Source organism: Amblyomma mixtum, chromosome 2, assembly GCF_055824585.1.
Source record: "Amblyomma mixtum isolate Tamu chromosome 2, ASM5582458v1, whole genome shotgun sequence".
Taxonomy (NCBI): Eukaryota; Metazoa; Arthropoda; class Arachnida; order Ixodida; family Ixodidae; genus Amblyomma; species Amblyomma mixtum.
In genome coordinates, this window is record NC_143013.1 from 108114152 (window position 1) to 108229869 (window position 115718).

Sequence of the window (115718 nt, forward strand, 5' to 3'; positions counted from 1 at the left end):
GGAAGGAAGGGGTTGCCGTTTCCACAATTCGTAGTTTTTGAACATTCACTGCATCACACAACACACGGTCGTGTCACAGCCTCTGCTCATAGAAATAAGGCTCACTTCTTTACAGTAGAACTCGGCATACAAGGTGTTTCATAGAAGCCCGCCACTAACTGTTAAAAGTGGGCTTAGCAAGGCAGCAATGTGGCCTAGTTGATTGTACATTTGAGGGGAATAACGCACTACACATGCTGCTAACACATGTGGTATCGCACACCAAGAAAAGTTCGTAGAATGTGTGACCGGTATAGTTTACAAAATTCCCTTGTCATGCGGCATGAGTTACGTAGGTCAATCAGGCATATGTCAATCAGCACCTAGCGCATTGAATCTTGATGGCGCGAAATTTATTTGGAGTGCAGAATACTAATTTATTAATTTATTTTCCTATTCATATATCCCTAAAGGCCCTTTCAAAGAGTTTATTACATAGGGGGTGGCACACGAAAACACGCTGTAATAAAAATATGTGAAAATGTAACAAAAAGAACAAAAAGAAAATCACGACAAAACATGTTGACACCCATATCGCGAGTACGATCAAAGCTCGGCCAAATCCATAATTTTAGAAAATTAGAAGAAATAGTGTAAATACAAAGAATTGGTTTGGTTTGGTTTTATGGGGTTTAACGTCCCAAAGCGACTAAGGCTATGAGAGACGCCGTAGCGGAGGGCTCCGGAAATTTCGACCACCTGGGGTTCTTTAACGTGCACTTGCATCGCACAGTACACGGGCCTCCAGAATTTCTCCTCCAAAGAAATTCTAGCCGCCGCGGCCGGGATCGAACCCGCGTCTTTCGGGTCAGCAGCCGAGCACCATAACCGCTGAGCCACCGCGGCGGCACAAAGAATTAGGATTGAGAACACAAAAGCCGGACAAAAAAAATCAAAGGGAAACAAAATCAGAACAATGGCAAAGGTAATAAGGAGCGCAAAAACTCTAACCCCAGAGTTTTTCACGACACATCACAATACTAAATTCCCCAGCTCTTAGCAGCTTATGTCAACCATAACTTGAAGCTGTTTTCGGTTTCCTGTTTGAGAAAATGACTTCAAAACAAATCTCTATTGGTAGATGGCTTGTTTCCAACTGCGCTAAACGCCGGATGTCTACGCCAATTTTACAGCGCCAATCCGGGGTAAACCGTCCACTCGATAGGAATATAGCTGCCCACTCTACAAAAATGCTCCTCAGGTGTGCATTCTACAGTAAATGCAATCTGTAGTCCCCCGGAGATACGGGCAGGCATGCGTCATCTTGGGAGAGGCGTGACTGTTGTCGAGAATGGGCCCCCAAGGTTTTTGTCACTGAGAGAGGCTCATGAGCTGGCGCTGTTGTGAGGACGCAATGCAGCTATTGTCCTCACTTCTCCGATCGGGATGGGGGAAAATTATGAGAGATTTTACATGCAATTTCCTAAGGTCCACCTCAAGTTCATTCCTGTCGGTGGGAGGGCACGCGGCTACCTCGTTTGCGACATACTAACGGGACCATTTCTGGAGCGGACTTACAACCCCTTTCATGGTCATGTGATTATCCTTGCCAAGCGAAGGAGCCCGCAACTGCTCTGACCGTATTCCTAATAAGAGGCTATCGTCTGTAGAAAAACTGGTGCATGTCAAGCGAGCTTCGACTTAACTGCATAGCAGTTCCAAGCTTCCGGTGTTTTTGACAACATGGAATGGAGCAACGGCTGTCCCAGTACTGCAAGTGCGGCCGTGACGTGGCGGTACTGTGCCTTTTAGTCGATGTTCGCGTGGTTACATCAGTTTTAAGGCGAAAGCATTTAATGCCTCATCATTGTCGACAGAAGGTTCTCGTAGGAAGGTTGTCAGCAGAATGTTGTCAGCAGAGGTATACGCTTTTTCTAGACAGACCAGAAAAAAAAAAATCTTTGTGCACGATGGGATTCTAACCAACATCCTTCCGTTCCTCAGCCGAGCGTGCTGACATCAAAAAACTGTTTTAACCAAAGTTCTGCTAATTGGCACCCAACGCACTTACCAGTGCAGTGTAAAGGGTTGCTGACAAGCCGATGACGATGTTACACCAGAACAGTGGTGCGTTCATTGCTGAAATCGTGAGAATACGCTGTTATAAACTCACATTAGTAGACTTACTAACAGTCAACGACAAATACTTATCAACTAACGGCAAGCAAAGAGAAAAGCACACAAATGCTCTTTACATATATATGCAGAGCACGCAATTTGCTTCTTGGGTGCTTTGCAGGAGGGCATGTGTTTGGCTATTCGACCCTAAAATTGGTAGTGGTCTTCTACTAGAAGACAATCTGCATAAAACATTTGTTTTTCTAACTGCAAGACGTCATGAAAGTAATGGATACTTGTTTTAACGGCAGCAATACACAGAAGTTCAATTGTGTTCGAGCCCTCGCAGCATGGTCGGATCGTTATTTTATATTCTCCTGCTAGTTTTGCCGAGAAAGGCTATTTTTACTGCTTTTCTCTCTTTCTTCAAACATTACTTTATCGGTTTTTATATCATTATATCTATTATATGACTCTATGCGTTCCTTTCCAGATGAGACGTTTATCTGACGTGTGCGCTCTAAACACGAACTCGCCGATATGGGTGTAAAATGGGAGTAAGCTATATCCAGCGCACTCATTTTACAAAAGGGACTGCTCTAAAGTACAGCTTAGTCCCTTTTTACTCATTTCTTTTTTACAGTGTAGAAACCGGGGTGATTTCAGTAGACTTCTCTCACTTCACCTTGCGCGATATAAGTTGTGACACAATTAAAACGGCCGCCGCGGTGGCTCAGTGGCTATGGTGCTCGGCTGCTGACCCAAAAGACGCGGGTTCGATCCCGGCCGCGGCGGCTAGAATTTCTTTGGAGGAGAAATTCTAGAGGCCCGTGTACTGTGCGATGTCAGTGCACGTTAAAGAACCCCAGGTGGTCGAAATTTCCGGAGCCCTTCACTACGGCGTCTCTCATAGCCTTTGTCGCTTTGGGACGTTAAACCCCACAAAACCAAACAAAACCAAACAATTAAAACGTCTCCACTACAAGTTACGTTATCCATTATCGACCTTGTCACCACAGAGGAGCTACTGACGGCCTTGTTAGAGGGTCTTGCCGAAGCTCTGTAAATGTAGAAGAAATTATGCGCATGCATTTCAACTGAGGGGTGAACTCTTTAGTTTCCTTGCCGCCGCGGTGGCTTAGTGGCTATGGTGCTCGGCTGCTGGCCCGAAAGACGCGGGTTCGATCCCGGCCGCGGCGGCTGAATTTCTTTGGAGGAGAAATTCGAGGCCCGTGTACTGTGCGATGTCAGTGCACGTTAAAGAACCCCAGGAGGTCGAAATTTCCGGAGCCCTCCACTACGGCGTCTCTCATAGCCTTAGTCGCTTTGGAACGTTAAACCCCATAAACCAACCAACCAACCAACCGTCTTTAGTTTTCGCTCAAATGTGTATGAACACTATACATTCAAATAACTCGCAGGCTCCGCTTGAGAATATTCTGAGTGGAACTTAAAATATAAAATATTTATTAGAAATGAATGTCTAAAATCTCACGCCACAGAATCGAATCAGGAGTTAGCATAGAATTAGCAGCAAAAGTCTTTTTCAACGAAAAAAAATTGCAGAATTGATAAGGCAGACACGGAGGTTGTCATATTTCTGAATATGGCAGGATATCTGGTGTTAATTATGTTATCTGAAAGTCTGTTCCGAAATCTTACGGCACGTGGCAGGACACGCAGGTTAAATGCTTTGGTGCGACCGAAAATACACATAAAGTTTTTTTGATTATGTAGGCCGTAAGATGTACGCCATGGCCACGATGAAGGAAGGGTGTCTTCGGGCTGACTGTACATCATTTTGTAAAGTAAGTAGAGCATGGCGGCTGTTCGACATAGTTCTAAAGAAAGAAGTGGCAGCAATAACTTTATGTTAGTCACACTGCAATGGTGATTATAATCGCTACTGATAAAACTTGCGACACGGTTCTGTGTGTATTCGAGACAACCTGTTAGATGCGCTCAATGGGACGACCGAATAGGCGATGCAAATTCTAGCTGTTGGCGCCCAGAACGTCTGACAATCTACATTTCAAGTGTAAGGCGGCGCGCCATGAAGATTATCATTTAGGCAACGCAGCCAGGGGTGCGTGAAGACATAGCAGTGCATTTTTCTATGTTGATCGACCAAGGAAGGTTAGTCCTGAGAAGAGTGGACAGATGCATGTACCAAACAAAAGCTGTTCAGCGTAGTCCATGTAAATGTGGACTTTCGCCGCCACGCGACCTTTAATGGTGGGCAATTTATTTGTCTGTAGTTTAGTGTATAAATTCACAAGGTTGAAATTTAACTGTACCTGTGAAAAGCGTAAGGGATGCTGCAAAAATCGACATGGCTCCAACGCTCTGCTGCAATAAAAAAAGAAACGTCGCGCATGTTAATACGTAGGGCATTATCTGTAGCGCGGTCTGCTGCAAATGTTAGGCAGTCACGAGATACGAATGCTTCTAGAAGACTGTTGTGCTTTGAATGTGTGGTTCGCATCATTACTGTCAGAATTTTCTTCAGTATACCTGTTTCTAGGCTTCACCGAGGTTATCCACCATTTCGGAGTTTATATCTAGTCCACAGCTTATTTTTCTAACCCTGAGTGCCGTGGCAGTCTACTAACCGCCGAGTTTTGGCCCACTCAGGCATCAGGATTGTAATACATGGGTTCTAGGAGAAGCTTCGCAATTGGTATGATCATAGCGGTCGGCCTTTCACATACAGCTGCCGCTAAACTGGTGTCACATTACGTGAACAGCCCTTAAAATTTTTTATTAAGACACAGTTCTTACAAAAGAAGAGAACGTGTACTACATGTGTGTATAATACTCCGAGAGGCAGCGGATACGGCACACTTACTTTCCTTCGTACAAGTGTCGTGGCCTCAGAGCGCGTGGCAAGCATAGAATAGACGTTTTAGAACTAAACAAAAGTAAAAATAAAAGGCAGGGTTTCCTCGGATACTCACCGTTAGGAAAATGTAAATGGCACATGCGGACAATGAAATGGGCGCATTGAAGCGCATACGAAGGTACTGTAAAAAAAAAAAGGGGGAAAACTGATTAGTGGAGTGAAGAAAAGCCAGCTTTAGTGAAGTCAAATTTTGGAGCCTCATATATGCGTCCTTACACAGCGGCGTGCTACTGTGATATCAAACTTTCACACGTAGGAAAAGGAGTTTTTATTAAATACTTAGAATTTGGGAGTTATATCACACATGGCACCGCTTTGTTCCTCTTATTTCACAGCTTTCACAGGCCACCGGAGGAAATGCGGCTGAACTTCCCGCTATGCCGACTTAGTCGAAGATGTCAGTGCACGTTAAAGAACCCCAGGTGGTCCAAATTTCCGGAGCCCTTCACTATGGCGTCCCTCATAGCCTGAGTTGCTTTGGGACGTTAAACCCCATGAAACGAAACTAAGATTTTCTGACGGGCCAGTTGGTACACGATATATTTTCGAATCATTATCAGCCTGACTATACCGACTGCAGAGCACAGGCCTCTCCCTCGTGTCTCCAATTAACTGTCTCCTACTTTTGTGCGCTAAGGGTGAGCGCTAAATAGACGCTTTTCTGTGAACGTCTATACAGCGCACAGCCATTCAAAAAAAGGCATAGTCGAGTGCCAACTGAATTTGTCCACACGCATGAGCGACACAACAAGGGTGGTCCCGTTTATTGCACTTAAGATACACGCAGCGGTCAGCCAATAAGACCGAGCCTATAAGCTTATTTATTTCTGAAGATAAATAAATATTTACTATATGTCGCAATTTTTATTTAGAGAAATAAAACTTTCTCGTGAGCCTATTAAACTTTTGTAAGATTGATTCGGCGAATACGCCGGGTATTAGTTGAGTTTTACCTGGTACCATTTTTTAAGCAGTTAGCTTCATGCTGACAGCTGTGCCTCACGGTTGTCGTACATTTGCGGTGTGTGTGTGTGTATGTAAGCGGGAAGGGACAAGTGCTTCTAGTTCAGCGTTTCAGACATGAAGTTCTTGCGTCCTCTGAGATCCCACGTCACGACGAAAGACGGAAAACTACAGTCGGCCTCGTTTATAGGCCGACTTGATTAGTGGGCGGCTTGATTAGCGGTCCGTGACACCTATGATGGCGCCTCTTCGCGGGATGACTTATTGCTGCTGTTCACATTCCCACGAACTGATAGTGCGTAACTGTTCTCAGTCGGCCGCCGCGGTGGCTCAGTGGTTATGGTGCTCGGCTGATGACCCGAAAGACGCGGGTTCGATCCCGGCCGCGGCGGTTGAATTTCTTTGGAGGAGAAATTCTAGAGGCCCGTGTACTGTGCGATGTCAGTGCGCGGTAAAGAACCCCAGATGGTAGAAATTTCCGGAGCCCTTCACTATGGCGTCTCTCATAGCCTGAGTCGCTTTGGGACGTTAAACCCCATAAACCAAACCAAACCAAACCTATTCTCAGTCGGCTGACAGCTGCCGAACGCGGCTTTCAACGTAGCACAAGCTGCAAAATAGTTTTTCGCAACCACTTATGCAGTGCGGCAAATCACAAGGCGCGTCGACTGGGACCCTTACCACTGTGGACCATGCGGGCAGAAAAAAAAGGCATCATTCAGGTATTTCCACCTTCGCACTGCCTCTTACTAAGATCTGGTTTTGGAAATCGAGGTTTTCTTCTCATCACTGTCCATATTAATGCGGCAAAAATGCATTCAGCGCTCTCACTATCTGCGAGTTCTTTTACGTGGTCAAGGTTTTTGTTAAACCCTCTGAAAATCCCTGTGTGTGTGGCTTAATCCTTAAAAAAAGGTCATTGGCTGTGAATATTCTGCTACCATGAGATGGGAAGCTTCTTTTTCAGAACTATGTAGCCTCAAACTGCGGGAAGACTCGCTCAAAGCATTCATAAGACAGGGTGTACAATGCCACTCTCCCTAAAGTTTGTGATGTGCGGACTAATACGCCACCAGTGGTTTCCTAAGATGGCCCTCGCTTTCTCAAAAACATTTCCTCGTGATAATTGCAAGCTAAGTTCCTAACAACCGAATATACCTTTGCTCAGTAAGTTCATCGGCTGACATAAGCAGACGGACAAAAATTTCCTTGAATGCCTTTAACATGAGCGTAATGTTTGAGCTAAACGAGTTCGCCTTAAAGTTTGGTTCGTGTGGTTAGTACCACTGAACAGCCGTCCACCAACCCTAACATTTTTGTCACAGCGTTCCCTCCTAACCTTCCACACAAAAATTAATCAAATTTCTTTTTAATGCAGGTTACTCACTACAGATCAACACCAAGTTCAATGTAAGTTTCTGCCTCGAAAATAAGCATTTTATACATTAAAAGGGTCGAGGAACTAGTAAACAACATGTTCTGATGTGCGACAACGGAAACCTCATGAGCGCACTCCTCATAATCTCTTCTCATTTGAAGCTGCAATAAATTCTTGCTGGACAGCTAATTGAAAAAATTATTTACTCGCTCAGATTTTTTCGCATTGGAAGGGTCAGGGACATAACGCCCTCTATCTCCTGCAAAAACTGTTCTGAGCATTAAATCATTCGCCTTGTCCAGAACAATGGCACTAAAAGGTGAGTGAATTTGGACAGGTAAGTACAAAAACATGTTTGCTTTTTCCTTTTTTGCCTGCTGCTATATGTCGTATACTGTACGCGTCATTCTTGGAGGGAACACTAGATATAGTTAAACCAGCTCTTAACGCTGAGAAAAATAGTTTTCACCGCCAAGCAGGAGCCCGGCTTCAGGCTCCTCTTGTCAAACTCTCTGCGTATTTTTCTTTTTTTTCTCGTCGCTTCGGGGTTAAACCTATATTTCTCGAGTTAAGAGCCAATTTAACGATTTCTCGTGTTTCTTCTTAGAATGGCACGTGCTGTAACTAGCTCAGACACAGTTTCAACCCTCCTCTCCGCATACCTGCGGGCAGTTTTAACCGTGCCGATTTCCGTCTCCTCCTCAGCCTCCGTACAGGCAGTGTGTGGACGGCCTTCAAACCAAGCATAACTGAAGCTTTTCGCTTGTATATCCAGGCTTAACCACAGCTAAGCCACTGCATAATTTTTTTTTGCGAGAAGAACTCGTTGTTTACAAGTCAGTTCGGATTTCGAACAAGATGGAGTACGATTGTGCTGCTAGAAGATTTTAGTGACCTTGTGTACTCAAGAACAGACCAAACTGAAATTGTATTCAGTTTATTTCTTGATCTGAGCAGAGCATTTGATACAATCGATCACAATATATTACAATATAAGCTGCAAATTTTGGTTTTCCGAGTGCCGTTTGCTGCATGGTTTCAAAATTACTTCACGAACCGAGAACAGGCAGTGAAAATTGAAAATTAATATAGAGAGCTAATAGTCACTAAATTTCGGGTACTCCAAGTTTCTTTTCTGGGACCTTTACTATTAAACTTAAGCGCAAATGACCTCGAACTCCTAAACTTAAACTCCAACATGTGTAAATTCTCTGACGACACCGCGCTGGCAATGGCACGTCCCAGTTTTGAAGAAGCTTGATTCGGTCTTCAATCAATAGCATATAATAAAATTATTCTGAGGTACAAGTACAAATTTCCACGTACCTCAAAAACAAAGCTCATGTACTGGATGTGTTACGTCCAATATTTCTGCATTTGGAAAAATTTCACATGGGTATCGACAGTTAATGTTTTTCTTCCATTATGTGAAAAGGAGTTGCTGACGCAACAATCAGGCATCAACATCGCCTTTTAAGTCCGTGCGAATAAAAAAAGAGACGTCGCGCCCTCGTGAGAAGGCGCTCTACAAAGAATGCAACAGGCCTGTAGCTGAGCGTTTCATAGATAGAACACGTGGTCCACATTATTCACCATCGTATATCGAAGCCCGAAGAGCGCTGCTGGCCCTCTTCTCTTGCGCGTGGAGTGCTGAACGCGATGGGCTTAGTTTTTATGGTTGTGTAGTACTTCGGACTCATCACTTTTGATCAGTTTTATTCCGCCGCCGGTAATGGAGGCGCAAAGATAAGAACACACCACATTCTCTACCGTGAGGTTGTCGTATGCGGGGACGTCTCTCATATCGTCGATATGAGAAATGTACCCGCAGTCACACGCCGAAGCCACTTAGCGAACGCGATGATTGGTGTTCTTCTTTTTCGAAAATGTGTTTCCTGAGATTTTATTTAGTTTATTAGGGTTTCAACGCCCCAAAGCGACTCGGGCTATGAGCGACGCCGTAGCGAAGGGATCCGGAAATTTCGACCACCTGGGATTCTTTAACGTGCACCGACATCGCAGAGTACACGGACCTCTAGAATTTCGCCTCCACCGAAATTCGACCGCCGCTGCCAGGATCGAACCCGCGTCTGTCGGGTCAACAGCCGAGTGCCATAACCACTGAGCCACGTTCCCTGATATCAAACTGTGACGTAAGTTTAACCATCGCCAAATAAGTTCCCTCAAATTTCTGTTTCATATTTCGTTTGATCCTTAAACAGTTCTTCTTTTTAGATTCCGCATGAGTGTAAAGCGTGTACAGTTGCCGGCGCAAATGAAAAGCCGCGGTAGCGGTTCTAGGCCATGCTCACCTCGAATATCGACGTCACTCCTAGCCCGTAGAGCATCGGCACAAACACGTGAGTCGCCAACCCGACGAGAAGAACGGGCGTCAACGTGCTCCACATCATGTGCCAGCCGTAGGCGTAGAAGTGCGCCGGGAAGCCCACGAGGCCCGGCGACGAAGCGAGCGAGGCCACCGACGAGGCGGCCAACGGAAGCATCTTCAGCGCCCGACTTCCGAGGAAGACTTCCGCCCGTGTGGCTGTACTTCCGGTGGTGGACTTACTAAAGGAGTAATACAGTCCGAGTGCCAGATTGGCCGCCACCAGGACGCCGAACAGGGCGTAGTCCAGGACTGCAACCATCGCTTCAGTCCTTTCGCGGGGCGCGTCGACCCGTTGCGAGCCTCCGTCCTCTTTTGTCAACTTCCCCGCAGCAAATTCTCCGTTGGAAAAAACAAGAAAGCGAAGCGCTGTTAGGTACTTCCACACCCTTAATAATGGTTTCCAAGAAACATAAATTGCGAAAAATCTAACGGAGAGCTGACAGGAAAGCAATGCTTGGCAGGACACTTGCAAAAAGGTTGTCGCAATCGAACGCGTAGCAGCAGCCACGCATAAGCAGTAAGAAAACCCACACCCTGCGCAATTCTCGCGCGGTTCCCTTTCGCGATCTACACTACGTGCATTCACAACCGCGCAGGTGCGGCTAGACGGCTTCAGCGTGAAAGACCCGCTTTAGGGCTTTTATTCGTGATCTGAAAAACATTCTGTAGATTGCGCCGATAACAAAAAACGCATTGTGACAGTGCAGCTTAATTGATTCCAACGCTGGCTCAACAGCTGCTTGGATTTCAAAAGGTGGACGTGCAAGGCTGCATTCCACTTTACTCTTTTGGTGCGATAGCAATTATAGTGGCGATTCCCCACGTGTAGCAGTTTTGTCCGTCCGTCCATCCATCCGTATGTTCGTCTGTTTGTGTCCGTGCATCCGTCCGTTCGTCCGTCTGTCTGTCTGTCCGTTTCGCACTGTTCGCCGTGCCTACGTTGTGCGGAAAGAAAGAAAGAAAGAAAGAAAGAAAGGAAGAAAGAAGGGATGAAAGAGAGAAAGAAAGAAAGTATTAAAGAAGGAAAGAAAGGAAGAAAGGAAGAGAAAGAAAGAAAGGAAGAAAGAAAGAAGGAAAGAAAGAAAGAAGGAAAGAAAGGAAGAAATAAAGAAAGAAATAAAAGAAAGAAACAAATAAAGAAAGAAAGGAAGAAAGAAAGGAAGAAAGAAAGAAAGGAAGAAAGAAAGAAAGGAAGGAAGAAAGAACGAAAGAAGGAAAGAAAGAACGAAAGAAAGAAATAAGGAAAGAAAGAAAGAAGGAAAGAAAGAAAGAAAGAAAGAAAGAAAGAAGTAAAGAAGGACAGAAATAAAAGAAGGAAAGAAAGAAAGGAAGAAAGAAAGAAAGAAAGGAAGAGAGAAAGAAAGAAAGGAAGAAAGAAAGGAAGAAAGAAAGAAAGAAAGAAAGAAGGAAAGAAAGAAAGAAAGAAAGAAAGAAGGAAAGAAAGAAAGAAAGAAAGAAAGAAAGAAGGAAAGAAAGGAAGAAAGAAAGAAAGAAAGAAAGAAAGAAAGAAAGAAAGAAAGAAAGAAAGAAAGAAAGAAAGAAAGAAAGAAAGAAAGAAAGAAAGAAAGAAAGAAAGAAAGAAAGAAAGGCACGTCTTGGCCGCGAGTGGGTTCAGAACAGGCGGTTGCGCGAACAGATCAGCTTCAGATAAGATCAACCAATCGCTGCAGCTGAACATCCCGCATGTTTTGAACCCCAGGTGGTCAAAATTTCCGGAGCACTCCACTACGGCGTCTCTCATAGCCTTAGTCGCTTTGGGACGTTAAACCCCATAAACCAAACCAAACCAAACCATCATCTGCTGGTCTCACGCGCTGTGCTTTGGATGTCGTCGTGTTCACCAACAACCATCCTTGTGTAGTGGACTGGTTTCGTTCAGCGGCCCCATTATTTTGGAAAGACACCTCTTCCTCTAGTCCCCCGGTATCAGCCGACAGAGCATGCGCAGCCTGTCACTGCAGAGGTCGGTTGTGTGACTTCACCGAAATAATCTTTTTAATGCGATATCACTACAAGCCTCTTTGGCGGAAAGATCCGTCGTCAGTCACGTAATTCCCACGGCTAAGAGTGACGTCATCAGACGGAAAGCAATAGGCTTTGATGTACCTTCATTGCGTCCGTGTCGCCACCTTCAGGCACCTTTGTCGAAGCATCTATCAGCTAAATGACCTGAATAGATGTCTGCGTCCGTGTACTGGTCTGCTAACACAATCACATAAGAATGACGCAAACCTCGATGTAAAGCCATCAACAGCCGCCGCGGTGGCTCAGTGGCTATGGTGCTCGGCTGCTGGCCCGAAAGTTGCGGGTTCGATCCCGGCCGCGGCGGTTGAATTTCTTTGGAGGAGAAATTCGAGGCCCGTGTACTGTGCGATGTCAGTGCACGTTAAAGAACCCCAGGTGGTCGAAATTTCCGGAGCCCTCGACTACGGCGTCTCTCATAGCCTTAGTCGCTTTGGGGCGTTAAACCCAATAAACCAAAACCACCTAAAGGCATCAACAGCTTCTATTGCTATCACATAGCCATCACATGATGTCACTAGATGACCCTGGGAATTTTTTTATTCGTACACCCCCATCGAGAAAATTTTTGCTTCCCAAAGTGTTGTTAGCGTCAGATACAACGTAGACAAGGCAACTAAAACGGCAACGATAGTGAATATTAGGGCAACTGATCGTGAGTACATGGGCGCGAGAACGGCTGCATGAAAATGTTAATGGACCCTGCCCGTGATTCCCGTCTAGCATCTAAAATTGTTACGTTTTTATGTTCGCGTTACGGTTATTGCGTTCGCATTTCATTCTGAGCTGATAGCACATATAGTTTAACCTTGTAATGACCCATTTGTTCCCATTAGCTGGTGCTTCGTTATAGCAGTACACACAACATTGGATGCAACTGTGGCATACCAGCGTGCTCATCTGCCACAGAGTTTACCGAGGACAGTACAGTCGGCGTTTAATCCGCCAATGTATTTTGCGAAGCCTTCAGCACACGAGCGCGATTTTGGAATAACGCTTGAAATTGCCAGAATTTGTTGAGCCGCAACTCTGAGGGCAATCAAGTTTTCGGAATTCGGAAACCTAATATGACTGCTGCTCACGGTCAGCTACCAATCTATAACTGCAATTAGGTGTCCATCTCAAATAGTTAAGAAGTTAACTGTATTGGATTTAGTAACCGAGGTTACTGCTTAACGTGATTCACATTTTTGTGGCATCCTCAAGCACTGATATTTCTATGCCACAAAAGCCATCTTTTTACAGAAAGGCTGTTTGAAGAATTAGTAGCGGTCTTCACTGAAACACTTGGTATACGCCAATAACACGGTTGTTCGCATGAATATAAAAGACTCAGATGTAGTCGAAAACAAGAAATGCTTATATGAATATAGATACAAAGCGAGGCTTGACGTTATGCACCATGGGCTATAAAAATAGGCAGCTTGGCTAGGTTTAGAGTGCTTGAACAGTAAAACAACATTGTGTACAAACAACGCAAGCGGTGCAGATTAAATGTAGTATAAAAAATCCAGTCTGAGCGTCACTGGTGAAATGATGAAATTGTCACTAAAGAAATGATAAATAATCACAGGTTAATTTCATCAGATTTAATTGGAGTGATGAGAGCTTGAATTTCGCCGTTATATTACAAGCGATTAAATTCAGCATTCAGAATGCGAATATGCTTATCGGTAAGTATAGGAGCGCGTTAGACTGGCTGAAGTGGCGTCGAATAGCAGGAAAATGAAATAAGTTCGCATAAATGCTAGAAAAATTAAGGACACCGCATTTGAACACCTGCAAGTAGGCAGCACCCGCTGCGGTGGCTCAGTGGTTATGGCGCCCGTCTCGGCTGCGGGAGGTGGTTGGATCGAAACCCACCGACGGACACCCACAGGTAAAAAAATTACCGCGGACACTTCGGAAATTCTAAAGTATGCTTGGCGAAAGCCTCGTCCGTTCTGCCTCTCTTGCTTTCGCATCTGGTGACCTGTTGAGTCGTCGCATGCGCATTCGCTCCTTGTTCTTCAGGTGTTGGGGGAATCCGGTGTCCGCTGCCGCTTTCCCGAACCGCTTGGCGCGGAATCACTGGGCCGCTTCAAAGCCATGCGTCTCACTCATTCGACTGCAACGAGACGTCTGGCGAAGGAGCGGCGGTGCAGCTGCCACCGCTGACGCGCCCGCTCGTTTTACCGCTACTCTGTGACGTCACGGTTGCTATGCAAAGCTGCGCTCCCCCGGCGCGCGGTTGCTAGGGAGGCGAGGAGCTTGCGCGGCTGCGCGGAGGAGAGGCCACAGGACGGACGGAAGGGCGGACGGACGGACGGACGGACGGACGGACGGATGGATGGATGGACGGACGGACGGACGGATGGATGGATGGATGGATGGATGGATGGATGGATGGATGGATGGATGGATGGATGGATGGATGGATGGATGGATGGATGGATGGATGGATGGACGGACGGACGGATGGACGGACGGACGGACGGACGGACGGACGGACGGATGGAGGGATGGATGGATGGATGGATGGATGGATGGATGGATGGATGGATGGATGGATGGATGGATGGATGGATGGATGGATGGATGGACGGACGGACGGACGGACGGACGGACGGACGGACGGACGGACGGACGGACGGACGGACGGACGGACGGACGGACGGACGGACGGACGGACGGACGGATGGACGGACGGACGGACGGACGGACGAGCGCAAGAAATTCGTTGAAGGGTTCGTCGGGTACCCTGGAAAAGTTTTCTTCTAAGGACGCAGAAGCCAAGTGCTGAGGTATCAACTAAAATGCAGAAATATGCCGTTCCTGTGATGAGTTTTGGCTCATTTGAGTACATTTCCCACTACAAAATTTCCCGGTATTATGACCTTAATACACTCAAGTGTAATGCCTCACAAGTTAAGAATATCTCTTTTTAGCTTTACCTAAATAGCATAAAGGGTGACTTTCTTTTTTTGTTTGTAAGTGCTACAATAAAATATTTGCTGACAGTTATATACCATACTGTTCAGCTTTCTTCATTATCGTCCTAGCAACCGGCCACAAGCAAACAGACTCTGGGCAGAGCGTGCGCACGCGAGAGGTAAAAGGGTCAAGTACGTCTAGTGCACAAATGGCAAGGACTCCCTTCGGAAGACTCCCTTCGGAAAAAAGGGGGTGACCCGACAGCGTGGGTGACGTGCCTCTCCGATTAGACACAAGTTGCAACGATACGCGTTTGTCTTATGTTGTTTTCTTTTCTAAAGCACCTGGCCTTCTGCACTCCCATTCAGGGACGCCGCTTTGTTTTACAATGAATTTGATACAGAAAATGCAGAGAAAGGTGCGTAGTGTGATACAGGTCTCACTATAGCTTCGGCAGCACTTTCTCAGTCTCACTAGCTATTCACTCTCTATTAACCTTTACTACATTAACAATGAGCATCATTTTCTTTTAGTATTACAGTGGATGTTTATAATTATTCCATACAAATTTTTCTGAAACAATTTACGAAACATGCGCCGGTGTGGTCTCTGCACGTGAACTGTGAGACAAGTGGGACATTATTTATGTGATAAGGCGAAAATAAATAACTAATCAGTTATCTAACATTGATTTTTAGAGTATAAGATAACATTACGAAATTGAAGGCCATCAACGTCGAAGGCAGGCTCCCTTTTGAAGTGTTGAAATTGGCATCGTGGTTCGGGTATTGAATGTGAATAACAAGCGTTTGAAAATCCGTTAGATTGGCTCTATCGCGTTGCACGTCAAACAAATGCTGTACCTCAGATTCTCATTGCAGGAGGGAGAGCGAGAAATAATGCGACGTAACTTTGCAAATCATTACCTTAATTTTATTACTGACTGCTATCAATAAACAGATGTTAATGAAAGACTTGCTCCCACTCTGGTATCGCCCTCGGCAGATATGAGGAGGCGACTACGAACTAAAATTTTGTGAAAATGCAAAAAGTTCGAAATGTCCCCGTTTGCACCAGCCTATGGGATAAATTGAGGCAGTGTACGGGGCATAATGAGACATCCTTTCAGAAATAATAGAGTATCTATTCTTGCAATAAAGGGGCATGAAGAAGGTTGTAATGGTACCTGCGCGGTAAATTTTTTTAGCCTACCCACATGGTCAGCACTGCACCTAGACAACCCGGCCCTTTTTTGTTCCATGACCCGCGGAGGAGTGGGCAATTGGACTAGCAGGCTTAGCGCGCCGCCTGTTTTTTTTTTGTTTTTTGTTCTGTTTTCTGTTGTACTCTTTTTCCTGTTTCGCTTCGTTCCTGAACAATGAACGTTTGATTTGGTACGATTCGATGTACGCGAATTCGAGTATTTGCACTTGATGGTAGGTCACGCCAAACAGAGCTTCCCTAACTGTCAAGAATGTTCTCTACAAGGTACCTTGTTTGCTCAGCGGAAAGAATACACCACTACGGTTACAAATATGTGTAAAATTCCTGCTCTTCACATTGTTTTATTTCCTTTACTGTTCCATGGTAGGAGTCTTCAGGAAAACCAAAGCGCTTGTTGGCATCAGGGCAGCTCCATCCTCTCCCGAACTTTCTTCAGATCTCCTTCGCACCAGCGTTTCCCTTCTCCATGTTCCGAATATTAAAAACAGCGCTAAAAGAAGGGCAAATTTTTGGGGCAAAAAAATAAAATGATTATCTTCAGTCTAGGCCACAAAGTACGCGTGTACCCTAATGCCACGGTTCCCACATGAGTTGCCTGCTGCTGAATTATTTCCCTACGAAGAACGCAAGGCAAAAAAAAAAACATTCTTAAAATTCAACTAAGATATGAACATCAACCTAGTGCAATAAATAAATATTTACTACGGACGAGGACGCTTGACTTGTAGAGCTGCACAGTACTTATAAATGTGGCCCAAAGAAATTCGCAGATTTCCGACCGCTTTCGCGTTCGCCAAATCTCTCTTAACGATGTTTCTCTCTACTTAGAAATGATCAATTATGTCAGCTTTACACAGCTTTATAGTATAAAATTTGCGCACAGTATCAGCTAAAGCTCTGGTTAATTTGATACCTATATCAATAGTTAGGTGGCTCCAAGTGCCAAATTGTCCCGTTTTGCTCCACTTTCCCTTTATCCCTAATGCAACCACAAGATGTCGAAGCAGACAATGACGCGGTACGGGGTGCCAATACTAACCCCAACAGTCGTTCACATTATATTATCCGTATCTGTCATCTATCATGGCATTAGGCGTACATGAGTACTGCTAACGGCATGCCACCATGAAAGCAGGCTCTTATGAAGGAAGACATACCCAGCAAACCAATAACCTCTCAGAACCTACGTAGTATATAACAGCGCAGAAAAAAAAGTTAACCGTGCAACATGCTGAGTTGTTCTCACGACCAATCACCTAACGAAGTCCTTTACACGGGTGAGACGTCTCTGAGAGGTTTCTGGTTTGCTGGGCACCGGCAAGAAAAAGACAAGAGAAAAAACAGCCGGTTGAGAGGGCAACCCGTTCTTTGTATTATTTTCCGTCGTGTTTCTGGACAGTTTTATTTTCGATACGACAACAATAGCACTCAGCGCATCCGAGTAATAAGAGAATAGCGAAGGTGGAAAGACGTACAAAGCATACAGTGGTCAGCACTGGAATACACAAAGGAGTATGTCTTTTTGTTGCAAAAGCCACACTCCGACAGCCAAAGCGAGACCTCAGGTGGCCGCCGTAGCTACGCTGACATTGTTTCAATTGGTAGAAATGGTCGTGACGTCACAGTGCGCGAATTTCAAACGGGGCCAATTGTACATTGGCTAGTAACCATGCAACCAATTTAAGGGATCGCATAGTGATGCTCCAAGTAAGTGGGACTGAGTTTAGTTAATTGCTTAATTAACCAATTATCATTTCTGGTCAGACTACATAAACAATTAAAACCGATTAGGAAGTTGGTCGAGTAGGGTAATTGAACCAAGGTCTCCGGAGCGCGAGACGAGCACGCTAACTACTCCGCCATGCCAGCTCGATGGTTTGGAATGAACAAAGGCGCGTCTAGTGAATACGGTGTCTCCGTTCACTTTCATCTTCATCCCTTCCCGTCACGGGGAGGTTTAGGTATCCACCGATATATGCGAGACAGAAAAATTTCCTTTCCTCAAACCAATTTACCGACGAGCAAGGCGTAGAGCCGAATGGGCGATGGCGTTTTGTGGACTCCCTGGCACAGTTGCAAGACGCTGTCGCGTTTCACTCTTAGAGGCGAAGCTTAATTAGTTACACATGCAGCAACATCGCACTTAAGGCTTTAGCCTCACTGCACTTTAGGTCAACAAAGTTCCCCTCTTAATTTTTTTTTAGGTGCACAGATTTTTACTTTAAAAACTGTGAAAGATACGTTCGTGTGGTTTGAGCAGATGGATTCCACACTAAGGCGAACAATATACACTTGGTTCGGGTCAATAATATGACGATAATTAAAATACCTAACCAACTTTTTTATTTTCTATTTTAGGAAACAAGACCATAGCCACGTAGGGATGACAGCAGTCCGGAAGTCAAGACGACAGCGAAAATGGCTTCCAAAATAAACTGTTCATTGGGATGACCGGCTCCCACAAAGAATCATTGACACGGTGGCGACTATAGCACCAAGCGTGCTCGTCAGTGCTCGCGAGAGTACAAAAATACACAGCAATTTTGCGCAATTGGAGGCCGCCGAGATCGAAGGTGAGCCCCCTTTTTGAATTTTCTTAATCTTCAATGTGGTCCGAAATATCGGACGTCAAAAATAAACCTTTGAAAGCTCGTTCAATTTGTTTTCCGCATTTCGTATTTATAAAATGACGTCGATCACATTTATGATGTTTGCAATACAGACGCCGTTTGTGTATTTCATGATGTAAAAGGTCAATTTGATTTCGGCGTCGACACCACACGCACGAAGCCATTTTATAAATGTGCAGTGCTGGAAAGTCATCTCAACGAGCTTAAAAATGCGTATTTTTGGCGTTGGGTATTTCTGAACACATTGCAGATTAAGACAATTTAACTCTGTTGGTTTCGGCTTATTAATTGTCAGTTTAACTAAGCAATTACCTGCTCGTTGCCTCAAACATGGGCCTCGTCCCCCGGGTTGTCTAGTTCTTTGACCCGTCGTGCACGGGAAAGCTGTTAGGCGCGGAATTCGAGGTTCGAAGAAAAAGACATGCCTGTTGCCACACTAATTCAGGACTGTTCGAGAGGATTGTGACGGGACAAGTTGAGCCGTGGAATTAAAATGACTAAAACGCGAATAAAATTGTGACTATGAGGTCGTAGCACGATTGAAATGTCATTAGGGCATATATATAACGATGCAAAGTAACGTAATTTCGCTGAAAAGAAAAGAGTGATAACTAGTTTGGAATCGAACCTATGACTCTTTGGTTTCGAGTAAAACACGCTACTTTTAGGTGTATTACGTTGTGTAGTAGCTTCGGTGTATTACATTGTGTAGTAGTTTCGGTGTATTATGTTGTCTAGTTTACTTACTGATGTATGCTAACGGGTGTGTGCAATTAGAACGAGGAACTATTTAATAAAGAAAGTCTCAAATAACAATTAGCGATGTGTCGTCACATGCATACAGTTACGCTTACGTGGCCCCACAATTTTGTTCCTGCATTTAAATTCTTCACACAAAGTTGTACTTGGTTAGGCGGAACATCGAGACACCAGGCTGCCTTTGACGTGTCCGGGCGATCGGCTAGAACTTAAAACCTACGGGAAAATTCAGTCCGTTTTCTCTACGATTCTTTACATAAAATTATGCGACTATTCCTACTGCAGCACCATAGACCGTAAGGCTTATCGCCGCCAACTAAGAACTTTCACAAATTCCTGATAACATTATGCACTTATCTACAATGCATGTTAAAGCATGAGAAAATCAGTGCCATACGCTCAGCGTAGCATTCTCCATCTCCGTCGGCTGTGATTCACATCGCCGTACCACAAACATGTAGTCTAACAGCTGGTGTGAGTGTAGCCGTGAAAAAAACAAGCCGAAATACGTGTAGGCAGAAAAGATATCTTTGACAGCACTGAGGACTGCTCCAATGATTACAGGCGCGAAAACAGCGAAAAAACGGCTCGACAAGTGTGACAGACAAAATAATTACATTTCTCCTGGCCTGCAAGCATAACAAGAAAAGAGGGAATACACTGTGTGAGGCGTACGCAACATGAGCTTGGTCGTAGCAGAATTCTTCATTCTTCCAGCGGTGGGAATTCTGTTCTAAATTCCTGAAACGTTAAAACCCTCGGATAAAATAAGTGAAAAGGAAGGCTTAGGGATTCCAAAGTTTCGAATAGCGAATCGATAATCCCCCTATTGGATTCACTGAACGAATAACATACAGGAGGTTGAATATTGCTTCAAACTCCTCGAATATGGTCTCAAGTTTTCGCTTTCTTTACGAGAAAGTAGCACGAACAAACGCAGTAGGGTATTCCGCAACTGTTTCGAATGGAGCGTCCATCCCAAGGCCACATAGTATACAGCATCGATCGCTCTGCGCTTGAAGCCACTTTCATTGCGGTTGCACTAGCTATTCCTAAGACGGGATTCATAATGCTGATACATAGCTTACAATACCTTCCGCAAGGAAAAGAACATTTGGAAATACTACTTTCTGATTTCAGAAAGCTTTCGGTTTATCCAGTTTCAGTTAATTCAACTGTTCGGTACAAACCAGTGAACCTTACTGGAATGAATTATCGATTTCAAAAACCGTATAAAACAGCACCTCCATTGCAAAGCGCATCATTGCAAGTAAATGGGGATCACTTTTTAAGTTCGAAGTATATTTCTCCTTTCTAAACACAAAGACGAAGACGAGACAAAAGTGAGCTCAACGCAAGCCACTACATCGCGGCTATTGATTGATTGATTGATTGATTGATTGATTGATTGCTTGATTGATTGATTGATTGATTGATTGATTGATTGATTGATTGATTGATTGATTGATTGATTGATTGATTGATTGATTGATTGATTGATTGATTGATTGATTGATTGATTGATTGATTGATTGACAACTTTTATTTCCACCGATGTAGGAGGCCCCCTACTCCCCGTCCCTGGCACGCAGGCCTAGGGGACGGGGGCCGGGACCTCCGCGACTAAAGGCTGGCGAAGATACATTGGCTCTTCGCTATCGAGAACCGTCAGTAACGCCGAAGAACAGCCCCATGCACTTGAAACGCGACAGACTTGCGAAATGTCGCTGGCGACTGACCATCCGTTTGATGAGCGGGTTCAGGATGCCACACGTTGCACACGATCACGACACGGGATTCTTTGACAGCTAATAGAAAGTTCTCGAATATCGAATTCATGTTTGCATCCACCTAAGCTCAACGATAATTCCAGTGATAGGTGCGCTATCTGCTTTACACAAAGTGAACCATTTTTTGCATACGGCGGTGTTTCAGCCTGGCAGCTGCTTAATCGCCGAATGAAATAAAAAAAAACAGGCCAGATTTATCGTCCGTCAAATTTATTACAGGCAGTACGAGAAGAAGCGAAAGCACTGCGCCCAATTTATAGCAAATTGACGAGCTGAAAAACGCAGTCTCACCGACGTGTTCACTATGAAGCCCGAAGCTCCACCTCAGAGCGCGCCGCCATTTTGGCTATGTATCTTTTTTAGGTCCTTGAGCATCCTATATAGGAGCCAACGCTATATGTGTGACATCGCAGTCCGGTTTCTTCGGCACGTTTCTCTGCATCTAAGATGCCGCATACACTTGTGCCGTTTCGGCCAATCGCGAATCACCGAAAGCGACCGTTTCGAAAACGACCAAACTCGGAACTTAGCGGCCCTGGATTGCTTGCCCTATTTTCGGTCTACCTGCATGCATGCCCTTGTACTTTCTGAAGCCCTATTGCCTTGGTAGGCGCACTCGCGCGTGGGCGGCAGCCACACTTCCGGCGCGTAGCCGCCGTTTGCGCGGGACTACAGGGAGCGATCCAGCTGTACCCGGCACGTGGCCAGTACTTCAAACTGCGAGGTCAGTGATGAGCGCTGTTGAGAACGCGGGAAAGCTGGCCATTTTTCAGTACATGTACCGACGTTCAAAACCAGAGCATGGCCTTTTGGTGCTCACCTACTGGATATGAAGCTTCTGAGCTTCCTAACCCACTCCCGTTACCTAGCTGCTATACCGCTGTTCTGCCCACAACCCCAACACCGTCTCGGGTAGCATTTCTACTTCGTCGCTCAATCACCATCATCTCCAATTCCATAGTGATTGAAGATATTGATAACCTTCTAAATGAGCTTGTGCCGCAACACGCTCGAGGGAGCAGTCTCTTCATCTTAAATGTATATAGCCCCCCTAAGTGCCTACAAAGTAACTTCTAACACCTCTTTACACTGGCGAAATGCATAGCCAACAAGTGCCCCTTACTCGTCTTAGGAGACTTTAGCGCCCCACATACGGCCTGGGGTTACGCACACGACACACCGACAGGACGTCGGGTATGGTTAGCCGTGCAACAAGCTGGTCACTCCCTGCTCATCGACCCTACCTTTCCTACGCGCACTGGAACCAGTGTCCATAAAAACACTACACCATACATTACCTTCGCACATCGCTTCTCTCATGCCACATCTTGCAGCACACAAGAGAATCTAAGTAGTGAACATTGCATCACTGAGATTCTCTTATTCAGCTACACCGCAGGCCTCCAGAGGCTCCCCTTTGAAAAAGTGGGACTCTTTCCACTCATGTAGAGTAGCCCGCACCTTCGCCCCCACCACGGACATCACTGAATGGTCGATTTTCGATACGTAACTCGTCCCTTACCAGAGGCACTGCACAAGCGACCTAACTGACTCCCACCTCAAAGATTTATGGGAAGCTAAAGCAGGCCTAGAGCGACGCTGGCAACTACTGCGTTGCTACCGGACACTTAAGCGCCGCCTCACCCGTCTTAACAAAGAGATAGAGACACATGCGGGAATCTTTAATGTAAAAACTGGAATTCACTATGCAACAAGCTAGATGGCAATATGAATCTGCATCAGACCTGGAACCTCTTTAGGCACTTAGTAGACTCCACTCACTCTAAGACTACCCAAAGACACACCCTCACCAAACTCATCCATACTTCCGGAACACTTCTACCGGAACTCCTCCAAGAACTTCGAAATCAATACTTCCCCACTACCCTCCTACAACACACCTCGGCTATAGAGGGACCCTAACGACCACCATGACGAACCGATTACAGAAGCAGAGGTTCAGGCTGAGCTCCAGAGACTTGACATGTCCTCAGCACCCGCCCCAGACGGCATACTTAACGAGGCACTCCGGAATAGCGACGCACAGTCCACTGCCACACTTACCGAATACTTTAATGCACTCTAGAAAATGGGAACCCTCCCACCACAATGGAAAGAGGCTAAAGTCGTCCTCATACCCAAACCTGGCAAACCTCTGCTCACCTCTAACCTCAGACCAACCTTCCGCACATCTGTTGGCAAACTCGTGGAGCATGTACTCTGGACCAGGCTTTGACAATAAACAATACGTAAAAGGCAACACTCTCATGCCCCCTAGTATGTTTGGATTTCGTCCTGAGCTTTCCACACAGGATGTCTTCGAACAGTTAAAACATCACATTCTCAACTCACGAACCTCCGACACCAAAGCTATTCTAGGGGTGTATCTGACTAAATCATTTGATAACGTTACACACGCACCAACGCTTACTACCCTGGGAGTCGGCACCAGGATTTACAACTGCATCCGAGACTTCCTCGGCCACCGCACAGCCACGCTTACCTTCGGCGACCACCGCCTCTGAAGGATCACGCAAGGAGCACGACGTACGCACGGCGGAGCTGTCCTCTCCCTATTCTATTCAACCTAGCACTCCACCTAACCCAACAGCTAGCTCAAATCCTAAGCATACACTTCAGCCTCAACGCCGACGACATCCCTGTCTGGGCAAACCGCGGCAGTGATGCAGAAATCGAAGAATACTTACAATTAGCACTAACCCGAATCGACGCATAAGTACGGGAGCCTGGCCTGACCTGCTTACCTTCAAAATCAGAGCACTTCCTCTACCGGCCTAAGGAACACGATTCATTCAATCCACCCATCTCACTCACCCTAGGTACTCATCCCATCCCACTAGTATACAAAATCCGCGTGCCAGGGCTAGCTCTCCAATCCCATGGCGCGAACTGAGAAGTCATAAAGACTCGACAAACACAGGCTCAACAGACCAATCGACGAATTCGCCGCATAGAGAACCGCCGGGCTGGCCTACGCGAGCGACACAAGACTCGCCGCACTCAGGCTTACATTATGAGCCGCACCATATATGCCCTTCCATACCTACCCCTCCAACAGGAAGAGAGAGACCGGTTAAATGCGCTCCTGCGAAGTTACACGAAAACGGCTCTACGTCTTCCCCCCAGCATATCCAACGACTGACTCTAAAAACTCGGTGTCCACAAAACCTTTGAGGAGCTTACAGAAGCTACCTTTACGGCACAAATATCCCGTCTATCCAATTCAGAGGCGCAAGGTTCCGGGCTAGTTGGTAATGCATTTGAAAGGAAGAAACAGGGAGAATAAACACGGACACACGAAGAAACGACGCACACACGAGCGCTGACTCACAGCTGAAATTTTATTCTGGTGGAAAGACGCTTAAATGGAAAGCATGAGAGGGTAGATAACGGCTGCTGTAGCGATAACCGGCAATCAGTGTTCTGGCGTCACAAGATGGCAAGAAAACACAACAGGGAACCAAAAACGTTGGTTGGTTTGGTTGGTTTATGGGGTTTAACGTCCCAAAGCGACTAAGGCTATGAGAGACGCCGTAGTGGAGGGCTCCGGAAAATTCGACCACCTGGGGTTCTTTAACGTGCACTGACGTCTCACAGTACATGGGCCTCTAGAATTTCTCCTGCAAAGAAATTCGACCGCCGCGGCCGGGATCGAACCCGCGTCTTTCGGGTCAGCAGCCGAACACCATAACCACTGAGCCACCGCGGCGGCCCAAAAAAGTTATAAGCCACAAAAACGGTGTAAAGGGGAGCGAAATACGGTCAGGTAGGTAACATTACCGAAATACGAAAAACAATGAAAAAGAACCAAAAAGGGCGGGGAATGCGTAAAAACCATGAAGGACACAGATGAGAATATCCAGATGAAAACAGAAAATATAAAAGCCTGAAGCAGGTAAAAGCTTTAAAAACCTGCCCAACAGGGGGAGGGGGGGGGGGGGGCGGGGGGTGGGGGGTGGCCCTCAGATATACACGACACGTCACTCTTCGCATTAGGACTAATTACGGTATGAGATGACCTCATACGCTGTTTCGGTCTTAATTAATAAGCTCCCATTCATTTACACCTTGCCTCAGGAATTCAAAACTGCTCGTTCATTTAAAAGTGTTATTTACCTTCTTTCAACTGTTGGTATTTAACGCGGTTTTCTTATTTCCCTCTTTGCTCGATACGTTGTGTTTAAGGCCTTGTTCGCTGTGCAGTGCTTCATGTAATGCGTGTCTCATGCTTCAGTGGATGCATTCATTTCCTATTTTGTGTTGATGAAAGTTTCGTTTTAAACATCGCCCCACAGTGTTGCTGCTGTAAACGTATATCTGTACTTAAGTTTTCTTTTTTTTTTGCTTGGGGCCCGGGGCCCCGTCCGGCAGAATTTATCTGCCTTTAGCTCGGGGCTCCAGGATTTTTGATAATCCGAAATAAAATTCAATTCAATTCAATTCAAAAGCAAAATAAAAAGCAGTATCAACGAGGGATCCGTTAATTACTCACTTGCGTGTGGCACACAAGAAACCTTAGGCGTTTGTGAAGTCATCCAGCTCTTTTTTTGACAAGGCGAGGGATGGAGTACTGACGCATTGTTGACCGGCATAATGGACTTTGAGAGCTTCGACGATTTCCCTCGTCAACCTATCTCGTCCTTGCCCAGCAGTGGTGCAACGATTAAAGTGCGGGGTGCAGCCCTGACTTTAATCGTCGAAGCCTTCACTTAGAATGGAACGAAAGTGAGAATGAAACACTTCATTCGCAATCACTCACGTACGCATTCAACAATAGGTGCTCAGGCAAGCTACGAATGATGCTTCAAGGAGTCAGTGGCAGCCCTATGTTGTAGAATGTAGGCTATGTGTCGTGCTCGGTGAGCCCAGTGAACACAGTGCAAGCGCCATTCCACAAAGTACCGCCAGGGAGGGCTCAGCTACACAGACCACATTGTCTCCGGAAAATATGAGTGTCATGACGCGCTAAAGTTTGTGATCACTTTCAACACATTTCCTATGCTAGACTATAGCGTAGCAGCAAACGTGCATTCAATGTCCAAGAACCAATATCATTTAGGTCACGTAAACTACAACGTCCTAGCGTCTTTACAACCTATAATCGACGTTACCGTGGCGAACTAGAGTCTACCTATGCTACAGGGCTTCGCTACTTTCAGACAAAAGCTATACAAAGTAAAAATATTAGTCACAATTCGCTTATGCAGCAAAGTCTGTGCGTCCGCTCTGCGGCATGGCGCAGTCTTCTCTTGATATGACAAGCCCACGCAACGTTTCAGCCTTGTGAAGAAGCTGACATATCAGTGTACATAAATGATCCATCGCTAACTTTGGTATTGACTTCTGACGCTTCCTAATACGGACTGGTGATGTCTTGAAGCAGATTTGCGAAGACGAGTTTCGTGACGTTGTTTTCGCATCGCGATATTTATTATAAGCCGTATGAATGCAAATGCACTCACGGGGAGAGAAAAGCGCTGGCAAGCGTACGTGCATGTGAGCACAGCCTTGTTTTCACATAGAGAAGGAATTTTAGGCTCCATATCGACCAGCAAGGCCTCGCTACCGTGCACTTCCTTCTCGGGGGTTGGGTCGACGGTCGACACGGATCACATGGTGTTCGGTGCTCTCCTTCTCTGTTGCAATTGCGACGAGCTGTCTCACCCTTCAATAACAAAACAAGGTAAGCGCCGCACCGACTGTTCCTGATTAGATTTGAAGCGCAACAAGAAGAACGCATGTCATGCGCAGGTTAGGTAAATGGTAGTCTACTGGAGTCACAACGTGAATAGCGGGCAAGCGAAGAGCCGGGTAGAAAATGACCACCAACGGTCATTAGAGATATAGACTGGATATGAAGAGAAATAAATATTAGCCAAGGGCAGCATATAATAAGCTATGCAGTGATGTTCAAAATAGAAACCCTGGTTCAAAGCAAAGGTAACTCCAGGAGTCAAAGGACCCCTTGTTCTGCAGTGAACCCGTTTCGATCATGGTTAGGATGATAACAGCGACCATAACTTCACATGGTAACAAAGTTCCTTAGGCAAGCGCAAAACCTGCTGGTTCTCCTCTTACGCACCAGAAATCGCGCTTACAAATCTCCCCTAAATTTATGCATACCTAAATGCGTGAGAACAGGTGTGCGAGGCATGATCACTCGTAGTGCAGCCGCCCTTTCAGCACTGTTCCATTGGTTCAGTGTGGTGACCGTATGTTTTATTTCCATCTACCCTTCTCGTCTAAGTGGTTCGTCCACATGACGCTCCTCTTGAGAATTTATTAGACATCCGTCTCATTGAGGTGTGTATGGAGCTGGTCATCTCCAGCGTTGTGGTTATTCGTGCTTTCGATCTTTATGAACTTCACGTCCTGCAGCAAATGGAGAGAGCAATTATTGGTTGGTGTGCCAAGGAATTTCTCTCTGATATACGTACCTTGTGTTCCGCATCAGAGGGTGGAAGACCAGGCCTTCGCCACAACCTCACTAGAGCGTCGCTGGTCAATTTAGGCTGCACCTTTTTGCTGCTCATTTCACCTGCGAACAACAAAATATTCATGACACATCACGTAAAGATATATTTCATCAAGATATATCTCATCCTTCTGTCAACCAGAAGCTCTGTTCTGTGTTATTTCTGGTCTTCGGCCAGAAATGACATGACTGCGGCCGCGTTCTGCACGCCAGTATTCTGAACAATCGTTTTAAAATTCCCCTCATTACTGTTCTTGGCCCTGAACTGTTTTAAGGGACACCTTGAGATTGTCCATAGAAAGGAAATTTCAACCCTGTTTTGTTGGATTTTATAGCGCATAAGCGAAACTGGAAGCGTCCCTCAGAGAAACCACTGGACAACTTTACGGAAGTTTAGGCACAGCGCAAAATACTGACATACATAATGCCTAAGAATTACGAAAGGCAGTATGGAACTGTTGTTAATAGATTTTCTCGCATAATCTTAAAAAATTTTGAAGTGAAAATCACCTATAAGATAGAGCTGAAGATACTTCGCTTGAAGCCATTTTCCACCAAGCTGCTAAATCTAGCTCGAACTTGGCTTTCTGGGAAGTACCGAACATAAAATTATTTCTCTTTCTCCTCTGCGTAATGGCCTCGCCGCTTTGGTTCTATTGCTTCAGTTAGAATAACTGTCCTCTTTCTTAGGGAATTTGGAGGCCATTTCACACCATATCTATTTGGTCACTCCCTCACGCCTGCCAAGTATCTCGGAGATAGCAGCAAGGGCGCGATCAGAATATACTCACTCAGCTGCTTTAACTTTGAACAGACGCATGTGCAGCCTCTAAAATGGAATCAAATATTCTATAGAGTGTCGTTTAAACTAGTCCTATTAAACCAGCTTCCTTGAACCATGTCCCCCACCCTTCTCCCTCATTCAGGGGAATTAGATCAACACTACTTGTAAACGCCCGTCTCACCTAATTCACCTTTGGCACTATAAAAACCATGATGGTGCACTAAGCTGCAAGTGGTTCAATTTTCTTCCTTCCTGGTCAGAGGTTGTTTTACAGAGTTATTACAGCGCCAGCTCTTAATGCGAAGGTTTCCGGAAAAATCCTGCCTGTCGGTGTCGTTAAAATATTATACACTTTTGTAGCATGAGCTTCAGTGACCACAGTCTCGCCGTTTCGCGTGCTCTCTTGCTCGACCATGCTGCGCATGCGCGAGGAGCAAGTGACGTCACTACGCACAGCTGGCGTGCCTCGCCTCGCCCGCACGGCGTCCACTGTCCTAGGGAGCCATTATGCGCACTTTCTTTGCTTAAAATGATCGGAGTGTAAAACGTTGTCAACGCCAACGTCAATGAACACAGCGAACGCCGACGGCCTATTGCTTCAGCGCCGCGTTTCTGGCATAACGTTGTCAATGTCAATGTCAACGCATGCAGCGCACACCTGTCACTACCGCCACTTAGCTTAAAGCATGGTTGAGGTGTCCCCTGTTCCAAGAGGGCAGTTATGCGCCTTCCCTCTGGTTCAGGTGCCCACCGAGATGAGGACACCTCGCCGCTCGCCGCGGAGGGCTACTGCGCATGAGCGAGGATATTGCGCCGCGTGTACAAATGTGGAGGGATACACAGCTACTGCGCCGTGTTCCATGGAGGAAAAAGAGAGTCGGGCTGCTGCTGAACGGCGCAGGAGATCTGAAAACCTCAATTCATCGGACCCCGAGATTGTCGCATGGCAGTTGCCGTTGAGCGTAGGAGAAATGATACCAACCTGCAAATTTCACAGCCACTGACAACTGATACTGCACATTGGCTCGTCTTTAATTTAGTCATAGTTACACTTACCGGAATTTCAAGGTTTAATTGGGGGGGGGGGGGGGGGGGGGGGGGAACCAAGCTAACAACAACAAGCTTAACCAAGATATACCAATACCTCACGCCACGTATATCCTGGCATAGTAGACCTAAGCTACTGCCAAGTTTTTGACCACGTGAAGACCGCGTCAGAAATGCGACAAAATATTTTGTGATTTTGTCGTAATGACGGAATTTTCTTTTTTTTTTTGTACTATTTTTCTATATTATCGCAGTTTTTCCTGCAGTAACTTTCTATATATTCTATTGCTCTTTAGTATCTTTCTGTAGTAGCTACACAAAATTATGCTGCTACTGCAGAAATTTCTGTTGGTTCTAAAAGCTTCAATACATTACCAAAAATCTGTCGTGACGACAGAAATTTTTTGTTGTCCTTTTCGACTGGCCATAAACCGCACCTGCATTTCTTCGGCTTTCTCTTGTATGGTGTTTCCCACGCGCTGCCTTGCAGCCGCAGTTACCAAAACTTCACTTCATTTACTTTATTTTTCCCTACACTGCCTCCGAGCGAAACGTGGTCTCTAACAGTTCTCTGCACTTCTTTTTGTGCACGTTCTGATGCTGATGCAATGAACATTTATTCATGGTCCCTGTTATGCACATAAACCTCACAACAGCTGGGCTCGACAGGCACAGTGAAGCGCAACGCACGAGGCGAATAGTCCGACATGTCAGCGCCTCGTCATGGTGAGGGCAGGAACTAAGCAGCGCTAGATAAAGCTTTTCGGTGCATGATCAGTAAGTGCCACTGCATCTCGCTTACGTCTCATCAGTGCTGGTTTCTACCTCATTAATGACGTCAATGTAAGGTATTTCGTTACACGTGAGTAATTTTAGGAAAAATGGTACTGAATACTAAATAACAACGTGGTGTCTCAGTCTGTACGGTACAACACACGCATGCAATTTAGAAAACCGGGCGATAACGGGCGTCGGCAATTCCTTTCCGGCTCCTTTAGCTGTAATCATAAACTTTCGATTCGCAAGAATTCCTTCCAGCTTTCAAATTCTGCAGCACAGATGTCGCAGGATCACTCGGAAGTGACGCTGCAGAAAAGAAAGCTATGGAAATTCATAACAAGGTACCCGGCATTTTGGTGATAAAGCAAAGCTAGTTTGAACTGCTGATAAAGGATTACATTTACGAATGCGGCAAGCTAAGCTACAGCCTAAACTATCAAGAGATGACGACCGCCCTTGCAAAGATTTTAAACTCCAACCTATTTATTTTATTAAGGATAACGCAGAGTGAGAAGGCACGAACGAAGGCACGAACAGGGCGAGACGGGAGCTGTTATTTTATTATTTATTCGTATTATTATTTTATGCTTGTTAATGACGTAGTATTGCTGTAGTGAGTTTTTTATTGATGAACAACCTATACGCTTCTCATCACTACACTGATGTAGTACTGTTACATTACTACTCTTACTACACTGAAACCTAACTTGGGATACATATTCATGAAAATAGCAAGAAAGTTAGCAGAGCTATTGGCATCATAAACAAGTGTAAACATGTATTAACTCGGAATATTGGGCTACTGCTGTAGAACTAGCTAATACTGCCTCAACTCATCTATACCCATTTAGTATGGGAAACCACGAAAACATGCCTCAAAAAAATACAGTTATTACAAAAGAAGGTAATGAGAGTAATGGCTAACAAAAAGACATGATTCCCAAACAAAATTTTTTAAAAGATTCGGAGTTATTAAGGTTGTCCAGCATTACAATTACCGACTTACTGCATCGTACTGCGCAGCTGTAGAAAGCAATCATTTCTACCAGAAAAGCTCCACATTGAAGACAGCCGTTCTCGCATATAACACGTTATCCAGATGTGTGGTACATGCAAACCCCGGCCAACAACTATGCCTTCCTCAACAGCTCTGCTCATGAATTTGTTGATATTGCAGGGATACCCAAAAAATGTTTGAAGAATGTCTTCTTTTGAGGCCAATATTATAAAAGTGTGAATATATAGTGAGCTTACATCTTGCAACCTGAGTACTGCTTTTATTTCTATTGATGTGAACCTGTCAGTGCTGTTATATATTTGTACAGCTCATTTTATGCTTTTATTTCGTGATTCAGACTATTCAAATTGCGCCCATGCTGCTGTCATGAGTTAGGGTAGTCGCCTCACCAAGCTACCGGCAGCAGTAGCTTTCATTTAATTTCATTTAAGTTTTCTGGTGCATTGATACCATTCTCCTTTTGGACGTATCTTAAGTGAGCAGTATTTCATAAATAAACAAGTATATAACCCTTTCCGCAAACCAGTCTCTTGACTACAATGATTCAAGCCTAAAGGTGTACTGATTCTATATGCTCCAAGTTTTTCATCCTACGGGCAGGCAGTTTACCTGTGTAATGTCTGGTTCAGCTATTCTACCTACAGCTTCATTTACGCACTCCAAAACTATTTCGTAATCAGCTATATGGCAAGCTATGGCCAAAGTTTAGTAGCATAAGCTAAGCCCCGCATTCTATCTCTCTCTCTCTCTCTCTCTCTCTCTCTTACGTTGAACGAGTTCGGCACGCAACTTGCAATCTGAGAGCTTGATTAGCTGCAACTGCAAAACTAAAAAGCAGTAAAACGAGGTAAGTGTGAGCAGTACGATACCTGTGACAGCACTAAGAACCACACCAATTATTATAGTTGCAAAAACAGCGAATAAGCTGCTCCATAAGTGTGAGAGACGGAATAAAGGCGTTTCTTGTGACCTGCAAAAAGGAGACACATTGAATGAACTCGTTTACATCACATTCGCCACTAACTCGCTTCTTGAACACTATTTATTCTTCTGATAGAGATCACTCAATTGTATGTTTCTGATACGTGGAAACCCCAGGAAAAAACACCAGAGAGTACGATTAATCGTTGCGAAACAAAACAAAAAGTTTTTTAAAGCTTTGTGCTACCCTATACTTATAGTAGGTTCAGAGGACAGTTGCCGCTTTACAAAAATAAAACAGCACTTGCGACGTAGAAGCAGTGGTACTTCAAAGAACTCGAGTTTTCGAGACAATCACAGCACTTTTTTCTCTACGCTTGCCTACAATCAAAAATCAAGCTGTGCCAATGGCAGCCAAACGAGATTACTAAAGCGACCACTACAAGTACTGCTCTACGGTACATGGTCGGGTGAGCGGGACGACTGCAAGAGATCGTATGCGCCAGGGTCATGTCCAGGATTCTTGGACGAAAATTTTTAATACTGGTGTATTGTAAGGTACTGTTATAGGAATATTGAAGGTAGTGATCCACGCTTCCGACGAGTGGCAAAATATTTTTCCCAGTTTTTCATCGCTCGCTTCGAGCAGTTAAGACTGCCATAGAAAGCCAGTGGGGTACGTTTTTGACGATAACAAAAACGTTAATAGAAAAACAATTCAAGTGTGTCCGTGGGAAGATCTGCGGATATATTGATTTGTATATTGAAATTTTACAATGTATGAAAACATTGCCTGCGTAAACTCTTTGCTTTTGAAAAACGGTTTTGTTCAGAATTGCTGGTCGTGTTTAGTCCCAGCATATACTCAGAAAAATATACTAGGCACTGCAACTTAGCGCTTTTTAACTTTATACGAATTCATGCTCAATCATATTCTGTGGACACCCGCTTTTGTATGACCATGACTCAAAGCGAATAAATTGAATCAAATTAACATTCTGGTTTTGATAGATCATGGATTCTTTTGAGGACTCGTATGAAATGTGTGATCCTAGTCAAGGTATTAAACCATCCCGCCAGGCTGTTATGCACCGATATTCCATCGAAGTCACTAGTGTTGTCTATCCTTCGTCGATAAATGTCTCTGAAATATCCACCTGCTTTGTAGATTCATAAATGACCCTGCCATAATGGCGGCACTCCTCCCTAATGAAAATAGTTAAGCAGTGCATGATGTGCCGTATACTTCGGTGATTCGATGTAGATATCCTCTTTTACTTGGTAATGCGGCACAGCAGCAAACGCACCCTTACCCATAACTTGATGTAGCGTACGTTGTGTTGGGAACTGAATGGATGGTGGTAAGATTTCCTGGGCAGTAGTCCAGGGACACCGGCATTCTCTCAGGCTTTTCTCCGTGTAGAATGGTGTCTGTCATGCTCCAAAGCTGGTACGCTATTGTTATAAGTGTCGCTATACCAGCTCCCTGCAATAAACAGGTCTTGGTAAATTATGCTGCAACACATGTTCGTTTAAAATGATATATTTACGTTCATTTACAATGATCACGCAGATACCAACCCACTTTATCCAGAGGCTCGTCAAATATGTATGCAACGAGGGTTACATCGTTTCAATAAAATTTTACAAAAATACTTACTCTCTCTTGGCAAGAGGAAAAGTGAATAATCTTGAGGGTAGCCTAGAGCACAAGGTAGCATTCATAACACTACCTTCCTAATTTTTGCAACATCGTATTGTCTTATTTTTGAAAGCATTTAAACAAGGTATTTAATCTTTTAGTCAGTGAATGTTTTCCAGAACCTTGAATCGAAAGCTGCAAAGTAATAAACTTGTTCCTTATATTAACCTGTTAATGATGCGAACTATGTATATGATCTCAATTTTCTAACCAGTTAAGGCAATGAATTGAATTTTCAACTAATGACAATTAGTGGAAAAGCTTTCGTTTCAAGAAGTAGCCATGCCTCCTTACAGCCTCCCTTCCATTTGAGAAAATGTAAGGAGTACATAAAAAGAGCTGCAACCATTGGGGCGCCCCGCTGCGGTTACTTTTGCGCGCTGAGACGACCTAACAAACAAATGCACCACCAATAACATCGTGTCACGCCGCCAGTAACATTCCACTGCCGTAAAGTTCTTAGCAGGGTGGCGGGGGCCGCTGAACTGAACAAAATAGCAACCAAGGGACAATTGGCTGCTGGTCATCTCCTCTTCGACAGATTTTTCACACATATTGAATGTCAGTCTTGATACTTATAATTGGTTGAGCTCGTCCGCTGCACGATTACTTTATTCATGCGCTTGATACCTTCGTTCTCAAGAGGTTCCTGACAAGGTGTATATCTTAACATTGTTTGCTGTCTTACGTGAGTGCGGTTAAACAAAAAAAAAGGCAAAGCAGGAGGAAGCCAACAATAACAACGTTTGTACTTCGCTTTATTGTCACTCTATGGGGTCCTCGCCTCTTTGCTTCGATCAAACGCAGTGTACTCGAGAACCGTCTTTGTTCAGTCTACATACACCTCAGAGGAAATTCTGCACCGAAGTAGCTGAAATTTTTTAGTATAGTTTGCTGAAACTCGCCTCCCTAAGCCATTTTACGAAAAGCAAATTAATTTATTTCGGCCAAAAGGACCACTTTTCGGTCAAAAGGACCACTATTCTTTCCTAGCGTTGAATGTTAAATGCCCTTATCTCACAATTCAATGCGGAAACTAATCTTTAAGACACCTCATCCGCTGCTTCTTTACTTCCCTTACGCTACTGCTTTCTGTGACTTGCAAAACTGCTCTCTTTGTTGCAAATTTTGGTGTCGCGGGGAGGCCACATACAGTTCTCTAGTTTCCTACGCCGGCTGCGTGCGTACATGAAACTCTTTACAATTGTCTCCATTCCTCCCGGATTAAGCCTAAAAAGTAAGGGCACATTTTTCACGTCCGCACGGTTAAAATTCAAGGGGAAAGCGACAGCTGTAGAGGATACGTACCTTTGAATGGACGAAAGGGAACAGCACAGCCAACACACACAGCCCCACAAACGGCGCCGTAACGGCACTGTATATCATGAGTATGATCTGTGGAGAAAGCAGAACGCCCAGCATTCGAATCATAGCTACTGCATGGACTCAGAATATTTTTATTTATTTATTTATCATCATACCCACAGCGCCATTGTCTGGCATTACAGTGGGGGGGGGGGGGGGGGGGTTGAACAAAAAGTACACAAATGCTACCTCATGCAGGTGGTTACAAAAAAAAAGATAACATGAGATAGAAAGAACACGGAATTATTATACATAAAAAATGTCACAGCATGGAAGAAAATGAATTATTTGATAATATGGACACTACTTCCTCAGGCAGCTTGTTCCATTCCAAAACCGTTTTAGGGAAAAAAGACATTTTAAAAAGGTCAGTCCGGCATCTGTATTCTTTAACTTTAAGTGGATGATCTCTTCGTAAAGACACGTAATCAGGGTTGGCTATATATTTGGTTCTATCTATTCCAGTTCTAGAATGAAATATGTTATGAAATAATTTTAAACGCAGAACTTTCCTACGTTTTTGAAGGGAGTCCCAACCCAAAGATTTTTTCGCGCTGGTTACACTAAAATATCGCCCATAGTTATTGAAAACAAAACGAACGGCCAAATTCTGAACACTTTCTAGCTTTTGAACGTCAAGAAAGGATTTCGGATCCCAGACTGTGCAAGCATACTCAAGTATGCTTCTAACGTTTGTATTATACAGCAGTTCTTTAGTCTTTAAGGGGAAAAGTTTAGCGTTACGTCGTAGGAAGCCTAACACACGACAGGCTTTGGCAGCAACGAAATCCACGTGACGATGCCAAGACATTGAACTTGTTAAATATACACCAAGATATTTAAATTCCAACACTGAAAGCAGTCTGCTATTATTTTTGTTATAAGTGAAAATATGGGGAACCTTCTTTTTAGTTACTTTAAAAATGTTTGTGCATAATTAACACGCTGTAGTCTAAAACACAAAGCGAGCCAAGCCCAGAGCTCCGCGGCCAGTTCCTTACCTGCCTACACTAACCATCGTAGTCAGGCTTATTACCTGCCACCGACAAGATCCAATGGAGTGCCCCTTCCCCCTTGCCGTTATTTGCGCGAAGGGGCAAAATAAAAAGAAAAGCAAGCTTAAGGCAAGTGTAAAAGCGCACGCATTTCATGCAAAACTTCAAGATTGTAATAACAAAGTTTGTTGAAGCAAAGGTTGACACTAAGTACTCATACAGGATGGGCGCTGTTCGTTTACTTCACTTCAAGTCTTCGTCTTATGTCCCGCTCAACTTTTGTGCCGACGAGATATGATCCAGCTGGCCCAAAAAGGCACCTTGCTCCAATAAGACTGATTTTCGATACTTTCACACACAATCCGCATTAAACTGTGAATATAACAGGGGTCGAAACCTTCTGTCAAGCCCAACACTTTAGTAGCGTGGCCGATATTTTCTCATGCAGTTCTTATCAAAGACCATCGTCTTCTGCCGCAAAAGGCATCCTAAAATGCGTGCGGACCTCAGTTTTATTCTGCTCGTATTGCCGATGCAGTCAATCATTGAAATGTGCTGGTATGCCTTCGTGGTAGCTCATTTGCTTACGGCCACTAAACATCACTCTCAAATAGGCACGCCAAGTTCTACGACGTCTAGCTTCTTTTAGCCGCAGGCGCATGGCACCAAAGCGCCCAGCAGAGATTGCCGGTTTTCGCCACAGAAGGGTCCGGCGGAGCTCTGATATGAGTAAAATCAAAAGCATTAGACTTAAAAACATTATCGGTAATGATGCGAGCCAGCTCTATAAATAAAGCTTTCACTGCAAAATATCTAATAACGTGTCAATTTTAAACCCTGTAATGAATATAAAGTTCATGCTGCCTGCCTTATTTTTTAGTGTCGCTAGACCTTACACTGAGCCGCTTAGCCGTTGTCTGTGTGGTACCTCTGTGTGGGTAGGTTGTGATGACGTCACAAGGCCACATGACCTAGCTGGCCCACCTTCCACCTACGTTGCTTCTCTGAAGGTTTTAGTGCGGTAGCACTATCGAACGCTTCTCGCCTATTTCGTCGTTGTTTGTCCGGTCCTTCTGCGGCCTTGAAGAGCTGTGTGGCACGTGAGTCAATAAGGTCACGTGATCCTGGGAACGTCATCAAAACCTGCCCATCGGATTGTAAGTAAACTGCCCACCGCGGCAGGAGGCAATTCAAATAATGATTAGTCACGAGAGGTTGGTCGGGAAGAGCAACCTGGGTCTCAAGCACCACCGATGGCAAAACCTGCCATCGCAGGGCAGTGGTACATCGTTTAGCCGCTGCACCACTATACATCAGAAATGATATGAGGATTCCCAGGGATCCATGAATGCAAGCTAGAGATTGACCAATCGGAGAATCGAAATCGAAATGCTATCGTACCTAATTCGCATCTGGCCTAACCGCGCTAAATCGTCCGTCATTTTTGTAGCGAGAGCTACATTACGCGCAAGTCTCGCCGTTTCGCCGTGGCACCAGTTTCGCCGTGGCCGCACCGTGACTTTAAGCCGTTGCCTAGCAACGCCATCTGGCGTGACGTGATAGGAGGAGCCGGTGGCGCGGTAGGCCGGCGAAACCGAGTTGCAACAGCTGTGCGCATGCGCCGTAGAAAGAGGGGGCTTGGTGCAACTGTATATATACAGAAGGCAGCTCGGTGGAGCCGTCGGTAGATACGGATAGTGATTCGGAGAGACTAAAAGAAGCCAGGCTTCAACTGCAAGACGAAGAACCGGAAATAAATGCGTCACACTTTGCTGCATAACAAATGCCCAGTCTGTAATGTAGCCTCAATTAGACGCAACGGGGGATAACAAACAAAGCTAAACATTGGACGTAGCCGGAGAGAAACCAAGCTAAACGACAACATGTAACCAAATTTAACCGTACTCTCGATACGTTTATTAGACTAGCCAGAAACGTGGGCAGCGATCAGAAGCCACACCTTCTGTCCACATAATGTTAACTATTTCAGCAATGCATTCAAAAGCCTGCAGTCAGATATCTTTATGGCAAAATTAACACGAACATGATAATACCAGCGGTGGCTTATGAAACTGTTCCTTTGAATTTTGAAGACACACAATGAATGTAACCAGTTTCCGCTTCGCCGTTAAGCTGTTTCTTTGCTCCATTGGCTTAAACTAGTGTTGTCAAATAATGCGCTTTCAGCAGAAAGGTTCCTCGCGAGTTTAATGTAAAATGGACAGACTGAATACTTCTGCAGAAAAAGTGTTCGCATTTCTTTAAGTTTGCAAGGACTTTGTAGTTCAGTTGCTGAACCAAAATACTGCCTTCAAATGAATCGTACAAGACTAATTAGTTGTTATATGCCCTCGCTTGCACATGCCGTGCGTCTGTCGTCTTGAATGCCCATCCACACGTGTAAAATAAGAAGTGCAACCGTAGCTCGTCTCAAAGTGTGACCTTTCCTAAAAATAAGTTCCTGCTCACTGACAACGCGTACCACCTGGTGCTAATATACTGTAATCGGCCATCGTACTCACCCTGGTTAAAGATCCCAAATATACGCATACTGTGCTGTAAATGGTCATTACAATGCCCAGGCCTAGGGCTGCAAGGATGGGGGAAGAAAAATATATAAAATTCAGTGTCATGGATACATTGCGAATGAAATTACTTTCACTGCAAGGAAATGTGGCACACGGTGGGATTGTAATAACTAACTGCTGTTTCGGTGTGTGTTCTGTCCCTGAAACGAAAGCTCCGTCGTTTCTGGAGGCTCGCAGCCAGCAGCTTTTGTGCCAATTAATTTTCTTCTCGCGAAACAGTGCAACGGATGCGCAAACCGCCGCTTACAAGGGAAGTGAAAAGACATAACAAACCACTTACTAAGCAAACATGCCCGCATCGCAGAAATTTAGCCTTTTCTTTTTCGCTACCCGCTTCGATTTTTCCGCTGTTTGGGTACTTCTGGCGTAATTCTGATATTCCCTCTAATGAACACTGCAATGCGTCTGCGCTCTCTGATATAAAGATGCACCGCAAAGCTCAAAATCAACTTCTGTCCCATGAATGAATATGCGCAGTCCAAATGGCTGCCTTATTTCTTATACAATTCGATTGAGGGGGCACTTAACAACCATTCCCTTTCTTTCTATCAAAAACGCCACGGCAAGCTTATATGTCACCTGGTCACGGTTTCTCATCAAAACTTTTGTTTTTGCCAGCAAAGGCAACCACGGCTTATTTCATGTAGCATCCGGGAATGCGCCGCAGTGCAAGGGTAATTTTGACACATTTTTAGCTGGAGTTCTCTTAATCGGCCATTTAAAAATCGGCTCGTGTGACTGATGCATATCCTCCCACAGGTTAGAGGGACGTCGTACACAACGCCCGTCATGCGTCTGACGAAAGGAGTGGCATGACGCGTCACGCAATCCGCAACACTCTTCTCTTCGAGCATGATCCGAGGGCACAATGAGGCAAACTTGCAGGGGGCAGAAAACACAACCGGCACACCGTAGCAATTCGCCGCATTCTTCAAATTGTGGGAAACCCTGTATAAACATATGGTAACACTACTGGCCCCATTTCTTTACAACGGCCACTACTCCGGCTTGTCTTAGCGTTTGTAAGTCCTTGTATGCATGTGCTTAGCATACTTGTTGATCATGATTGACTGACTCTCCCAACAACGCACTGTCTTTAATACGAACGCCCCGTGTGGCCTTCCATTGTCTTCAGCTTCTCACTTAAAAAAAATTTTTCGCAATCGTGGAGAGGCATATTACGGTGGAAGAAGCCTTAAGGAGGAAGAGGTGAAATTTTTCACACCGCCCCTAATGACATCTTGAGATATGCGGACAAGTACACTTACCTGTGACACGCGTGATCAACGACATATGCTGCTCTGCTTTCTTGTGCCGATGTGAGATCACGTCCACATACAAGATGGCAGCCTGAGAGTTGATAGCTGACGATATTGTACTGAAAAAAAAATACAGGCTCTAATGTAGCTGCGATTAACCGTGTAACGTTCTAAATTAGTGACAAATTCGTTTACGAGGTGACAAGGTAGGGTACATATAACACAGAGGTGGGGATGGCAGTATTTGCAGTAATTATGCACACAATAAATGGAAAGCACTAAGTGTGGGAAGCAAATGTCACAAACACTCTCGCTGTTCTGAGGTCAGCAGTCGAGAGGTAAGGACACCAATACATGAAGTGCATCATGCGGACACAAGAGTGTGCCTTTCACGAAACTCAAGACATTGTTTCTCCAGTCCCGTTCACACGCAACCGGGCAGATTTGCCCCAAGGTGTGGTGCGAACATGCGATCTGAGGGGACCGCACAAGGGTAGTGTTTCAGTATTATGTAACATCTTTCAGTAGTTTTGTTTTGTCTAGATATGTCAATTAGCAGACACCCGAAATCAGTAGGATAAATCTGGCGCACTTGTATCTCCTCCTTGCAAGATTTTCGTACCAAATTTATGTTCCAATTAACAATTGCTGCATTTTCGTGAAATTGCTTTAGATTTTTAGAGTGGTCTCGCGGTTATCTCTGCGGCCGTCCAAGCAACAGAGAGTACAGAGGCGAAAAATTACAAAAAACACGAATGCCAGTGCACATTCGACAGAGATAGTTTTACCTCAATGCATGTCGATATGCAGTGCAGAATGGGCCAACGACTCTCTGCTCCAGTGCGTGTAAGTGGTCGCCATTTCAATACATGTGGTGTAGAGTGCGCACTCTTTTCTCCTTCATCTTTCTATCACCTCACCTCTAACCCCCATGCAGGGAAGCAAAACCGGTTTATTCTTCCGGTTAACCTCCCTGCCTTTCCTTCTTCTGCTCCTCCTCCTCCTCTATTTATCTCGTCACAAATGTTGCTAAGTTTACGGCAGTCTGAGTAAAGATAATTCCTGCGCTTCGTTGGCATTAAAAAATTGTAGCCAGATATGAACCTATCGTAGAATTGGCAAGTTCTACAGTGTAGAAGCGACTAATTTGGCAGTGATTTTTCTACATGCAAGCTTCTATAATGCTTAAAAAAACGTATTGAGAACAAAGGTTGAAACGCCATCTCCTGAAAAATAAAACAAAGATGCTGCCGGTGCGGCCGTCCGACATTTCTAATAACTATATAGCGGTTCCTCTTCCAACCCACGGCACTCTGTAGTATACGATTACGCAGAAATGCGCGCTCATTTATTAAAGTGCACGTTTTAATCATTAAATAAGACCAGTGCAGATCAAGATGCAGCTAAAAGCTTCAGAAGCCCAGATTTAATCTTGACTCTTCCTCTCTTCTAACCTACCCTTAGAAAAGCCAGCTTGGGACACAAAAGTTACTTATTTTGACACGTCAGAGAAATAAAAGGTATGACTATCGGAAAAAATCGTAAATCACCTCAACGAGTGGGAGCACACCAGTGGCTGTGGTTCCACCTTTCTAACTGTGAATTTTCGTCGGCTTTTTTTACACAAATAATTTCTCTTTTAAAATCACGACATCAGTGTCCATTGAGCCCGCATTATTTGTAGTCAAAGCGGCAGATAATGGAACTGAAGTGAAAGGGATTCGTTTTAGTAGGACGAAGACATCACGCTTGAAGTAACACATTCGTGGCCTATTACTCTGGTTGAGTAAATTAGTCCTGAGTGCCAGGCGAAAAGACAAGGCAGCGTAGCCAGCTATTCTCTGCTCCAGTGCGTGTAAGTGGTCGCCACTTGAATACACGCGGTGTTCAGTGCACTCACCTTGTCGCAGCGCTTACTACACCAGCCATGAACAGGCCGATGAATCCTGGTATTTTTACGAGGTTGTTGTTGATGTAATACGGTAGGATCTGAAAAGCAAAATCAGAACAAAAGTGTATTACCAAGACCTGAAAAAACTCGAGTAACGAACCATAGCCAACACAGCAGAGAATACTAGCAACAAATATCGAAACTCCAAAAGGGTTCTCAATGCCTTCGGAATACCAGGCACGTAAGGCTCCCCCCTTACAAAAATGTTTCGACAGTCTATAGACTGTCCATAGGCTTCTATCTCTAAAGTCTATACACTCTCTATAGCCAAATCCTAGAGAACAGTCTATAGGCAATACAATTGCTATAGACAGTCTATAGACAACCTATAGATTTATGGCCATATGCTTTTATTAGACTTCCTTCTATTGAAAGACTATACACTAAGAAGAGACAAAAATACCTCAATAGACTGTCTATAGGCCATTTTTATAAGGGCCCTGGCAGGTGCACGTACAACAGAAAATATGAAAAACGGGACTCCAGAGAAGTATTTGGGATTTTCCGTCATGCTCTGAGCAACACAGAGTGGTGTGAAATTCAGCCGCCACAGAGCAACAAAGCGCCCGTCCCCGCACCTCTCCGAAGGCAGTCGAAATAATACACTGCTCGGATCCGGACTAAACTTAAAGCTCGATTCCCTGTTCCGAAGCAATTTCTCTCATGGGGTTACTTCTGCCCACATACGTAGAAGCTTACAACAAATATTCATGAGAAAAGCTATATAGCTTCCCTGATTGTTGGATAACAATTAATACTCTGATATGTGCTAAGCATTTAAGAAATTTATTTCATTTCCAAAGCCTTCATGTCTCGCAGAGCATAGGTGGCAATGTGAAGAGAGGGCAATCCCTCCCTCCACTTTCATAGGATAGGAGAGGGATAGTTGGAGAGGGAAGACAAAGGGAGAGTGGGAGGTGACAGGAGCCAGCTGTGGGGCGGGGGTACGACGTGTCCCATTGTGACTGCTGTATTGGATCGTGGGTATGAAGAGGGCGTCCAGCGTGTCACACGATGATTGAAAATTGTATTATGCCACCCAGTCGCACGGTATGAACCCGTCAGCGGCAGCGGCTGCTCCGAACTGAAGGAGCAATAATGATTACGCATACTCCGCCCCATCATTCGCATTGATCGTCTATTTTTTTTCTTAATGGTGGCGCACAGTGCCTAAGGTTTAGTTTCTAGTTTATGGGGGTTTAACGTCCCAAAGTGACTCAGGCTATGTGGGACGCCGTATTGAAGGGCTACGTAAATTCCAACCACTTGGGGTTCTTTAATGTATTTCACCTAACTAATTCTTTAATGTGCACTGACATCGCACAGTTTTCACCTCCATCGAAATTCGACCAACGCAACCGGCCAGTCATAATTTCGGTGTGCTTTATATAATCCACTACGGCGCTGTTTTTCGTTCGCCTGTAGCTTTTTTTTTCAGTTTGGGTTACCGCTGCTGACGACGTAGTAAAATATCACGCAGAACCACCTCGTCACGTGTGCTCACAGAACAACCAAGCGTTCATCAGGACGTTAAACAATATACCATTACTTCACTAATGCGGTTGATGACGTCGTATATGAGGTCATTATAGCAACTTTGATTGGGGACTTCGTGCTCTATTATTGTGAGAGCAGCCGTTTTCTTTGTAAAGGCTCTCTCATGTCGTCCTGGCTATAGCAATACAAGCTACTGGTCGAGCCGAGCTCCTAGGCCAGCGAGGCACGAAATGGCCCGAGCTTAGTTATGCGCGAAGCGTAAAATTAGTCGACGCGACTTCCAGTAGGATCACCCGTGTTATTTTCGTGTTGTGCCAATAAGGAATTTTTTCCCCATAGCCGAAATATCTCGAGGTCTTGAAAGAATGTCGTACGCCAAAAAAAGGACGAAACAGGAAGGAAACACAGAACAGGAAAGAGGCGCATCTTTCCTGTTCTGTGTTTCCTTCCTGTTTCGTCCTTTTTTTGGCGTACGACATTCTTTCAAGACGATGTACCAACTAACCCGTCAAAAAGTTCTACTATCTCGAGCTGTCTGGTAAATATTTCTTCAGTCTATGAGGAAATTCCAGTATTACTTCGGTAGCATCTCAAAAGAAAGCGTGGTTCCATTTTTCGATGAGCAGAGCTCTGTCCACGGAGAATCACCTAGGTGCAGAGAATTTCTCAGTATTTTTAACGTACGACAGGGTCAGCACTGTGTATTCTAAAACTTGAGAATAAGCAGTCTCACTTGGTCAAGACTGGTGATCGCACCTGACAGGCCAGGGTCACATCCGCGGTACCAGATAGTCAGCGACACTCCCACCATGAGGCCTATAGTGTAGACCACGAGGAGAAGAAATGTGCCTGTCACAACGGTCCTGCATGAAATAACGGCAGCTATTGAAGAAGTAATAAGCATACGTTCTATGGTGATTAACTTCAATGGCTCAAGTGCAGCTTTGGCCAAAGAGCGCTATGGCACAGGATATTCTACTTTACACAAGGTCAGATTAAAGACCAATTTTTCTGCCATCTCACTCCACAGAAGTCGGGCACTAGGCCAAGGGAGATGTTTTACCAACCGTATCACCGATGGGTACCCGGCGGCAGTGGGGATCGAACCTCGCACTTCCCGCATGCGAGGCTGATGCTCAAGCCATTAGGCCACCGCCTAGGTGCATACTCACATTTATCTAAAATCAAATCAGTTTATTCGGACATGAACGGGTTCACACAGAATATGCCCACGGTATGAGGCAAAAGGAAGAAGCTAATAGCATTCTTCCTGACGATGCCTCACCCCGGATAACACATCAGTGGAAGGGTGAACAAATTCATTTCAAAACAAAAAATTCGACAACACAAAACAAAACAAAACTCTTCAGTTCAGTTTTAAGCATACTGGGAAACTAATCAGGACAAAAGGCATTATAAACGAAGGAAAAATCATCAGTATCGCTACAACTCGCAACACACAAAAAACAAGTTAATAGGAACGAAGCTAACACTACAATCGCTACATATCTCATGCATAAGGAATAACAACTTCATTTTCTTTCTCTATTGAAAAATAGTTTTGCTGGTTACAGCGTCATCAACTATTCAAGGATACTCATTGCATATTGCGACAATTTGGTTATGGATGTGTTGGGGGCCGTGGTTACTCCGAGTGTGAGCGGGAACGCGAGGGTAACTCGTAGACTCTAGCTTATATTTCTGTTCGCGAATGTGTTTCTGAGAGACATGGTGTACTGTTTAATTTTAGGGTAAATATGAATGGCTACAGAAAACTTGTGGCAAAGTGGGAATGGAGGAATATGAAAGGCCTGAAATAAGTAGTCATCGCTGGAAGAATTTCGATAACAAGCCCACAAAGCTTTCTTTTTTAATGCAAATAGTCTGGCTGAATCAGTCTTGTTGCATGTTCCCCAGATTAACTTACAATATATGTGTTGTGAATGGCTTACGGCAAAATAAAGTTGTTTTTTAGCCTGCCTGTGCAACAGGTACCTGATGCGATGGATAACACCAATAGATCGAGCTGCAAGTCAACGGACGTGATTTACATGGTCACCTCATCCTAGGTCAGTAAAAAAGTAAGCCCAAGAATTTAAAGTTGTTTACAGATTCAGTCGGAGTATTGCTGAACTGAAGTTGGATGGGATAATCTATAGGTTTGTTTTTAAAGCGGAAAAGCATAAATTTTGTTTCCTTAACATTCAGTTCCAGTTTTTTTTGCCGCAAACCACCGCCTCAGTTCATGTAGCCAGGAGTTGGAAGGACGCTCGAGTTCGCGATCAGCACCAGAAAAGAAAGCGTTCGAATCATCTGCGAAAAAAACATTGTTAAATAAGGTTAGATGTTTATTACGTCATTTATACACAATGTAAAATAAAGGAGCCAAAGTACAGATCCTTGAGGAACGCCACATTTTTATTATTTCTGCCTCAGATACGGCATCATTTAGTCACGTGTACAGAGTGATATTTGACAAGTAGCTTTGAAGTAATTTATGAGGTGTTCCGCGGATACCATACCTGTAAAATTTCTGAAGTAGAATGTCGTGCTTGATTTAATCGAAGGCTTTAGAAAAGTCAGGAAATGCCAATAGTAAAAATATTACGTTCAGTATTATCTATCAGACTATTTTTGATTTTGAGCAGAGCCGCGTGCGTGGATTTTCCAGACTGAAATCCATATTGCTCCTGGCCAACGATATTAATAAATTGCATAAATTTGTATACCTTCGTGAAGAACAATCTCTCAGCAACTTTAGAAAGCAATGGTAGGATGGAAATAGGACGGCAGCTATTGGGTCATTTTTACTGCCATCTTTGAAAATTACTGTAACAGGGGCGGATTTCATTTTTTCCAGGAACTCTCCTGTACGAAGCATTAGATAACAAAAATTTACAAGAGGAACGCTAATAAACGTAGCAACATATTTTGCTGCAAATCCAGTAATACCATCTGAGCCAGCGGAGTATGTACTGCGAACGGAGTTTATAATGAAGAGAATTTTATCGTCACATGTCAGGGATAAAAATATTTAATGTACACATCCTGGGACCAGAAAAGAACAGGCTGATATTACAGCTGAAGGAACATTGCACAAAGTGCAATTTCCAGCACATAAAAAATGCGCATTGAGTTTGTCCGCAAGCGAGAGACGGCTGCAAAGGACTCCATTTACTTGCATTTCCGAAGGAAGAGGTTCTTGCTTCCTACCAATGGGATTATTGATGCCTTGCCACAGGGTTCTAGTGTTGTGCGGTGAGGAAAACTTCAGACGATAAAAAAGTGACTTTGCCTTTTTTAAATCCTTGTTTAACTTATTCCCATACTTTTTAAACTCAATAAAATACTATCTATTACGTATGTCAAGAAATCGTGAAAATAACTCATTTTCTTTTTTATAGGCTTCAAAAGCTGATTTCCATCAAGAGCAGATGATTACCAACAAGAGCTCGACCAAAAAGAGCCGCTCACAACTAACGACACTAGCGGCAAGCGTAGGAAAACAAATGTTGCTAATACTAAACAGTGGATGACCCATCTTGACTTTTTTGGTTATTTATCTTGTGGTTCTTGTTGTTCTTTATACCTGAGGTGTATTTACCGAAGTGTCGACAATAAAATTTTGAGGTGTTAGCGAGAAATCATTGAGGCTGAAAACATCGTGAGCCCAAGAAGAGCGCTGTGTCCGCACTCATTCCATATCACTACTTGTAGCAAGGATTTACGTTTCCTACCAGGAGCGGAGACATTGGTTCTTCGCGTGATTGTGTACTGATGTCTGTTTATCAGGCGTTGTTGTCCTTTTGTTTTTAAAGATTTGGGTACATTTCCCAAATTTCCAACAATAAAATCTCCAGTTGATACTCAGCGCCAGTGTCTCGTCTCCCCTTTGCACCCTTGTAAAGTCTGTGCTGTTTTCCTTTGTGACCAAACAGTGACCGTGTGAGAATCATTGAAGAGGCTCTTCCGGTCTGCCACAGCCAAAAAAACAGCTGTATGAAGCTCGAAAACGCTAAAAATTAGGGCTGAGCTTCCTATTCCGGGGCTTCTAAAGCAAGGTGGAAGCAAGAGTGAAAGCAGGTCAGGGGCTGGCGCGCATCTGTGGTGTGGATGTACGCTCTCATCTTCCCTTTGAGGCACCTCACATGTGGAAGAGGTTCAAGGTGCCTGCGCGACCGCGCGCACAGCAGCGTTCACAATATACACTTCTCACTTTAATGACACGTAAACTTGTACCAAAGAGATATCTCGTTATTTGTCAGAAAATGCGAAGTATATTGTTACGTGGCGGCCAGCCGAAGAATGAGGCGTGGTGAACGATGGCTATGAGATTATTTAAGAGGGCTCACCAGCTACAAGGCAACTCAGATTTGAACTTTTTCTGTCGATAGATGGCAGCACCTGAGTACCCCAAAAAGGAGGGAAGTTCTATTCCCCCTCCAGGTGTGTAAACTACACCGCGACACGAAAAAAAGTATTCGTTCTTCCGCGTACACAAAGTAGAGCCCAGAACTATCTGTAGGTATGCGGCCAAGGTTCCAGAGACCGAAGCACAAAAAAGTTGACCCCCCTCTCAAGCCATTGAGCACAGAAGGATGTGGGGGTCATACAATGGACCATTTCCCAGTAACCCACCAATTTAGCGTTTCTGGTTTGGGTCGCCTAAGCTTCCTTCAGTCTTTTCTGCGAAAATTCTTTTACAATGGTAAGGTGGGGTGACTGGTTTCGCCTGAGCAGACAGGTGTGGTCGGTTAAAATGGCTTGGTGCATCCGCAGGACATTACCCGGAAAAGGTTCCATTGTGTTGAACACCTATGTAGTCAGTCTCTAAATAAAAGGAAAGAAAGAAGCTCCTAGCACTGTAACGGACACGTGTCGTGTTCGTATCAGTGCCGCGCATCAGTGATTGCATCGCGCCGATGCGCAACAGTAATGCGCAGTAGGTTACAGCGTCCCGCTCGGCTCGCCCAGAACGCCGGCGCGCGTCCCGCTCGGCTTGCCCAGAACGCCGGCGCGCGTCCCGCTCGGCTTGCCCAGAACGCCGGCACGCGTCCCGCTCGGCTCGCCCAGAACGCCGGCGCGCGTCCCACTCTTAGGGGCATCAGTGACCACACACTAGGTCAAAAAAGTGCCCCCCTGAATTTTGTGAGACAGTTACTGCGTAATTTCCTTTCCTCAAATACAATTTTCATTTTCTTCATTACGGCTCCTCTTTATCTTCTTTCACTCCCACTTCCTCCCTTCCTCTACGGTGCGGTTCAGGTGTCCACCGAGATGACAGAGAATTACTGCGCCATTTCCTTTCCTCAAAAAGCGTTGCGTTCAAAGGGCAAGGCATCGCGCTGAACGGGTGGTGTTCCGTGGACTCCCTGGCAGCGCTACAACGCGCTGTCGCGTTCCACTCCTAAAGGCGAAGCTTAAGCCTCATTAATTAGCAGTTAATTAGTATGCAGGCATTAATCAGTAATTAACCATTAATAAGTGATTTGTCATCACTTAGTAATTAGTACTCAATTATATGTGACGCCACCGGTGCCACAGAAACAGCGAAGGTGGTGCGGAAAACGCTTCCGCCTCTACCCACTTTAGACAGTCAAAGTGCCCCCTGAAATTTTTGGTAATAAGAAAGTAAAAAGAAGGACCAGACGTCGCGTGTTTGCATAAACTCGATTTTAGCGAGTGAAGACCGGTTCAACTGCAGCGACACCAAGCTTCGAGCCTCGCATTGCAAGCGAGCAGTGGTAACATATCCAAGATTGAGGCACGCCACCGCTGCTTCGGAGATGCGACGGCGCAAGCAAAAACAATTTCGCGCTTATCCTTTCCCCTCCGTTTTTTCGGCTCGACAGCGTTTACAAGCACATCGGGGCAGGGAGGAGTTGAGTCAACCTACCCCTTTGCGCGGAGTTGACTGGTCCCGACTCCTGACCCGACACGGCGCGTTTACATGAACCCAGTAACCGGTTTTTGGCCGGATAACTCCACACACCTGCGTTTTGGTGCAAACAGTGCCTTACTGTGTGTGTGTGTGTGGGGGGGGGGGGGGGGGGGGGTAGCTTGTAGGTGTGGCCTTGCATCTCACTTCTTTTTAGCACCACCAGCTCGAGAAAAAAAGAAAAGCAGGAATCTTTTAGAAATACAGCCCAAGCAAGAAAAAAGGAAAGAAAGAAATGAAGTTCGTCCGGGTTCTAAGAAAAACGCATGCGCACGAACACAGACAAGCAAGAAGTTGGTGGTAGAGTGCAGTAGCGACAAAATATTCTGTCGCCAGATGGAGCCACGCCGCGCTAGTAAATTTTGGCGCGAAATTCAAATCCCCTCAGAAAATACATACACAACTTTCAGAGCCTGTAAAAGGCTAACACTAACTTCGATATGGATAAAAATCGTGTCTTAACAATCAAGAAAGAAAAAGGGAGGAAATGTTGCGGACGAAATTTTGATTTTTGGCTTGGTTTTTTCACGAGATGACATGAAAGACCTACATATCTAAAAGCACCATTTTTCTGGAACTTTGCGTCTAATTGGTAAAAAAGTGAAACTTAAACAATAAAATCTGCCCGCAACATTTCCTTTATTCATTCAAGAAGAAAACGCTGCCACAAACCTCATGAAAATCGAGCCATATTTAGACACGGTATAGCTTCTGAAAGTTCCCATGTATTTCCTATGGACACTGCCACTGGTGAACCCTCTTAATGGCTGCTGGCCTAGCGCGGGCGCTCCGTCCCGCGCCACTGCCAGCTTCGTCTTCGTCACACTACCCGGGGCCTCCGAGCGATCGTCCCGATCGGTGACGAACAGACGGCGAAATGGCGATGGTCTTGAGTGAAGGATCGAACAATATGTAGAAGATGGTGCAGTGCTGGCCGCCACGATGAGAAAGATGAGAGAATGAGTCCCGGTCCACGAAGCATCCGGGCCGGAGGGTGCCAGGAGCTGACGGCCGAGGTCCTTGGACGCACCGGATGGCAGGGACAGGGGGGCGGTGTCTTCACGTGTGGGTCTTCGGTATTGGGTCGGTAGGGTCTCGGGTCGGTCGGGTCTCGGGTCGGTCGGGTCTCGGGTCGGTCGGGTCTCGGGTCGGTCGGGTCTCGGGTCGTCGTGTCTTGTGGTCCGGGCGGGGGACGGGGCTGGGGTGAGCGGCGAGGTCGGTTCAGGTCGGACGGGCTGGGGTATGGCCGGGCGGCGCGGACCAGGCACTCACGGCCGACGTTCACGGCAGGCGCAGGACACCGAAGCTCCGGGACCAGGATGGCGATGAAGGGACCCCAGCACCTCACACCAAATGTTACGTGGCGGCCAGCCGAAGAATGAGGAGTGGTGAACGATGGCTATGAGATTATTTAATGGCTGCTGGCCTAGCGCGGGCGCTCCGTCCCGCGCCACTGCCAGCTTCGTCTTCGTCACACTACCCGGGGCCTCCGAGCGATCGTCCCGATCGGTGACGAACAGACGGCGAAATGGCGATGGTCTTGAGTGAAGGATCGAACAATATGTAGAAGATGGTGCAGTGCTGGCCGCCACGATGAGAAAGATGAGAGAATGAGTCCCGGTCCACGAAGCATCCGGGCTGGAGGGTGCCAGGAGCTGACGGCCGAGGTCCTTGGACGCACCGGATGGCAGGGACAGGGGGGCGGTGTTTTCACGTGTGGGTCTTCGGTATTGGGTCGGTAGGGTCTCGGGTCGGTCGGGTCTCGGGTCGGTCGGGTCTCGGGTCGGTCGGGTCTCGGGTCGGTCGGGTCTCGGGTCGTCGTGTCTTGTGGTCCGGGCGGGGGACGGGGCTGGGGTGAGCGGCGAGGTCGGTTCAGGTCGGACGGGCTGGGGTATGGCCGGGCGGCGCGGACCAGGCACTCACGGCCGACGTTCACGGCAGGCGCAGGACACCGAAGCTCCGGGACCAGGATGGCGATGAAGGGACCCCAGCACCTCACACCAAATGTTACGTGGCGGCCAGCCGAAGAATGAGGCGTGGTGAACGATGGCTATGAGATTATTTAATGGCTGCTGGCCTAGCGCGGGCGCTCCGTCCCACGCCACTGCCAGCTTCGTCTTCGTCACAATATGTTGAGACATACCGGCAGCCACATGTTACGCCTACTTAACTTTCTTTTCACGCTGCACACAACTCTAACAGATCTCAGAGTTTCAGCTCTGAGCGCAGTTGGTGCCCTTTTCTTCTTTTTTCTTCTTTTTTTCTTTTTGGTGCCTGTAACGCTTGTCCACAAACGAAACGATTGTGCCAAATTTAGCATGTCCGAAGCGGTTTGGGGCTCAATGTTTTATCCATCTGAAGTAGATAATAATTGTTACAGCATGGGCATCCGCCTAATATTGCCAAAGACGTCCGTTGGGGAGAGAAGAATACTCTGGTACGTGCACTTTCGTAATACCTTTTAGCGTCTTTGAGTGTCCGTGACGCAAGGAACCTTTGCACCACCATTTGGTCCAGGCACATCCGGTAGAGAGCGAAAGCCGCCGTGCCCAGCAGGTACGACCAAACGTTTTCATCGCGGGTCAAGTCGAAACTGTAACTGCAAAGAGGAAATGCTGTCAACATCTATTGGCATAGCATCTTTTGACAGCGATACAAGGAGAGTTTTGAGAAGTTTATAACTTGTTCTTTGTTCATTACGCATGGCGCCCTGGCACTGAAAAGAAAAAGCAATGCGCAAATCGACAAAGCCGCAACATCTGGATCGCGATTAGAACGCGCAATCTGCTACGCCTCTAGGAACAATATTTTAACGCGAAAATATTGCTAGTCCCGTTAGAAGAAAAGCTGCCGGCGGCACAAGTTGTGTCTGTGTGTGGTGTGTGCGTGTGTGTGCATCTGTGTCTGTGCGTGTGTACGTGTGCGTGTGTACGTGCGTGCGTGTGTGTGTGCGCGCGCATGCGTGCGTGCTTGCGTGCGTGCGTGTGTGTGTGTGTGTGTGTGTGTGTGTGTGTGTGTGCGTTCGTCTGTGTGCGCGTGCATGCGCGCGTGCGTGTGTGTGCGTGTGTGCAGGTGTGTGTTGTTTCTGTGTGTGCGTGTGTGTGCGTGTGTGCAGGTGTGTGTTGTTTGTGCGTGTGCGTGTGTGCGTGTGCATGCGCGTGCGTGCGCGCGCGTGTGTGTGTGTGTGTGTCCGTGTGTGCGCGTGAGTGTGTGCTCGCGTGTGCGTGTGCGTCTGTATACGTGTGTGAGTGCATGTGTGTATGCGTGTGTGAGTGCGTGTGTGTGTATGCGTGTGTGTCTGTATACGTGTGTGAGTGCATGTGTGCGTGCGTGTGTGAGTGCGTGTGTCTGTGTGTGTGTGTGTGTGTGTGTGTGCGTGCGTGTGTGAGTGCGTGTGTGTGTGTGTGTGCATGTATGCGTGTGTGCGTGTGTGTGTGTGTGTGTGCGTGTGTGAGCGTGTGTGTGTGTGTGCGTGTGCATGTGTGTGTGTGTGTGTGTGTGTGTGAGCGCGCGTGTGTGTGTGCGTGTACGTGTGTGCGTGTGCGTGTGTGAGTGTGTGCGTGTATGAGTGTGTGTGTGTGCGTGTGTGTGTGTGTGAGAGAGAGAGAGAGAGAGCCTGTGTGAGTGCATGTATGTGAGTGTATGCGTGTGTTAGTGCGTGTATGTGTGCGAGTGTGAGTGCGTGTGTGAGTGAGCGTGCGTGTGTGCGTGTGCGTGTGCGTGTGTGCGTGTGTGTGCGTGTGTGCGTGCGTGTGTGTGTGTGTGTGTGTGTGTGTGTGTGTGTGTGTGTGTGTGTGTGTGTGTGTGCGCGTGTTGAGTGCGTGTGTGTGAGAGAGAGTGCGTGCGTGTGTGTATGTGTGTGTGTGTGTGTGTCGCCCTTTTGTTTGCGCTGCCTGTCCCGAGGTGTTTTGAATGGCTAAGCAGGATGTCACTATTTCTGCCCTAAATGCGCGCAAACGAAGTAATACCGTCATTTATTGGGTGCGAGTTTCACAGCGCATCTCGAAAGCCTGAAGAAGGCCGGCATTCGGCACGGGTGATTTGTTTGGCGCGTGAGGCAATACAGAAGAAATTATGAACCCAGAAGCAAGACCCCGCTAATCTGTATGAAGGCGCTAGGAATGAAGTGGCAGTGGTCCTCAACCTTCACTGTCTTTCGCACCATCTTAAAAATTTTAATAACTTGTACAATGCAGACCGAGCTCCTTCTTCCCGAGAACGACGACATCGGCAGCTTTTGCGCCAGCATTAAAACGCTTTCAGAAATTAACGGTACGGACGCTGAGTAAGGTTATACAAATCACATTAAACCCTCTGCGCACATTGCGATGGTTCAAGCCACTGAAATTTCATGCGGAAGAAGTTACACAGGTTAAGCCGGCAGAGTACCAGATTAAGAATGCATGCCAGTAACTTAAACATATTCAATGCCTTTCATCTTTTCATGACTTCAGAGTGTAAGTGTACTCCGAAGCTCGAGCCCACAGAATCCAACTGAAACAGTAAGACAGCATTACGAGGGAGATCTCTGGAGCCCTTAGGAATGAAAACAGAGATGCGCATTCAAAGTTGCACCACATTAGTTCTGCACAATGAGGAGATGAACCCTTGCAGCGATTCGCTCATAAGGCACTCTGGGTGTTCGCGCAGGGAATGCATGCTCAAGTTCTGTGTTGCTTTCTTCCTGTCTTTTGTTTTCTTTTGGTTGGTTGGTTTATTGGGGTTCAACATCCCAAAGCGACTGAGGCTATGAGAGACGCCGTAGTGAAGGGCTCCGGAAATTTCGACCACCTGGGGTTCTTTAACGTGCACTGACATCGCACAGCATACGGGCCTCTAGAATTTCGCCTTCAAGAAATTCAGCCACCGCGTCCTAGCTGATCTAGTTATCAGAATAATAATAATTGGGAACCCGTCTCGCATGCCCAACCCTCTTATTAACCCGATTGCCCGCACGCGCAAGTAGTTTTAAACAAAGAACAGTAAAGTACTTACTCTGCTGCGTATTTCTTCACATCTATGTCACCCAATGGCTGGATTGTTGACTTCGAAGAGAAGGAGTCCATTAGTATTTTGGCGATGATGGTCGTCGGAGCGATCAAGATAAACAAGAACTGCATGCAGTCTGTAAACACTACACCGCGAAGCCCGCCCTGAAAAAGAGAGCAAATGTACAAAGCGATATCAGAAGTTTCGACAGAGTTCCTCTGCTTACAACTGCGGACGCTTTTGACTGGCCCAGCATTCTGGGAGGTAGCAGGATGCTTGGCGTATTTTTTCAAGGTGCACGAGGCGAAATTTTCATAGAATGACAAGCTTAAAGTACTCAAGGTTCCCATTCGCTATGAGGGACTCCGTATGTTGGGGGAGGGAGGGAGGGAGGGAGGGAGGGAGGGAGGGAGGGAGGGAGGGAGGGAGGGAGGGAGGGAGGGAGGGAGGGAGGGAGGGAGGGAGGGAGGGAGGGGTTGTAATTTCTACAGTTCGAAGTTTTTGAACATCTACTGCCTCACGCAACACACGGTCGTGCCGCAGACTCTGTTGATATAAATAAGGTGCACTTCTTGAGAATAGAACGCGGCATACAAGGTGTTTCATAGAGGCCCGGCACTAACTGTTAAAACTAGGGTTGTTCGGGCAAAGAAAAGCCTTCTGACTTGCATCAAAAAGCAGAAGAATCACGTTAACTAATAAAGTGATCAACAGTAACCTGTTAGTTAAATTTCGAACTATTACCGACAGACGCCTCACTGCTATTAGCAACTTTTTTGCGATCGCTTGTAATAGCCACGTCAGTTGTTTTAATTTATAAATGTGATTACGGACTACGCTTGCCGTTGTGCTTCAACAAACTGAAGCAATCTCTCGTGAAATTCGCAAAATACGCGCCTGCCCGGAATGCAGAGTGACGTCCATCAAAACGCGTCACTGGGTGACGCGAGTGCCACGTAACATTCTATGCCCCGCCCGCGTTGGGGCAACAAAGTAGCGATTGTGAGGGGAGCACCACAGAGCGGGCGGGGCAGATAACTTCACGTGGCGCGCGCGTCACGGGCTGTCGCGATTTGGTTGACGTTGCTTGGCGCTCAACGCATGCACGCGGTTTCACAATAGCGCAAGAAATGGCCCAAGTCCGTTGAACCACAAAGGCGCTGACCCTTTCGAAATTTTAAAAGCCAGTATTGCTATTACCAACGGTCGGCTGCAAGACACTGATTTCAGATCGGGCGCCAGTCGGTAATAGTGAGAAAGATAACCGTTTGGATTTAGTTGATCATTACTAGGCAAGATTAATGGCCTGCTTTCTGACGTCCGCAAACACTGGTATTAATATGACATAAAAAGCTTCTCGTTGCCTCTAGGGTCTAATGTAGCTAATCCGAGTAGACGTGCGAAATCATGTGTTTAGCATGATTGGCTGGTGTTTTTGCATTGCTGAGTCGCCGGCACTGCTGGCGATGATACTAGACTCAGATTAAGCTCTGATCGAGGTTAACCTGATCTAATCTCTTCGCGCCGCAGTTGGAGTTCATGAAGACGACAATGTGCAGTGCACAGCCGAGAGTGTGTTGAACTTTAACACGAGAGACGCGATAGGCTGCGGCGATAGCATAGTGCTCTCGTGCAGTGGGCAGTGAAGTTGAACGCGGGTTCGAAACCCAGTCGCTGCAATATTTATTTGTATTTCTGCATGGCTGCTGCTATGGTAGGCTAAGTTTTGCCAAGGTCGCCTTCAAGGTCAAGCTTCACACAAACATGGGGAACCGGTTAGACCTCGTGAAGTAGTGCTTTCGCGCTAAAACCGTATTTTTAAGGGTGGCGGGCTTTTCTGAAGCACCTGTCACATTGGATCTTGATGGCGCGAAATTTATTTGAAGAGTGCCGAATACTAATTTATTCATTTATTTTCTTATTTGTATGCCCCTAAAGGTCCTCTAGAAGAGTTTATTACATAGGGAGTGGCTCACGAAACCGCACTGTAATTGCAATATGTGAAAATGCAACAAAAACAACAAAAATAAAATCACGACAAAACACGTTGGCACCAATATCGCAAGTACGATCAAAGTTCGAACAAAACCAAAATAGCACAAAATAGAAGAAATCGTGCAAGTACAAAGAACTGAAATTAAGAACAGAAAAGCCAGCGCAAAAAAGGAAAGGGAAAAAATCATACACAGTGGATGTCTACTGAGGTGTCAAGAGTATGCCGGTAAAACTTAGCCTCCAAGCACCTAACCAAACCCTCAAAACTTGAAGTGGTTCCCTTAGAAACTGTCGAAAAAGTTCTCGCTTTTCAATCCATCTCCAGCCGTCGAATGTTTTAAGATCTGCGGATACATTATTTCCTTTCTCCAGACGACCTTCTCTGAATCTTGCTGTTAGGAGGTTTCTCCTTTACTTTCTCCCTCCCATTGCCATCTCCATACATGAGCAATCATGACCTCCCCCTCTACGCTGTATCGACCCTCCACTGATGTAAGAGCATGAAGTACGGTCTTTGTCAAAACTAACCAGGCTGCAGGTTTTTTTTCTAAGTCGTATATTAAAGCTATTATGCCAGCCCTCAACCTCTAAATATCTGTATGGTAAGAAGAACCCCTGTTTTCACCTTCAAAGAACTTTCTGACCTTCAGGGAGGCCATGCGGGCTCTGCTATACGAATGAGAAGCAAACCACGGAGCCTGGTTACTTCTGACAAAGACTGTACATGATAACGTTCGCCCCACATCGCTCTTGCATCTACCTCAACCGTCCTTCGTGCCCAGTGTTACTTTTTTCCTTTCTGTGCCTCAGCCACCACGCCGACTTAGTGGTTATGGCGCTCTGCTGCTGTCCCGAAAGACGCGGGTTCGATCCCAGCCGCGGCGGTCCAATTTCGATCGAGGCGAAATTCTCGAGCTAAGTGTACTGTGCGATGTCAGTGCACGCTAAAGAACCCCAGGTGGTCGAAGTAATCCGGAGCCCTCCACTACGGCGTCCCTCATAGCCTGAGCCGCTTTGGGACGTTACACCCCGCAAACCAAACAAAACTTTTCTGTGCCTCGAGCGCAGACCATCCCACATTTCTCCCTCAGCGGCGCAACCATATGCTTCTAAAGCCACCCTGCTGACCGTCACCGTCCGTATTTCACGTGTGAAATTGACGCCAGCTTCCTCCTTTAAAACAACCGGCGCAGCACCACTGCGAATTTCCGGGCTCCGTCATCCATTTTTATGTTCATTGCGTACCAAAGGAGCTGAGTGCTCCATTACAAACGCAATTCGTGTACTTGTTCCCATCGTCTATCTACATACTTACATACTTGTGCGGATTAACTGTACAAAGCCCCAAAGTCAACAAAGCAATTGTTTTCATCATTAAAAACCCTAACACACGAGTTTTTCATGACAAATCACAGTCTTGCATTTCCCACCTCTTCATGAGCTCATGTCCACCACAACATAATGCCCTTTGCCGCTTCCTGTATAGAAAATACCGCCGAAACAAATCTCTCTTGGTAGATGGCTTGTTTCCTACTGCACTAAACGCCGGACGTGTACACCAATTTTACAGCGCCAATCCACGCTAAACAGACCACTCTATAGGAATATAGCCGCCCACACTACAGGAATGCTCCTCAGGTGTGCATTTTACAGGAAACTCATTCTGTAGTCCCCCGGAGATACGGGCAGGCATGCGTCATCTGGGCAGATGCGTGAGTGTTGTCGAGAATGCACCCCCAAGGTTCTTGTGATTGAGAGAGGCTCGTTAGCCGGCGCTGTTGTGAGGATGCAATGCATCTATTGTGCCCTCACTACTCCGGCCGGGACGGGCGAAAATTATGAGAGATTTTACTTGCAATTTCCTAAGGTCCACCTCTTGCTCATTCCTGTCGGTGGGAGGGCACGCGGCTACCTCGCTTCCGACATACTAACGGGACCATTTCTGGAGCGGACTTACAACCCCTTTCATGGTCATGCGATTATCCTTGCCAAGCAAAGGAGCCCGCAACTGCTCTGACCGTATTCCTAATAAGAGGCTATCGTTTGTAGAAAAACTGGTGTATGTCAAGCGAGCTTCGACTAAACTTCATCGCAGTTCCAAGCTTCCGGTGTTTTCGACAACATGGAATGGCGCAAAGGCTATCTCAGCGCCAGGTGCGGCCGTGACGAGGGGCTACTGTGACGTTTAGTCGATGTTCGCGAAATTGCATCAATTTTTTTGCTTCAGTACGTGACGAAAATAACTTAATCATGTAATGGAATATGCATTCCAAAAGACAATGCTGAGAGGCGTGCGCAATGTCTCAGGCTGAGTGAAAGCGACTTTCAGAAGTTGGGCGCTCTTCACACAAAGCCGAACGGGCAAAGCGTCTGTGGCTGCTATTTTCACCTCACGTATTAATGCGTATGCACTAATCGTATTTCCGTTGTCTGTTCCCTTGTTTGTTCCCAGCTGGCCTAGCGCGAGCACTCCGTTCCGCGGCATAGCCCTTTCCCCGTCGTCTTCTACGTAGCAAAAATCCATGCTTTCGCTCTGATTCCAAGTTAGTATACATCCTCTGTAGTTTTTATGTCCCCATCTACAGCACTTGAGCGCAGGCTGCATCGTTACCCTTACCTACGCAAGAACAGCCTGCAGTTTCTTCCCTATCCTAAGTGCCTTGAACTACTACTAAGTTCGCAGAATCAGTAGTTGTGCGGGAAAAAGCGTCAAGGCTGACATCAAGGAACTGTTTTAACCAAAGTTCTGCTGAGTGGCACGCAACGCACTTACCAGAGCAGTGTAAAGGGTTGCTGACAAGCCGATGACGATGTTGCACCAGAACAGGGGCGCGTCCAGTGCTGAAATCATTGAGAAGACGCTGTTATAAACTCACATTAGCAGACTTACTAGCAGTCAACGACAAATAGTTATTAATCAACGCACACAAATGCTCTTTACATATATATGTAGAGCACGCAGTTTACTTCTTATGTGCCTTGCAGGAGGGCATGTGTTTGGTTATTCGACTTCAAAATGGCTAGTGTTCTTCTGGTATCGGCATATAACATTTTTTTCTAACTACTAGTTGTCTCGAAAGTAGTGGATATTTGTTTTAACGGCAGCAATACACAGAAGTCCAATGGTGTTCGATCCCTCGCAACGTGGTCCGATCGTTATTTTATATTCTCCTCTTAGTTTTGCCGAGAAGTGCTGATTTTACTCTTTTTCTCTCTTTATTCAAAGAATATTTTATCGGCTTTGATATCATTCAGTATTTTTATTTCTATTATATGACTCTATTCGTCCCTTTCCAGATGAGATGTCTATCTGACGTGTGTACACTCTATGTGCGAATTCTCCTAAATGCCAGTAAAAAGTGAGTAAGATGTCATCTAGCGCACTCCTTTTATAAAAGGGACTTTCATATTTATAGTGCAGGAACCGGTATGATTTCATACACCCCTCTCAGTTTGCCTTGCGTGATACTAGTTATGACACATTTAAAACGCTTCAACGACAGTTATTACGCATTATCCACCTTGTCACCAGAGAGGAGCTACTGATGGCCATGTTAGACCGTCGTACCGAAGCTATGTCAGTGTAGAAGATATGCGCATACATTTAAACTGGAGTCTAAAGTCTTTAGTTGCTGCTCAGCTGTCTATGAAGGCATACTTCATTCAAATAACTTGCAGGCTCCACATAGGAGTATTGTGAGTGGGGACTTATAATACAAAAAAATTTATTTGAAATCAATATTTAAACTGTGATGGCAGAGAATCAGATCAGGAGTGAGCATATAAGTAAACAAGAATAAAACTTCGTAATTGTTATACAACAGCAAAAGTCATTTCCAACAAAAAAGCAGAGCAGAAATGACTTGGCAGGCCCTATGGTTGTAATATTTCTAAATGTGGCCGGATATTTTTGTTAATTATGTCATCTGAAAGTCTGCTCGAATAGCTTATGGCACGTGGCAGGACACACCTGTTAAATGTTTGGTGCGACCGAAAATACATATAAAGTCCCTCTGATTATTTAGGCCATAAGATGTACACCATGGCCGTGATGAAGGCAGGGTGTATTCGGGCGGACTGTACATCATTTTGTGAAATAAGCAAAAAATTCCGATTGCTTGACATGATTATAAAGACGGAAGTGACAGCGATAACACAATGTTAGCCGCACTGCAATGGTGATTATAATCGCTAGTGATATAACTTGGGGCGCAGTTCTGTGTGTATTCGGTTTGGTTTATGGGGTTTAACGTCCCAAAGCGACTAAGGCTATGAGAGACGCCGTAGTAGAGGGCTCCGGAAATTTCGACCACCTGGGGTTCTTTTACGTGCACTGACATCGCACAGTACACGGGCCTCCAGAATTACTCCTCCAAAGAAATTCAACCGCCGCGGCCGGGATCGAGCCCGCGTCTTTCAGGTCAGCAGCCGAGCACCATAACCACTGAGCCACCGCGGCGGCGTCTGTGTGTATTCGAGACAACCTGTTAGATACGCTTGATGGGGCGACCGAATAGGCGATGAAAATTCTAGCTGTTGGCGGCCGAACGTCTGACAATCTAGTTCTCAAGTGTAAGACAGCGCGCCCTGAAGATTATGCTTTAGGCAACGCAGCCAGGGATGCGTGAAGAAATAGCAGTGCATTCTCCATGTTCATCGACCAAGGCAGGTTAGTCGTGAGAAGAATGTACAGATGCATGTACGAAACAAAAGCTGTTCAGCATAGCCCGCGTAAATGTGCACTTTCGTCGCCACGCGACCTTTAATGGCGGGGAATTTATTTGTCTGTAGTTGAGTGTATAAATTCATAAGGTTGAAATTTAACTAATTTAACTGTACCTGTGAAAAGCGTAAGGGATGCTGCAAAAATCGACATGGCTCCAACGCTCTGCTGCAATAAGAAAAAAACGTCGCGCATGTTAATACGTAGGGCGTTATCTGTAGCGCGGTCTCCTGCAAATGTTAGGCAGTCACGAGATACGAATGCTTCTAGAAGACTGTTGTGCTTTGAATGTGTGGTTCATACCATTACTGTCAGAATTTTCTTCAGTATACCTGTTTCTAGCCTCCACCGAGGTTATCAACCATTTCATAGCTCATAACTTGTACACAGCTTATTTTTCTACCCCTAAGCATCGTGGAAGTCTGCTAACCGCCGAGTTTTGGCTCAATCAGGCATCAGGATTGTAATACGTGGGTTTTGTGAGAAGCTACGCAATTGGTATGGTCACAGCGGTCGGCCTTATGCATGCAGCTGACGCAAAACTGATGTCGAATTACGTGAACAGCCCTTCGAATTTTTTATTAGGACAGAGATCTTACAAAATAAGAGAACGTGTACTACATGTGTGCATAAAACTCCAAAATACAGCGACTACGGCACACTTACTTTCCTTGGTACAAGTGTCGCGGCCTCACCGCGTGTGGCAAGCATAGAATCCATGTTTTAGAATTAAACAGAAGTCGTAAAAATAAAAGGCAGAGTTTTCTCGGATACTCACCGTTAGGAAGATATAAATGGCACATGCGGACAATGAAATGGGCGCGTTGAAGCGCATACGAAGGTACTGTAAAAAAAAGAAAAAGCTGATTAGTGGAACAAAGAAAAGCCAGCTTTAGTGAAGTCAAATTTTGGAGCCTCATATATGCGTCCTTACACAGCGGCGTGCTACTGTGATATCAAACGTTCACACGTAGTCAACAGAGTTTTTATTAAATGTTTCGAATTTGGGAGTTATGTCACCCTTGGCAACGCTTTGTTCCTCTTATTTCACAGCTTTCACAGGCCACCGGAGGAAACGCAGGTGAACTTCCCGCTGTGCCGACTTAGTCGAAGTAAGATTTTCAGACGGGCTCGTTGGTACATGATATATTTTCGAATCATTATCAGCCTGACTATACCGGCTGAAGAGCACAGACCTCTCCCACGTCTCTCCAATTAACTGTCTCCTACTTTTGTGCGCTAAGGGTGAGCGCTAAATAGACGCTTTTCTGTGAACGTCTATATAGCGCACAACCTTTAAAAAAAGACATAGGCGAGTGCGAACTGAATATTTAAACTCAAGTTTAAGCTCTTATTGAGGTTAAGCTCATCTGATCTGTTCGGGTCGCAGACAGAATTCATGAAGACGATGGTGTGCAATGCACAGCGCTAGAGAGTGGACTCTCACCCAGAATTCCTCGACAACTGGAAACACTTTATCACCGACTTCGTCTGAATTCTGCATATACAAACGGCTTGCGATACCGTTTTGGACAAACGAACAGTCCGCATTGTGACAATTGTGCCTCTATAGAAACTGTGGAACATATCCTACTTGTGTGCCCTGCGTATGCCAACGAGCGTGCGTACTATGAACATTGCATGCAGAAGCTCTGCCCAGTGCCCCTAACAATGACAAAGTTTTAGGTCCCTTAGCCTGCTTCAGGCACCAGAGACTTGCAATGAACTTTCTTTTTACATATTTAAAAGACATTGGACATCTTGATAAGCTCTAAATTCACTTGCACGTTACCTTCATGCATTCTTCATGCAGTGAACTTCGTCAGCCTATTTGTCGGACTATGCGCTCCATCATTCCATAGGTTACATCAATACTCGCCATTGCATCCTTAGTACCCATTTCATGGCCGCATTTTATCTTCGGGTTTTTTTTTACCTCTTCCACGCAGCTCTCCTTCTGTCTTTTTCTCCCAAATTCCCCTTCCTACGCAGAGTAGCATGCCAGCGATTTTTAAACGCCGGCTAAATTCTCTGCATTTCATTAAAGAGTCTCTCTCTCTCTCTCTGTGGCAGTTTAACGTGAGACGTGATCGGCTAGCCTTGTAATCTCGGGCAGTGCTCTGCGAAGCCAATCTGTTCGCGCCGCCACGGGTTCGACTCCCAGTCATGGATATTTATTTCATTTGTTTTTAACTCAACATGACGTCACTGTTGCTAGGCAACGGCACAAGAAAGACCGGGAAAAGATTCATGGTCGGTGCTGGTGAGCGTATGAGCACTTTCGCACAAGAACGCCTTATGATTAAATCTGTTGTGCACACATGGTGAACAGTGAACTTGAAAACAGGTAAAATCTAATGACGTAGAACTGCATAATCCTGGTTCCCTTTATCTTAAAGGTAATGTGGGCGCTTTTATTCCCCTAGTGGTTCACAAGGCGCATGAGGGCGCTTCTTGGCGGGATGACTATTCACATATCCCTGCTATTCACATATCCCACGAACTGATAGTGCGTAGCTGTTCTGAGTCGGCTAACAGCTGCCGAATGCGGCTTTCAACGTAGCGCAAGCAGCAGGAGAGTTTTTTTTTTTTTTCACAGTTATTCATGCAGTGCGGCAAATCATAACGCGCGTCGACTGGGCCCCTTAACACTTTACAGCATGCAGACAGAAAAAAAAAGGCATCATTCAGACATCTACACGTTCGTACTGCCTCTTACTAAGATCTGATTGTAGCAGTCGAGGTTTTCTTCTCATCGCTGTCCATATTAATGCGGCAAGAATGCATTAACGAGGCGTAAATACATTACAAAAGTTTTGTCCATTATTTCGAAATATTATTTCTAAATAATGAATATGCATATATAAAGCACAGCAACCGAAAAACAGTAAACGGCAGCAAAAATACAGACCGAAATAACACTTTTTTTTTTACATAGGCACCGGCATGCTACCCGTTTCCAATAATGCTCGATTTTTGCAGTGAGTTATGCTACTGAAGGCTTAGTGGCATAACCTATACGCTGCACAAGCCCATCTGAGCTGCCTTCGTAAGGAAACGTGTGTCATAATCTGCATGATTTTTAGTCCCGATTGTATGCTTGAATCCGTCAGAAATTTTGACTATGCAACGCAAGGTGCTCTTCGTTGCTCTTTCGGAGATTCTTATTAAGCCAGCGCGGGCTTCAGGGATATCTTAGTTCCGCCACTATAACTTCTTTCACGTTACAAAATCGTTTTATCCACTCTAATACTACTCGAGCGGTGGTCTGCCCACCTTTTTGGTATCCTTGAGACCGCAGTACTTGTAAATAAATAAAAATAAATAAAATAATTTCTCTGACAGGCATCGATAATACATCGTGGGACTTCCGTCCGTTCAGCGTTATCACTGTCTGCGAGTAGTTCGTTCACGTGGTCAAGGTTTTTGTTAAACACTGCGAAAATCCCTGTGTGTGGCTTCTTCAAATTGCTTCTAATTGCTTAGCGAGGGCCTCGGTTCTGGCAGCCTTGACGCCATAGGAAGCACAAGAGGGTTCTCAGACAGCTTCCACTCTCTCCGTTCGATGACGTTCTACGTCACACCTACGGTAACTTATGGTAGAGAGAGGGTGTGGTAGATGGTCCTTGGCGATCACAAAATGAACAAGGGAGGGGAAACCTCAGGTTGCTTGAGCCAACGTTTCGACAAGAGGACTTCTCTTCGTCTGGGCAAAGCGTTCATCATTGGCAGGGATTAAATAGGGCCTTCGCTCCGCGGAGGAAGGCCCCGGGGGTGGGAGGAAAGTGGTGTGAGAGGGGATGCGTGTCAGGAAGGGGAGGGAGGTGAATCTTGATTCGGAGGGAATTCCTCCTCGGAGCGAAGGCCCTATTTAATCCCTGCCAATGATGAACGCTTTGCCCAGACGAAGACAAGTCCCCTTGTCGAAACGTTGGCTCAAGCAACCTGAGGTTTTCCCCAACGGTAACTCAGGACGTTCTACGTCCGCTGCTTCTGAACGTGAGTGGCGCTGATGAACACTCTCAAGGTTAGGTTACTTGTAAACATAAATACCCCCGAAAACAGAAGATTTGACAGCCGTCGCCGTAGCTCAGAGGTAGAGCACCGGACGCGTAATTCGGAGGTCGTGCGTTCGGATCCCACCGGCGGCATGTGGTTGTTTTTTCTTTTGCGTTTCTAATCAATTAGCTTTAAGCGATAACATATTCAGTAATATTCTATATTGATCAACACCACAAAATAAATAAATAAATAAAAAAATCCCCTGGGCCCCTTGGTTTCTGTGGCTGTTGCCTTCTCTCACATTCTTCAAAAAGAGTTCATTGGCTGTGAATAATCTCCGGCCATGAGATTGGAAGCTTTCCCTTCAGAACTATGTAGCCCCAAACTGCAAGACTCGCTCAAAGCATTCATACGACAGGGTGTACAATGCCACTCTCCCTAAAGTTTGTGATGTGCGTGCTAATACGCCCCCAGTGGTTTCCTAAGACGGCCCTCGCTTTCTCAAAAGCATTTCCTCGTGAAAAATGCAAGCATAGTTTCTAACAGGCGAATATACCTTTGCTCGGAAAGTTCACGGGCTGACACAACCTGACAGATGCAAGTTTCCTTGAATGACTTTAACATGAGCGTAATGTTTGAGCTAAATGAGTTCTCCCTAACGTTAGGTTCATGTGGTTAGCACCACTGAACAGCAGTCCACCAAGCCTAACATTTTTTGTCACATCATTCCCTCCTAACCTTCCACACAAAAATTAAAGTGCTTTTAATACAGGTTACTCCGAACATACCAACCCTAGGTCCAATGCAAGTTTCTGCCTCGAAAATAAACATTTATATACATTAAAAGGGTCGAGGAACTCGTGACTAATATGTTCTGATATGCGACAACGGAAACCTCATGAGCGCACTTCTCAGTACTCTATTCCCATTGTAAGCTGCAATAAATTCTTGCTAGACAGCTTATTGGAAAAATTATTTACTCGCTCAGATTTTTTCGCATTACAAGGGTCACAGACATAACGCACTCTATCTCCTGCAAAAACTGTTCTGAGCATTGAATCATTCGCCTTGTGCAGAACAATGACACTAAAAGGTGAGTGAATTTGGACAGGTAAGTACTAAAAAATGCTTGCTTTTTTTCTATTTTGCCTGCTGCTATATGTCGTATACTGTACGCGTCATTCTTGGAGGGAACGATAGATATAGTTAAACGAGCTTTTAACGCGGAGAAAAATAGTTTTCACCGCCAAGCAGGAGCCCGGCTTCAGGTTTTTCCTGTCGAGTTCTGTGCACCTTATTTTTTCGATTCATGCTAAAACTTACTTTCTCGAGTTAAGAGCCGGTGTAACAATTTCTCTTGTTTCCTCAAGAATGACACGTGCTGTAACTAGCTCAGACACAATTGCATGAAAACATGTGTCGAGTTTAGGCTTTCAAGATATTCCCTTTTCCACCAAATTTCATAAAGCTGGAAGTTTATCGTGTACCGTTTCTTAACAAGCGCACAGGACCTGCGCAACGTCATTTTTTACAGAAACAAGAACTGCTCCTAATTTGCCCATTACCGCGTGCTAGAGACAGTACCAAGGCTTTGCAAGTACACCATTCGGCACACAGTTAGGTTTATAATTTCGTGTTGGTCATTCTTGCTGTTGATCGAAAAAGAGTGTTTACATGGCTGTGTTTCATGTTTTAGAAGCAAAAGTTCAGTAAGCACCCAGCGGGTGTGTCCGTCTGTCACTTGCTTGTGTATTGTTTGTGCTTGTGTATTGTTGTATAAGTGCTTGCATAGTGTATATTTCTGAGTGCTATTGCTGTACAGTACTTCCGGCTCATCACTTTTGATGGTTTTATTTAGCAGCCTGTAACAGAGGTGCAACGATAAGAACGTACCACAGTTGCTTCCTTGTGGCTGTCGTATGTGTGACGTCTCTCATATCGTGGATATGAGAGATGTACCCGCAGTCACAAGCCGTACCCAATCAGCGAACGCGCCGAGTCGTCTTCTTTTTTTGTTGAGAAAATGTTCTCTGCGAGTTTATTCGGTTTTTTGGGATTTATCATCCCAGAGCGACTCAGGCTATGAGGGACGCCGTAGTGAAGGGCTCCGGAAATTTCGACCACCTGGGGTTCTTTAACGTGCACTGACATCGCACAGTACACGGGCCTCTAGAATTCCGCCTCCACCGAAATTCCATCGCCGCGGCCAGGATCGAACCCGCGTCTGTCGGGTCAACAGCCGAGTGCCATAACCACTGAGCCACGTTTCCTGATATCAAACTGTGACGTAAGTTTAATAATCGCCAAATAAGTTCCCTCAAATTTCTGTTTGGTATTTCGATTGATCCTTAAACTATTCTTTTTAGATTCCCCATGAGTGTAAAGCGTGTGCAGTTGCCGGCGCAAATGAAAAGCCGTGGTAGCGGTTCTAGTAATAAGGGAGTAATTACTCATTAGCCTAGCGGTTCTAGGCTAAGCTCACCTCGAATATCGACGTCACTCCGAGCCCGTAGAGCATCGGCACAAACACGTGAGTAGCCAACCCGACGAGAAGAATGGGCGTCAACGTGCTCCACATCATGTGCCAGCCGTAGGCGTAGAAGTGCGCCGGGAAGCCAACGAGGCCCGGAGAGGAAGCGAGCGAGGCCACCGACGAGGCGGCCAACGGAAGCATCTTCAGCGCCCGACTTCCGAGGAAGACTTCTGCCCGGGTGGCTGTACTTCCGGTGGTGGACTTACGAAAGGAGTAATACAGTCCCAGTGCCAGATTGGCCGCCACCAGGACGCCGAACAGGGCATAGTCCAAGACCAGTACCATAGCTGCGCTGTTCCCGCGAAACTGGCAGTGCTGTTCTGGGTCTCACAGTCCTTGCGTCGACACTTTCTCGCCGAAAGTGCAGAGACGAGTACGCTTGACTGGAACGCTCGAGCGGTGTGCTGCACAGACAAGGAAGTGCTATTTTAACGCACCTGCTTTCCTAGAACGCTCGGGCGCTGTGCTGCAGAAATAAGGAATTGTTATTTTAACGCACCTGATTTGCTAAGGGATTTGTGCTGATTTGTGCCTGCACCATTTGTAAGCCTAACCGACTGGAACTCTGTATATGCGCCTGGAACTCTGGAACATTGTATATGCGCTTCGAATTTTCTCCTCCTTTCCTCCGCCTGTCTAAACGGCGATGCGAGTCATCTGGTGGCCACTGCATAGACCAAGGAAGTGTCATTTTAACGCTTTCCTGGAACGCTCGAGGGCTGTGCTGCAGAGGCAAGGAAGTGTTATTTTAACGGACCTGATTTGCTAAGGGAAAGGGGTTCGTGCCTGCACCATTTGTAAGCCTAACCGACTGCAACTCTGTATATGCGCCTGGAACTCTGGAACTCTGTATATGCGCTTTGAATTTTCTCCCCCTTTCCTCCGCTGTCTTATTTTACTTTTCCACCCATGGGTGGTGAAATTACAATTTGCCTACGGGACTATACATTTATTTTAGAATTGGGTTAAGCCTGTTGTACGTACGTGGTGCAGGCAGGGGCCTATTATTTTTATTTCCTTTTCGGTTGCCCCAACCGATTCTTTGTCTAAACGGCAATGCGAGTCATCTGGTGGCCACTGCATAGACCAAAAAAGTGTCATTTTAACGCTTTCCTAGAACGCTCGAGGGCTGTGCTGCAGAGGCAAGGAAGTGTTATTTTAACGGACCTGATTTGCTAAGGGAAAGGGGTTCGTGCCTGCACCATTTGTAAGCCTAACCACCGACTGCGGTGGAGTGCGAGTATTATACCTGGAACTCTGTATATGCGCTTTGAATTTTCTCCTCCTTTCCTCCGCCTGTCTAAACGGCAATGCGAGACACCTGGTGACCACTGCATAGACTCCCGCATACTCCGACTTGAGTGGGGAGCTCGTGGCTTACAGAGTTGCCCGAGAGATGGCGCCACAAGAAGATGAAGTGGGCGGGTTCAAAGCCCTGGTTACAGTTGTGGACATCACGCAGAATTACAGGCTATAACGTTGGGCATATTCGCCTTGACACAGGCCACTCGGCAAAGCACAAGAAATAACATCACGGCAGTTGGAACCAGGCTCATACCCCCCCCCCCCCCCCCACACTTCTGAAAAGACTGTATACCATGTTTCCCACGCAATGCAAGCCACACTTCCCCCAGTCTAGTGACACAACCACATTATACCGCATGGTATGGGCATGTCAGAGAAATAAAGCAACAGAGAAAGTCTCCGGTCCAAAACCAGAGCAGTGGCAGGGCGAACTGGCCAGCTCAGACAGAGACCGGCACATCAGGCTGGTCGAAAGGGCCCGACAGTCGGTAAGAACCGATAGGGTTCTGAAGTGAGGACACCATATATTCTGTTTTGCCGAATAAACAAGGCAATTAATTCTAAGTTATTCATAAATTTCAAACTACTGCCGAGCCCTCAGTGTTGTGTCGCGACTGCCTTTGAACGCCTCGGTGTCATCCTTCTACTACTGTTTTTGGGGGGTGACGTCGAAGTAAACCCCGGTCCCAACATACGCGGTACTGGTCCGCAAGATTCTTCCGACATAATGGAAGCTTTGAATGAACTGCGTTCTGGGCAAGCATCCTTTCTGGCGGAAATGAAAACAATTCGTAGCTTGTTAACCCAAAATGACACCACGCTAGGTGAAATAACAAGCCTAAAATTTAAAAAGATTGCGCATCATTTGGAGAAATAAAAAACCACCTCAGCGATGCTGAGGTGTTGCGGAGCAGAATGCAGGGAAAATACCGACCGTCATGTCTAAGCGGGCCGACACCGAAGAGAGGGCACGCCGATCCAAATTATTATTTTTGGGCATATTGTAGACTAACCCAGAAACCTGGGCTGAATCTGAAAACTTGATCACAAAGGTATGCAAATAAAAACTAGACCTGATAACCAACCCAACAGACAACGAAAGATCTCACAGACAGGGAAAGTTTGATGCTAACAAAAACAGACCAATTATTGTTAATTTTGTTCATTATGAAACAACAGATAAAATTAGCTGAGGTTTAGCTCTCGTTAAACCGGGCAGGCTGCGTAAGCAGTGTGTAGCCTGGTGGAGCGCGGCTGAAACGGTTGCTATGGCAACGAAGCTCCGTCTGTTTGACCTCGCTGCGGCTAAAGGTCAACCGTGGCCACCGCCGGGAGCTACGCGGCGGCTCGAAACCTGGCGTAGTATTGCTTACGCAATAAGACTTCCTTCCTGTGCTTACAAACTAAAGGACAGTTCTACGTGTTTCTGAAGACTACTCTAAAACTTTGCCAAGCAGCTACTTGCATTTGGACAATCGCAAACTCAAAAATACAAACTCCGCTATAATAAGGTAATCATCGGTAGCCCCACCTACACTTATGCCCGCGTTTCAAACAAAGTCGTTCCCCGCACTCCATAGCTACTCTATAACTGTTCTGAAAAGCCAAAGGTACGCCCCACCCCCCTCCCTTTACCATCCTTTGCTCCAACAACCGCAGCCTTCCACCTAAGCTTGACGCCCTCGACAGTCTCGTCCGCAGGACGGAGAGCAACATTATTGTACTAACCGAAGCATGGCTAAATTCGTCCGTAGGAGACTCCGAGATACTTTCCATGTTTCCCGACTCCAATCTATTTCCATGTGACAGGATAAATAGGCGAGGAGGAGGCGTACTAATAGTTGCTCATCATTCATGTCGTTGTTCTAAGATTAAACTTGCATCCCCACTAGAACTTCATTTCATTAAATGCCATGCTTCGTTCCCTTCAGTTATCATCGCCGTTTGCTATCGAACCTTCCTGATCTAGCCGATTCGTTTGTTGCTCAGTTCCACGAAGAACTTCGCGTCATAACTACGTCCCATTAGCACATTTTAATTCTTCTTAATGGTGACTACTTTTCCTGATATTACCTGGTCCGATCTCGCTGTTATTACATCCAAAGATAACATCGAAAGTGACTTGTAAACACATGCCTAACCTTGGGCTCGCCTCAGCTCGTGTCTAACCCTACCACGCAAACTTATCATTCTTCCAATATTCTTGATCTCGTTTTTACTCCCCCTCCCCCCTCCCCCCCCCCCCCCTGATAACGTTTCACCGCCACTTCATTTACCTGGGCTTAGTGGCCACTCAGTAATACTAAACACATTTTGTTACCAACTGTCATGCCTGAAAGAGCAAGAAAAAAAAACTGACCGTATATGACAAAGGAAACTACACAGCCATGAACACACAAAACTGCCCGATTTTTGGGCGTGGCTGTTTCTTGACTTCTCAAACCGGTCAATAGAAATTAACTGGTTTCCCTTCAAACACAAAATGCATCAACGATAGATAAGCACATCCTTACTATCACCATAACCGAAAAATCATCGTCACCAAGGTTTAATAACGAACTAAAGCGCCTGAACAACAAAAAGGAATGACTTTTTCGAACTGACAAACACTTGAATTATGCTTGTGCGTGGAAAAAGTATCAGTCTGCCAAAAAAAAAACATTCCATTCTTTATGGTAAGCCAAACCAAACGTTCCTGTTTTTTAATCAGTATTACCGTCCGGGCTGCGAACCAACCCTAACAAGTTTTGGCAATCTATTAACCCTACACGCCACAAGCCTCTAGCATTGCACAACGATGACAACAATCTCATTCCGGACTTGATGTCTGTCGCACACTTCAATTCCTTTTTCTGCTCAGTTTTCACTACAGAACCTGATGGCAAATTGCCATACTTCCCTGTCTTTGATCACCCAACTATGCTAGGCATTTTGTACGATCCTGGAATTGTGAATTGTGAATGGAATTGTGAAAAAAATCGAATCATTCAAAGTGTCATCTTCACCTCGTATTGATGGATTAAACTCTAAATTCGTAAAAAATACTAAAAAATTCTCAGAGTCAACTTGTGCCACCTTTTCCAACAGTCCTTATTATCAGGTGTGCTCACACAAGACTGGAAAATTGGTAAGATCGTCCCAGTCCCCAAAAAAGGTTCATCTTTCTCGTGTAAAAACTACCATCCTATTTCCCTAAAAAGCATCTGTTCAAAACTAATGGAACATGCTATTTACTCTCACTGCATCAAAATTCTAGTTTCGGTAAACTTTTTCACCCTAACCAACACGGTTTGTTAAAATGACTTTCATGTGATTCTCAACTACACATTTTCATCAACGAACTTAGTTCGCATCGTGACTTAAACATTCCTCTTGCCACGCTCTTCCTTGACTGAAAAACCAATCGATAAACTACGGCACAAAAGATTGCAGCTAAATCTTTCGCGTCTAAACCTTAATCATTTCGGTAATGAGGTAGGTTCAAAAATTTTTGACTAACAGAGAGCAATTTGTCTACGCTGACAAATCGTTGTGCCCTCGTTCCCCGGTTATTTCAGGTGTTCCTCAACGCACACTGCTCGGACCTTTGCTTTGTCTCATTTACATTAACGATCTTTCTTCTAGCGTTACCTCTAACATCCGACCACTCGCCGACGATTGCGTAATTTACAGCCCAATTACTACAAACACTGACGCCGTCACCCTTCAACAAGATCTAACCCGAATCGAAATTTGGTGCAAACATTGGTTAATGTTCCTTAATATTGCTAACACAAGTATAAGCTGTTTTCATCGGGGCAATCCCACATTCCTTCTATATATGTTCTTTTTGGTTCTGAAATGTCTTCCATTCTTACCTGTAAGTATTTGGGCATTACTTTAAATATGGTCTTCCCATATCACGAACATTGCTAGTGACACTAACCGCACCTTTGGCTTTCAACGTCGCAGTCTTCTTTTTGCTACCCCTTCCATCAAATTATTACCTTACCAAATTTTCGTCTGTCCTAAATTATAATTCGCTTCAGCAGTATGGGACCCTCACCAGTCAAACCTATCTCTAACGCTCGAAAAAAAATACAAAATCACGCTATCCGCTTCATTTATTCTGATCACTCATATTTTATTACCGTGTGTTATTTACTGATATTTTATTACTCACAATTTATTAGCGTGTCAACATACATCTCATTCCCGATCATTTTTTGTCAAATCATTTCGGGACTTAAACGATCTGCCGCCAGAAGTCGTACACCTTACCCATCCCACCGAATTCAAGAAGATCGAAGCCGTCATCTTGTTGTCTGCCATGTCCATCTCTCATGTAATGCCCCATACCTGGCATCTTTGAGGCAATAAATATATAAATATAAACAGGACAGCACACACACTTGGTCCCAGAATAGTTAACGAGAAACCTGTGCCACTCTCTATGTTATTTTAGACTGCAGCACGGAAATCTAGAATGGGGAACAACAAACTGCCATAAACTCTTAGTAACGCCAGTAATGCATGGAGAGATTCTATGCCGCTATGAAAACTATAGCGAAAATTGGCAAAAACTTTGCACAAGAGCCACATTGAACACATAGTTGTGATTTGCAAACATGAAAGGAGCACCTCTGTTCACGAAACATAAGATGTTGCAAGCAAACCATGTATATGGTTACAAACTGACACAAGTAATACGCGTACATGAACAAAACCTTAATAAACGAAAAGAGGCGAAGAACATTACTTTCTCAGACATAATACCCGTCAAACGCCTACCACGCGAACGAACCATGCAAACGAAGAACACCACCTTTTAAAACAAACTCTGTGTTAACAAAGTTGAGAAAGATTTAGACTTAAATACCACCAAGAGTAGCTTCAAAAAGAACCAAAAATCTTTTTTTTTTTTGCAATTTGGTGATGTATAGCAAAAGACAGCCTCGAGTACAATGCGAATTTTTTCACCATGTGACATATCCAATGTTCATTTTTTCTCAAGCATGTGTAGTTGATATATGCTTTACTGTCTCTTTGTTAAAAAGATAAAATGGGTTCGTTGCAGCGCTTTTGTTGGATGCATCACAATTAGTTTTTGTTTCCACATTTTGCGACATTCTGGAATGATCCTGTCACCTTGAGCGTAGATCGCTCCTTGTGTTTTCTTTTTTTATTTGCGTGTGTAAGCGAACACGACCGCGTAAAGAGGGCCGATATGTAAAGGGGCCAAGGACCGCTAAAGCTGCCAACCAGCAGCTTTTACCTTGGCCTCTTTGATTTCCTCGTAAATGGACACAAATAAATGAAATGAAAACGTTGGAAGGAGGAAAATATGGAGCTGTGGTGCTTTTGTTTCCGCTGGGAAGCTGACAACTGGCTTTTGTTGCTACATTTTGTAACATTCTGAGATGGTCTTGTTCTGCATTCAAACAAACGCAAGTAGAAAACATACATACAAACAAACACAAGTCGCAATATACATTCGTAGATTGCTACTCGTGTTGGTTTTTTTTATTTTTTTTCAGTGGGTACGCATGCAGACACGAATGTCTAGCTCATCTGATAATTTGTATTGTATTGAATTTTACAGGTATAAAGGCACCTGCCAGGCAGGATTACTGCCTTTAGCTCCTGAGCACTTACTTGTGTACCGTCAATGAAGAATAAAGATCAAATAAGATTAAATATTATCCATGTACAGCCCCCGTCAAAAGTATACAGCCCAAGGGGTCTGCTTCAAATCTGTTTAGCGTGGCTCTCTAGCGCATCAAGCAGTCGAAACCTTGGGAATATTGAGGACACAAAGTGATTCCTCTTTCGAGGAGGTCACAATTGCTGAGGATCCATAACGAGACCCACCGCAGGCCTCCCAAGCAAACCCCTTCGGCTGTATACTTTTGACGGGGGGGTGTACGTGTTTGTTTCCTTAGAGTCTGCTTTCTAAACTAATAAAGCTGGAAACAGGATTCTTTAGCATTTTCTTTTAACATCCAGGCTTATGTGTTTATGGCGGCCAACTTTTGTCACGAATAGCCCCTGCAAAAAATACCTGGTGCAGCAGAAAAAAAAAGCAATCGCAAACAAACACAACCATGGCACTTGGCAAAATCTCGCACTTTGACCTTCGCTGATCTCTATGAACAGCAGGATAAAAGGCAACGCAGGGAGAAGCAGCTCGATATTTCTAACTGCTGCAGGTAAAACCTGTCAAAAGAATGATTTTTATATGTGGGTAAGGCAATTTTCTTTCACGGCATAGAACAACACGGCTAGCTACCTAAGTGGCTGCCGCAAATTTATTTGACTGAATTTTTAGTCTCGATCACCCAGTTGTGGCAGATATTATATTTGATGCTAATGGCGTTATGAAAATAATGGAGTCATCGAAACTTGTACCCTCATGTGGTGCTGATTGGTTAAATTTAAAATCAGGGAAAATACTAATCCCACTGTAAGCATAATCTTGCGTCACCTCTTTCAGTAGTCCCTGGCATCAGGTGCGCTGCCACAAGATTAATAATGTGCGATCACTCGAGTACATAAAAAAGGTTCCTCACTTACACGTAAAAGATACCTCCAACTTTTCTCATCAACCTCTATTGGAATGAAACATGTGGTTTATTGCTCCATCGTCAGATTCTCCCTGTCGACTAAACTTTTTCGTCCAACCCAATACAGCTTCTTTAAGTTAAGGACTTCCCTGTGAAACCACACTAGCCTTGATTGTAAAAAAATTAAGGGTCAGCCTTAACCTAAGCGTAATGACGCTCTTTCTAGATTTAAATAAAACCTTCGATAAATAAAGTGCATTTTGTCTTCGCAAAATAATACAGGACGTAGGAAAGAGACACACGTAGGACAAACAAAGAACTGCAACTGATGGTTTATTGACATGAACCATGAATATATGTGCACAAACAAGAAGACTGTTACCAACAGATCACAAGTGCTTGCCACGTAACTACGTCTCCCTTTTAAACATGAATACAGTAAACCAGCACAATCTTCTGCGAACATAGTGATGAACATAGGTGATGTGGGGGGGGGGGGGGGGGGGGGGGGGTCTATATAGACCAGACGAGTCGCTGCATTAACGACAGGGCAGGGCAGCACGAAAAAACGTTAGAAAACGGGGGCGGGTCGAATTTGCCCCTACATTGTAAAGACTGCAAGTGCGAGCCAGTGCTTAACGGAATAAGGATTCTGGGCAGGAGTCGCGGTCAGGTGTCACGTGAAATTGTCGCGGCTTTTATGATCAAAGAGAAGGGAAGCACTTGTGTTAGCGACTCTTCAGTATCCTTCCGTAGAAATGAAGTGTCCTTTCTTGATAGTTTTTTGTGACGTCATGTGCTGTGCGTCTTTTCAGTCCTGCATTTCTAGCGGCCGTCTGTTGATTGTTTAGGCGGGTTGTTAATTTTGTTATCGGTTTTGTCTTTTCCTTTTTGTTGTTTTTCGGTTTCTGACTGTTTTTGCTTCATGTGTTTGACTGTGCCTTTGCTACGATTGTCATTTGTTTTTTACTTTTTTTGGTATTTGGTTTCTGACTGCTTTTGCTTCTCATGTATGACTGCTTTTACTAGGCCTGTTTGACATTGCTTTTGCTAAGAGATGGCCTGCTCCTCTAATTTCTGTTATCAGAATCTCTTAGTTATTTTTCTGCAGGGGTTAAAGGTTTCTTGTCTCTTTTCCTGATGTTGCTGCTTTTTTCCGCGTGTTGGGTTCAGAGCGATAATGCGATGAGTGTCATGCCTGAGCTGTATGCTTAAATATGCCACCTTTCCGTGTAATAAACAGTTCGTAGTGTGCGCATGTGGTGTCCCCTCTCTTGTTGTGTTCTTCTTGTTGCGCCGCCGTTCATTCCATCATTGACCAACTCGCCCCTCAGGCCATTATTCTGAATACTAATGCACTTACAGCTATGTCCCAAGTGAAGGTATTCAATTCCCTACGGAAATTGAACATCTTTGCATATAGACTCCGAAACAGCAGCGGTGCGATTAAAGAAAGCTTTGCAGAAACGACCGTTGTTTCTCTAGCAAAAGTTTCCGTTGAATGCCCCTAAATCATCACCACTTGCCGCGAAAAAAATATTCCGCATTGCAGCCATTAATGTTCTATTCGGGGGATTCTCCTCTTCCGGGGAATTTGAGGAGAAAATTAAGCAAGAAGGGAATCTTTACAGACTTTCAGAGAACTTTAAGAACCGAAATAATCTTTTTTTTTTCAAAATTTACGGAGTTCTCAAGCTGCTATAAGGGAAGAGTACACTAAACACAGGATTTTTTGGTCCAACTGAGGAAATTTTCGGTGACAGAAGGGAACATTACTAATTACAGTGCCATTCTGCAGTGAGTTCTGTAGTCAAAAATTACACAGAACGCGTGTGCTTTCCGTTCATAAAGAGCAAATACGTATTTAGCGCACAGCGTGTATTTGCTTGTGGTATAGAATTTGCTAGAGTGAACAGCTCCTCTCTCCATTGTCTCCTGGCTTATTGAGCTATGCTAGATTTCAGGTAGCAGCGATGGGTGAATTACTGACCAGGTGGATTGTTGGACACTCCATATTCATGTTTGAGAAATCCCTAGGAGTCATACTGAAGCATATATTGGCTACATAATTAAAAGCTGCATCATGCGCTCCAGCCGTGGTCACACAACGAGTCTCCACCTGTTAACATGTCCAACATTGTCAGAAAAAGATTTTGATAATTCGAGGATTGTAATGTGCTGTTATGGAAATATTGAATTTAGTGGTTCATTCTTCGGGTATGTCACAAAATCTTTCTTTTGAAGTGTCTCCATCAATCGCATCGAACAGTCAAGACTGCCATAAAAAACCAATGGGGAACGCTTGTGACGATAGCAAGGACGTTAATAGAAAAAAAAATACAGGACTGCTGTCGGGTGATCTGCGGATACATCACTTGTTATAGTGAAATCTTACATTGTAAGAAAGAACTGCGTTCATAAACAGCTTCCCGCTCAAAAATGTTTTTGTGTGGAATTGTCGGGCACGGTGGAATTCCAGAGAGGACATAATTTTGTTTCGTTCGTTAACTCATGTGTGTAACTCGTGTGTTAACTCGTGTATGTTAACTCGTGTGTGTTAACTCGTGTGTGTGTTTTTCTCGTCCTGTGTGCGTGTGTAGCATGCGCTGTTGAAATTATTATGAATGACCAACTAGCCCGTCACCTCACTCTGTTCGTTAACTGTCGGCTGTGCGACGCACCAGACATTATCGAACATAGCTTTATTAACTGCAAAGGTGCGATTATGTTTTGGAAATACCACGAAGGACACTGAAGAAAGACTTCGTTTTAAGTTCCCAGCGCGAACAATACCTGACGATAATTCACCAGGCTCATGAACCCTATAACGTTATTTTTCTAATTCGGCTGCATAGCCTCTGGAAAACGCCAGTGTTCGACCCATCCCGAACTGTGCATATCCTAAAAGAGGTTCCAGTCGAATGATAATCTAGTAGATGCACATCTATGGCGGAAGCCTACCAGACAGATTTTCATTGATTGTGTGTTTATTGGCTTTATTTGCCTTTGTTACAGTTGTGTTAATTACGTTTACTTGTTTTCTGTCATGCTTGTGGACTGCACGCCATTAGCTGGCGGCTTTGAAAATTGCCTTTGTACATGTAACTGGTCCTGTTCCTGCCTTAATGTGTTTAACAAATAGCATGTAGGGAAAAATGATCGGTAAGCGGCAGTCTTCATGCTCCCTACTCAGAGTTCCACAGCTCGATTCCCGCTCGCCCGTAGTTTTGCATTAGTTTCTTATTAAGCCTGTACTACTACTCCTGCATAGGGAGCGATTTCGTCCTACTCATCCGCTCTAAGCACAAGAGCGCCAACTCCTGAAATAGAAATGAAGCACAGAGCGACTTTTTACTCCCTCAAAAGGAGCAACAGGAAGTTACTTTCTTTTTAGATTTTGGTGGCCGGCCGTTCCGAGAAAATGTGCTGCTTAGTTTTTCGCAGCACAGTTGTGACAATGAATAGGTTGGGGCGACCTAAAAGGAAATAAAAATAATAAGCCCCTGCCTGAGCACACTTGTGACAAAAATTAGGGTTGGCGATTAAAAGGAATGAAAAAAAAATAGCGCCCAGCCCGCAAACACAGTTGTGACAAAGAATAGGTTGAGGCAACCGAAAAGGAAATAAAAATAATAAGCCCCTGCGTGCACCACATACGTACAACAGGCTTAACCCAATTCGAAAAGCAGTGCGCAAAACAAACGCAGGAAGCTCTGACACACCCAGTACGCAACCTGACTTTGCTAGCTGTTTAGCCGGCATATGTCAAAAACATGATGCTCTTGCTGGCCTGCCTGACCAAGTCGATGAAGTGAAGATGTCCATTGAACTAATGTAAAAAAAATACGATGATATACTTGAACAACAGGTAAAACATGAGAAAGAGATCTGTACCTTAAAGAAACGTGTTAGTGCACTTGAGACCAGAGTCGACGTTGATGATGTTGAGTCATTGAAAATGACTGTGAACGACCTTGAGTGGCGAAACAGAAAGCTGAACCTTGAGGTGCACGGCATACCGGTGACAAATGATGAGAATCTGATGGAAAAGGTAAATGACGTAGCAAAATCTGTGGATTTGCCAGAGCTTACATAGAATGGCGTCGATGTTGTGCACAGACTTCCTTCAAAGCCAGGAAAGGTGCCTGGGATCATTGTACGGTTTTCAAAGCTCTCAAATCGTGACATGTGGTTTCAGAAGCGTACAGCTTTAAGAGATGCTCACTCGGATGTATCAGTCAGCGAAAACATGACGCGTCAAAGCCGTGAGCTGTTGCGCTATGCAAAGGCTTGGGCAGGTGAAAATGATTACCAGTACGCTTGGCACCGGAATGGGAAAGTGTTCGTTACAAGGAAACAACGTGATCCTGAGATTGTTATTCATTGTCCAGCAGATTTCGACCAGTTGTAAAGCCAGTAATGTGCGGCAATACGCGGCACTCTTTTTCAAATGGCTCTTTCTACTGATCTAGTTAATCTTTCTGACCTCAATAGTTTCATTAAGCCTGATAATCCTTATTGTTGCTCTTGTATTCATGTTAATCTCAGATCTGGTCGAAATAAGCAAGAAGAACTTGACTGTTTTTTCAGAAAAGTGGAAACTCGTTTCAATGTTGTTGTTTTCTGAAACGTGGTTTACCGTGGCCGTGGTTTTTGCTTCTCCCAAACGTACACCCCTAAAGAGAGCCGAGCGCCAGGCCGGGGGACGTTTGTACCCTTTTGACCGGTGGGAGCCCGGCGGTGGGTTTCGAACCACCCACCTCCCGCAGCCGAGACGGGCGCTCAAACCACTAGGCCGTGGCCGCTATTTTTCTCGCACGTCAGACAGCCGGAAAAACCGGACTGTCTAGTCAGCTGTGATACTCTGAAGTTTTCTCTTCGGTACGAAGGATCGCTTACAGTGTTTGTCTTGAGACACGCTGGTTAGAGCGTACGAGTTTTTGAGTCGGAACTCTTCACTTTGCAGTGAAACACGAACCACCTTTGCAGGCTGAGTGCTCGAAACTAGGTTGCCCCCGAAGGGGCGCAGCGGGGTTTACGGAGCCTCTTCCAAGCGCACACCCCTGAAGAAGCCGGGCGCCGGGCCGGGGGTGGCTTGTACCCATTTTTACCGGTGGGTGTCCGGCGGTGGGCTTCGAACCAACCACCTCCCGCAGCCGAAGCGGACGCCCAGACCACTAGGCCACGACTGCGGTTTTTTTATGACTGCTGCTGATGCTGCTGCGGTGAGCCAGCGGAACAGTGCGAGAGTTGGGCCGTTTTGTGGGTAGAACTGCAGGACGGTGTGTGTGTACAACACCGTGGCGCTGAGGGAGGTTTTCCCTGCGGAGGGGCTTTCTTTCTCCTCACGTAGAGAGAAAGGCCGCTGCGCTAGGGCGTGCGTGCGCCCAGTGCCAGCGTTGGGGCTTTGCTCGCGTTCGCACCGCGTTGGCCGAGGGGTACCTACCACCTTTAGCAGGCTGCGAGGTTGTTCGAAACTGGGCTTGGCCCGCAAGGGGCACGGCGGGGTTTACGGAGCTTCTCCCAAGCGTACACCTCTAAAGGAAGCCGAGCGCCAGGCCGGGGGACGCTTGTACCCATTTTTACCGGTGGGTGTCCGGCGGTGGGTTTCGAACCAACCACCTCCCGCAGCCGAGACGGGCGCTCAAACCGCAGCCGTGGCCTCGTGGCAAAGCGCCCGCCTCGGCTTCGGGAGGTGGTGGGTTCGACTCCCGCCACCGGCCGGGTACCCACCGGTTTTCTCAAAATGGGTACAAGCTATTGCCCGGCCTGGTGCTCGGCTTCTTAGGGCTACATTGCTTGGGAAAGGAGCCTGCGCCTTCAAATCCCGTCACTGTGGGCAAAGAGTCGTGTGGACGTAATTGACAAAGTCAAAGCGAACGAAAAGTCGTGTGGACAAAGCGAACACAACACAAAGCGACAAACGTGGTTTACTTGTGAAGGTGAAGTCTATGTGATTCCGACGTACAAGTGTTTCTATATTAACCGATCCATAAGAAGGGGAGGTGGTGTTTCAATGTTAGTTTCGAATATTATGGAATCAGAAATGGTGCCTGAATTTTGTTGTATTACACCCCATTACGAAGTCCTGGCAGTCAAGTCTGGCACAAGGATATTTTGTGTCTGCTATCGTCCACCGGGTAGCAGTTCTGCTGAGCTCTTTTTATTTCTTGATTCATTCCTAGAATTCGTTAACATGAACCAATATCAGTTAATTTTAGGTGGCGATTTTAACATTGACATGCTGGCCAACAATAACACAACAATCGAGTTCAATACTTTACTTAACGTCCACTCCTGTGAAAATGTCATTATGTCACCTACACGAATTACGACAGAATCAGAAACACTTTTAGATCTTTTCATAACAAACTCCAAAACAGAAAGCTTGAAATCAGGCACCATTGCTTATGCTCTGAGTGATCACATGCCAATATTCATATCTGTCAATCTTGCTCCGATTTCTCAACGACAACCCGATCAAACGTCATTTTATCGAGTTATAAACCATCACACGTTATGCTAGTTCAAGGAACGCTTATCTATTGTTAACTGGGAACATGTTTTTGAGGAAAGCAACCCTGATGAAGCATACGAAATTTTTTTAGAGATTCTTACTGACACTTATAATGCTTCCTTTCCACTGAAGAAATTCTCCCACTCAAAGAAAAGTAAGAAACCATGGGTCGACAAAGACATGTTGCAGTTGATAAGAAAACGCGATAAACTTTACTGAGTGTTTTTACAAAGTAGATGTCCTGAAGCGCCGAAACCATTCAAAAAATTTAGGAACTTCGTCACAAAGCAACTTCGCGTCGCTAAAAAGCAATATATTTATAAACGATTTAATTCAACTGGTGGACAATCTGAAAAAGTTTGGAAGGTTTTAAAATCTATCTTCAGTAATTCTTCCGAACCGACCACAAAAATTATTCATGAAGGGATTGAATTAAAAGCTTCTGATCTAGCAGATGCCTTTAATGACTACTTTCTTTGCTTTGCTGACACATCAAGCGGCGACGTAAATCTGTCCTATATGAGTGCCAGAAATGGTGAAATAATATTTCTAACACCGGTTACAGTAAATGAAGTAATTACAGAATTTTTAGCGCTTAATAATAATAAAGCTACAGATGCGTCAGGTTTTCAGATACAGCCCATAAAATTTACTATCGACATTCTTGCACCTTCCCTCGCCCATATCTTCAACCTATCCTTAGTTTCAGGTGTTTTTCCGCGTCTTATGCAAAGGGCAAAAGTGACAGTAGTGTATAAAAAAGGAAACAAAAATGAAAGGGGAAACTATCGCCCGATATCAATCTTACCTGTGTTTTCCAATGGCCTCGAAAAAGTAATTCTTAAAAGGCTATCCTGCTTCACTGAAAGATGTAACATTATCACTACCGCTCAATGTGTTTTTCGTAAAAATAGATCGACTGAGTTAGCTCTCCTTGCTCAGAAAGAATTCATACTAAAACATTTTGAAGCCAGAAACATGGTACTTGGTTTATTTTTAGATTTTTCAAAGGCGTTTGACCTTGTTAATCACTCTGTGCTGCTTAAAAAATTAGATCACTACGGTATTAGAGCCATAGCCCATATGCTGATTTCCTCATACTTGCGACATAGATCTCAGTTTGTTAGAATTGCCGGTGAATGCTCCCAGTTGAAAGCGGTAGCTTCTGACGTTCCGCAAGGGAGCATTTTGGGTCCGTTTCTTTTTGTTCTTTATATCAATGATATTGTTCGCATCGATAGCACTGCTAAGTACATAATTTACGCAGATGACACTAGTCTTTTTTTCGGGTACTTCAACGGCTGATCTCGCAAATCGAGCTAATAAAACCTTAAAAGAAATAAATACTTGGACTGCTGATAATCACTTATGAATTAACGTTAGTAAAACTGCAGCCGTCATGTTTCACCCACGTCACAAACACTTTGAACTTCCTCTAATTGAATTAAACAATACCAGAATAGAATTTGTGCAGTCTGTGAAAACTCTGGGCGTTTACTTGGCAGCAGATACGTCGTGGAATGACCATATTAATTACTTCGTTCAGAAACTCTCCAGAACAGTTGGTATCATGCACCGCCATTGCTTTAAATTTCCTACGTCAGTCAACATGTTACTTTATCGCTCTTTCTACTCTTCAATAGCCAGCTACGGATGTATGGTGTGGGCAACAACAACCGCTGAAAATACTAACAAACTCACAGTCTTACAAAAACGTATTATACGCATTGCATGTAAAGTGCCGTATTTCTTCCACACTGCGAGCCTTTTCCACCGACACAACGTTATTCCAATGAAATCCATGTATAACTATAGGCTGTGCTATAAATATAAACTCGCCATAATGAAAAATGATGACTTCTTACTTACACTTGCTGGGTTAGAGCAAAGCAGAACTGTGTATCATACCCGCGCAGCAGAGCTTTGGAATGTTAAGAAATGCCGCACAAACTATGGCAAACAAATGTTGCAGCATACCTTACCGACACTTCTGAACCAGTTGTACTGCCACAAGAATCTTGATGTCTTCAATATTTCTCTGAAAGAATTGCCCCAAATGTTCGTGTAGTTCTTTTTTTCTTGCTATTACCATTTTGAGTGCACCTGTCAGTTCTGCTGTCCTTTATTTTCTCCTCCCTCTGTTTGCCTTTATAGGCTCTTTGACCTAATGTAGTTCTTTTTTCCTTTACAAGCAGAATTTACTGCTTAATGAACGTACATGTATCATTCTATGTACAGAACATACGTGTTTTTTCTTACATTTTGTTTGATGTCCTATTCCGCCGCCGTCGATTCTGCACTGTAAGAGGAAGTCAGGACCTCTCAAGCTGTCTATACAGCTTTTTCCCTGGCTGTCCTCGCAACACCTAGTTGCGGAAATAAACCTTCAAACCTTCAAACCTTCAATCCTTCAAAATAAACGAATAGGCTTTTTTCCTTCACAAGCAGAATTTACTGCTTAATGAACGTACATGTATCATTCTATGTACAGAACATACGTGTTTTTTCTTACATTTTGTTTGATGTCCTATTCCGCCGCCGTCGATTCTGCACTGTAAGAGGAAGTCAGGACCTCTCAAGCTGTCTATACAGCTTTTTCCCTGGCTGTCCTCGCAACACCTAGTTGCGGAAATAAACCTTCAAACCTTCAAACCTTCAAACCTTCAAACCTTCAATCCTTCAAAATAAACGAATAGGCCCGTAGGCAAATTGTAATTTCACCACCCGTAGGTGGAAAAGTAAAATAAAAGGGAAAAGCTGCTATAGCGACCCACAGCCCGGGGAGCGGGCCCGGGGAGACTCCCCTGATCTCCCCTGGGAAGTAGCGGAAGGGATGGACAAATGGATGGGAAGAATGGTTGTAGGGAATGGGTTGGGAGACAGGCTCGGAATGGGGACAGCGAGGTTTTTGTTCAGATCCTTCGATTATCTCGACTCCATTGCTGGCCTGCCTCGCCAAGGCAGGGGCAGGCAGGGAGAGCATCGAGATTGCCCAACGGTGCGGCCCCACTCACGGGATGCCCGACCACCCACCATACGCAGCGGGCTCCGACCGTCGGAGAGAGGAAAACCTAACACGGGGTCAGCAGCTACCTGGGGCCCCTCAACGACACTAGGGGGCTTTTCCAACCAGCCGGCTGCATACCGTCAAGTGCTTTTCGCGGTTTTTCAGACACCGGAAGTATGTGTGATGTGGTCCAGCCAGTAGAGGTTTAGGTCGTCAGCCTAACGGCCACCCGGCCCTCAGCGTCGTGACTTAACACCTCCTCGGGGACCCATCTGTGCTTCCAACCAACCAACCATGCACTTATTTTCTCTCCTAGCTTGCTCTTCTCCTACTGAGGAGGGAGTGTTCAAGACCGGGCGACCGGGCCCCTAACCAAGAACGTGACTTAGGGTGAGATGGCCCGAGCCTACTCCACCGGTACTCCACAACATCGACGGTTTTTACCACTCTTCCGAGGTCGTACTAGGCCCCCATCCCCTGGCGTCCCACAAAGGCCATTGTAGCCCTGCGGCCGGCCGTAAGGCCGCTTCCCCGAGGCGCCGTTTCAGAGCCTGGCTACTGTAAATCGCCGCGCTGACCTGGTTTCTCCGTAACCAGAAACCGACGCGTCGGTAGCCAGACTTGCACGCCCCCGCGTGCGGAGGGAAGTAGCATGTATCTGAAACCTTTCGCTCTTTGGACATGCCTTCCGGGCCGGATTTCGTGGGTCCAACCTGAGTGTAAACCCAGGTCTGCCTCCGCTCAGGCATCGGACCTCACGCGCGCGACTGGCCCTCACAGTCGCCAGGGAGTCGCTGCCACTCCCATGGGGTTTTGCATCCCCAGAGGATGGGTCCCGGCCGTCCCATCCCCACTGCTGGCGTTGCACCGGGACAAAGCCTAGTAGCCAAAACTACACCAGCCCGTATCCGGTGGGGGGGAAACATTTGTTAGGTTGGGGCGACCAAAAAGGAAATAAAAATAATATGCCCCTGCCTGCACCGCGTACGCACAACAGGCTTAACACAATTGGAAAATAAAAAATAGGCCCGTAGGCAAAATATATTTTCGCCACCCGTGGGTGGAAAAATAAAATAAAAAGGAAAATGCTCCTGTAGCGACCCACAACCGGGGGAGCGGGCCCGGGGAGACTCCCCTGATCTCCCCTGGGAAGTAGCGGAAGGGATGGGCAAATGGATGGGAAATTGGAAGTTGGATTGGGTTATGGGATTTAGGTGGGATTGGGGACAGCAGGGATTTTGACCAGATTTGGTTTGATTTGATCCTGAGTTCCTTTTCAGGCCTCCTTGATGGGCGAGCACTCAGTCCACCAATAGTGGGCCCTCAGCGTCGAGCATACTCCCACACCACAGAGAACGTTTTGTGGGCAGTGGGAACTGGTGGCCTGGCCCACGCGTCACCGATAGTTTTTAAAGCGAAATTGGATTGGATTGGAGTAAACTTTATTTGTGCCTGCAGTTGGGCGCTCGCGCGCCCCGACGAGGTCCTACGTCGTCTACGAGGCTGCCGTTACTCGGCGCGGGTCTGCGCTCGCCGTTGCCGGCTCGCTGGGTCCCTGCCTTTCGAGCGCCCCGAGGACCTGCTGGACGGCCCATAGCTGTTGGTCATGGTCGTTGCTCTTCGCTGCTGCCTCCAGCCGCGGCGGGATTGTTCCTGATCTTGCTTCCTTTGGATTTCTGATGCAGTCCCACAAGATGTGCGTGTGATCTGCCGGCTCCCTCCGGCAGACTCTACACGTATCGGTCGGGTAGGTCTCGGGGTACATGCGATGCATTAGTCCCGGGCTCGGTAGCGATCCGGTCTGGAGCTGTCTCAGTAGTACCGCCTCCGCTCGACTCAGCCTCGGGTGCGGGGGTGGGAGAGTCCTGCGAGCCAGGCGGTAGGCCTTCGTGATTTCGCTGTAGTCGGTCATGCGGTCCTTGGCTCCGAACCACGTCGGACGGTGTGTTGCCGGGGCGCGGTTGGTTAGCGCTCGCGCCGCTTCGTGTGCCGTCTCATTGTGGTTCGCGCTGCGTTCCGACGCGTCGCCCGCGTGCGCCGGCAACCACTTGATTCTTACTCTTCTGTCTTGCAGTTTAGTCGCTCGTAGTACGCGCTCGGCCTCCCTGCAGACTTGGCCTTTGGCGAAGTTTCGCACCGCCTGTCTCGAGTCACTCAGCACCGTGTAGCAGTCTGCGTCGGCGATGGCCAGGGCGATGGCCACCTCCTCCGCTTGTTCCGCTCCGGCGCCTCTCACGCTCGCTGCCGTCCTCGTGGCGCCGGTCGACGCCTTTATGACGACCGCTGCGAAGGCGTTCTGTTGGTATTCGGCCGCGTCCACGTACCGCGCGTTCTCGTCGTTGGCGTGCAGGTCGATGAGAGCCTTGGCCCTCGCCGTTCTTCTTTCCTTGTTATACTCGGGGTTCATGTTCTTGGGTATGGGGTCGATTCTGGTCTGGCGTCGGAACTCTTCGGGGACGGGGAGCTTCGTCTCCGCGTCGTTCGAGTGTCCGATTCCCAGGTCGTCCAGTATCTTCCTCCCGGCTTTGGTCGTGGACAGCCGCTCCAGTTGAGAGGTCCGTTGCGCTTCGGCTATTTCTTCGAGCGTGTTGTGGATCCCGAGTTGTAAGAGGCGGGTCGTGTTCGTGGACTCGAACAGGCCCAGCGCCGCCTTGTACGCTCTCCTGATGATTACATTAATTTTGTTGCGTTCGTGTTGCAGCCATCTATGGTAGGCTGCAACGTACGCGACGTGGCTGATGATGAAGGATTGGACGAGCCTGATTAGGCTCTCCTCTCTCATGCCAGCCTTCCGGGAAGTGACTCTTTTGAGGAGTCGCATAGCGTTGGCCGCTTTTGCCGTGAGACGGGCGATGGTTTCGCCGTTCCTTCCATGCTTTTCGATGACCATGCCTAGGATCCTGATTTTGCTGACCTCGGGGCCTCCTGAAGACAAGGTCACTGGCGCCGCAGTTTGACATTCAATTTAAGGAGCGGTTAAGGTGTGGCAGCCACGTCGCATGTCTTCTCTCATTCCCTCCTTTGTCCCTTCCCTTAAGGCGCGGTTCATGTGTCCACCAAGATGTGACAGTTACTGCGCCACTTACTTCCCAAACAAACCAAAACAAGTGGGCCACCGGCGTTCATTGACGTCGGTGTTGACAACTTTGTACACGAAAGGAAAGCCGCACAATTGACTCCCTGGGTACGTGGCCGAAAAAAAATGAAAATTGGTTTATAGTAAAGGAAATACGAAGTAATTGTCTCACACATCTCGGCGGACACCCAAACCGCGCCGTAAGGGAAGAGATAAAGGCGGAGAGTGAAAGAAGAAATGTAAGAAGTGGCGTAGTGGAGGTCTGCGGAATAATTTCGACCACCTGGGGATCTTTATCGTGCACTCGCATCGGACAGCACACAGGCGACTTTTGCTTTTCGTCTTCGTGTATGACGACAGACCTACTGTTGGCACTTGCTTTGAGTTGGCCAATTATCGCATTATTTCTCACACAGTTCTGTAGGAGCATTCCTAGCACCCTGATGGTTTGGACTTCGGGTATGTGAGCACCACTGAGGGTGATTATCACCTTTGGGGATTCGAGTCTCGGAGCTTTTCACGAAAAACCAAGAGTTCCGATTTACTCGGGGAGCCGGTTAAGCCAATGCTCCTCGCATGAGTCTGGACAACATCTGTAGCGGTAGGAAGTGCCTCCTCAATATGGCCATAATTTCCTGTAGCAGTCCAGAGGGTAATATTGTCTGCGTACACAGAATGTTCTAGGTACGAAATTTCTCCAAGCTCACGGGCCAGCAGAATGAGAGTCACGTTGAAAAGAAAAGGAGAGAGGACAGCGTATTGTGGGTTTTCAGTTCCGCCTAGATGGAAAGTGCTAGATTTGGCTGAGCCGAACTGTATTTGTGGTGTCCTCTCCTTAGGGAAGGCTCTGACATAGCTGTATGTCATCTTTCCAACATTCAGATTACTGAGGCCCATGAGTATTGCCAAGTGTTTAACACTATCAAAAGCTTTTACAGTTGTTGATCGTCCATGGCTCGACCTGTTCACGACGACATGCTCCATCAGTTTACCGGCCTAGGAGGTGAGGGATTTAGGTCGGAGTTTTCCAGGCTGCGTGGTTTGCCGGGTTTCGGTATAAAAGTAATTTTGGCGTGTCTCCACTGTTGTGGAATGTGACCCTGATTGCAGCAGCTGTTCATGTACTCCGTGAGGGCGGTAATAGATTTCCCATCGAGGTTACGGAGTGTTTTATTGGTTATGTCATCTGTTCCTGGGGCGGCGGTAGTGTGTAGCTGCTGCAGGGCTGCCCAGACGTCTGCCTCGGAGATTTTGTCGTCTAGTTGGGGGTTCTTACTCCCGCGGTATTCAAGAGCGCGGGTAGGGGAGTATTAGCAATGTATTTGTTTTTGAGGGAAAAAATGAGCTCTTCGTCAGTACCCTTCAATTGGTGTAATAATTTGGTTACTGCCTTCAACGCGGCATCTTTGGAAGAGTCCGGATTGAGCAGGTGTCGAAGAAAGTGCCTTGTTTTTTTTACCCCGAGACTGCCATCCATACGGTTACAAATTTGTGTCCACTGCTGCGAGGCTAGGACCTGAGTGTGTTGTTCGATTTCATTCGCCAGTTGGGTCATGCGCCGTTTGAGCCTCAAAATATGTTTTTGCTTGTGCCAACGGTTTTCTAAACTTCGATGTGTCTGTCAAGGCTGAAGAAGACGGCTATCTGTTTGCGGCATGACTTCCACTGCACCTGTTTGTGTGGTGGCCGCTTGTACGTCTCGGTGTAGATGCGGGCCCATTGGTACAGGCTCCCACATTTGGCGCTAGGTTTTTGGTGTTGGATTTTGAGCGAAAACTTCACGACGGGACCACGGGCTCCAATCGCGGACCATGCATATTTGACCTTCAGCTGAGTTAGAGGTCAAGCCATAGTATAGCCATGGTGCATAGCCGGGTGCTACACTAAGGCTTAGAGGTGAGACCAAGGTTGAGGTTCGCCCACCCCAATCTCAAGCTCAAGTCAAGGTCAAAGTCAAAGTTGGACATATGGGTGGTCACCTGTGTGGCGTCATAAGTGACGTCGTGATGTGAGAAGGAACCTGAAACACAGGACGTGCGCCCGTCCTGTGTTTTGTATTTCTTCTTGTCTTCGTTCCGTTGCACTGTGTTAATCTGCTATATGAGCGTTCCGCTGCTGTGTCTCGGCGGCAGATGGCAATGGACGAAGAGCCGCAGCACCCAGCCGTAGTCGCTCGGAGGCTCGCTAGGCTTAAACGGCAACGATGAGCCGAGAAGAGGAAGCATGCAGCAGAGACCGACAAGGAGCGTGCACACGTTTTGAAGCTTTCGCTTACACTCCAAGTTTAAGCCAAGTTAAACCATCAGCAATTTTTTTTTTTAAATATATCCGAGTCGGTGATCATTGCTGTTGGAAATTTCTTTTTGCAGTGTCCTAACGCGCACTGGAGGCTAAGAATACAGTGGTCGCTGCCTAGGCTGTTGTTGGAGTTTTTCACACAAGTCCATCGAAACGCGGCCGCCGCGGTCGGCTTAGAACACGTGTACTCCGGCTCAGTAGACGAGCGCCTTAACCACTGAGCCACCACGGCGGGTTCGTACGTCGTAGATTAGTGGTTTTGAAGAAAGGAAATGGCGCAGTCCCTTTCTCACATCTTGGTGGGCACCTCAACCGAGCCGTGAGGGACGGGAGGAAGATGGGAGTGAAATGAGAAAGAGAGCGGCGTAAATTAAGGAATGGGTGAAAGGAGAGAGTTTTAAAAACCGTTTATGCGCGTTCTCGCTAGTCTTCGCGAGACAAGCAGCTTAGTGCACGCGTAGTAAGTTGTAAATTTTAAAATTTGTAAGGGTTAACATCCCGAAACGACGCATTGGCTTCTTGGGATGCCGTAGTGGAGGGGTACGGATTGATATGGAAAACCTCGAGTTCTTTTAGGTGCACTGATTTCGCATAGAGCATGGGTGCGAGCGTAGTCATTTTTTTATTTCTAACTGCAACTTTGTCCTCAGATTTTGCTCACTATTTATCTCAACTGCGTGTTCTCAAGAGCGTTAGCTCTGACTGCTTACGTTTGTTAAGGACGCGTCTGTCTGCAGTGAAAGTAAAATAGACCGAAATAGCAACCACGTGACCACACTACATCACATAGCAACAGTGGGCGCGTAGTGCCTCGATTGTGATCTATACTTTCGATACGTTATATATGTGCCAGTATAGCGGTGATCGAAGTAAGATACCCCCCCCCCCCCCAGTACCACCATTTGCATAAAATTTGGGGGCCATCCGTTTGATATAGAGTGTTCCAAGTTGTGTGAAATGACTCGGCATGTTCCTGAGGATGAAATTACTTATTCAGATGAAGTTCAAAGTTTGTGCGGGATTCGCAACGACGACCTGTCCTCCCCCCCCCCCCCCCCCCCAACAGTGCAATATGAGGACGTTAAGACGCCCATTGCGGCCGAACCGTTTATGGCAGGGGGTTCCGGATGGTGTCAAACAATTCTTCGTGTTGTAATGCACACGTTATTAAAATTTATTAACTGATATAACGAGGAAGTATACGGGCTATAGTGCAGGTGGATGCAAATGTCGATAGTATAGAGCAAAAGCTGTGAGTTAGATGGCGCTGCTTGGTTCTTAGAATAAATGTTTCCTAAAGGGAAACATCCGCGGATGTTTGGATCGTTTCCACGTTTCCTGAGCACACCTATGTGAACACTTGAAGCTCCCGTAGCTAACACTCTCATGTCGAACACCCAGACAGAGTTGGAGGAGAATTTTTTTTTTTTTCAAGGTAAGAAAGCGCAGTGTTAAGCGGCCGGGTAAAATCAAGCGGCTGCAGCAGCTTGATGTTCCGCTGTGCAGTAGCGATACGTGGCAGGGGTTGTTCGCACCGAACATAACAGCCTAGAAGTGGACGCTTGTTTCTGTCGCTGCGCCGGGCGGTTGACGCTCCCGGATATTACTAAAGAATTGCAGGGCTGTACATGAGCTATTTCGTGCCGTGCACCATCTCTTTGCCGCGAAAGCTTAATATGAGAGGAGAAACATGGCAGGTTCGGTCAATAGCTTTGTTCTTGTTCTTGTTTTTAGTGTGGAGCGCTGGAGTCGTTCACACTACCTGGAATATACTTTATGTTGTGCCTGGCGACAGGAAGTAAAACAGGTGCCCCAGGTGAATCACGTGCGGGCCATCCAAGGCATCGATCTGCACCAGCCGCAAGCTCAGGCCTCGTTCCAAACAAGCAAAAACGGCCTTCCGGTGCGGTTCGGAGGACACATGTGCGTACGCATAAACCTCTGCTTAAAAATTGTTCCATTAAACTTTGACATTATAATTCATACGAACATGGAGCTAGCTACTCAGTACCAACGCGGCCCTTTTTTGTAGTCACTAAAAAACAAAATATGTGACAAATGAAAACAGAGCACGTTGGGAAAGAACGCAGCTGCAGAGGCGAGCTGTTCAAAATTCTGTCGGTTAAGAGTTGCCGTGCAATGTAGCAAACGCATTGAGGTGTCAAGTTTTACGGCCACAAAAGGGCGTTTCAAAACGGAAACTGGGAGCGGCAAGCCTCTGGGTGCCATTTACACCAAAGGGAAACTTACTATATTCCTATTAAGCACGAAATGCTTTTAGCATACTCAGCTACTGAGTCGGAGTTCCCGGGTTGGATCCCGGCCGGGACCATGGGGCACAAAAGCCTGAGCATAGCGCTCAAGAGCTGGCACGTAATCTTTTCAGTAATGGGCACTGTTCTTATAGGCACTCAAAGGGACGCTAAGATACTTGGGTGACCTACGTGTCGATTCCATACCAGCATATTCAGCATGTGTTGGTCCCTACATTCCAGTCCAGAGACCGACGCTCTTAGAACGATTAATCTGAGCTCCCGACACTGAACTGAAGTCATCCGTTAAACGAATAACTTCATCGATGCTTGGCTCATCAGCGCAGAAAAACGAGAGGTCATCTGCATAAGCTAATACCTTCAGTTCGCAACCAATAATACGGAAACCACTGACGGCTGCACTGCTTATAACAGTTATGCAAAGTATAGTGCGAACGGGAGCGGGGTCAGTGGGCAACCTTTTTTTACAGAGGACTCAATAAAGACTCGTTGTGAGCGGCAGCCCTTTAAAATCAAGCACGTTGAACAGTTCTTGTAACAAATGCGTATCCCTGAAGAAAGAATTGAACCAATATTGACCTCATTTAAAAGGGAAAAAAGAAATGAATGGCACACTCGATCGAACTCCTTTACCAGGTCACTCTGCAGCAGTGCTAGTTGATCATGGGTGTCACTGTAGTACTGCAGCATCATCCGCGCAACATGTAGATTAGATTGTATTGATCATCCCCTCAAGCCACATGTTTGATGAGGTCCAATCAAAGTAGACATTGCAAGCTGTAGCCGATTTGAGAGTACTTTAGAGAAAATCTTATAATCAACATTAGAAGGCGTTATCCATCTGTAGCCATCAACGAATCGTAGTTTTTCCTTATCATCACTTCTTGGTATTAAGACAATGTGGCTTTTGATAAACGACGGCGGCCAAAATACCACATCATTAATGGTCTCAAAAATTTGGAGAAGGACAGGGGATATAACAGATTTAAATGTCTTGTAAAATTCACCTGAGGGGCCGTCCGGTCTCGGGGTTTTCGAAAGCGGCAATCGATCAATTTCATCTTCAAATTCCCCCAAGGTTAAATGACTTCTTATTTCCGCGCACTCTTCTTACAAAGCGGTGTTATCATAGACAGCCAACGCGCAACAGGGACCTCATCAACCGTGCTTGCAGTGGCAGCAAAAAGAGGAGCGTAGTGATTGGCAAACTCATCGACTATTGCATCTGTACTTGTGACCGGGACACCGCCACAGTACGTGGCGACGCTCATGAAGCAAAGCTTGTCTAATTCGTTCCTCAGAGTGCAAAGCACTATTGCTGTGTGATCGTACACGGGCCTCTCGAAAGCGTCCCGTATCGAACTTTTGAAGGTGACACTTAACAGTTGCAATTTCCTAAGTGTACAAGCCTAGAGCCTCGCATTCAAGTTCGTGCAAATTATAAAGGCTCTGGGGCAACCTATTCTCCTCACCGTGCTTAAAATAAGACCTCATAGAGCCGCTCTCCGTAACTAAGCCACGAACGTCTTGTTAAAACATCTCTCCTCAGGTTCCTCTAATAAATGTGAAGGTGGATGACAATCCAGCATCAATTAAGCCTGCGCTTTCAGTGATAGCTGATAAAATACCAGGGCTCCTCAGTCGAAAAATACGGCAGAGCCGGTCTCAAAACACGACAGAAATTTTTGTCGCCTTGTTATCACGAAAGATTTTTTCGTACTGTTGCGAAGATGTCGTTGATGCGACAGAACTGGCTCTTTCATTACGACAGGAGACTGCACAATGCTACAGGGAATCCTATTTTACTACAATAATTTATGTTCGTAGGTCCTAAACTACTACAGGAAGATCTATTGTTACAACAGAAAATTTTGTCGTGTTTTTCTCGCCCACACCCCACTTCCCTTTAAATACGTTCTTGCTTGCCCGCAAAAGGAGGTTTCAAACTGGCCACGCAGTATGTTCCGATGCTGCCTGCCCTCTCCTTGGGCTCACACAAGATGCAACTGCGGGTCATAACGCACAGACGACGAATCGGTCCGCGAAGGCATATTGGTCCTTGCGAAGCAGTACGAGCACGAAACTACTCCTGTGTACGTTACCCTCGACAAACACTCGTTTACCTTATTTTTCCGTAACGTGCATGCCGTTGACTTCTAAAAAAGCTATGCGAGGACTGCTTGTCCCTCTGAATAACGCGACTTTCAATGCCTACGTGACTTGACAAAACAACAGAAGTCGTCAAAGCGCGTTTTCGTTGCTGACTTACGGAACTGCAGCTTTTACGGGAAGCGCAGCCAATTAACCGTTTTTCATGCCATAATTTCAGGCTACCTAGTGAGGCTAGCATGGCCGGCTGAAGAAAAAAATCCGCGTTTCAGCAATCAGGAAGTTTAGAAAGTGAACATTTATTCGTGTGAGGTCAGTTTGGTGAAAATCTCAGGGCGACTTTCCCATAGCAGTGCATAAGTGCTACACGCAAGTTTTCTCGCCTTTCAGAAGAGCCGGCGGTTCATGCTCACGGGGCTCACACTACGTCGGGCTGGCCGATTCACACGACGGTTCGTTCGTCCGTTGCCCCGCCGCAGTGGCTCAGTGGTTACGGCGCTCGGCTGCTGACCCAAAAGACGCGGGTTCGATCCCGGCCGCGGCGGCCGAATTTCGATGAAGGCAAAATTCTAGAGGCCCATGTGCTGCGCGATGTCAGAGCACGTTAAAGAAGCCCTGGTGGTCGAAATTTCCGGAACCCTTCACTACGGCATCCCTCATAGCCTCAGTTGGGACGTTAAACCCCAATATACCAAACCGTTCGTCCGCGGCCCGCGCATTACGTGTTCTGCGTCACCTCATTGAGAGGCGCGCTGTCGGCCCGCGGACTGGGCAAGCAAGGAAGCATAGGTGCCTCTCCCCTTGCAGGAACTAGCGGCGGCCCGCGAAGGTGCGTGCACTAGCTCTGGCAACTGGGCTAGCAAGACGGCCCAGGCCATTGAGGAATTGAACAAAGGGCCGCACCCACTCAGCAGGACTTCCTCTGCAGTTCAGTAAAGGACTTCTTTCATTCAATAGCACAGTCACGGGTCGGGAGGAAAAATCGGTTCGACGAGCCTTGTCAAACACTTTACAATAACCTGGCAACTGTGGTACACCCAGCGCGTCGTCTGCCCCTTTGGTCCGTCGCGTCCGCTTAAAGTCATGGGATCGCAGACCAGGTTTTAGCGGCGTATGAATACGTGATGCGCGGGCCGCGGACGAACGGACCGTCGTGTGAATCGGCCTTAAAGAGGCGTTTCACCATAACAGCGATCTGGTGTGGCTCACGCTGTTCTCCGGATGTTTCTACAAACAAGCCGACGATGTTGGCTTGCATGGTCATTGATTTGGTTCCTCAATACGATTAGGATGAGGCGCCAGGCCGCTATAAGACACTCGCCTTCCACACCACTAACAAAAAGCCTGTAAATCCGCCTATGCTATACTTGTTCGCAGATTGTTCGTGTGGTGGTCGTTGCTTTGTAGCTAGCGCCCCTTTTCTAAGGCGGAGCGCTGCGCCGGCGTCCGTTCGATCTCTACAGACAACGCGCTTTTTCGTGTATTTACGCTTCGCTTCAAGATTGTAAAGGCGCGCATATAATTTTTGCGAACCAGCCATGCAAAGCATTTCATGCTTAAATGAACGAAACGAAAACTAAGTGCAGTTCATAAAAGAAAGCCACGATGCGTTGTGAACCAGGGTGTTCAGAGAACAACTGAACTCCTGAGGAAAAAGGTATGGCCGTTGCAGAATAATATGTTGAAATAACTAGAATAATGAAATTGAGAACCTCTCACCTGCAGCGAGCTATGTCTGACTGCTGTGGCAAAAATGTTTGCGGATGTCGTGGGTGACGCTGCAGCGGTCCCCGAAGCCTATCCCCGTTTGTCGAGATGAGCAGCAGTAGCTAAAAGCCTTACGTGATATCGGACTTCAGCTCAGCGCGGTACGTTCATCGGAAAAGTACGACCGATGGAGAGAACCAACAAATATGCGGCTCGATGTTTACGACAGATACCCAGCTCTCGGAAGTAAGGAGTATCATCTTGTCCTTACGGAAGAAATAAATAAGAGAGCGCTTATCCAGGGTCACAGCGACAAGTGTGAAGCACCTTCGTCCGAAAGATGGCCAGATATTCGCAAGTGTGACAGAGTGTGGCATTGGCGAAACGCAGAGAGTGCTCGATGGGCGGTGATAAGACAACAAAAGCAGCGCGCACGTCGTTGCAAACCGAGTGTGCTATCACGATGGAAAGAACCGCGAACAACGTGGCGCCCACGCGCTCTGCTGTACGAATTTCTTTTGGGGGCGTTTTTACCTGGGTGGTAAGAAAAAGACGTTAGAGCCGTCCTAGAATGCATCACGGACAACTCTAGCATCTTTATGCTACCACCGAAGTAAAAGCGTGTTTAAAATAAATGCGAACAGCGGAGAGCCCAGGCTCCGCCTCTGTTCGCGCTTCTTTCCAACGTGATAGTACATTCCAGCAGGGATATACTTCTGGCACTATACCATGCTTGCGGCATATGGCAAACAACAATAAAGAAACGAACGCGCGTACTTCGTTCACTCGCGCGCGTTGTGCGCCCTGAGTACGGCATTTCTTTAAGAGCGTTAGTCTTAATACTCGCACTGCTCAAGGTCGCGTTAGCATGCAACACATTGTAATTTTTTTTTAAATGGCGGCCGCAATGGCATCCGCGCATAGCGGCAGTGGATACATACCACGTGACAAAAACAGGTGGTGAACCACTACCATAAAATGGCAACCAAGTGGCACCATAACATGGTGCCATACCACGTGACCCAATCGGTCGCATAGCAATAGCGCGGCACCCCGCATATACTAGTATACGTGCGTTCCAATATACCTATATACTAGTGTGTATGAGGTGGTACCATTGGTACACAGATTGTAGACCACCTAATTGGCGTACAATGTCCTGAGTGGTATGAAACGGTTCAGTGCTTTACGCAGCATAAGATTACTAGTCGAATCAAAGCGTAGCTATCATAGGGATTCGCACCGACGACCTTTGGTTCCCCAAACCATGACTTCTTGAAACTTCATACGTACAGCCTTTGGTCAAAAGTAACCAGGCTGCACGTTCTTTTTTCTTCTCAGTCGTATATTAAAGCTATTATGCCAGCCCTCAACCTCTAAATCTCTGTATGATAAGGAAAACCCCTGTTCTCACCTTCAAAGAACGTTTTGATCTTTACAGAAGACGTGAGGGCTCTGTTATACGATTGAAAAGCAAACCATGGAGCCTGGTTACTTTTGACAAAGGCTGTACATTACGGCCAAACGAGTTGACGTAGGACATTCGAAATGGTGTCAAGGGATTTGTCTTTTCGTGCTGTATACGTTGGCATCAAAAAGCCGATATCCGGATATAACGAAAAAATTTTACTGGATATAGCGAGGATGGCTAATGACGCAATATTCGTTCGGTATTGCTAACGCCCGATACTCATAAGCTGCCTCAGCGTTTTGCACTTTTTTCTTTCACGTCGCGCTGTTCGCGCGTCAAAGTGCGAGCGGTGCGGATAACAGGCTATAATAGTATGTTTCCCTGGTAGTGTTCCGAGCAGGCGACTTAAGATGAAAATGATAAGACGTGAAGTGATATGCGCGCAAAAGTCACGCACACACGATGAGTTTGCTCACAGGGAGCAGACAACTCCTATGACTGCGAGGAGTCAGGCCTTGGTCGCGCTCACCGCAAAGGTCATGCTGCTCCATAGTCCAAGAACATTAGTCAGGTTAAGGCAAGAATAGTTGGTGATGATCAGTTGATTTGGATGACGCAATGACACAAGTTGTTCTTCGCCTACTCAAGGCGGGGTCAAAGACCCATTTTACAAGCATTTCACTTCGAAGAAGCCGAGCAGCAGACCAGGCAAAAGCTTGAAACCCGGCGGCACCGGAGATCGAACTGAGGCAAGAATCTTGACACAAGCCTACCTCGTCTTCATTGTCTTGCATGAGGACGTACACTGAACACTGCCCCAAATTATGTGTTCTGTCTTCATGAACAGTGCATGCAAGGTATGCTGCCATTCAGGATTGTCGGATTTCATGCATGTAGCGGCTGTAATACGGGAGTAATTACTCCCTGGCATTCACCCGAGCGCAGCCATCCGGCTACAAATGATAGCTACACAGCTTTCTGAGACACTTCACAGTTCATTAAAAATTCATCCTGGTCCGGGGTTCGAACCAGGGACCGCCGCTTCACCGGAGAGAGAGAGAGACTCTTTAATGAAATACAGAGAATTTAGCCAGCGTTTCAATATCGTTGGCATGCTACTCTGCGTAGGGAGGGGAATTTGGGACGAATTTTTCTTTAACTGAGAAAGGTGTGTAGCTTTCTGAGAAAGTTTCTGAAAAAGCTGTGTAGCTTTCTTTTGTAGCGTATGACTGCGCTTGGGTGGATGTCAATGAGTAATTACTCCCTTATTACAAATCTACTCCACCTTGAGGGAGTAGATTTGACCAACAAGAATTAGCTGTTATACGCAATGTGTGGGCGAATTCGCTGAATGAAAGCGTGGTCATGCCCATCCATGCCAACAGCGTACTGCATGCCGCGGTGTGAGCGCCTGGAAACAACAACGTCAGGACTGTAATGTGCTCAAGCAGTATTGTTGTTGGTTCGGGCTAATTGTTGCATAGTTAAGATTGATTCTGATACCGGGACAAAGAAGGTACATCCGGTGCATTTGGATTCCCCGCCAAGTGAAATACGGGCGGTATTCGATACTGCGACCTTAGGCTCCAGTACCCGACCGAAGTAGGCACTAAGCCACCATCGTGAGTTTTGAGTCATGAGTGAGTATTGAACCTTGCTCTGACTCTCCTTACGGCGTGCGTTCATGATCCTCCCTAGCAAAAGGCCGCTCACTAGATGTTTCTCTGCCACGGGTGACACAAGAATAGTATTACCCTTTCTTTTTCTCATTCCACGCCGACGCCAAGTGGTATGCAATAAAAGCAACGCTGACAGCGCTAAACTCACCTTTTTCCGAAGTCTCACAGCGTCGACACTTCAAGCACTGTGTGCATAAACACGCCTATGTATGTATGCCTGAGCATGCGTGGCCAGGAAGCAGGGCAGGCCTTGTGAGCGACCTTTTCATTTCTTCCTCACTCTCTCTTTAAAAGCACTGCTAAAAAAAATAAAAAGTTTGCTTCAGAGAGTATCGCCACCTGCCGTAGCGACATCGTTTACCTTCCAACCCGTAAATGTACTCACCCGCCGGAAAGAGACCGGATGCGAAGCGTATATCCTGCTTCCGCTCCTGATATAATTGACTCCTGTCATGATCTTCCTGCCCGTATACCAGTCAAGGTGCGAGGTTCCGCTTAGCCAGCGTCACTTCCACCTATAGAGAACTAGAATACATTCCCAATTTTCTTTTCAGCAGTGTTTGTCATTTCTCTTCGAAGAAATTAAAGGTGAAGCAACTATTTGTGACTTATACTGTAATAAGAACGACGTTGTATGAAGGAACATCAGTCTGTAAATTGCCATTCTTTTTAGGACTTGTCCACACAACGAATGCGTATTGCTCGTGAAATCTCGCACAAACATTCGATCGTCCACACTTCTGTAGCAATTTAGGAAAGATTCGAGCAACGCTTCACGCGTAGGTGAATTGTCAAAAATAACCGAGCAGCAGGTTTTTGCTCCTCAACCGTATAACGAAGCCTTTACGGCACTCCTAAAGACTCACAGGTGTCAAAACGTGAGGAAAAGAGTTCACCCTACTTTACGCAAATTCAGAGATTGAAGGGTGCCATAGATGCTTCGCTACGCGGCTAAGAAACAAACACGATTGTCTGCTTACTTTTGGCAAATACGTTACCTTAAGACTCCTTCAGGCGAACCTGTTTGGCAGTTAGTAGGATGAACTGTCAGTGCTTCTTGTTCGGTTGCGCTTCAAATTGGTTGCTTCAAGGGCGACTGCATAAGTTTTCGAAATCGACGAGCTCAGATGGGGTCGAATGTGAGAAACTTGCTGGCAAAGCATGCGAAGTCCATTTGGGCTAGCATTTCAAATGGTGACGCAATAGACAATAAAAATTGCAACGGGCTTCGAGCTTCTACACAGGGCGCAGTTCGAAGCGGGAGACGCGTGATGACGTCATCGACGGTACCGGAAATACGTAGCGGCAGCACCGGTCGCACACAGCACAGGCGGCACCGGCCGCCGATGACGACGACACCGAGGAGCGTCCGAGTTGCACCCCTGCCTCGCTCTGGTTCCTCGCGCGCGTCTGTTATAGCTGGCTCAAGGCAGCACGTCGAAGCCTGGCACCACTGCCAATATATCACCCCATGCTTCTCTAATCCCGGCCTCTTACTGGTTGACGCGACACATTTACAATGCATATATGCTTGCTTTGAGGGAAATAATTAGCAGTGGTTGAACGCGGTTAAACCAAGCTTGTCGAGCGATAGCTCGGTTTTGCGTGGTTTGTCGAAAGACGAGACCATTGTATCGCAGAGATTTTGCTTTTTTATTGCGAAAGCATTACTACGCCAGGTGTCGCCTCTTCGCGTTACCGCAGCCTACCCTTCAAGGTCGGTGGTCGGTCATGAGACTACTGACGTCATGCCAAAGCGAGAGATGGGGCACCAAGTCGGCCCTTCAGCGCGCCGCAGCTAGACTTCGCGGCCGAACGATAGTTGGCGGTCGTTCATGTGAGTACTGACGCCATACCAGAGGGAGAGATGGGGCACCAAGTCGGCTATTCAGCGCGCCGCAGCTAGAACTTCGCGGAACGCTGGCTCCATGCCGCCGGAGCAGACGTGTTCACAACGGCTCTGTCACTGCTAACCAATTACGCATTGCTAATTGCCTCGAAACAAAGTTTTCCTTGCACCAATGTATCCGTGAAGGCGAGCGGCATCGACCGATACCAGCTGACCCTAGAGGTGCGTTTTTCTTTGCCAAATTTTGTGACTTTTTCTACCGCTGCCGTGTGAAAGTGTGCTAGGCCTAAGCTTGTCCCGCGGACGCTAGGCCCAGCACCGTCGCACCGGTCGCCGCCTGCCGCACTCCTCGGCGGCGGCCGAGATGGAGGCGTCCGTTACGACGAGTGAGGCGTCCGCTACGTCTACAATGATCGTGGACAACCAAATGTGCGTTCAAGTTCAACCGTACTCCTCGGCGGCGGCCGAGATGGAGGCGTCCGTTACGACGAGGGAGGCGTCCGCTACGTCTACAATGATTGTAGACAACCAAATGTGCGTTCAAGTTCAAGGCAAAGAGATATCACCAGAGGAATACCACAACGACGCCGGATGGACGCTCGCGGGGGAACGCATGTCGAGGCTGCGCCAGCGGACCCCCGACGGCGGCAAGCCTGACGGACCCGGCGGGAGTCAAACAAGCCCGAAATCGAAATTCCACAAGAACGTCAGAGCCTCGGCCATCAAGGCAGCACGCATGCCAGCCATGCCACTGGAAGAGAGCAAGATAGTCGTCAGACCCAGAGGGGGACTGGACATCGTCAAGACCGGCACCACCACCGTCGCTGCGGCCATACTCGCCGCGGCCAAGATCACGAGCGAGGAAAGCGCCGCGGACACCATCTGCCCCAACACGCAACAGAACATCATGGTCGTCAGTACACCGAACGAAGACAACGCGGCTAGGTACGCTAAAATCCAGGAAATCTATATTCAAGACAACTCCTACGAAGTCAGCGCATATCGCACGGCTCCTCACGACACCGTAAAGGGCATCATCAGAGGCATCCCCATCGATGCGAGCACCGAAGAGATAGATAGGAACATCGTCAACGAGAGAAACCCGCTAGCAGTGGGCGCAAAGAGGATCGGCAGCACGACCACCGCGATCGTGGTGTTCCAGGGACCCAAGGTACCGAACTTCGTCCGATACGGAGTCACCCTGATACCGTGCCGCCTCTACAGGAAACAGATCGACGTTTGCAAGCAGTGCGGCCGAGTGGGACACCGAAAGGACGTGTGCCCGACCCCCAATATCAAGACGTGCCTGGCCTGCGGACTCGCCAACCCCAAAGAAGACCATCGCTGTACCCCTAAATGTAAGCTGTGCGGGGACGAACACCCGACCGGAGACCGAACGTGCAAGGCGAAATACAAGATCCCCTACGTAGTGCGCAAGCGACAATGGGAGCGCCGACAGGCCGAACGCCAGCTGCTGTCGGAGAGCGATTTCCCGCCACTCGACAAGCCGCCAGCTGCGGGAAAGTCAAGGACTCCATCAGAGAACCGCGCACCACATTCCAGAGACAGCAGCTGCAAGAGAAGCCTCAGTAGGAAAAGGTCACCATCACGTGAGCGAGTCAGCTGGGCTGAAGCAGCTAAAGGGAACAATATAAGGAACGCGCATAAAATCACCGAAGCCACGAAGAAAGACGATATAAACAAGATGCGAGAAGCCAACGAGACATTAAGACAAGAGAACGCGGCGCTGCGCACGACCATCAACAGCCTCACGAGAGAGATCGCCGAGATCCGTAAGTTGCTGCAATGCAACAACGAGCCTCCACAGAGACTCACGCCAAGCACAAGCACGACCGACGAAACAACCATGAACACCCAGGAGACAGCCGTAGAGGAACCGGCACCTAAGAAGCGAGCCGTCGAGGCCACGCGCAAGCAAACAGAGAACAATCGAATCGACAACCCCGAGGCCAAATTCGAAGCGACGTTCACCAAACTCGAACAATTAATCACGGCGAACATCGCAGCAGTGACAGCAATGAAACAAACAATGGAGATCTACCAAGCCGAGAACACGAACAGATTCGCCTACATCGAAAGGACCCTACAGCCGATAGTGAGCCACCCGACGTTTGCGCCCCTCTTCGCGCAACACCCACCCAACCAGGGAACCGCGTACACACCAACGCAACCATGGCTGCCAACGCAACAGCAGCAGCAGCCGTAACAGCGTGGCAGTGGAACTGTCGCGGCCTCGGAAGGAAGAAGGCAGTCATCCAACAGCACATCGCACATGCCGCGCGCAAACCAGACGTGATCCTATTACAAGAAACGCTCACCGACGCACCGTCCCTGCCCGGCTACAGAGTGCACAAGGGCCAGCCCGACGGGAGAGGCCTGTGCACCCTGGTCAGGAAAGGAATCACGTTCGTTGAGCACGAGCTGCAAAGCAATATGAAGATCGAGCACACACTCACCGAAATCATCCCGGGCAAGAAGAGAAAAGGAAGCATTTTTCTGCTCAACATATACAGCAACCCATCGCAGAGAAAACAGAGATTCAAAACAATACTACACAGAGCTAGCACCGCGGCAGGCCGCAACACGCTAATCGTCTGCGGCGACTTCAACGCGATGAACCCAGCCTGGGGCTACAACAAGTACACAGCAAAGGGCCGCGACCTGTACCAAGACGCCATGGAACTCGACTTCACCCTCATCACGGACCCGACGCACCCGACGAGAATCGGTAACTCTGTGTCCCGGGACACCACTCCGGACCTCACGTTCGTCAAGAACGACGTCCGGGGCGCGATCACCTGGCGAAACACGGGAACCGACCTCGGCAGCGACCACACCATCGTGGAAATCAGCATACCGGAACACAACGACACCAGCATCAAAACACACAGATGGGTAGACTGGGATGCCTTCCGAGACGCCAGAAGCCAGAAGACAGACGCTGACGGCGAGATCGAAGACATAGAGACGTGGACGGCCGAAATCACCAAGAGCGTACGCGACGCGACCAAAGAAATTGAAACGGACGCTGCGATTGATAAAGTAGACAGCCGGCTGGCGCATCTTATCGAAGCCAAGCAGTCGATACTCAGTCGCTGGAAGAACCAACGGCTCAACCGCAGACTCAGAAAGAAGGTGGCGGAGGTCAACCGAGCGATCGAGGAGCACTGCCGCGCTCTATGCACGCAACAGTGGAACGAGATCTGCAACGCGGCAGACGGGCAGATGCATAGCGGGAAGACGTGGAACCTGCTGCGGCACCTGCTCGACGAAACGAAGACCAAGTCGCACCAAAGGGATAGACTCGCCAAGCTCATACATCGGGATGTCTCGGTACTGGGTGCTGATGCAGTCACCAGGCGCATCAATGACAAATACCTGCCCACTACGCCCACCGAACAACACGCGCCGTACGGCGGCCTACCCAACGCGAAGCTCGATCGTGACATCGACGTCGAGGAGGTCCGCGCGGCCCTGCACGCCCTCAACAGCCGGTCGGCAGCTGGCCCGGACCTCGTCACGAACAAGGCGCTCAAGAACCTCGACGACGGCTCGATTGAGAACCTCGCACAATACTTCAACAAGTGCTGGAGAGCGGCCGCGCTACCAAAGCAGTGGAAGACAGCCAAGACTATCCTGATACCCAAGCCGGGGAAGCCACCGGACACGGACAACCTTCGGCCCATCTCGCTCACGTCCTGCGTGGGCAAGGTGCTGGAGCACGTCCTGCTCAACAGGTGGCAAGACTACCTGGAACGAGAGGGGCTGTATCCGGCCACGGTGATCGGCTTTAGACAGCACCTCAGCACGCAGGACGCGATGCTGCAGCTCAAATACCAAATCATAGACAATGGCGGCAGCGCCCGCGACAACAAGGCAATCCTGGGTCTCGACCTAAAGAGCGCCTTTGATAATGTGAAACACTCGGCGATTCTGTCCCAAGTCTCTAAGCTCAACATGGGCGAAAGATCCTACAACTACATCAAGGACTTCCTCACGGACAGGACCGCCCAGCTACGAGCAGGCGACCTACAAACGCAAGAGAAGAAGCTCGGGAGCACCGGCACACCGCAGGGATCGGTCATTTCGCCGATGCTGTTCAACCTGGTAATGATCGGAGTGGCCGAGAAGCTCGCGGACATCGAAGACGTCAGGCACACCATCTACGCGGACGATATCACACTGTGGGTGACCGGCGGCAGTGACGCCCACATCGAGGGCGCTCTGCAAGCAGCCGTCGACGCGATAGAAGACCACCTGGAAGGCACCGGCTTGAGATGTTCGCCGAGCAAATCGGAGCTCCTCATACTCCCACCTACCAACAATGGCAGATGCAAGAGCAGACAACGCGAATGCGAAAAAATCAGAATCGTAACCAAATCCGGCAACGTGATCCCCGAGGTCAGCAAAATCAGGATCCTAGGCATGGTCATCGAAAAGCATGGAAGAAACGGCGAAACCATCGCCCGTCTCACGGCAAAAGCGGCCAACGCTATGCGACTCCTCAAAAGAGTAACTTCCCGGAAGGCTGGCATGAGAGAGGAGAGCCTAATCAGGCTCGTCCAATCCTTCATCATCAGCCACGTCGCGTACGTTGCAGCCTACCATAGATGGCTGCAACACGAACGCAACAAAATTAATGTAATCATCAGGAGAGCGTACAAGGCGGCGCTGGGCCTGTTCGAGTCCACGAGCACGACCCGCCTCTTACAACTCGGGATCCACAACACGCTCGAAGAAATAGCCGAAGCGCAACGGACCTCTCAACTGGAGCGGCTGTCCACGACCAAAGCCGGGAGGAAGATACTGGACGACCTGGGAATAGGACACTCGAACGACGCGCAGACGAAGCTCCCCGTCCCCGAAGAGGTCCGACGCCAGACCAGAATCGACCCCATACCCAAGAACATGAACCCCGAGTATAACAAGGAAAGAAGAGCGGCGAGGGCCAAGGCTCTCATCGACCTGCACGCCAACGACGAGCACGCGCGGTACGTGGACGCGGCCGAATACCAACGGAACGCCTTCGCAGCGGTCGTCATAGAGGCGTCGACCGGCGCCACGAAGACGGCAGCGAGCGTGAGAGGCGCCGGAGCGGAACAAGCGGAGGAGGTGGCCATCGCCCTGGCCATTGCCGACGCAGACTGCTACACGGTGCTGAGTGACTCGAGACAGGCGGTGCGAAACTTCGCCAAAGGCCAAGTCTGCAGGGAGGCCGAGCGCGTACTACGAGCGACTAAACTGCAAGACAGAAGAGTAAGAATCAAGTGGTTTCCGGCGCACGCGGGCGACGCGTCGGAACGCAGTGCGAACCACAATGAGACGGCACATGCAGCGGCGCGAGCGCTAACCAACCGCGCCCCGGCAACAGACCGTCCGACGTGGTTCGGAGCCAAGGACCGCATGACCGACTACAGCGAAATCACGAAGGCCTACCGCCTGGCTCGCAGGACTCTCCCACCCCCGCACCCGAGGCTGAGTCGAGCGGAGGCGGTACTACTGAGACAGCTCCAGACCGGATCGCTACCGAGCCCGAGACTGATGCATCGCATGTACCCCGAGACCTACCCGACCGATACGTGTAGAGTCTGCCGGAGGGAGCCGGCAGATCACACGCACATCCTGTGGGACTGCATCAAAAATCCAAAGGAAGCAAGATCAGGAACAATCCCGCCGCGGCTGGAGGCAGCCGCGAAGAGCAACGACCATGACCAACAGCTATGGGCCGTCCAGCAGGTCCTCGGGGCGCTCGAAAGGCAGGGATCCAGCGAGCCGGCAACGGCGAGCGGAGACCCGCGCCGAGTAACGGCAGCCTCGTAGACGACGTAGGCCCTCGTCGGGGCGCGCGAGCGTCCAACTGCAGGCACAAATAAAGTTTACTCCAATCCAATCCAATAGAACTTCGCGGCCGGTCGACCACCTGCGAACGGCGGCAAGCGATTGACGTAGACAATGGGATATTGCTTTCGCAATTACCTAGGCTTAACCAAAGCTAAGCCCCAGCAATTTTTTCTTCGCAAGTAGGCTCTGGCTGTATCTGTCGCCAAGATCGCTGCTGTTGGCGCCGCTGGGCGTGGGTGCGCCGGTTTCCATGAGGACCGCGCTGCACGGGCGACAGCGACATCTATCGAGAGGCGCCGTTCTCTCCGGCAGGCGTGAAAGGCGTGCCAAAGTGAACTTTACCGCGCCATTGGGCACATAATTTTCTTGCTCCTTCGTTCTTGCGCCGTTCGGCCTGAGCGAGGCATGACCTTGGCTGAGCTTGAAGGTCAAATTGACAGGATGGATGGATGGATGGATGGATGGATGGATGGATGGATGGATGGATGGATGGATGGATGGATGGATGGATGGATGGATGGAATGGAATGGATGGAATGGATGGATGGATGGATGGATGGATGGATGGATGGATGGATGGATGGATGGATGGATGGATGGAATGGATGGAATGGAATGGATGGAATGGATGGATGGAATGGAATGGAATGGATGGATGGATGGATGGAATGGAATGGAATGTATGGATGGAATGGAATGGAATGGATGGATGGAATGGATGGAATGGATGGATGGAATGGATGGATGGATGGATGGATGGATGGATGGATGGATGGATGGATGGATGGATGGATGGATGGATGGATGGATGGAATGGATGGATGGATGGATGGATGGATGGATGGATGGATGGATGGATGGATGGATGGATGGATGGATGGATGGATGGATGGATTGGATGGATGGATGGATGGATGGATGGATGGATGGATGGATGGATGGATGGATGGATGGATGGATGGATGGATGGATGGATGGATGGAATGGATGGATGGATGGATGGATGGATGGATGGATGGATGGATGGATGGATGGATGGATGGATGGATGGATGGATGGATGGATGGATGGATGGAATGAATGGATGGATGGATGGATGGATGGATGGATGGATGGATGGAATGAATGGATGGATGGATGGATGGATGGATGGATGGATGGATGGATGGATGGATGGATGGATGGATGGATGGATGGATGGATGGATGGATGGATGGATGGATGGATGGATGGAATGAATGGATGGATGGATGGATGGATGGATGGAATGAATGGATGGATGGATGGATGGATGGATGGATGGATGGATGGATGGATGGATGGATGGATGGATGGATGGATGGATGGATGGATGGATGGATGGATGGAATGGATGGAATGGATGGAATGGATGGATGGATGGATGGATGGATGGATGGATGGATGCCGCTTGGATGCACGCCTCCTAGCGGAGATCAAGATTCTGGGACCTTGTCCCCGTCCGTCGTCTACTAGGACAGTCATCAAGACGCTGCTAAAATGTTTCAGACACTAAGATCCTAGCACCGAAATCGTCGACTTAGTGTTCGCGTCTTTTGTTACGGGCCATATTACAGCACGGACATTTCCACAGTGCGAATCGAACTAAACTTTCATTATCTTTTCTCTTTCTCTTCCTTTGTCGCTCTCCCCAAGTGCATGCTTAGCGACCAGGCATTGCGTTGTTAATCTCCCTTCCTTTTCTGTCTTTTGCCTCTCTCACCGATATTCGTACGAGAATGCTGTACTCGCGGTAAACGCCGCCCTCATACGACGGCGTTTACCTCCTAGGAGGTAAGCGCAGGGGTAAACGCAACCCCCCTACCCCCCTATTCTCCTGCAAGTGCTCTCGGTGGACATGAGCCGCCCAACACTACCGCTTCAAAAATTTACCTTGTGTCCCCCCGCAAAAAAATCCTGGCTGTGTAACCGCAGCTGAGCATAGGAGTGAGCACTCTTATCGAGGATTCTGTGCGATAAGTTAGGGGGGGTTTTCACAGCCAAAGGTGTTTACGAGAGGGTCCCCGCGTGGGAGATTGTAGTCCTCGCACTCTCCCCACATCCCTAACCTTTCAAAATCATCCCTTCTATATATGTGGCTCGGAAAACTTATGTTAAATTAACCAGATGGTTGCCGAGCTGCTACAAGTACCTGGACGCAGATGAGGAAGCAGTGGGCCGCAGACGCTGTCAGTGGTAGTGATTACCCAGGTTGTCGCAAAAAATGTAGGTATTAGAGTGCACTCTACGCTATAGACATTAGCAAAATGCAGGAAGCAGCTCAGCGACAGCTTTCGGTGAGTTTGGGTGCTAAGCAGCAAAGCGTAAACACTTGGCAGTTATTCTTTTTTTTTAATATTTATTATTCCAGCGTGATCCTCGACATCATGCTAGGTCACCATTCACAGAAAGTAAATAACAATACGGCTGAATTTTTTTTCCTACCTCTATGACAGATTGTTTTCAGCTTTAATAATGTTGCGTCATGCCTGCACTGTTTGTGTTATTTCATTTTGTTAGCTATATTCACACGTATGCGGCGTGAGCTATACACACGTGCACCTCGCGCCACGCCCGAGTAGCGGTATAGTTTAACGGAACATATTCATTTAACGCATGCTTTCCGTTTTCCTGTCGTCGCAATTCCGTTGGCACTTGAAAAACAATAGCGATAAAAACGATACGCTCCTGATGCACGCACGTGGCGAGGACTGTGGCGATTCAACTTTTTCATTATTCACCTTCACACGTGTTTTCCCATCCTCGGCACGGCCAGTTCTAGGGAACAAACTGCCATACGCTGTGCAATTGCTGCCAAAACAAAAAATGCCAGAAGTTAACTTATCGGCGCGTATAAAATGGATGGATCTTCACGTGCCAGGTAAACACTGCGAGCTGGGAGGACCACGGCAGAGGAGCATTCCGGATTTGTCCAGACCCCGCGTGGTCCTTTAATATGCAATGAGAACACAGTACAAAGGCGTTTTTGCATTTAGCCTCGAGTGAAGTGCAGCCGCAATACATACATACATAATACATACATACATACATACAACACGCACATACATACATACATACATACATACATACATACATACATACATACATACATACATACATACATACATACATACATACATACATACATACATACATTTTGACTGCAGATAAAAGATACATAACATAATGTTTACTTTGGTGGAGGCATCTGGATCTTAATCAATAGCTAGTAATGGATCGATTATCGAAATGCAACATATCTAGGCAGTTTATACTGGCTGCAAAATATGAATATTTCATTACTAATGTGAATGTACTGCACTCGAAGTGTACTCGAAGGTAGTAACAAGACAGAAGAATTGTAAGGCCTATTTGTGTTTAAAGTGCTCTTCACACTGGAATTGCCTTGTAACCGCGAATATGTATGTACACCCGCACGCACACTTAACACGACTGCTCGAGCGCTTCCCTCGGCTTGACATTAACGGCGCTGAGAGGTAGCCAATGGGCCCGAAACCATTCTGCACGGTGTGCTTTCTGCGGTTGGCGGTGCCCTACAGCCACCCTAGCATGGTCTCGAAATATGCGTTGTGGGGCCGGTTCGTCTACTCTCACAGTTATTTTCAGCGCACTCAAAGACGACACAGTAAAGGACGAGGAAGACAGGACTGGGCGCTGTCCTGTCTTCCTCGTCCTTTACTTTATGGTCTCGGAACCAGCGCTCAAGGCTGAGCGGCGGTTATGTAAGGCCGAGTCGGGCGCTGTAGCACTTGTGTTAGGTTAGCATTTGTGTCGCGTATGCACGTACATAATATTGATAAAGCATATGGTGTTTCACGTAATTTGAGCCAAGGATTTTTAGAAAGCCATAAGCCGCAGCTGAGTCAAACCAATGACATATTGTTTGCAGTCACTTAGCGCTTCTCAATATTTTTTTTTATAATGCGCTCAATTTTTTCTTGGCTAAAATGAATTATATGAAATTTTAATATCCACTTTAGGGCCAAGGAAGTTTCGTTAAGTAGTAAAGGGCAAAATCAACCGAATCAATTTTTTTTATGGCGACGTACCTCCGACATATCCCTCCCTTTTTTTTGACATTTTAAGAAAGCCCGCGAAATATAAAAAAGAAAACACGTGACTATGCTCATACCCTACCATATTTCAGCGCTCTCCACCGCGTTTTGAACGACCAAAACGTGCGTGCTGACCCTGCACAAGTGGTGGTTCGGTTTATGGGGTTTAACGTCCGAAAGCGACTCAGGCTATGAGTTGTAGCCGTAGTGGAGGGCTCCGGAAATTTGGACCACCCGGGGTTCTTTTACGTGCACTGACACCGCACAGTACACGGGCCTCTGGAAATTCGCCTTCATCGAAATTCGGCCGCCGCGGCCGGGATCGAACCCGCGTCTTTCGGGTCAGCAGCCGAGCGCCTTAACCACTGAACCACCGCTATTTCTTTGTTTTGTCTCAGTAAAGGCTCCGTCTGAATCACGTACCGATGGTCTGCCTATCGCGTATCGAACATTACGGCTCACGCTTTCGACATTGTGGACAAACGTGCTGACGCACTTTCAAGACTAGGATAACAGCAACGTCGTCCGCACACTAGAACGCGCTCGATTCATTCATTAAAAACGCTTTTAGCAGTTCTACAATACGGTAGCCCAAGAGCGAAGTCAGTAGAAGGACGGCAGATTGGGCGAGTTGATGTTCCATGGTGCCAAGAAAATTCAGACAGCGCTAGACAACAGGACCAGAAAGATGAGGAGACAAACACGGTGCTCAACTTACAACAACTGAATTTATTTGAAGGAAAATGTCAATGTATAAATGCAAAAATGCGAACACATGCGAAAAGACATCCATCAAAGTTCAGATAAAAACTACAGCAAGCCACAACAATCGCACCTGTTCTACTTGCCTGTGGCTTATTGTAGTTTCTATTTGAACTGTGGTGCATGACTGTGCGCACGTGTGCGCATTTCTGTATGTGTATATTGACATTTTCCTTCAAATAAATTCAGTCGTAAGTTCAGCGCCGTGTTTGTCTCCTCTTCTTTCTGGTCCTGTTGTCTACTGCTCTGAATTTTCTTGTCACCAGTGAAGTCAGGAGGTGTTTTTATTTTTTTTTAATCCCAGAACATTTTTTGTCTCATGAGTGGCATGTGCGGGACATGTCAAACAGCGTGTCATCAGAGCGTGTTCGCACGGAATTGACCATTCGAAAAAGAAATCCGCCGGCATTTTGGTTCGAACCCAGGACCTCTGCGTGCGAGGCGGGCAAGCGACGCATACGCCACGAAGGGTCTATTTTTTGCTTTCATCGTGGTATTTAATACACAAGTTTATACACAGGGAAGAGCTATAGTAAGGGAGTAATTAGTCATTGACATCCACCCAAGCGCAGCCATGTGGCTAGAGAGAGAGAGAGAGAAACAACTTTATTGCCATAGATTGGCGGGATTTAGGGCAGGTGGGCTTGGTGTGGCCCCCAGGTGGGGGCGACTTCCTGGGCCCACGAAATGAGTGCCAGTTGGATGCTCTTGTCTGGCCTTCTGAGGAGTTGGTTCCATCCTTCTTCGGAGGGAGCTGGCAGTAAGATTCGAGGGGGCGGATTTCCCGCGCAACACCAGAGGGTGCATGCCTGGGTGGCGATTTCGCCCTGGTAACAATTTTGGCAGACGGGGTCGTATTCCCCGTCTGTGATGAGTGAAAGTCTAGAATGGCTAAGGATGGAGTGTGTCTGCAACCTGCGGAGCAAGGTGGCATGCGCTCGATTCAAATCGGGGTGTGGAGGCGGGAACTGGCGTCTCATCTCTGTGTAGAGGTTGGTAATTTCCGCAAAGGTCTGGGGAGCCTCGGCAAGAGCGTCTGGGTCCGTGGGGCCGGCCGCCTGGTTGGTTAGTCCTCGGGCTAGTCGGTCGACCCCTTCGTTTCCAGAGTTTCCCGCGTGGGCGGGTACCCAGACCAGGTTGATCTTATGGTCGGGAGTGCAGCCGCGAAGGATGCGTGCAGCGGGGTGGCAGATAAAACCTCCCGAGTAATTTTGTATCGCTCTTTTGGAGTCGCTTAGGACTCAAAGGAAAGCAATGAGTAATTACTCCCATATTACAAATCTACTCCACCTTGGCGGATCCCCTACACATTTGACCGGAAAAGACCTATATACATTATTTACAAAGTAATCAGCCAGTAGCCGAGGCGTTTTTTTTCTTTGTTCTTAAGCATGGTATTTATTACAGTGAAGCAGTGTCGTGGCGTACTATGTTCTGTACATAGTTCATGTACATAGTATGCCACGAAGGCTCGTTGGTTCAAGCGTGTCAGAGGGGCACGAAGTCAAAGCGTTGTGGTGTGTGCAAGACGGGAAAGTGTGCTGGGAATGTGTACTGATGTTAGACAACGATGACTTTCAAAAAAAGTTGCTGACGTCATCCAAGGGTAACGTGGCAAAAATTATGTGCAAAAAGTTCCCTACATCATCCAAGGGTCATGTGACAACAATGATTTGTAAAAAGTCGCCGACGTCATCCAAGGGTCACGTGGCAACAATGATTCGCAAAAAGTTGCCGACGTCATCCAAGGGTCATGTGGCAACAATGATTTGCAAAAAGTTGCCGACGTCATCCAAGGGTCACGTGGCAACAATGATTTGCAAAACGTTGCCGACGTCAACCAAGGGTCAAGTGGCAACAATTGTATGCAAAAAGTTGCCGATGTCATGCAAGGGTCAAGTGGCAACAATTATTTGCAAAAAGTTGCCGACGTCATGCAAGGGTCACGTGCCAACAATTATTTGCAAAAAGTTTCCGACGTCATCCAAGGGTCACGTGGCAACAATGATTTGCAAAAAGTTGCCGACGTCATGCAAGGGTCACGTGGCAACAATTTGCACAAAGTTTCCGACGTCATCCAAGGGTCACGTGGCAACAATGATTTGCAAAAAGCTGCCCACGTCATGCAAGGGTCACGTGGCAACAATTATTTGCAAAAAGTTTCCGACGTCATCCAAGGGTCACGTGGCAACAATGATTTGCAAAACGTTGCCGACGTCATGCAAGGGTCACGTGGCAAAAATTATTTGCAAAAAGTTGCCGACGTCATCCAAGGGTCACGTGTCAACAATTATTTGCAAAAAGTTGCCGACGTCATCCAAGGGTCACGTGGCAACGATTTGCAATAAGTTGCCGACGTCATGCAAGGGTCACGTGGCAACAATTATTTGCAAGAAGTTTCCGACGTCATCCAAGGGTCACGTAGCAACAATGATTTGCAAAAAGTTGCCGACGTCATCCAAGGGTCACGTGGCAACAATGATTTGCAAAAAGTTTCCGGCGTCATCCGGGGGTCACGTCGCAACAATGATTTGCTAAAATTTCCGACATCATCCAAGGGTCACGTGGCAACAATGATTTCCAAAAAGTTGCCGACGTCATCCAAGGGTCAAGTTGCAACAATGATTTGCAAAAAGTTGCCGACGTCATCCAATGGTCACGTGGCAACAATGATTTGCAAAAAGTTGCCAACCTCATCCAAGGGTCAAGTTGCAACAATGATTTGCAAAAAGTTGCCGACGTCATCCAAGGGTCATGTGGCAACAATGATTTCCAAAAAGTTGCCGACGTCATCCAAGGGTCACGTGGCAACAATGATTTGCAAAAAGTTGCCGACGTCATCCAAGGCTCACGTGCCAACAATGATTTGCAAAAAGTTCCCGGCGTCATCCAAGGGTCACGTGGCAACAATGATTTGCAAAAAGTTGCCGACGTCATCCAAGGGTCACGTGGCAACAATGATTTGCAAAAGGTAGCCGACGTCATCCAAGGGTCAAGTGCCAACAATTATTTGCATAAAGTTCCCAACGTCATGCAAGGGTCACGTGGCAACAATGATTTGCAAAAAGTTGGCGACGTCATCCAAGCGTCACGTGGCAACAATGGTTTGCAAAAAGTTGCCGACGTCATGTAAGGGTCACGTGGCAACAATTTGCAAAAAGTTTCCGACATCATCCAAGGGTCGCGTGGCAACAATGATTTGCGAAAAATTGCCTACGTCATGCAAGGATCACGTGGCAACAATGATTTGCGAAAAGTTGCCGACGTCATCCAAGGGTCACGTGGCAACAATGATTTGCAAAAAGTTGCCTACATCATCAAAGGGTCACGTGACAGCAATGATTTGCGAAAAGTTGCCGACGACATGCAAGGGTCAAGTGGCAACAATGATTTGCAAAAAGTTGCCAACGTCATCCAAGGGTCATGTGGCAACAATGATTTGCAAAAAGTTGCCAACCTCATCCAAGGGTCAGGTTGCAACAATGATTCGCAAAAAGTTGCCGACGTCATCCAAGGGTCATGTGGCAACAATGATTTGCAAAAAGTTGCCGACGTCATTCAAGGGACACGTGGCAAC

General features: G+C 46.8%; 2 protein-coding genes across 3 annotated transcripts in view; both read right to left on the bottom strand.

The window, feature by feature from the left end:
- Positions 1 to 9988, bottom strand: part of LOC149360505 (sodium-coupled monocarboxylate transporter 2-like) — a 169378-nt gene extending 159390 nt beyond the window's left edge. The window contains exons 1-4 of the mRNA XM_089572358.1: positions 9653 to 9988; positions 5055 to 5120; positions 4395 to 4446; positions 2051 to 2118 (exon numbers count right to left, since the gene is read on the bottom strand). Of these exons, the coding sequence (XP_089428484.1) occupies positions 2051 to 2118; positions 4395 to 4446; positions 5055 to 5120; positions 9653 to 9988 (522 nt within the window). The remainder of the gene's footprint in view (positions 1 to 2050; positions 2119 to 4394; positions 4447 to 5054; positions 5121 to 9652) is intronic.
- Positions 9989 to 27229: 17241 nt separating this feature from the next.
- On the bottom strand, positions 27230 to 96622 carry LOC149360509 (sodium-coupled monocarboxylate transporter 1-like). Of its 2 annotated transcripts, none has more exons than XM_089572362.1 (16): positions 96497 to 96622; positions 67600 to 68054; positions 61894 to 61959; positions 61232 to 61283; positions 59166 to 59233; positions 54404 to 54561; positions 51867 to 52001; positions 44204 to 44333; positions 41923 to 42011; positions 40032 to 40141; positions 38698 to 38765; positions 35124 to 35210; positions 33427 to 33599; positions 32062 to 32162; positions 27526 to 27626; positions 27230 to 27460 (listed from the first exon to the last, which is right to left on the bottom strand). In XM_089572362.1, the coding sequence occupies exons 2-16, from the start codon at positions 67933 to 67935 to the stop codon at positions 27371 to 27373; spliced, it is 1764 nt and encodes a 587-aa protein (XP_089428488.1). In that variant the 5' UTR covers positions 67936 to 68054; positions 96497 to 96622; the 3' UTR covers positions 27230 to 27370. The 2 variants fall into 2 exon arrangements, with proteins under 2 accessions (XP_089428488.1, XP_089428487.1); XM_089572361.1 differs by having other exon boundaries at positions 51867 to 52007.
- Between the last annotated feature and the right edge of the window lie 19096 nt (positions 96623 to 115718).

What these genes read in the sequence shown, in the direction of transcription:
- LOC149360509 (XM_089572361.1), bottom strand. Translation starts at nt 67,935, where the DNA reads ATGGTACTGGTCTTGGACTATGCCCTGTTCGGCGTCCTGGTGGCGGCC. An exon ending in GTAGTAAGCGCTGCGACAAG is followed by an intron (nt 40,142 to 41,922) that starts GTGAGTGCACTG and finishes TTTTTTTTTCAG; the next exon opens with TACAATATCGTCAGCTATCA. An exon ending in GGTTCTTAGTGCTGTCACAG is followed by an intron (nt 27,627 to 32,061) that starts GTATCGTACTGC and finishes TGTTGTTCGCAG; the next exon opens with GTGAAATGAGCAGCAAAAAG.